The sequence below is a fragment of the Erythrolamprus reginae genome, chromosome 8 (genome assembly GCF_031021105.1).
Source record: "Erythrolamprus reginae isolate rEryReg1 chromosome 8, rEryReg1.hap1, whole genome shotgun sequence".
NCBI lineage: Eukaryota > Metazoa > Chordata > Lepidosauria > Squamata > Dipsadidae > Erythrolamprus > Erythrolamprus reginae.
Genome location: NC_091957.1, coordinates 58,742,916 through 58,860,379, shown reverse-complemented (window position 1 = coordinate 58,860,379; position 117,464 = coordinate 58,742,916). Strand labels below are relative to the sequence as shown.

General features: G+C 63.3%; 9 protein-coding genes and 1 non-coding gene across 20 annotated transcripts; 5 read left to right on the top strand and 5 right to left on the bottom strand.

Annotated features, from left to right (window-relative positions):
- The first annotated feature begins 997 nt into the window (after positions 1-997).
- On the top strand, positions 998-17,652 carry SHROOM4 (shroom family member 4). 3 transcript variants are annotated; one of them, XM_070760093.1, is made up of 10 exons: positions 998-1,310; positions 7,088-7,239; positions 9,153-9,284; positions 9,514-11,593; positions 11,728-11,789; positions 12,140-12,775; positions 13,124-13,567; positions 13,918-14,089; positions 14,355-14,627; positions 15,100-17,652. In XM_070760093.1, the coding sequence occupies exons 1-10, from the start codon at positions 1,140-1,142 to the stop codon at positions 15,367-15,369; spliced, it is 4,392 nt and encodes a 1,463-aa protein (XP_070616194.1). In that variant the 5' UTR covers positions 998-1,139; the 3' UTR covers positions 15,370-17,652. The 3 variants fall into 3 exon arrangements, with proteins under 3 accessions (XP_070616194.1, XP_070616195.1, XP_070616196.1); XM_070760094.1 differs by lacking the exon at positions 998-1,310 and adding an exon at positions 1,809-3,164; XM_070760095.1 differs by lacking the exons at positions 998-1,310; positions 7,088-7,239 and adding an exon at positions 8,307-8,530.
- A 2,791-nt stretch (positions 17,653-20,443) lies between these two features.
- DGKK (diacylglycerol kinase kappa) lies at positions 20,444-45,098 on the top strand. The gene is given in 33 exon segments (XM_070760089.1): positions 20,444-20,497; positions 20,838-21,038; positions 31,044-31,154; positions 31,480-31,560; positions 32,152-32,256; positions 32,417-32,549; positions 32,710-32,816; positions 32,914-33,039; positions 33,423-33,525; positions 34,650-34,812; positions 34,994-35,102; positions 35,503-35,642; positions 35,809-35,890; positions 35,996-36,087; positions 36,509-36,608; positions 36,852-37,080; positions 37,414-37,515; positions 37,693-37,795; positions 38,918-39,025; positions 39,767-39,863; positions 40,546-40,653; positions 40,842-40,955; positions 41,044-41,079; positions 41,081-41,179; positions 41,586-41,752; positions 42,010-42,094; positions 42,096-42,131; positions 42,236-42,322; positions 42,402-42,521; positions 42,730-42,847; positions 43,117-43,127; positions 43,129-43,248; positions 43,589-45,098. Coding segments are annotated over 32 exon segments (3,450 nt in total). The 5' UTR covers positions 20,444-20,497; positions 20,838-20,855; the 3' UTR covers positions 43,664-45,098.
- A 190-nt stretch (positions 45,099-45,288) lies between these two features.
- CCNB3 (cyclin B3) lies at positions 45,289-49,595 on the bottom strand. Of its 2 annotated transcripts, none has more exons than XM_070760090.1 (13): positions 49,579-49,595; positions 48,887-48,956; positions 48,688-48,806; positions 48,432-48,515; positions 48,209-48,327; positions 47,802-47,910; positions 47,433-47,531; positions 47,222-47,314; positions 46,918-47,055; positions 46,398-46,553; positions 46,111-46,260; positions 45,741-45,871; positions 45,289-45,581 (listed from the first exon to the last, which is right to left on the bottom strand). In XM_070760090.1, the coding sequence occupies exons 3-13, from the start codon at positions 48,775-48,777 to the stop codon at positions 45,509-45,511; spliced, it is 1,242 nt and encodes a 413-aa protein (XP_070616191.1). In that variant the 5' UTR covers positions 48,778-48,806; positions 48,887-48,956; positions 49,579-49,595; the 3' UTR covers positions 45,289-45,508. The 2 variants fall into 2 exon arrangements, with proteins under 2 accessions (XP_070616191.1, XP_070616193.1); XM_070760092.1 differs by lacking the exon at positions 49,579-49,595 and adding an exon at positions 49,186-49,202.
- A 3,643-nt stretch (positions 49,596-53,238) lies between these two features.
- Positions 53,239-59,977, top strand: LOC139171665 (tumor necrosis factor ligand superfamily member 10-like). The gene is made up of 5 exons (XM_070760088.1): positions 53,239-53,579; positions 56,472-56,618; positions 56,818-56,854; positions 56,986-57,081; positions 57,392-59,977. Exons 1-5 carry the CDS (start codon positions 53,322-53,324, stop codon positions 57,835-57,837), a joined length of 984 nt encoding a protein of 327 aa, XP_070616189.1. The 5' UTR covers positions 53,239-53,321; the 3' UTR covers positions 57,838-59,977.
- CLCN5 (chloride voltage-gated channel 5) lies at positions 59,327-68,934 on the bottom strand. Of its 2 annotated transcripts, XM_070760086.1 has the most exons (13): positions 68,854-68,934; positions 65,337-65,493; positions 64,138-64,289; positions 63,737-63,836; positions 63,467-63,657; positions 63,250-63,372; positions 62,882-63,088; positions 62,636-62,716; positions 62,004-62,546; positions 61,485-61,671; positions 60,563-60,961; positions 60,255-60,471; positions 59,327-59,584 (listed from the first exon to the last, which is right to left on the bottom strand). In XM_070760086.1, exons 2-13 carry the CDS (start codon positions 65,473-65,475, stop codon positions 59,494-59,496), a joined length of 2,430 nt encoding a protein of 809 aa, XP_070616187.1. In that variant the 5' UTR covers positions 65,476-65,493; positions 68,854-68,934; the 3' UTR covers positions 59,327-59,493. The 2 variants fall into 2 exon arrangements, with proteins under 2 accessions (XP_070616187.1, XP_070616188.1); XM_070760087.1 differs by lacking the exon at positions 68,854-68,934 and having other exon boundaries at positions 65,337-65,914.
- A 5,629-nt stretch (positions 68,935-74,563) lies between these two features.
- Positions 74,564-74,635, bottom strand: TRNAE-UUC (transfer RNA glutamic acid (anticodon UUC)). The gene has a single exon. It is a non-coding gene; the product is annotated as a tRNA-Glu (tRNA).
- Positions 74,636-74,851: 216 nt separating this feature from the next.
- Positions 74,852-78,753, top strand: LOC139171657 (ras-related GTP-binding protein A). The gene is made up of 10 exons (XM_070760078.1): positions 74,852-75,224; positions 75,380-75,419; positions 75,514-75,613; positions 75,706-75,772; positions 76,006-76,228; positions 76,553-76,648; positions 77,086-77,208; positions 77,644-77,735; positions 78,105-78,220; positions 78,341-78,753. The coding sequence occupies exons 2-10, from the start codon at positions 75,390-75,392 to the stop codon at positions 78,436-78,438; spliced, it is 945 nt and encodes a 314-aa protein (XP_070616179.1). The 5' UTR covers positions 74,852-75,224; positions 75,380-75,389; the 3' UTR covers positions 78,439-78,753.
- Positions 78,754-83,762: 5,009 nt separating this feature from the next.
- Positions 83,763-93,691, bottom strand: LOC139171718 (collagen alpha-1(I) chain-like). The gene is made up of 5 exons (XM_070760157.1): positions 93,539-93,691; positions 91,079-91,306; positions 90,200-90,567; positions 86,719-87,102; positions 83,763-85,557 (listed from the first exon to the last, which is right to left on the bottom strand). The coding sequence occupies exons 1-5, from the start codon at positions 93,689-93,691 to the stop codon at positions 83,763-83,765; spliced, it is 2,928 nt and encodes a 975-aa protein (XP_070616258.1).
- Positions 84,743-103,649, top strand: KLF8 (KLF transcription factor 8). Of its 7 annotated transcripts, none has more exons than XM_070760073.1 (5): positions 84,743-84,911; positions 99,522-100,032; positions 100,541-100,643; positions 100,778-100,914; positions 102,479-103,649. In XM_070760073.1, exons 2-5 carry the CDS (start codon positions 99,534-99,536, stop codon positions 102,658-102,660), a joined length of 921 nt encoding a protein of 306 aa, XP_070616174.1. In that variant the 5' UTR covers positions 84,743-84,911; positions 99,522-99,533; the 3' UTR covers positions 102,661-103,649. The 7 variants fall into 7 exon arrangements, with proteins under 7 accessions (XP_070616174.1, XP_070616172.1, XP_070616178.1 ...); XM_070760071.1 differs by having other exon boundaries at positions 84,789-84,911; positions 100,493-100,643; XM_070760077.1 differs by lacking the exon at positions 84,743-84,911 and adding an exon at positions 97,100-97,378 and having other exon boundaries at positions 100,493-100,643.
- Positions 103,650-105,734: 2,085 nt separating this feature from the next.
- Positions 105,735-117,263, bottom strand: LOC139171654 (Krueppel-like factor 5). The gene is made up of 4 exons (XM_070760069.1): positions 116,934-117,263; positions 109,744-110,626; positions 109,265-109,324; positions 105,735-107,929 (listed from the first exon to the last, which is right to left on the bottom strand). Exons 1-4 carry the CDS (start codon positions 117,099-117,101, stop codon positions 107,751-107,753), a joined length of 1,290 nt encoding a protein of 429 aa, XP_070616170.1. The 5' UTR covers positions 117,102-117,263; the 3' UTR covers positions 105,735-107,750.
- Positions 117,264-117,464: the final 201 nt, after the last annotated feature.

Below are 117,464 nucleotides of genomic sequence, written 5' to 3'. Positions count from 1 at the left end.
ATCAAGATCAGGTTCGCCCCATTCTTGGGGGGGGGGGGGGCTGGGAGAAGCGCTGTGGGTCTAATAGGCAAGAGGAGAACTAACTCCTCCCCATTCAGGCTTCAGGACACCAGGAATTCTTCACTTAGTGGGGGCTATTCTGGGCCTCACTCCTTCATCCAGGAACGTGATATAATACCTCTTGTGGCAGGGAGTTCCACGTGACGCCTGCCACCCTTGAAGGCTCCTGAAAAGCACAGCTTCCCCCCTTTCCCACTCATTCTGGGCAGCCCCACAAGCATGCATGGGGGGGGGGGGTTTGCACACAACGGGCGCCTGGTGCTTGTCGGGAGTCACTCCAGGGTGGAGGGAGGGAGGCCTCACAGAGCTGCCCGGCATTCTGCCCGCCCACCCCACCCCCGCAGCCCCAGGCCCTCTGGCACTGGAGGGGAGGGGAGGTTTTGGAAGTGGCAGTGAGTTTCCTGCTCCTCCCTCCCCCTCCGCACAGATCCTGGCCCAGGCCCAGGGCGGTGGCACCCACTCTGGAGCAGTTGGGGAGCAAAGGAGCATTCTGGGGGGGGGGGGCAGTGGGACTCAAAGACAGTTGGCAGCTGAGGGCAGCCTGGGTGGCAGAACCAGTTTTTAGCCCTCAGCACCGGCCCAGGAAGCTCCGCCGCTACTGGGCCGCAGGAGGTGGGGGTGCGCGGCGCTTCCCAGCCTGGATCCGGAGGGCCACCTCCCTCCCTCGGCCTCGAGGCGCCTGCAAAAGCCCCACCGGCCCAGGACGGGGCGGGGGGGGAGCGCGGCGGGCACGGCTCCTCGTCTCCCGCCCCAAGGCCTCCCTGCCCCGTGTCTTCGGCGTGCCGGGAGGCGAGGATGGGCCGGCGCCGTGCTCATTTAACCCGGCCCGGGATTCCGCGCGCCCAGGCAGCCCAGCCGAAGAGGCGGAGCGGCTCCGCTGCTGGGGGCGCGCCTCGGGCGGGGCGTTGCAGGATCCGGGCCAAGCCGGGCCGGCCCGGCCGGGAGCCTCCACTCGCCTACGACACGCCCACCGGGGGCGCCTGCCGGTCCGCCCTCCAGCAGGCAGGGCTGAGCGTCGCGCCGCGTCCCGTCGATGCCGAGCCCCGCGGCGGGTCAGGCCCGGGCCGGGGAAGGGTGGGATGGAGAGGCCTGCGGGACAACTCCGGCCCGACCCGGCCCCGCAGGCCAAGCTGGCCGCCCGCCTGCTGGTCTCCTTCCAGTACCTGCACGTGCAGCTGGCTGGTGGGGCGCCCTGGGGCTTCACCCTGCGCGGCGGCTTGGAGCACGGCGAGCCGCTCATCGTCTCCAAGGTGAGTCTGCGCCGCTGCCGCGCTGGGGTGTCCGCGGGAGCCGTGGCTCTTTGTCTGCCTGCCTGGCGTCCGCCTTCCCGCCCAGCCGCCCGCCCCCCCCGCGCTGCCTGGGCGTTGCTCCCCCCGCCGGCCCGCCTCGTTCTTCCCGCCCCCTCCGGCGGGCCTGGAGCGAACCGCGGTGTGTGTGTGGAGGGCGGCTGGGCTGGGCCAGAACTTTACGGCACTCCGAGGAGACCCCCCTCCCCTCCCCCCCGCGAGCAGCCCGCCGACTCCCTCCCCCGCAGTTCCCAAGTTGCAGAGGAGGGGCCGCTGGGGACGAAGTGGCCGCTTCCCCCTCGGGACGGCGGTGGGCGGAGCGGGAGGCGGCGGTGGCTCGAGGGGAGGGATGCCCGGGCCGCCTCCAGGAAGCCGGTCCGTCCCAAACCCGGCGACGGGCGGCGGGTCCCCCAGGCGGGGCAAAGCAGCGCTGCGGGAGGGCCGGACAAGGTGCTCGTGGCCATTACCATCGGGGGGAGGGGTCAACACCGCCTCCCAGCGGGAATTCCCCCGGGAGTCTGGGGGGGGGACGTGTTTCCCCAAGCAAAGCGGGCTGAGCTGCTCCGGTTGTCGGCCGCGTGCCAGGCTTTCCCCGGAGGGCGCCCCAAAGTCCGGTGCTGAGCGGTAACGGCCCCGAGGCAGCGGATGGATGATTAACTGCCCTTGTGTGCCGGCAAGGCAGGAGCTCCTGGAGGGCAGCTGAGTGGCTCCCCTGGGCCGGGACGTTCCGGGGGAGAACCGGGTCAGCTTGGGTGGGGGAGGGCAGGGGGCTGGGCCAGGGTCCCTTTCCCCACCGCCCAAAATGGCCTCCCCCGAGCCCCCAGCTTCCCCCAACCCTGCTGGGAGGGGCTCCATCCTTGCAGGGGGGATCCTGCTGGGGCCTTCCGCATTGGGGGCAGGCCAAGAATCTTTCTGCCCAGGGAGTCCATGAAGGCTGCTTCCTCCCCACACCCTCTTTCCCTCCCTGGCTCTGCACTGGCATGTTTACTTACGGTCACTCCCCTGCAAGGCCTGGGCCCCAATGCAGCCCTCGTGTTCCAGCGTGGGGATCTTTGCCTTCCCTCTGGTCAAGTGGTTTGGCCCCAGTCCCCAGCGGGCTGACCAGTCTGGAATGTGGGCCTCTGGGAAAGCCAGGAGTCCCTTGCTGCCCCACCCTCCTGAGCCAAGAACCCCAGACCAGGGAATAGTGACCCTTTCTTCTGTCGGGCAAAATCGTGAGCAGGAACAAGGATGGCTTTGTGCAGCCGGCTGGTGTGGACTGAAGGCCGCCTCTCTCTCTCCCCTTCCTTCCGGAGAGCTGGCTTGCTACTGCTTCCCCCTCCAAGCCTCCAAGCTCCGTGGGGCCTGTCCCACATGGCTCCCTGCAGGAGGGCCCTGCCTTCTCTCCTTGGCCTGGAGCCCCTAGGTGGCCAGGAGCACAGGAGGGACCCCCCCCACCCCACTCGCCTGGTCTTTGGGCACTAGAAGCTGGGCTGTGTTCCTCCGCAGAAGAAGGAGCACCAGAGGGAGGGGACATGGCCAATGTCACAGTGCTACGGGTACCTCCTGCACTCTGTGGGAAACCCCGAATCCCAGCTGTTTGGAGACGTGGAACTGGATTGAAGAAGAGAGGCAGCAGTAGGTGGTCGGGGGGGGGGGGCTTGAAAACCCCTCAGGGAGTTGGCACCAGCGTCTCGGCCAGCAGCTGTGGAGGACAAATCTGCCACCATTAGCTGGGACGGCCATGACGGAAGGATTGAAATGGAGAGGTTGTGGATTGCCTGGATGATACGATCTAAGCTTTTGTGCTGGAGAGAGGTGAAGAAGTGCTGAAGCTGGGTGAGTGTTTGACCAATTTAATGACAAAAGAAGAAATTTAAAATTCCAAAAGAGACACTGAAATGGAGCAAGGGGCTATCTAGCAATTGGAAATACCACAGAGAGAATTAAAGAAACAAGTTTTAAAGCCCAAATTTGACTTTGTGGAAGTTAAAGAGATCAAAAAAGAATAAAGAATTTGAAGAAAATATCCTAAAAGTGCCAGAGGACTTAAAGTATTTTGGAGACTTTTGTAAAAGAGCTGTTTTGTTATACAGTGTTCCCTCGCTTTTTGCGGGGGATGCGTTCCGAGACCGCCCGCGAAAATTGAATTTCCGCAAAGTAGAGATGCGGAAGTAAATACACTATTTTTGGCTATGAACAGTGTCACAAGCCTTCCCTTAACACTTTAAACCCCTAAATTACAATTTCCCATTCCCTTAGCAACCATTTAGATTATTACTCTCCATGTTTATTTATTAACATTTATTTTAAAAAATATTTATTAAAGGCGGACGAAAGTTTGGCGATGACATATGACGTCATCGGGCAAGAAAAACCATGGTATAGGGGGAAAAACCGCAAATTATTTTTTAATTAATATTTTTGAAAAACCGTGGTATAGCCGTTTCGCGAAGTTTGAACCCGCGAAAATCGAGGGAACACTGTATTGGGAACATAATGCCATCTGCTGATTAAAAGAAAACATTGCAACAGAATGTGGAAAGCTCAAATTAGCTGACAGCTGGAGAATGATCTTGCCCATAAGAAGATAACTAGGAGCTTGAAAGGGCTTGAAAGCAGTGTGTGTTGTGCAAGTGTGTTTGATGGTGCAGTGTTTTGGTGATAGAAGATAAAAGGATATTGAACTGGATTGGATTGAAATACAAAGAGATTATAGGGACTTAAGTTGCAAATTAAAAAATCTAGGAACTTTGTGAATTGTGACCTGGACAAGATGGAGGCGTCCATCTATGAAGAATTGAAGGGATATTAAAATACATCTATAGAGACATAAAAACCTTTTGGAAATCAGAAGTGAAAATAGAAATGAAATGAGATCATAAAGAATACTTAGAATTTACAATGGTGGAAAGGAAAATGAAAAAAATGAAGAACAAGGAGATTACACAGATGAATAGGGGACTGAAAACAAAAAAACCCAGATTAATGATCACACTGGGATTTACAGTGATAAGAAAAGAGTAAGGGGGAGCATTGGTATCAGAAGAAACCATTAAAAAATAAGGGGCATAATAGGGAGAAGAGACTAGGAGGAATTGGGAGCAGACTTACACAAAAAATATACTTAAAAGGAAGAAAAGGAATTGGGGGGGGGGGTTATTGCCATAAAAATAAAGAAGTTAAGAGAAGGGATTGAAAGGGGAAAAGCTACAAGAAGTGGAATTTTTGTGAGACCCAAAAGAGAATCGATGAAAAGGGGAAGATTAATAGAAGGGGGGGAAGGGAATTGACTTATTATTTTACATGTAATCGTTTAAACGCTGCTAGTTGTGCACAAATGTGTATAATTAATCCGCATAATTACCTTGTTAAAAGGTTTTTTTATAAGTTAATAATTCTATATTAGATTGGTACATGATGGTTTGATTAAATTTTGATGATGAAAGGGAAAAAGGAAGGAATAGAAGGGATATAAATTAGACTAGTAGGTCAATTGTTGCAAGGTTGTAAAATTTGAATAATCACTTCTTCATAAGATTTGTTTTTTATAAAAGATTTGTATAGGTTATAAAATTGATTTAATGTTGAAAAGGATTTAGATAATTACTGAAATTGTTGGAATGTTATAAGAGCTGTATAGTTATAATTTTAAAGGCCATTATATAAGATTATATACTTTATAAATTGGATTTTTTTGTTGTTGTCGAGATTTTAGATAATTAGTTCTTTTTTCCTTTATTATTGTATGTTTCAAAATTGGTAATGTTATTAATCAACAGATGGAAGTGTAGTGATGAGATTGCAATTTGTTTGAATATGGAGAATGAGTTACAATAAAAAATTGAGTAACAAAATTGAAAGGGAAATATGACATGGAAAGAGAGGTCAGAATTTTAGGGCATTTAAAAATGACAGATGCTGAGTAAAGATATAAATTGAGGTAAGGGAGGAGAACGGCCTAAAAGTAAGAGCTACAAGAGATCCTGAGAATCTCGGGGAGATAAGCGACTGATTGGGAAGAAAGTTGAAAATTAAACCTGGTAACAAAAACCGGAGGTGAGGAGGCAGTAGTAGGATAGGGCTGGACATTACCTAGTGGAATATAAATAAATACATATATAAATATAAGGGAAGAGATAAAAAGTTTAAGACCAGCACTGATATTGACATGAAGTTGGGGTTTTGCATGACTGATCTGTCATCTATAAAATGGATGAGTGGTACGGAGGGAAGGACCCGAGAGAGGAAGAGGAAGGCAGGGGAGAGAGGGGGAGGGAGGAAGAAGGTGGAAGGAAGAGAGGAAGGGAGAGAGGGAAGGAGTAAGAAATACAGAAGGAAAACAGACGGGAGATAAAAGTACAAGAGCTGCAAATTTAGGATATTTGTTTATGGCATTTTGGACAGGAATGTATCATTATGTTTTGATATTATGGTATAGGTATGAATGTTTGTGTAAAGATGGTAGAAAAAGTTTTAAAAAATCTTTTTTTAAAAAAAAGAGCCCCAGGGCTTCGTTGACGGCACCACTTGTGGGAAAAGCCCAGCTAGGCCGAAGGGCAGGTGGGGAGACACGGTCCAAGGCCTGGGGGTCCAAAGCAGCATTTCCTGCTCCCTCCGGGGAGCCCCCTCCCTGCACTGTGGCCAGAGGCTGCACCCTCTTGAGTGGGAAGCCCATGGGAAAGCTGGGCACAGGCCGCCATGCCCTCCAGGCCCGGAGCGTCGGCAGCAGGGAGGCCTCTGCAGCTGAGCCCCCCCCCCCCCCGTCGGCTGGCCTTTGAGGTGAGGGACGCCGGCCACAGGGGAGCGAGAGAGGAAGGGGGCAGTGCCGAGGGTGGGATTCCAGTCGCCTCCCTTGCTGTGCGGAGGGCAAGCAAGCTTGTCTCTGTTTGTGCAGAGAAGCCAAAAGTTATTCTGCACGCCTGGAGAACCAAAGCTGCATCAGGCCAGCGCTCCCTGCTGGAATTGCAACCGGGTGGAAAATAAAAGCTCCCAGCAGGGAGAGAGAGGCGCCCCGCCCCCCGGGGACCCTCACCAGCCCAGCCCTCCAGATCTCCACGCGTGGGTTGTGGGCGGAGGAAGCCAGCCTCCTTCCTGGGATTCCGGGGTCTCCAGTCCGTCGGAGGGAGGGAGGGCGACCGGGCTCCCTTGAAACCAGGGCCTTCCCCTGCGCCTGGGCCCCTCCCGCCCTCCCTGGCAGCTTCCGCACTCCCTGTACGTCTAAGCAGGCCGGGGTGGGGGCGCTTGAGAGGCTGCCGCGTGGAACCTGCCCGTGGCCCATCCCTGAGACTGGCCAGCCACGCTGCCCTTCGCTGGCACAAGGTCTCTGAGAGGAGCTGGACTGGGCCTCCTCGCTGGTGCTTGGTGCGGCTCTTCCCCAGCCATGTGCCCAGCCGCGTGGGCTCTCCATGAGCACAACTGGCTCTTGTTCAGCCAGACCACGGGGATCCCCCACTCTCTGCGTGTGGACCATGTGACCAGCAGGGAAGGGCTGCCCATCCCTCAGCCCTGCTTTGGTCTCGGGCCCTGGCGGGTGCCTGCAGCATCAGCCCCAACCCTCATGCCGCTCTGTGCAGGGGGCTGATCCTGCAGGAGCCCTTGGGGGGGATCTCCCGGCTGCTCTCCTGCAGCCCCCCCCTCTACTGGAGGGCGAAAGCCCATTCAAACCATGTGTTGTTTCTGGTGTGTTTTTGCGGTGAACCCGGCCCAGGCCCTGCAGTGGCTGGCAGGCGACCCTTCCCGCCTTGTCTCTGCCCCTCCAGGTGGAGGATGGGGGGAAGGCCGCCCTCTCCCAGAAGATGCGCTCTGGCGATGAACTGGTGAACATCAACGGCACCCCTCTCTACGGCTCTCGGCAGGAAGCACTCATCCTGATCAAGGGCTCCTACCGCACACTCAAAATGATCCTCCGGAGGTGAGAAGACGCACTCTCTCTCTCTCTCTCTCTCTCTCTCACACACACACACACACACGTGCCGCATGGCTTTCCTGCAAAAGGGGCCGGTGGGCTGCAGTCCAGTCTGCAGATTTCCAGCTGGGGGAGGGGGGCTGGACGTGTGCCTGGGGCTTCTTGAGGTGGGCACATCCAGCTGCCATCCTGTGGCAGGAATTGGGTGAAAGGCTGCAAACAAGCGAGGGGCCAGCAGGGTAACAACGGGCAGAGGCCGAAGGGAGTGAGGGTCGGAGAGCGGGGGGGGGGGGGTGTCTTGCAGCAGGAAGAGCTAAGGTGACCTCCTGGGGTTTCTGGGCGTCCTGACCAGACGCCCTTTGGGCCACCCCAGGCAGAGGGGCTGATGGCAGCCCCCTTGTTTGTGAGAGTGGGGCTGGCGGGGGATGTGGGCCCGAGGGGGGGAGCAGTGGGGGGTCAGGGGGACGCTGCAGTCCTTCGGGCAAAGCTCTCGGCTTCTCCAGTTGATCCGCACCATCTCTCCGGTGGATCCGAATCGGTTTGGGATTCTGGAACCAGGAAGGTTGAAGGGCTTTTATTCGCTTTCTCTGGGAGGGGGGGGCAGAAAGCCTGATGGTTCTGGGCTGGGCATCCTGAGGGGTGGGGGGTGCACCAGAATACCTGTCCTGTCCTGGGGTGGAGCATGGGTGGGGGACTCTTTGGGCAGCTGCCCTCCAGAAAGAGCCCTTTGCAGTGGGGCGGGGGCCATGCCGAGGGCCCCACAGCGTCTCTGCTCCACCTCGGCTCCTGCTTCTTCCTTGCCCCCAAACTGAGCTGGCAGTGACCTCATCCTTCCTGTTCTTTGTCCCAGACACTTCCTGTGGGAGGGGGGGCAGTCCTGGTGCTCAGTTGGTGCACTCTGGAATTTCCCCTCCCCCCCCCGCCAGGCCCGCCCTCCCTGGAGACCCTCCTTGCCCACCCACGGCTCTCCTCGTAGGCAGGTGGCCCAGGGGAAGATCCTCCCCCCCGCTCCAAGAGGCAGGAAGCCCCTTCCCTGGGGTCTCAGCTTCTGAGGCCGCCTTGCGCTGCCAGCAGAATTATCTGCTTGGACATCACTTCCTGACCGCTTCCTGGCTGGGAGGAGATGAGGATGAGGACGGGCTCCAGGAGCCTGGAGGAGGCAGGAAACCCTCCCTGCTGGGCCGGCCACTTCCAGTCCCCCTCGGCTGCCTGCAGGGGCTGGTTGGGCCAGCAGGGCTGGGCTGGACCCTGGGCACAGCTGCCTTGCCAGGCCTCACGAAGGGTGGCCCCGAAACAGGTGTGTACTGAGATTGCAGGGGGCGGGGAGGGGGCTCTCCTTTCCAAGTCTGGTTGTGTATGGCTTTGGGGGGGGGAGAGCTAACCTGGCTGGAGCAGGGGCAGTGAGAAGCAGGGTGGACAGGCGGTGCACAGGGCTCCTCTGTGGGTTCTGGTCCGACAGCTGCTGGGTCCGTGGCTCGGTTGGTGTGAGGCCGGGCTGTGGCTGCAGGGCCCCCTTCCCCTGCCCTGCTTGGGGGCTCTTCGGAGTGGCTCGGCCTCACTGAGGAGCCCCCACGGGGCGGCCATTTCCAGCCAGAGGAGCCCCCAAGCGGCTTTCGTTCATGGCCTTTGGCTGAAGTGGGACAGAGGCCGCACGGACGGCTGCGAGGCCCCTTGGCCCCGGGGGATGCCTTGGGGAGCGGTCTCCGGCTTGCCTCTCCCGGTGCCCCCCACTCCAGAGCGCGTCTCTCAGGCAGGGGGCAGCCATCCAGCGGGGTGGGGCTGGGAAGGAAACGGCTCGGACCAGCCTGGGCCAAAGAGAGGCTTGGGCGGTGGGGGAGGGCGCGCCTGGTCCCAGGGCAGAGGGGCAGCTCTCCCGCTTCCTGCCCCCCACCTCACTTTCCTTTCCTTCTGCCCGCAAGGAGGAGCGTGCCGGTCATCAGGCCCCACTCATGGCACCTGGCCAAGCTCTCCGAAGTCCGGACTGAGGGCACCGCCATGACCTTGCCTGCTGACCCCCTGAGTCTCTCCTGGCACTTGGGCTGCGAGACGGGGTGAGCAGCCGAGGGGGAGAGGAGAGGGGGTGGCCTGAGCCCAGGGCGGGGGGACGCTCCCTTCCTGATTCCGAACTGGGGACCCTGAGAGGGCGGGCAGAGGGTCGAGGGAGGTGGCAGAGCCGTGGGAAGAGCTACCAGCGCTATTGCCTGAGGGCGTTGGGGAGGTGGGCGGGGCTACCTTGCCCCCATGATGTGGGGCCTCCCCTTTCTTTCTTCCCATCCCCAGTAACCTGCCTCTGCCCTGGAGCCCCCTCTCTCCCCACTGCGCCCCAGAGAAGAGCAGCTCCCTCGGGAGCATGGACAGCCTGGAGCCGGCCGGCCAGACCTACTATGAGGGCAGCCTTTCCCCCGTTGACCAGGCCATGTACCACAGCAAGAGGGACTCCGCCTACAGCTCCTTCTCGGCCAGCTCCAGCACCTCCGACTCTGCGCTGCGGCCTGAGGAGGCCGGCTCCGTGGAGGGCGCCCTGCCCAGCCAGCGTCCGGAGCCTCACTATCTGCAGACGGGAGGGGAGCCTGCAGGCTCTGGCGTCCACTTGCCCTCCGGCGTCCAATCGGGCTCTCTTCCCAGCCCTGCCAAGGCGGCTGCCGCCCCTCCCCAGCCCCCCCTGAGACAAGACAGTCTGTGTGCATGTAACTCCCCACTGGAAGACCCGAGACCCTCCATCCAGGCAGGGGGTCTGTGTCCAGAAAATCGGTGGTGCTCAGAGGTCTCCCTCTGCGCCCCCGGTCAAGATCCCCACAGGCCTGGGGGACAGTTGCCCACCACAGGCCCCCCGAAGGACTCCCCATTCACCGACCAGTATTACCTGCTGAGCTCTCACGCAGAGCCTCCCCCCGGGATGAAGGAGAGCCCACAAAGCCCCCCGTCACCGCCTTTGGCTGAGAGCCCCAGAGACGCCCCCAGAGAGAAGGGGCTCGAGATGGAGCCGAACAACTGTGCAGAGCCCCCTCCTTCCTGGGAGCCTGGCTGGGCTGGGCCCTTCGGCCATCGCCACAGCGTCCCAGAACAGGTGCTGGTGGCCCAGCTGCAGGCCTTGGAGGCCTCCCGTGGCCAGGAGGGTCCTCGCTGGACGGTGTCTCCTCTGCACAAGGAGAAGGAGGGGGACCTGCAGGCTCCAGAGCCACGGCTGAACCTGGACCTCGGCAGCCAGGAGCCCTGTGAGCCGGCAGAAGAGCTGCACGGCCCCCCGACTGCAAGAGAGGGGGCCTCTTCCCCATGGGGCACCTGCATGGCCCCGGGGAGGCCCCAGAGCCCCCACCGGCCCCTGACGGGTTCCCCGCCACTGCCAGCGTTTGGTGATGCTAGCGCCCCCCGGCCAGGCTTCCAGGCAGCCCCCTGTGTAGATCGTTCGCCAGAGGCCGAAAGTAGCTGCCCCGCCACCCAGAAGGGCCAACATCGCTCTGCACAGACCCGCCGGCGCAGTGACCGCTTCGCCACCAACCTGCGGAATGAGATCCAGTGGCGGAAAGCCCAGCTGCAGAAGGCCAAAGGTCCCGTGGGGCTGGTGTGCGGAGAGGAGCCCGCCCCACAAGCAGAGGACTCCCCCGCCCACACTGGGGCTCCCTTGGGGGAGGGCAGACCCCTGGGCTCTCCTGCGCTGCTGGCGGGGGCCCCCAGGCGGTGGGGCTCTGAGCTGAGCGTCTTCAGGGAGGAGGGAGCCCCTGGCAGCCCCCAGAGGACGCCCCGGGACAGGCCTCTGCCACCGGCCCGCGTTGGAGGATGGGGAGGCAGCCGCTGGCACTGGTCCCCGGAGCACAAGCTCCAGCCTCAGGAGTCCGAGCCAGCGCCGCCCTCGCAGCCGCCTTTGGAAGAACCTGTCCTTTTGCCTTTTGCCGACCGGCGGAGGTTCTTTGAGGAGACGAGCCGCCCGCCACCCCCCAGGCCCTCCAGCTCCCTTCAGGGCGGGCTGGACGGTACACGGAGCCCCGAGGCAGAGAAGCCGGGAAGCGCCGAGCACGGGGACTTCCGGCGTCATTCCCTTGAGCAGTCCTACCGGTGCCCACCTTCACCACCCGTCTACCAGGACTTCACGCCAGAGATGCTGAGGTGGTGTAAGTCCCTGCCTCGGCCCGGAGGGGACGCCGAGCACTGGTGGGCTCTTCCTTGCCCATGCGCCATCCGCGAGGCCTGCAGCTACAGCTTTCAGGAAGAGTGTGCAATGCGGCACCCCCGGAGCAGCCACCACGCCCACCGCTGCCGCCACCCGTGTTCCTGGAGCTGCCGCCATGAGTGCTGCTGCCCTGGTCAGCAGAAGCTCCCAGAAGAGGGGGTGCCGTGGCCAAACCGGAGGCCTTTTCAGGCGGTAAGTCAGCTGTGGGAGAGGGCAGGGGGAGCTCAGCTGCCGGGATCGGCCTTCGCTGGCTGCCCAGGTAGGAGGTGCAGGGACTCCGTGGCCCCTTCCGTCCCCTCCCTTCACCCTCCCTTCCTGCCTCCCAGGAATTGCCCCTGGAGGAATGGCAGCCGCCAGCTGGGAACAGAGCCAGCAGCCACACCGCGAGGTAAGCGTTTGCCAGGCAGAACAGAAACCGCCCCGGGGGGGGGGGGCTTCTGGGCTGCCTGCTCTTTGCTAACCTGTCGGGGGTTCTGATGGCAGTACAGGCCTGCTTGGGGAGGGAAGGGGGCCAACTGGTCACTCATCTTTGAGGAGCAGCTGTCAGGGGGGGGCACTTGCGGTTGGCACTGAGGCAGCCCCCCAGCTTGGCTGCCCAAATGAATTGGGTGTCCTTGGCCAGAATTAGTGGCCCCAACAGCCAAGAGGCCCCCATCCCCTCCTCACAGCAAGGTGGCCTCGATGAACAGCCCCCACCCACGCTTGTGTCTGCAAACTCCCCCCCCCTTTTTCTTCCAGCCAGTTCCTGCAGCACCAGGTGTCCTTCACCAGGCCCGGCCCCTTCTGCACCTGCTGTGAGCGCTCCACACCGGCTGGGCCTCCTTTCGGTCGGGCCCCCTCCATGCAGACCCTCCCCTGGGACTGCGAGCAGCCAGCGTGGGTAACGGAGAAGGCAGGACCGGAGAGGGGACGCAGCGAGCACCACGGGGCCCCCTTGCATGGAAGGGCCTATTCGGAGAGCCGTCTTTTCACCGAACCAGCTGGGGTCTCTCCAAGAGAGCAGCAAGGAGCCCAGCCGGCACAGGCACAGATCGCGGCCCCAAAGTCACCACCGTGCCAACCCAGGAGAAGGGGCCCTCCACCTCCACGGCCTCCCCCACCCAACTGGGAGAAATACCACCCAGCCCAGGGGTCACCCCAACCACCGCTCCCTGCCCCGGGCCAGCCGGTCTTCGAAGCGGCCCGGCAGCGTTCCCAGAGCCTCCCTGCAGAGCAGCCGTGGCACGACGGGGCAGAGGGGCAGAGACCGCGGCTCCCTGGCGCAGCACCGGATGGCGCCCCTCCCCTCCCAGAGCGAGATAACCCCCACCACTCCTGTCGCAGGACCTGGGAGTGGCTGGTGGCTGCGGCGAGCGACCGGAGTGCCCCATCCAGGCAAGTGGCCTTCGGTGCCAGAAGGGTGGAGGGTTGGGAAGGGCTTCCCGTGTAGCTGAGCCTTTCCTGCACAGGCCCCACTTGAGGCAAGAAAGGGGGGAGCAAGAAAGGGGGGCTGTGGGAGCCATGCCAATGAGAAGACGCCCCCTGCCTCTCCTCTTCTTCCTCCTTTGCAAGAAGGGCGGCATACAAATCTAATCATAATAATAACAATAATAACAACAACAACAATAATAATAATAATAATATAATAATGCCCCCCACCCCCCCGAAGAAATCAGCCGCTCTCCAGCTCGGCCAAGGAACAGCCCGGCCTTCACATTGGATGGGTGGGTTCTGTGCCCGCAGGACAGCCAGTTCCGAGGAGGGGGCAGCTGCCGAGGAGCCTCCCCCTGTCAAGGAGCAGGAGACGTCCACGGGCAGCCCCTCAGAGCAGCCCCTGACCTGGCGTGAGTCTCTTCCCTTTGGGGCATGGCCGAGGGTCCCTTTGGAGGGCGGCACTGCCGGCCTGCCCATTCTGTGCCCACCAGATGCCACGCAGGGCGTGCCCGTGTCCCAGGAGGCTGCGGGAGAGAGTCACAAATCAGGGCCGCCTCCCTCACGCCTGAATTCGGAGGAACTGATGAGAGACGTGGCGGGCAAGGACCGCTCCCTGGCTGGAGTGCTGAGCTCTGGTTTTGGACTCCGGTCAGCAGCCGAGGTGATGGGCGACCTCTTTGCTGGAAGCAGCTGCCCCCTCTGGCCAAGGCAGGACTGGTCACTGCTGGGGAGGGGACCCAGCTGCCCAGAAAGGTAGGCACCCTCGGGCTTTGCAGAGTCCCATGCCAGCCAGAAAGGTCCCACAAGAGCCCTGGCTGCAGCCCTTGACCGGCCGTGGGGAGAGCTGAGCCCGGAGCCTGGTTCTTCCACCAAGGCCCCAGGATCAGCCTCCTCCCCGGTGGCTGGGATTAGAAAATGGGGGCGGGTGGGGGGAGGACGGGGCTGCTGTGCCCTGAGTCCACGCGAGGTGTGTTACGGGACAAGGCGAGAGGGCTGCCGGAGCCTTTGTTTCCTTACAGGGATGCTGCGCCCCCCCCCAACAACAATGTAAGACCAGCCTCTTGCCCCCCAACCTCTATCCCCCCATGCGTTTATTTGTGTAGGCAGCAGAAGTCTCCTCAGCCCAGCCCTGGCGGGGAAGCCCCCCCCTCCTGCCTGACTTACCTCAACCTGTCGGGGGGCAAAGCTGAGCTGCTGAACCCAATGGAGGACCCCTCTGCGCTGGCTGCAGCCTCTTCAGAAGAGGAGCCGGACCCTGACCTGGCTCAGAAGAAGGTGAGCCGCCTCCGTCCAGCCCAGCCGCTTGCTGCCCCCTGCAGACTGCTGAGCATGAGAGGCTCAAGGCTCCTGCTGCCCCGCCACCCCCGTTGCAGGGCATTGCTGTGGGGGTCACAGGGGACCATCTGCAAACTCCCAGCTGGGCCCACAGCCAGGCAGCCTTTCATTGGGACCGAACCTCCCTGGAAAACACCCCACCTTGCAGCCCTGACTCCCCCCGACTCCTGCCTCCCCAGGCAGCCACTGACCCCCCTCTCCGCAGGTCCAGCTGATCGAGAGCATTGGGCGGAAGCTGGGGGTGCTGCGGGAGGCCCAGCAGAGCCTGCAGGACGACCTGAGTGCGAACGCGGCCCTTGGCAGAGAGGTGGAGAATTACATCGAGGGGGCCTGCAAGCCCCACGAACTGGAGAAGTTCCGCCTCGTCATAGGCGACCTGGACAAGGTGGTCAGCCTGCTGCTCTCGCTGTCCGGGCGGCTGGCCCGAGTGGAGAACGCCCTCAGTGGCCTGAGTGCGGAGGAGGAGGAGGAGGAAAAGGTGGGCGCTCAAGGGGGCGGGGGGCAGGCTACTGGGCAGGATGCTCATGGGAGAGCAGAGGCTCCATGGCTCCTTGTTGCGACTCCGACTCTGTGTCTGCTGGGACACCCCCAGGCCCGAACAATGGCAGGGGCCCAAGGTGGTGGCTCCTCCCCGGGAGGCTTTGGCCCTCTTGCTTTAGATGGAGGCAGTCTGGCCTTTCCACGGTGCTGGCCTTCCTGTTCATCCAGGGGTGCCCAGCCCATGGCTGACCATTCCGGGCCGCACAGCACGGATTCCCTGGGGCCTTAAGGCAGGTCCAGTCTGGCAGCCATGGGGCCGGGAGTTTGCAGTGCAGCCGGTTTGCCCCCCGTTATTTCCTGGGCTGCTGCTTCTTGGATCCGGCTCTGCGGCCAGCGGGGGCTCCTCTCCCGAACAGGCCCCGGGCGTGGCCAGCACTGACCGGGTGTCCCTCCTCTGCCCCCGCCCACAGGTGGCCCTCCTGGAGAAGAAGCGGCAGCTGACCACGCAGCTGCAGGACGCCAAGGAGCTGCAGGAGCACGTGGCCCGGCGGGAGCAGCTGGTCTTTGCCAACGTCTCACGCTGTGTCTCCCCCGAGCAACTGCAGGACTACCAGCACTTTGTGCGCATGAAGTCCACCCTGGCCATCCAGCAGCGGCAGCTGGACGACAAGATCAAGCTGGGTGAGGAGCAGCTGCGTTGCCTCTGGGAGAGCCTGCCACAGAGGCCCAGGAAGCCCTAGCGGGAGCCCACTACCTTCACGGGGGGGCCGCAACTGCCCCTCCGGCCTCTTCTGGGAACCAGCGAGGGGGCCACCTGCTCTGCCCCCCCCCGGCCCAGGGCCTCCCACCCGCCTTCCGCCACGAAGGAGTGCCCGCCTGCAGCTAGTCCCTGGGATGAGCGGGCAGGGAGGGCCCTCGCGGCCCCTCCACAAACTTCCCGGCTGGCCAGATGAGGTGACCCTGGGCCTCCCGTGGACAACGTCCCCCTCCCACAATACTTTCTGAGACTCCACTGTGGGGACCCGCTGCTCAGCTTAAGTGCCTGCAATCCTCAGATGCGCCTTTCCTGCCGGCCCCGTTGTTATTTATTGTCCGCAGTTGCCGTGTTAGAGTTTGTTTCCAAGTGAGATCCGAACCTGGGGCAGGTGAGGGCGGGGGGCCAGGGGCATCGTCGGCTGTTTTGGAACCCGTGTCCAGCCCTGGCTTCCCCTGAGAGCCCTGCCAGGGGCATCGCGTCTTTGCTGCGTCCAGCCTGTGTCCCCCGCTGAGCCCGGGGGCTGCTGCTTCTGTCTTCCTGTGGGTGTGGGGGGGGCATGGAGCTGAGAGCAGCAGCCACCAATTTCACGGGTCTCCCCCTGCCCTTCTCCTGCGGCCAGGCCTGGGTGGGCTACGATGGCAGCTGCCCCTCAGCCAAACTGTGCCAGGGAGACGCCCCTGAAGCACCAGGGCCCCCGGGGAGGGTTCGGCCTGGGAACCTGGCTTTGCAGGGGTGGGGGGGCAGACCCCTAAGTCAGCGATGGTGGAGGGACTGCAGGCATACAACACCCAAGGCAGCTGCCTTCCTCACGAGCTGCGAGCTGGCAGCCTAAATGTTTCCCCCAGTGGGGTCAGTGGGCAGTCCGGCCCCTGGCGCCAGCTCCCCCCCCCCAGTCTCCCTTCCATCTTCCTGGCATTCCCTGGCAAGATCACGAAGGGGGGGAGCTGGGGGAGGGAGAACTGGGACTGCACAACAAGGGCTCCTCTCTCTACCTCTCCTGTATCCGAGGCAGAGGAATGTCTTGGGCTCCGGCCACGGCTATTGTGACCCCCACATCCGCTTCCTCCCCATTGTCCTTGGCCCAGTGCAGGAAGCAAGGTCTGCTTGGCTTAACCTCTTCAGTGCTGGGCTGCCTGGAACTCGCTTCAAGGACGGGGAATAAGCCCCGGGGAGCGTGTGTGTGTGTGGGGGGGGACGACTCAGGCTGCCTTGGCGTTCTGGGCCTCGAGGGGGGTGGAAATCCCCCTGGGCTCCCGAGAAGCTGGGAAGGAGGGCGGCTTCTCCCTCTTCAACCCTCCAAGGACCCAGGTTCTCAGCCTGCTGCCCTCTAGGGCTGGGCCGGGCAGTCCCGGATGATCCAGGGGGTCACAAGGGGGCCCAGCCCATGTGGGGCCTTTGACTGCTTCCCGCCTTGGGCCCCCTTGGAGGGACAGACTCGCCATCCTCCCTCGGATTATTCTTTGGGGAAATCTGGGCTTTGAGGGACTTGCCTGCCCTTTGGCCCCCTCTGGAAAATCACCAAGGAGCCCTTTGGAAGTGGCCCGATTTCTGCTGTGGCCCTGGGAGTGGGTGCGAGTCTACCGTTTTGGAAGCTGGACCCGGGAGGCAGCGGCCAAAGCCACAGGTCAGCCTTTCCCTGGGAATTTGCCCCGGCATCTCCCCCCTGAACGCCTGCTGCTGCTCCCCCCAAGTGTTGCTGGCTCGCTGGAGACCGAAGCCTTTTGTGGGGGGCTGGCTGTGAAAGCCTGGGGAGAGGCCGGGCTGCCCAGTGGCTCTCCCGGCCCAACATGGGGCTCCGCATTGAGTGGGGAGGAGCTCTGTGCAACCCCTTGGGCCCCGTCCGCTTCCCCTTCCCCTTCCTCCTCTCCCACGCCTCCCCCCTGCAGCTCCCGGGACTTATGGGTAGGACCCGGGTGGCGTTTCCCTGCCCACCTCTGCCCCCCTCCCTCCCTGCCTGGCTGCCCCTGAGCAGCTGCTCTGCCCAAGCAGCCTCTTCTGCGCAGGGGGAACCCAAGTGCCAACTCTGGAGGCAGGTTGGTTGCTATGTGATTAAATGCTTGAGTTGCCGGCTGTAATTTTGTGCTTCCTACACACCAAAGAATCTGTGGTTCCTGTCCAACATTTCCACAGCAAGATCTCTTCAGTTGTGTTTCCAAAGGTGTTTCGACACCACCTCCTCCAGCCGCTGGTGCCTTGGCTGCGGGGGCAACTTTGGGAGTGGGGGAAGGGCAGAATCACCTGCTGCATTAAATTGGTGCTAACTGGGTCCCTGGCTCTGTGTGGCTTCTGTTTGTGGGGGGCGGGGGGGGGTATCAGAAGCAGCAACCTGCTCTGAAAGGGGGAAGGTTTTTTTTATTTGTATACCAGCTGATTACTTGGCCTTACCCGGGTATTTATTTATTTATCCCGATCTTGTACTAGATAGGAAAAGGAATTGCATTCAAATTATTTTATTTACAGGCTTTTAAAACCATAAGCACCGTTTTCAAATCCCAGCAACGGAACCTGTGGACACCTGGGAGACTTAGAAGCATCTCTCCCGCCCCCCCCCCCCCCCGTTTCACCATTTCCTCAAACTGGGCCTGGGACAGAAATCCTTGCGCCTCCTCCTCCTCCCCCCCTGCTGAAATAGGCTGGGCCTCCACACCTGTTTTGCCTGGGTTGGGTGGTCCCGTCCTTCGGGTGATGAATCCGGGCACACGGGCCGAAGCTGTGAGGAGGGGGCAGGCGATCTACTTAGGCCAGGCCAGGCCCAATCAGAGGCCCCTCCCTGTACTGGCCTAATCGGGCTCCCTTCGCCCTGAAAGGCCACCCGCAGGGCTGCTAGGGGGGTTCGTGCCACGGTAGTTTTAGCTAGATAGTAAGTCATACATGCACCAAGTTTGGCTGAAATTGCTCAAGGCCTTCCAGAGTTATGCTGGGACATACACACACACACACACACACACACACACACACACACACAGAGCGATCTTTCTATACAAAGAAGAGGAAAAGAAAAGGCAGGCAGGTAGACGGGGCAGGTGAGATGGGGGAGGGGGCTTTGCAGCTGGCAGCATTCGCTGGCTCTGAGCCGAGGCAGAAGGGTCACCAGGCAGATCCTGGCCACAACCGGGGCTCGGTTTCCAGGGCCCTCTGCGTGATGGCCTCTTCTCTCGAGGCTGCAGGTGACCCGGGGGGGGGGGGAGGCAACGGCCTTGGAAATGGGGGCAGCCGTCCGTGTGTGGGACCGAGAGGGAGGCCAGAGGGGCGAAGAATGCCTTGCAGCCCCCTGGCAGAAAAGAGCCAGATGCTGGCGTTTCATCGCAGCACTTCCGAGGCTGGAGGGCGGAAGCTGCAGACTTCAAGGTTTTGGACGCTCGGCCCTTGGTGAATCTGGCACGCTTGCCCTTTGGAGACCAGCCAACACCAGCTGCCCTCCCGCCCAGCACCCAGCACAGCCCCCCCAGAGCTGCCTCGCTACTCGCCACAGCAAGATGTTTGATTGGGGGGGGGGGGAAGCCAGGCTTTAAAGACTGAATGATGACCACCAAGCCAGGGGGCAGCTGAGGGGCAGCCAGGACAGGTGGGCTGCTGCCTGAAGCTGGAGCAGATGCCCCCACCCCACCCCCGACGCTGCTCACTCAAGTCCACAAGTCTTAAAAGTTGCCCCGTTTTAGGCTGCCCGACCTGCATGTCCACACGCTGAGCTTCTGCTTGGGGGGGGGCATAATGAGAATGCAGACCAAGGGCTGAGTTGAGTGAAGCGGGTTTGCTAAACCCAAAGGCAACAACAGGCACTGGGGCCTCCCCCCCCCCCCCCCGCACAGTGCTGGTCTCCGGACAAGGGCTCGGCTGGAGGCCCAGGCCCTTTCTGCTGGAGTGCCCCCCCCCTCAGGTCCCCCTCCTCTCCCGGCCCCTCCCTCTTCCTTGGTTCAGCTCTTAGCTGCCCTCCCCGCTTCTCCCTTGCAGAACAGAGAGGCGCCTGGAGGGGCCCCTTTCCCACAAGGGCCCCAGCCCCAATCACTGGCCTGCGGGAGGAAACACATGTTTCCCCCTTGGCTGGAGATTCTGGGGGGCGCGGGCCCATCCAACTGAGGCCACTCAGCGCCTGACTGCCGAGATGAGGAAAAGGAGGTAGAACCCGGGCGCCTGGCGGGGGGCAACTCTCTGCGTGCCCAGGAGGTCCGGAGGCGGCCTGCCTCTTCCTGGTCTGGGGCGCTTTGCCATCAACCGGCCGAGCACGATGCAGCGGAGCAGCCTTGAGGGCCCAAGGACCATTGGGGGGTGCTGCCTGCTGCCCCCTCGGGATCCAGGGCTCTTTGTGGGCGAGGCAGAGGTCTTGGGAAAGGTTGCAGCCAGGGGCAGGTGGGCTCCTCCTCCTGGGGGGGAGGGGCGAGAGTTTCCCAGCCCCAGCAGGAGACCCGAGTTCAGACGTCTTCAAACTTGGCAACTTTGGGCTTTGGGGACCCCTGCCTCAGTTCCGACCTACCGCGTCATCACGCGGGTTATTGCCTGCCGATTTAGCAAACCAGCTTCACCTAACTAAGCCCCTTGCCCGGATTCTCATTATGCCCCCCCCCCAGCAGAAGCTCAGCGCGTAGACAGGCAGGTCGAGCGGCCTAAAAGGTGCGCGGCTCTTCATCGCGCAACCCAAACTCGCCTCCTGGTTTTCTTGCTTGGCCGAAGGGGGCAGGGGCGCGTCCTCGGGCCTTTCGGTATGGAGGAAACGAGGGTGTCGTCCCCCCCCCCCCGCGATGCTGCTGCTGAGTCTCAGGGCCCGAAGTCGCGGACTCAGTCCTCCGGAGCAAGAGGCGCTTGACCGCTTCGGATGGGAGCGGGGCGGGGAAAGGGCGGGCTTTTTCGGCGGCGGGCGGGCCCAGGCAGCACTGCAGCGGCGGCGGCGGCGGCGGGCGGGCTGGAGGAAGGCAGCGCTCGCGGCCGCCGCCGAGCCCCGAGGAAGCAACACGTGCCGCCGCGGCGGTGGCTGATCACTCGGCTCGGAGGCTCCCGGGAGCGGAGGCTGGTGACGAGGGCGAAAGGCGGGCGCGCTCCCGGCGCCGCCGCCGAGACGCAGAAGAGGACGCCTCCTCGCCTCGGGCCAACCGGGGTTCTCCCGCCGTTGCTACGCGGTAGGTCGCCCGCTACGAAGTCGGGGCTGCCAGAGCTAAGCGGGGCCTGGCGGCGGCGCCCACACACACCTCGCAGGGGCCACGGCCACCCCCGCCCCGCCAACCACCTGTTCGCGGGAGCCCTCGCGCTCTCTCCCGGGAAAAGCGGCGGCGGCTTACTGGCCCCGCAGACCTCCAGCGGCCCCTCCCGGGAGGCGACTGGAAACGGGGCACCGGGAAGGGCGCTCGGGAGGCGGGGGGCCCGGGTGGCTCTCCCTGTTGACGGGCGGCGGATGTAAAAGAGGAAGCGGTTCCGGAGGGCCCTGAGGCTCACGGCCGCCCCCGCCCGCCCCTCCTTCAGAGCCCGGCCGAGCGGCGGATGGCCGAGAAACTGGCCCCCCCGGGAGAGCTCTTCCCGCGCAAGGACCGCGAGTCGGTGGTCTCGCTGGAGATGGACCGGCTGACCCCGGGCGAGGAGTCCACGGACAGCGACGGCGAGCAGGAGGGCGGCTCCCACCGGCTCATCCGCAAAGTCTCCACCTCGGGACAGATGAGGGCCAAGGTAAGGACGGTGCCCGGACACCCGCCCCCCGCCGCCCCCGCTTGGCCCTTCCGAGGGAGCCTCGCCGTCCCATGGCCTCTGCAGCTAGGCAAGACGGGGCGGGCTTTTCCGCGGGAGGGGCGAGGAAAGCAGCCAGAAAGACCGGTGTGGCCACCCGGCGGCTGCCTGGTGGGGTCCTGTCACTGAGGCGACCTGCTTCGCTGGGCCCAGTCCCGCTAGTGGCCCGGCCTTGACTCCTGTCCTGGTAGCCGCAGGTTTGTGGAAAGCTCCAGGGGCTACTTTGCTCTCTGTTGGTCTGGGCTTTGGGCCTAGAGGCGGCGGGAGGGCAGCCTCAGGTGGTTGAGTGTCTGAACTCGGCTCTGTGGTTTGCACATCTGGTCCTGTGGCTGCACCTGTTCTGTGAAACCCACCAGTCGTGGCTTATTTGTTAAACCATAGTTAATCTAGGGATTCATCTCCCCTCACCCTCCAGGTCTTCTTTCAGCCAAAAGGAGAAACCCCCCCAAAACCCCCTCCTTTACCCCAAAGGCCGATCCCGCAGAGGGGTTGTCGCAGAGGGGGCAAGGCTGCACGGATTACAGGGAGCCCCCCCCCATTTCGTTTTTATAGCTTGCAAAAGGCAAAAGTTTCTCCTGGGTTTTTGGCTCTCTGGAATAGTCCAAGCTCATTGCGCAATAACTTCTTTCCTCTCTGGAGGATTCTGTAAAATTCACAAGAGAGAATTTTTTGCAGGAAGTTTGGGTGCCTGGCTTCCACCCCCAGGGCCCTTTCTCTCGTGCACAGGGCCCAGACCCCCCCCCCAGACCCCTCTCCCCCACTTGTGTTCCACAGCAGAGGGGAGGGATCGGCAGATCTTCCAGGGGCTTAAAGGCCACGAGGGTCCTGGCGGGAAGCATTGGAAGCCAGAGATCGGGCAGCCGGTGGGGGAGGAAGGTGATGCTTTGTTGTTTCTTGGAGACAATTGGGGGGGGGGCAATCAGTTACGAGCCATTACAGAAATTAGCTGATGCATATTCGCTGAAATCCCCCCAGCTGATGACTTGTACAACCTTGAGAGGCTGGGACGATTGACAGCCGAGTTAATAATGTGATGCTTCCCAGAACTGTCTGCTCTTTGCAGGATGGGCTGGACGCGTGGTGAAGGGGAGGGGCTTCATCTTGAGGCCATGACCTTCCCTGGGGGACCCCCCAAGTAACAGGTGCAGCTGCTGAGGCCCGGAAGGGGGGCTTTTCTCACGAGGAAGGCCGCCTGGTGAGAGGCGATGCAGGGCCTTTGGGCCATCGAGGACCCCCTGAGAACTCCTGGCAGGCGGATGTTGGTGTGCTGGGTGTAGAGGGTGCCAGGCCCCCCAGAGGGGCTCAGAGGGCAAGGCTGCCCTTTCTGCGGCCCCCAGCTGAGAAAGCTTCCCGCTCTCCTTGGGTTGCCTTGGCTCAGAGTTCTCTGGCTCTTAGGAGTTCAGGGCTCCCCCAGGGAGACACCCACTGCTTATTCCGCACCCCTCCTCAGCTAGTCATGGGGAGGGGGGGCAAAGGGTCAGCTCCTTGGAACCGTTGCTTGGCACCCCCAACCTGAGGAAGGCCGAAGGGCCATCTGTGCCTGGGAGAGGCGGAGCAGAGAGGGAGCGGCTGCTGAGAGAGACCGGCCTGCGACAAGGGCTGGTTGGTGGCTGGCATTGCGCTTAAGCGAGCGCCCCAAACCATGAGCACTTTCGGGGTCAGCAAAGGAGTGAATGGTCAGGGCTGCCTGGCTGCTTCCACAGTGGCCGGCCGTAGCCCCGTGAAGGAGCGCTGGCCTTGGTCCTCTAGCACTGCCTTCCCTTGTCCACCACACGGGCCGTCTGTCGGCCTCTGTCCAGGGCATGCCCATCTCCCGTCTCCCTGGCCGGAGAGTGGCCACTGGGGAAGCCGCTCTGAGGGCAGCTGAAGGTGCAGCCTAAGGCTCCTCCCAACAAATCTGTGTGTGTGTGTGTGTGTTTCCCAGCCTTTTAGCAATAAGAGAAAAATACAGGCATGGCCACAACTGAGCCCAGTGTTTCTGTTGCCAAGGCCAGATGGTTGTTAAGTGTTTCTGGCCACAGTTGTTAGGCGAACCATTCAGTCAGTAGCAGGTTGTTAAGCAGACCTGGCTTCTCCATTGACTTAACTTGTCAAGGGGTCTCAAAGGGGGAACTGAGGACCCTGGAAGGAGCAGCCCTCCTATTGATAGGCCAGGAGCCAAGCGGCTGGATTTGGATCAAGAGGCCAGAGGGAGACGGCAGCGGTCACTGAGTGTGGGAAGCGGCCCTGAGCCACTTTTCCCAGGGCAATTGTAACTTTGGATGGTCACTAAACGAAGGGTTCTCCCTGGAGGCTTAGGTCATGTTAGACCGGACCCTCTCTTCAGCCCGAAGGATCTTTTGGGAGGGGGAGCAAGGACTCGTGGCTGGGCGGAGGCAGCTGGTTGGCTGGGACAGGAGGTGGGGGTGCCTGTCCCCCCAGCGTTGGCTTCTCCTAGTCCCCGGCCCCCGGGCGAAGCTGCCCTGTGGGGGCCCTCGCTTCACGGGAATGACAAGGGGGGGCCCAGAGGCAGCAGCGGGGGGGCAGGCTGTTTGGGAGACCAGTGGAGCCGCATTAGCCCCACCGGCATTACTGCTTAGCTCCCACAATGCTTCAATTAATTAATTAATGTGGAGTTGGCCCCTTAATTATATGGCTCCCCTCCAAAATGCCTTTGAAAGTAAGATTGCCCTGGCTGCCGTCCAGTTCTTGGCCATGGACGCTGACTCCACGCTTCCATTCCTTTGAGGGTTTGGGGGGAAGGGGCCTGGCTGGAGCCCCTTTTCCTTTCCTCTGGCTAAAAAGACAGATTGGAATATTCCGAGGGCAGCTGCCTCGTCCCCCTCCCCCCCACATGCAACCTGTTAGCCGTGTGAACCTGGCTTGCACCAGCACCCAACACTTGTGCCACCATGTGTCCTGGAAAGGGGAGGGGGCTCTGCCTGGGGAGTGGCTCTCCTGCGCCAGGACCCCAGCAGTTGCACTCAGCGTCCATGATCCAGCCCCAAGCAGGTCTCTCCTGGGCTCCAGCTCGGTCCGTCCTTCGTGGCTCTCGTCATATAGAGCGGCTCCCTTCCATCCTGGGGACCTTCTGGGAGAGGTGTCTCCCCCACCCCCACCGGGGCTGAGCAGGCGAAGGCTGGTGCGCATCCGCCCCCTGCCCCCCAGGGCCCGAGTGCCCCAGATTCCAGGGGAAAGGTCTCTCCAGGCGCTGCCTTCAGCAGGCAAAGGGCACTCGGGGAAACATAGAAGGTTGGGGGCAGAAGAAGACCTCCTGGTCCACCTCGCCTGCCCATCTACGCCTTCCTCTCCCATTTTCTCCTTGATGGTCAGTATCAAGAGTTAGCTTGCACGCAAGAGTCTCTTCCCAGCATCAGTGTTAAGATACTGGCCTTCTGAGCTGAGGCCACGGATAGAAAAACGTGGGCTCCCTTCCCAGCTGGTGTTTTCTCTTCCCCCCCCTGCCCCCCCTCTCGCTTCTGCAGCCCAGGGATGTGCGAGCCCTCTGCCTTCTCCTCCTCCTCAAGGCAGCGCGCACCATTGGCCGGAGCGATTGTAAGAGAAAGACGCTTTCCGGCTGACCAGAAGGGAGCCTGGAGGGTTCCTCTCCCCCCCCCCCAGGCCCCTTTCTCACGTTTTCCTTTTCGGAGGGGGGGCAGATCACTCTTGGAGGAGGAGGAGGCTCGCTGGGGGGGCGGGGGCTGCGAAGGTGGTGGTGGTGGCAGCATGTTCTTTTGTGAGTCTTGCTTGTGATGAGTCACCACTGCAGACGCTGAAGCGGGGGGGGGGGCTACCGGCCTGGGGCGGCCATCTGCCTGGCTCGGGGCAAACGGAGCAGGGCTGGGCTGCCCCCCCCCCCCATGTGAGAAGAATCCTGGGGACGGAGGCTGAGCAGGAGCCCGGGGGGGGAGGGATGGAGGCAGAGCGGAGGCCCCTGCAGGTGTAGATCCAAGCCAAGGGAGCCGGCTCGGGAATGCCGGGCTCCGGCTCTTCCCAGCACCCTGGAGAGCGCTCCGGTGGCCGGGCTGAGGCGGCTCCTGGTCCTCTTTGCCTGCAGCTGCTCGGGGGGGGGGCAGAGAGTGAGCAGTTCTCCTGGGGCACTCCTGGGCCCCCTCGCTCTCCTGCCTCTTCAGTCTTTCGGACCCCTGGGCCCCCTCCCCCTCCCGTCTTTCGGATGCTGCTGCCCCAAAGCGGGAAGGGGTGTAAAGCGAGTCCCTGGCCAGGGTGGGGCAGGATTTGCATCCAGGGCATCATCTCTCCTTGACGGGGGAGCAGATGGTCCCCTGACAAAGGCCCAAAGGGGGCGGGAGGGGCCTCTCTCCCCACAGAGATGCCCCCAAGGGATGGTGGGGGCTGCCCCTAGCAAGACCCCATCTGCCCTTCTCCTCGGGGCCCTGCCGGCTGCGTGCCTCCCTCGGAGGGGTGAAGGAAAACAGGGGCCCAGCAGAAGGGCCCTTGTGGGGAGCTGAAGGGTACAGCGGGGGGGGCATTGGTCCTCGCCAGGGGAGGGGCTGCTTTGGGGGCGGCAGCCTCAGGGCTTCGAGGGGGAGGGGGCTCGTGCCAGGCAGGGAGCAGAGCGGGGATTGGCTGGCCCAGGCCGGGTCCATGTGGGGGGCGTTTGCCCTGCTGCCTCCCCCACTGCAGCTCCTGGGAGAAGGAAACTGGGGGCCATTCCTCCCCCCCAAAAGGAGGGCTTTGCTTTTGGGCTGCTTGCTGACCAGGAGGGCCAAGTCGTGGGGGAAGAGAGTCCCTTACAGCCTTGCTTTGCCCCCCCCCCGTGGAAGCACCCCAATTCAAATTGGAACAGCCCCTCCCTGGGATACGTTCATCAGGGATCCCCCAACATCCTCAGCAGCTCCCCCACGTCCCCTTGGAGGAGGCCCTGAAGAGGCCCAGGCTCCCTTTCCCCAGGGCTTCCGGGGTGGGGGGGCTTCCAGCTGCCCCCCCTGGTCCCCCACGCCCCCTCAGGCTCTGACCAGGCAGCCCAGCAGAGGCCCTTCCGGAGGCTGGCCAGAAGGGCCGTTTCCAGCTGTTCCTGCCCGGGAGTCACACCGGCCCCTCCAGCCACTCTGGGGCCTTAGGAGTGACTCTGTTTGGGGGGCTGCCGCCGGGGGGGGGGGGCTCGCTCAGATGGTGCAAGGAGCCCATTTCTGTCCAGCTCTTCTCCCTGCCTGAGCCTGCCTTCCGTGTGCTGCTCTGACCAGGAGGGGAGGGTCTAATGTTCCCTTCATCAGGACAGCCTCCCCCACCCCTGTAGTCTCCCTTCTCCCCTTCTGGATGTTGAGGCCGCCTTCTTGGCTGAGAATCCACGAGAGAGAGAGGGGGGGAGAGAGGGGGGCCTCTCGCCTCCCTCAATGTGCTGCAGGCCCTGGGGACCCCCTCCCTCCCGTGGGCTCCGGGCTGCTGCAGGAGGTGAGGCCGCAGGGCCTCTAGGCCACAGGACCCCCCTGGTGCCACTGCGTTCCGTGGGCTTCCCTCCTCCAGCCGCTGGGCTGCCTAGCTGCAGCCGCCACTTCCCCTGGCAAGTCCTGGCTTGAGCCCTCCGACATGACCAGCACCAGCAGCACCAGCACCAGCACCAGCCGCCTCGCTCTCCTCCCGTCTGGGTGAATTTTGCAATGCCCAACTGTGGGGGAGGGAGAAGCGAAGCGTGTGCGAGAAAGACAGGAAGGAGGAGCAGCAACCGTCCATCAGGAGGGGGAATTGCAGCTGCGTTTCCTGAGTCACAGGGAAGACAAACCACGGCCCTTTTCAGTAGAGGGTCCTGGCCCTGCTGCCCCTGAGCCTGGCCTGGCCGTTACCTGGACCGTCGCCCCCATCAGAAACAGCCCCGGCCGGAGAAAATCAAGGCATGAAATGGCCAGAGCCCTTTCCCATCCCCCCATCCCCCTTCTTTCTTTAATTGGCAGACCGCTCTGATTGACGAGCCCTTCTGCTCCACCCCCGGCTCTAGCTCAGTCACTCATTTCCTTCCTTTCCTTCTTTCCTTCCTTCCTTCCTTTCCTTCCTTCCTTCCTTCCTTTCCTTTCCTTCTTTCCTTCCTTCCTTCCTTCCTTTCCTTTCTTCCTTCCTTCCTTTCCTTTCTTCCTACACTTCCTTCCTTCCTTTCCCTTCCTTCCTTCCTTTCCTTCCTTCCTTCCTTCCTATCCTTCCTTCCTTCCTTCCTTCCTTTCTTTCCTTCCTTCCTTTCCTTCCTTCCTTCCTTTCCTTCCTTCCTACCCTTCCTTCCTTCCTTTCCTTTCTTTTCCTTCCTTCTTCCTTTCCTTCCTTCCTTCCTTCCTTCCTTTCCTTCCTTCCTTTCCTTCCTTCCTTCCTTTCCTTCCTTCCTTCCTTTCCTTCCTTCCTTCCTTCCTTTCCTTTCTTCCTTCCTTCCTTTCCTTTCCTTTCTTCCTACCCTTCCTTCCTTCCTTCCTTTCCTTTCCTTCTTTCCTTCCTTCCTTCCTTTCCTTTCTTCCTTCCTTCCTTTCCTTTCTTCCTACCCTTCTTCCTTCCTTTCCCTTCCTTCCTTCCTTCCCTTCCTTCCTTCCTTCCTATCCTTCCTTCCTTCCTTTCTTTCCTTCCTTCCTTTCCTTCCTTCCTTCCTTCCTTTCCTTCCTTCCTACCCTTCCTTCCTTCCTTTCCTTTCTTTTCCTTCCTTTCTTCCCTTCCTTCCTTCCTTTCCTTTCCTTCCTTCCTTCCTTTCCTTCCTTCCTTTCCTTTCCTTCCTTCCTTCCTTTCCTTTCTTCCTTCCTTCCTACCCTTCCTTCCTTCCTTCCTCCCTTCCTTTCCTTTCCTTCTTTCCTTCCTTTCCTTCCTTCCTTCCTTTCCTTCCTTCCTTCCATTCCTTCCTTCCCTTTCCTTCCTTTCTTCCTTCCTTCCTTCCCTTCCTTCCTACACTTCCTTCCTTTCTTTTCCTTCCTTCCTTCCTTTCCTTCCTTCCTTTCCTTCCTTCCTACACTTCCTTCCTTTCCTTTCCTTCCTTCCTTCCTTCCTTTCCTTTCTTCCTTCCTTCCTACCCTTCCTTCCTTCCTTTCCTTTCTTTTCCTTCCTTCCTTTCCTTTCCTTCCTTCCTTCCTTTCCTTCCTTCCTTCCTACCCTTCCTTCCTTCCTTCCTTCCTTTCCTTTCCTTACTTCCTTCCTTCCTACCCTTCCTTCCTTTCTTTTCTTCCTTCCTTCCTTCCATTCCTTTCCTTCCTTTCCTTCCTTCCTTTCCTTCCTTCCTTCCCTCCTTTCCTTTCTTCCTTCCTACCCTCCCTTCCTTCCTTCCTTCCTTTCCTTCCTTCCTTTCCTTCCTTCCTTCCTTCGTTCCTTCCTTTCCTTCCTTCCTTTCCTTCCTTCGTTCCTTTCCTTCCTTCCTTCCTTCCTACCCTTCCTTCCTTTCCTTCCTTCCTTCCTTTCCTTTCTTCCTTCCTACCCTTCCTCCCTCCCTTCCTTCCTTTCCTTCCTTCTTTCCTTTCCTTCCTTCCTTCCTTCCTTCCTTCCTTCCTTCCCTTTCTTCCTTCCTTCCTACCCTTCCTTCCTTCCTTTCCTTTCCTTCCTTCCTTCCTTCCTTCGTTTCCTTCCTTCGTTCCTTCCTTTCCTTTCCTTCCTTCCTTTCCTTCCTTCCTTCCTTCCTACCCTTCCTTCCTTTCCTTTCTTACTTCCTTCCTTCCTTTCCTTCCTTCCTTTCCTTCCTTCCTTCCTTCCTACCCTTCCTTCCTTTCCTTCCTTCCTTCCTTTCCTTTCTTCCTTCCTACCCTTCCTCCCTCCCTCCCTTCCTTCCTTCCTTTCCTTTCCTTCCTTCCTTTCCTTCCTTCCTCCCTTCCTCCCTCCCTTCCTTCCTTCCTTCCTTCCTTTCCTTCCTTCCTTTCCTTCCTTTCTTCCTTCCTACCCTTCCTTCCTTTCCTTCTTCCTTTCCTTCCTTCCTCCCTCCCTCCCTCCCTTTCCTTCCTTCCTTTCCTTCCTCCCTTCCTTCCTTCCTTCCTTCCTTCCTCCCTTCCTTCCTTTCCTTCCTTCCTTCCTTTCCTTCCTTTCTTCCTTCGTACCCTTCCTTCCTTTCCTTCCTTCCTTCCTTCCTTTCCTTTCTTTCTTCCTTCCTTCCTTCCTTCTTTCCTTCCTTCCCTTCCTTCCTTCCTACCCTTCCTTCCTTCCTTTCCTTCCTTCCTTTCTTCCTTCCTACCCTTCCTTCCTTCCTTCCTACCCTTCCTCCCTCCCTCCCTCCCTTCCAGACATGTATACCGCTGCCCAGCTCCGTTGTGGGTGAGGCTGGTGCCCCTTCCGTGCAGAAAGAAAGGCCCTGCCCTGTCTGTTTGCTCCCCTCAGTCAGGCTCCGTGGTGTGAGATGGCTGAGCACGGCACGTGGCGTTCAGGCATGTCACGTTTTGAAAGGCGGCGTACGGCTGTTTCCAGAAGGCCCCTGCAAGCGCTCCCCACGGGCCTGGAGTAACGTTTCTGCCTCGGTCGACAAAGCGGAAGCTTCCTTAGAGGAGAAGCTTCCGGAACAAAGCAAAAGAGCCAAGAAAAAGCCCACAGCCACCAGTTCTGCTGCTGCATTCATTTGGCTTCCATTTTGCCAGCCGTACGCGTGGCTGCCAGGCCAAGGTCCCTGGCTAGGAGTTGGCACAGGCGCCCACAGCCTCCTCACGCAGCCACCGTCCGCTTGCTGGCGGCAGACAGGCACCCTCGGGGCTGACACCCGTCAACAGGGGGCGCTGTGGGCTCCTGGGCCTGGTCAGCCTCCCCCGGGGGGGGGTCCTTGGAGGGCACCAGCTCCGGTGGGTGCGTGAAGGGGGGGCCCTCTCCCCAGGTTGAAGGCGGGGGCCCCCACGGGGGGACGGGGGTGCTGGGCAATCCTTGCCACTCCAGGGGGCTTCCTGGCCCTCTCGCTTGCGTTGCTGTGGCAGGATGGCACCCGCTGGCTTCAGCTCCAATGCACCGCAAAGTCACCTCCCCGGGAAGGCTGAGCACCCGGCAGGGCCTGGAGGGGGGTCAGCTTCTGTACAGCAGCCGCCCCTAGTAGCCTCCTCCTCCCCCCATAGAGAGCCCATGCTTCTGCGTTTCTGGTCTTCTGGTCCCCCCAACGAGTGGGGCTGCCATGGAAAGGGCCGGTTCCTGGGCTCTTGAAAGAGGCCGTGGGATGCGGGCAGAGGGCCCTGCTCTCCTGGGAACCCCCGGGCGGGACGGGGGGGCAGGAGAGGAGCCCACTGGGGGCGGGGAACCCTTTCCTGTAGGAGGGGAAGGGATTCCCTGAGGGGCCCACCGGGGGTGCTGAGGCCATTTGGGGTCGGAGCAGAAGGGGGGGTCTCGGCATTCTCCAGCCTCTCAGCCACCCCTCCCCCAGACAGACAGGTGGCTGGGCCCCTTCTTGCCACAACGAGAAGGACAGAGGGAGGCCCCGCCCCCTCACAGGGGAGGCCTCTGCGTCAGAGGTCAGGAGTGCCGTGGGGCCGGCCTGGGTTCTCCCCGGGCAGAGGGTGCACCGACCGCTTCCTTCCCCAAGGGAGGATCAGGTTTTTCCGGTTCCTGCGGTGGAGCCTTTGATCCCTCGGCACGGAGCTCTCCGATAAAAATGCACCTTTGTCCCCCTTGCCCAGGAGCGGCTGATCCCGCTGCAGCCCTGCGGTGGCCCCAGGCGCCCTGCCCTGCTCAGCCGTGGTGGCAGGAGAGACGCGGGGAGGAGCCCTGCCGGGGGGGGGCAGGGGGACAGCCGCTCTGGGGCCAGAGAGGCCCAGCCTTCCTCCCGGGGCTACATGGGTGGGACCTCTCAGCTTCCGCCCGGCCCGTGTGGACATTGCAAAGGCAGTGGGTGATGGAGGGGGGTGGGGGTGGGGGGCTGCTCCTAAGACGCCCGGGGGCTGAGGGTGCCATTGGGGGAAGCCGTGGGGACCCAGGACGGGGCCCCCTTCCTCCCAGAGACCGCTGTGACCCTGGCAGCTGTCTCTGAGTCTCCCCAACTGGAGGCCCCCCCGCGAAGGAGCCACACTGCCCCTCTCTTTGCCCCTCTCTTTGCAGAAGAGCGTGAAGGAGGGGCTCCTGCTGAAGCAGACCAGCTCTTTCCAGCGGTGGAAGAGAAGGTTCTTCAAGCTGCGTGGCCGGACCCTCTACTACGCCAAAGATTCCAAGGTACGGAAGGGCTGCCCGGGAACCCTAGAGAGCCCACGGTTTGGCCTCCCCCCGCCCAAAACGCTTGCCCCCTCCCAGCCTTGCCCTGTGCAGGGAAGGGGGCATCAAAGGGCCCATGTGCAGCCCCAGGACCCTCCTGGAAAGCCTGCAGAGAGCAAAGGGGTCCGCGGGGGCTCTGCCCATTTTCTGGATCGGATTCCGGGCCGAGCGGCTCCTTGTCGAGTGAAAGGGAAGCTTCCTGAGCAGAGTGAGGGCATTGTCCAAACTTTGAACTCCAACCTTCTGGGGTTCAGGCTGCGTCCGCCTTCCCTCCCTGCTCTCTCAGTCCCTGATCTTTGACGAAGTGGACCTGTCAGATGCCAGCGTGGCAGAAACCAGCACCAAGAACATCAACAACAGCTTCGCGGTAAGTCTCCCTCGCCAGCTGGCAGCCTTCCCAGTAGACAAGATGGGTCAGCAGCCGGACACTGGAGTCCGACCCGGAGGTCTCCTCTCCCTCCTTCCCCAATCCGTCACCCTCCGACTCGGCTGGGATCCCTAGATCACGTCCCCTGTCTGGGGCCCAGCAGATCCCAGGAGTTCCCTTTGCCCTGGACTTTTGCACCCGCCGTCTGGACAAAGGCTGCTGGAAAGAGCTGGGCTGCAGCCCGTGTTGGAAGCCCCACCAGGCCTCCTCCGTGTCGTAAAGGATGCGGAAACGGGCAGGGAGGAACCGCGAGAGCTGAAAGGGCTGGAGGGCTGGAGGCAAAGTAGGGGGCAAAGCTTTCACCTAACGTGAGCCACGGGGGGGGGGAGGCATAACCCCCACAGCGTCTGAGGAAATGGAGCCCCACACGTTGGGGGGAGGGACCAGACGAAGGACTCACTGAGCGCTCAGGAGCTGATGGCCGCAGCTTCAGGGGCAGCCCTCGCGGGGGGGGGGGGGCTGGGGGGGCTCCCAATGGCTGAGTCGGGGGCTGCCTCTGCAGGGCTCCTCTGCCTCCCTCCCTTCCCCCAGGTGATCACCCCGTTCCGAAAACTCATCCTGTGTGCGGAGAACCGGAAGGAGATGGAGGACTGGATCGGGGCCCTGAAGTCTGTCCAGAAGTGGGAACTGAACGAGGTGGCCCTGCCGGGGGTCCCTGCTGGGAGGGGAGGGCCGGGTGGGGTGCCTGGGGCAGGTCAGGGTCCCGGAAGCAGCAGCCCCCCCCCCAGGCTGAGGGAGGGGGTGGCGGATGGGGCTCTCCGTGGCTGCAGGCCCCAATGGCTGTGCTCCGCTCCAGGCCTCCCAGTTCAACATGGAGCACTTCTCCGGCATGCACAACTGGTACGCCTGCTCCCACGCGCGTCCCACGTTCTGCAACGTCTGCCGAGAGGCCCTGCCCGGCGTCACCTCCCACGGCCTCTCCTGCGAAGGTAGGCCAGCCCTTCCCCCGCCCCACCCCTTGCCCGGGCATTTGGTTTATTTGTCTGGTGGTACACAAAGATGTAATATTTGCATCCATGCATTACGTTCATATAATGTTCTATATAATGTTTATATACAGTCCCTGCTCTTCTCTCCCCTCCCTCGCAGTGTGCAAGTTCAAGGCCCACAAACGCTGTGCGGTGAGAGCCACCAACAGCTGCAAGTGGACCACGCTGGCCTCCATCGGAAGCGACATCCTGGAGGACGAGGACGGGGTGAGTCTGGGGCTCCCTCGGGCAGCACAGCAGCGGGCCGGCCCCTGCCCCCCACAAAGGAGAGGGCTGGACGCAGGGCTGCCCCTTCTCGTTGCAGGTGGCCATGCCCCACCAGTGGCTGGAGGGGAACCTTCCGGTAGGTGCCCGCTGTGCTGTGTGTGACAAGACGTCTGGCAGTGTCCGGAGGCTGCAGGACTGGCGCTGCCTCTGGTGCAAAACAGTTGTAAGCACCCCCCACTCCCCACCCTCCCCAAACACCTGCTGGCCTTTCTCTGGCCACGTCTCGGCCTCCCAAGAGAGGCAGGCAGCAGAGCTGGACCCCCCTCAAATAAGAGTGGGGCTCCCCTTGCATGGAGGGTTTGGCGGGTGGAAAGACGCCAGGCTCTTTGCTGAGGGGAGAAAGAGATGGGGGTGGCCTGGCCTTCCGGAGGGGTCAGTGGGCCTGGCAGGTGAGAGGGAGGGCAGCTGTCGCAGGGTCGCCCCGATGCCTTCGCTCCACTGACGGGGAAGCAGCCTTGCCTGCCTGCCTGGGTCCCTGGGAGGGGCTGGCAGGGGTCCTTGGGCTCTTTGGCTGGGCCCTTGAAGGCCCCCTCTGCCCCCCTCCAGGTTCACAGCACCTGCCGGGAGCAGCTGGGCAAGAAGTGCCCCCTAGGCCAGTACAAGGTCTCCATCATCCCCCCCACGGCCCTCAACAGTATTGACTCCGACGGTAAGAGGGGCAGGTGGGAGCGGCCTGGGGTTCCCGCCAGTCACCATCTGGGCCCCCTCAGCTGGGAACCGGGACCCAGAGAGCCACCGGAGGCCCAGCCACCCTTGGGTCTGGAGGGGGCCCCGCTGAAGGGCTGCGACACTTCCCTGGCCACCGAGGGTTCAGAGGAAAGTCTCCCATTCAGCTACAGAGCGCCCTACAGCGCCCCCTGCTGGAAGTGCCTTCCCTCCCCGGGGCCAGCAGCCCTCCTTCTTGGGGCCGATTGTTGATTGCCCCCTTCAGTACAGTTTCTCCAATTGGAAAAGATGGTTGTTGCTTTCTGGCTTCTCAGATGTCTTCCTTTCTTCCTTTCTTCCTTCCTTCCTTCCTTCCTTCTTCCCTTCCTTCCTTCCTTCCTCCCTCCCTTCCTCCCTCTCTCCCTCCCTCTCTCCCTCCCTCCCTTTCTCCCTCTCTCCCTCCCCCCCTTCCTTCCATCCTCCCTCCTTCCTTCCTCCCTCCCTCCCTCCCTCCCTTTCTCCCTCCCTCCTTCCTTCCTTCCATCCTTCCTCCCTCCCTCTCTCCCTCCCCCCTTCCTTCCATCCTCCCTCCTTCCTCCCTCTCTCCCTCCCTCCCTTCCATCCTCCCTCCTCCCTCCCTTCCTTCCTTCCTCCCTCCCTCTCTCCATCCCCCCTTCCTTCCATCCTCCCTCCTTCCTCCCTCTCTCCCTCCCTCCCTTCCATCCTCCCTCCTCCCTCCCTCCCTTCCTTCCTTCCTCCCTCCCTCTCTCCATCCCCCCTTCCTTCCATCCTCCCTCCTTCCTCCCTCTCTCCCTCCCTCCCTTCCATCCTCCCTCCTTCCTCCCTCTCTCCCTCCCTCCCTTCCTTCCTTCCTTCCTTCCTTCTTCTTCCAGTGCTCTTGTCTTCCACTAAAGCAGAGGCGGCCTTTGTTACTCAGAAGAGCAGCCCAGCTATTGGGGGGGTTTCCCTTTTGGGGCCCTCCTCAGCCTCAGCCAGTGCTCTCACGCCCCCCCCTCCAATCTGGGCGAGCCACCCTCACGCCTGTCCCATCTGGCTAGGACACCCGGCAGTGCCAGGGGAGGGGGCCTCGGGGGCACAAGCGCAGCCTCTTCTTGCCTTTTCTGCCAGGGTTCTGGAAGGCCACCTGCCCGTCCAGCTGCTCCAGCCCCCTCCTGGCCTTCGTCAACTCCAAGAGTGGGGACAACCAAGGGGTGAAGTTTCTGCGCAAGTTCAAGCAGTTCCTCAACCCGGCCCAAGTCTTTGACCTCATGAATGGTGGGCCACACCTTGGGTGAGGGTCTCGCTCCATCGGAGCCCCCCACCCCCGTCCTGCCTCGGGAGGCTCCCCACCCAGGGTCCGGGCCATTTTGACTGGGGGGGGCAGAGTGACCCCCCCCTTTCCATGCTGGAAGAGCAGTGGGTGCTTCCCTGCCCCCTGCCAACGCCTCCCCCCCCCCCGTTCCTCCGGCCAGGCTGCGGCTCTTCCACAAGTTCTCCACCTTCCGGATCTTGGTGTGTGGTGGAGACGGCAGCGTCGGCTGGGTCCTCTCGGAAATTGACTCTCTGGGACTGCACAAGCAGGTGAAGGCTGCCCCCCTCCCTCCCCCCCCCAAAGGCCCAGGCGGGTCAAGAGTTGGGCAGCACCCTCGGTTTCTCTGTATATAGAGTGCCTGCCTACACATACACACACACACACAAAGGGAGAGAGAGAGAGAGAGATCTTCTTTCCTTAATTCAAATCAGGAGAACAGTGACACCCCCTCCCCCCCCCCGCCAGCGTTCCTTTTTGGCGCCCATAAAGTGCGCGATGCAGAAGGCGGGAGGGCTGTGAGCCCCCCCGACCCCTTGTGGGGGGCCCGGCCTGGAGGCTTGGGGAGAGCAGGGACCGCCCTGGGGCAAGTGGGGGTGCCCTGTCCGCCCAAGGCCAGGGGTGAAGCTGCACGGCCACCCCACTCACAGCCCCTCCCCCGTGTCCCTGCAGTGCCAGCTGGGTGTCCTGCCGCTGGGCACCGGGAACGACCTGGCGCGAGTGCTGGGCTGGGGCAGCCTCTGCGACGACGACACGCAGCTGCTGCAGGTCCTGGAGAAGTTGGAGCGGGCCACATCAAAAATGTTGGACCGGTAAGGAGGGGCTCCCCCACGACCCCCCCCCCAGGAAGGAGGGCCCCGGGCTGGACGGGAGGGCCATGCAGGGGGCGCAGGCCCTGCCCCTTTGGCCCTGAGGACCCTCACGTGCCCACGTCCCCTGGGTGGTAAGCACTGCAGGCCCCCTTCCCTTCCGCTGTAGGTGGAGCGTCCTGACCTACGAGGCCCCCAAGCCGTCCCCTCCCACCCTCGAGGAAGACGAGGGCGAGAGTCCCACCATACAGGTTGGTGGGGGGGGCTGTTTTAAAGGGGGGTGCTGGGTCCTGCCTGGCCTTGGGAGGGACTGGCCCAAGGGACGCTGGCGTGGGCTCTCTCCCCCCCTCCCCCAGGCGCAGATCTCCCACTACGCGGACTCAGTGGCCCTCCACCTGGCCAAGATCCTGGAGTCCGACAAACACTCAGTGGTCATCTCCTCAGCAAAGTAAGGCCCACGCTCGTCCGCTTGGGGTGGGGCCGAAGGAAGCCACAAGGACCCCCACCCTCACTTGCAAGCCGTAACCACCTTTGCACAATTCCAGCTGCCCCCTCCTCCCAGACCCCATTGCAGATTTGGCCCTTGGGAATTTTCCTCCCCAGGGAGAATTGCGGAATGGAACCGTTTACCTTTCCCCCCCCCCTTCAAACAGGAGTCTGCTCTCCCCCCCCCCAGCTGCACGTAGATTCCGTCTCCCTGCCCCCAGCAGCTCTTATCAGTTTAACCTCAAAGTGTCCGTCTTCTGGGGGGGCCCTGAGTTTCCCCTCCTGCCCCCCTCCCCCCCACCTGCTTGTGGGCTTTGCTCCTTCCAAGGGCCGGACCGGCCGCCTTGCGTGGGATTCGCACCCTCCTCTTCTCTTTCTCCTAGGTTCCTCTGCGGGACAGTGAATGACTTTGTGGCCGACGTGGGAAAAGCTTACGGACAGGCGGCCGACAACAAGCAGGAGGCGGCCATCATGGCTGGAAAGGCAGGTGGACGCCCAGAGTGCCCAGGGCAGTGTTGCAGGCGTGGGGGCCGGATTTCAAGGGCGCGGATGGGAAAACGCCGGGAAGAGAGCCGGGGCTCTGCCGGGCATCCCTTCTTGTGTGTGTGTGTGTGTGTGTGTCCCTACCGTCCCCACTTGGGCCAGAGAAACGGTGTGTGTGTGAGTGTGTGTTGAAGCTGTAGGCGTAGACGGCACCGCTGACCGCCCCCCCCCGCCTGCTTCCAGTGTGCCACTCTGAGTGAGAAGCTGGACTCCCTGGTCCGCGAGCTGAGTGAGGAGTCTCAGGCCATCGTGGTCCTGGAAGGCCGCTCGGCCGCCCCGGAGGTCAAGGAGCAGAGCGCCGCCCAGCCCGGCCCCCAGCCTCCGCGCATCTTCAAGTCCAAAGAGCAGCTCATGCTGAGAGCCAACAGCCTCAAGAAGGCCCTGCGCCAGATCATCGACCAGGCAGAGAAGGGTGGGGTGCAGCCCTGCCTCCGTGGCCAGCAGGGGGAGGCGCAGGGCTGGACTGGCACAGTGGTGGGCCAATAGCCTGGGGGGGGGGCAGGCAGGACGTCAGGAATGGCGTCGTCCCCAAGAGAACCTTGCTGGAGATTGTCTGCTGGGCGCTGAGGGGCGGAGGGGCCGCTGCTTCCGGGGCCAGCTGGTGAAGGTGCTGCTGCTTGTCCCCTGGTCTGAGTAGGAGGAGGAGGAGGGGGGGGCCATCGGCAGAGCAGTCCCAGGGCAGTTCGGGGTCTGCAGGTTCCTCTTTGGACTCGACTGGATGTGAGCGTGTCTTTCCTCCCGCCAGCGGTGGATGAGCAGAACAAGCAGACGCAGGCCTACCGGAGCCTCTCGGTGGCCAGCAAGAAGGACCGCGCTGAGGACATCAACAAGGAGACGGAAGCCCAGAGTAAGCCTCGGGGAGGGCCGACTGGGGCTGCCAGGGGAGGAGTGCAGGGCCAGGCCCCGCAGGGAGGGAGGGGGGGGGTCCCTTGCCCCCGAGAGGTTTCCCACCACTCAGAGGCTCCGCCCCAAGTGGCAGAGGGCCCAAGTTGAGGCTCCGGCTCTCCAGCTGTGTCTCTTCCAGAGTCCCGCCGTGATACGGTCGTCTCCACCACCTCCTCCATCTTCCTGGATCAGCCGGAGCACTTCAGCCCCGCCCCTTTCTCCGAGGACCCCGAGGATGCCGTGTGAGTCCCCTCTGGGGGAGGGCAGGGGGGCCTGCATTCCAGAGCGCTCCAGCCTCCACCCCATCGTGGGCAGAGCGGTGCCACGTTGCGGGAGAAAAGGCGGCTCTGCTCCTCCATCCATGTGGCCCTTCTGAAGGACAAATGGGCCTGGCAAAGAGTCAGTCCAGCCAGCACACTTTACCTCGAGGTCCCCTGTCCGCCTTGAAGCACTCTAGGCCAGCGGTCTTCAAACCTGGCAACCTTAAGACTTGTGGACTTCAACTCCCAGAACCCTCCAGCCGGTCTCAAAGTTGCCAAGTCTGGGCCCCCCTGCTCTGAAGGGCCCCCTGGGCCTGCCTGGGCTCTGGCAGAGGAGAGCGGCGCAGCCGGGAGGTGCTGGCTTGGTCACGTGCTTCAGGCACCCCGGGGGTGTCCAGTTATGCACCCGGAAAGGAGACGGAATCCCCCAAAGCTCAGATCAGCCCCAACAAGGCAACACCAGAGTGGCGTTTGCATTTGTCACATAGTCGGCCTGTCCCCTTTTGCCCCGGGCTAGGGACCGGGTGAAATCCAGCAGGTTCTGACAGGTTCTGGAGAACCAGTCCTGGAAATTCGGAGTAGTTCAGAGAACCGGCAAATACCTCCTGTGGCTGGCCTGCCACGCCCACCAAACCAGGCCCACAGAACCAGTAGTAAAAAAAATTGGTTCCCAGCACTGCTGGGGATACTTGCATGGGAAACTGAGGCAGAAGGACCCCAAGGAGAAGGCTGTCCATCTCCTTGCTGGCCAAAGAAAGATTTGGACAGTCTCCACCGCTTCAAAGTGACCTTGAAAAGCTTGCCCACCTCAGTCCATTAACCTCCTCCAAGGAGATGGAGAAACAGCTCTCTGGACGTTAGCCAGGGCTTCATTTCATTCTGGCCTCTTGGGAGACCCCAAGAAGGCACAGGTGCATCCGTCAGGGGGCTGATCTTATCTTCCTGCTCCCCCCTCCCCAAAGGCTCCCACCCGCTTCCCTGCATGGCTCGGAAACTGAGAAAACAGCCCCCCCCCCCATTTTGCATTCCGGTGCTGCCTGGCTGGCTCTGCTTCGCTGCTTGTGGCTGAACGGTTCCTTTCCCTCCTCCGTCTGCTGCTTACAGACAATTCTCCGAACGGTGCGTCATGAACAACTACTTTGGCATCGGCCTGGATGCGAAGATCTCCCTGGAATTCAACAACAAAAGGGACGAGCACCCCAAGAAGTGCAGGTAGGCCGGAGGGCTGCCAAGGGGGGTTTCCGATGGAGCGTCCCGCGTCCAGCTCTTCCTCCCGGACGGTGGCGGTGGGATTTGGCAGAGGGGAATCCTTTTGTCCCAGGGGCCGGAGAGCATCTGGCCCACGGCTGCAGCCCACTTCCACCAGTGGAGGGGAGGCCGCCGTGGTCCCTCCAGGACACGCCGGACTTCGGGCTTCAGGGGCTTCGCTTCTTGGGGGCCCTGTCAGTCTTTGGAGAGATCCACGGCAATTGTGCTCTGGCCCCTGAACCAGCGGTGGGCTGCTCCCAGTTCGGCCCAGTTCTGCAAATGGTTAGCGGCTGTGGGAGGCTCCGCCCACACGACTGGGACGCAGAAGCGTCATGCGTGAACCGGAAGTAAGGGGTTTTAGAACCCACCGCTGCCCTGAGTCTCCACCAGGAATCGGAGGTCTGGGAAGGAGCCATTACTTATCTCCTGCCCCAAGGTTCTGCAGAGCTCCTGGACGCTGGAGGGAAGACCCACTTCCTTGTCTGGCTAGGGGGAGGGAGGGTGTGCGAGTAGGGCTGGAGTTGGGGGAGGAAGAGGACCTGGAGCAGGTGAATAAATCCAGCAGGTGGGAGGAAAGGCAAGCAGGGGACAGCGGTCTCCTGGGCAGGGGGCTTCGGGGGGGCCTGGTGGGCGGTGGGCAGCCGCTACCGCCCTCTCCTGCTGTAAGGACACTGGAAGACGCTCCCTGTCTGGTTGCCGTTGCAGCAGCCGCACCAAAAACATGATGTGGTACGGGGTGCTGGGGACGAAGGAGCTGCTGCAGCGCACCTACAAGAACCTGGAGCAGCGGGTCCAACTTGAGGTACTGCAAAGGTGGCCGCCTTTCCCGCCCGAAGGAGGTCCAAGGCCCCAGGGGCCACACCTGCTGATGGGCGCCTCCTCGTGCCAAGAGAAAGGGGGCTGGAGCTCAATCCAGGCACTCCGACCCCTTCAGGCCTCCAGAAAAGGACCTCAAAATGGAGAGGGGAGTGGGGAAGGAGGGGAGAGGGGAGGAGAGGGAGGAGAGAGGGGAGGGGGAAGGAGAGGAGAAGGGGAAAGAGGAGAGAGAAAGAGGAGAGGGGTTGTTGTGAAATAAGGAGAGCATATGGAATGGTAAAAGAGCAACGCTGATCATACATTTTAATTTCAGGAAACATAAGGTAAATGACCATTCATGGTTAAGAGGTTGTATCTTTGTGTATGTATGAGAAATAAAATTTTAAAAAATTCAAAAAAGGAAAGAGAGAGGAAGGAAGGAAGGAAAAAAGGAAGGAAGGAAGGAAAGAGAGGAAGGAAGGAAGGAAGGAAGGAAGGAAGGAAAAAAGGAAGGAAGGAAGGAAAGAGAGGAAGGAAAGAGAGGAAGGAAGGAAGGAAGGAAGGAAGGAAGGAAAAAAGGAAGGAAAAAAGGAAGGAAGGAAGGAAGGAAGGAAGGAAGGAAGGAAGGAAGGAAGGAAGGAGAGAGGGGATGGACGGGACCTCCAGTGCCTCTCTGCCCTCTCTTCCAGTGTGACGGGGTCGCCATTTCCTTGCCCAGCCTGCAGGGCATCGCCGTGCTGAACATCCCCAGCTACGCAGGTGGAATCAACTTCTGGGGAGGCACCAAGGAGGACAGTGTGAGTCTCTGGCACTGAGCCCCTGCCCGCCAGTCCCAGGAAGGGCTACTTGGGGCTCCTACCGGGGAGGGTGGCTTCACGGCCAAGAGGGCAAAGAGGCTGCTCTGCCCTGTCCTGGGGCCAAAGTGCCCTGCGGGGGGCCGGCCAGGGTTGGGCTCACTCAGGCTCCGCCTTCTTCTCCCTGCCAGAATTTCGGGGCTCCCTCCTTTGACGACAAGAAGCTGGAGGTCGTGGCGGTTTTCGGGAGCATCCAGATGGCGGTCTCTCGGGTCATCAACCTGCAGCACCACCGCATCGCCCAGGTGAGGGGGGCCCTGTGCTGGGCCGGAGCCCCCTGGGGCTCTTCCGCAAAGCGGTCCAGAGCTTCCCACGGACCCTTCTCCTCCCCAGTGCCGGATGGTGAAGATCACGATTCGGGGAGATGAGGGGGGTCCCGGTGCAGGTGGACGGAGAGGCCTGGATACAGCCCCCAGGCATGATCAAGATCCAGCACAAGAACCGGGCCCAGATGCTGACCAGGGACAGGGTGAGCGACCCTTGGCAGACTGGGGGGGGGGTCCTGCTGCTCAATTGCTGGGCTGCCAGGTAGGAGCAGGGCCCCCCAGACTTGGCTGTGCTGGCTGGGGCATTCTGGGAGTTGAAGTCCACAAGTCTCAAAGTTGCCGGGTGTGGAGCCCTCTGTGTGGCTGGTTGGAGCAGCAGAAGCCTTCGAGAAGCAAGCATGCAACTCTTGACTGCTCCGACCCCTTTGGGGACCAGGTTTTCTCGCCAGCTAAACAGATTCGGTCAAGGCTGCCTGGCAGACGCCACTCTGGCTAAGAGGGGGAGCCAAGTCTAGAGCCACCAGCATCCTGGCCAGTGTGGGAGGGGTTTGTGTGCTGAAGACCCCAGCGCGGGCCCTTGCCAGCCGTGGCCCCCTCGTGTCCCCGCAGGCCTTTGAGAGCACCCTGAAGTCGTGGGAAGACAAGCAAAAGGGGGAGGCCTACCGAGCCCCCTCCCGGCTGCGGCTCAGCTCCCAGCAGTCCATGGAATACCTGACGGAGGAGGAGGCCGCGCAGATGCAGCAGCTGGTCCGAGCCACGGAGACCCTCATCAGCAGGTGCCAGCCACGGAAGGCCCCGGGAGCCGCTCCCACTGGGGGTTGGTGCCCGTGGGAGACGCCTTCCACCCCAGGGGGCCCATGGGGGGGAGGAGAAGGAGCAGGGGGGCCCTGCACAGCCCCTGGCCGAGGGACGTTCCCCACAAGCTGCTCCACACCCATGTTTGCATTCCTGGCAGATGTGCAACGTGTGGTTTTCCGTGTGTGTGTGTGCCATGGGCTGTGGCTGAGAGGCCCTTTCCCTCTCCTGCTTTCAGAATCCGGGAGGCCGCCGAGTCCCGCAAAGCCATGGAGCAGGAGTTGGCACACGCCGTGAACAGCAGCTCCGTGGCCCTGAGCGAAGTCCCTGGCCTGCAAGAGCAACTCTGGGGCCCTGGAGGTAGGGGGGCTTGCGGGCTGGGGACCCTCCCCCCTGGGCACTCCTGCCTTTCCTTGCCGGCCCCTGCTGACCCCTTTCTTTCCTCCCGGGGTGGGGGGGCGCAGCTGATTAGCCGCAGTGTGGCGGTGGAGGTGTCGGTCAGTGTGAAGGCTCTGTGCACTGAGACGCAGGCTTTTCTGGACGGGAAGCAGGTGAGTGCGGGACGGGCGCCCCCCCATCCCCACCCCCCGGCCTTCTCTGGGCAGCCCTCCTCAACAGCCTCTTTCGCAGCAGCTGGATTCCCCCCAGCAAGAGGAGGCCCTCCACCAGGCCCTGGGTGCCGCCGGACAGGAGTTGCAGAGGTTCTCTGAGGTCCACTGGATGGCCCCCGTCTCCAGCTCAGCCGAGGAGGTGGGCAGGAACCGAGGCAGGCTGCCTTGGGAGGGCCGGCCCTTGGAGGCTCCAGGGTGGGAGGGCTGGGCGGCAGAGGTGCGCCACGTCTCTGCCGTTGCCCCCCTTCTGTTGGCTGCCGTGCCTGGCCAAGCCCTGGGGAGTGGGGCAGAGGACGGGGAGGGGGTGTCTCCGGTTCCGCTAGCAGAGCCCCCTCCTCCTCCCTCAGGTGATGGGCCTGGAGCTTCCGGGGGGCAGCAACAAGGGGAGCCTGAAGCTGCGGATTAACCTTGCAAAGCCCAAGAAGGAGAAGGTCCAGAAGCAGAGGTCTGGCAGGGTCACCCCAGGTAAGTGGGGGGGGACCTCCCAGGAGGGCGAGGGGGGCCCTCTCAGCATCTGGACAGAGGGGCACCCGGGAGGGGCCGGCCAGCCCACCCAAGGGTGCAATTTCCCCAGGGCGAGGCCCATCCAGCCCCTCCCACCCAGAGCCTCAAGGGAGTTGGGCTGGAGGGGGTGAGCAGGCTGGGCAAACAGAGCCCCCACCTGGCTGTCCTGTCCTCACACCCCTCCCTGCCCCCTCTGACCCCCCTCCTCTCCTTATTTCCCTCTCGGCCAGTGGACACTTGGGGGCCCCGAGGAGGTGGCTGCCTGGCTGGAGGCGCTGGACTTGGCCGAGTACAAGGAGCTCTTTAGGCGCCACGACATCCAGGGGTCGGAGCTGCTGCTGCTGGAGAGGAGGGACCTGAAGGTGCCACGCCTGGTCCTGCCGACAGCGGGGGGGGGGAGCAACAGGGGGGGCACTGCTCCTGCTTGCCCTGCGCATGGCCAGGCTGACCCCCCCAAAGACACAAAGAGGTGGTGGGAGAAGAGGCAGGCTTCTTACGCCCCGTTCCTTTAATGGGAGGGGGATTTTTCCGGGGGGGAGGGGCTGGCTGCAGACCACACCGGGTGGAGCTCTGTGGTGCAAACGGCCCCCCCGGCCTTGCATAGAGCACCCAACGGTGCAAAGGGCAAGCTGAGGGGCTGGGAGTGGGGCAGTGGGCAGCCCCCCCCCCCTGAGTGGCCCTCTCCTCTCCCGCCCCCTGCAGGAACTGGGCATCTCCAAAGTGGGCCACGTGAAGAGGATCCTGCAGGGAATTAAGGAGCCTGCGGGGCAGCAGTAGCTGAGGCGGCTCACCGGCCTTCACTCTCCTGGCCACTCCAGCCCAGGTCTCCACGTGTCCACATGTGCCAAAGACGGTGGCTGTGCTCGCCCTGCCCAGCCCCTCCGTGTGGCACCCGCTCTGGCGGCCTCCTGTGCTTCGGTTGCGCTTCTTTCCACGCATGCCGTTGTTCCTGGGCACTGTGTGTGTGTGTGTGTGTGTCTGCAGTGGTTCTCTTTCATCCCGTCACACCTGTGGAGGTGCCACACTCGGTTCTCTCAGGGCTGCCTCTGACCGCCTCACCTGAAGCCCCCGGTCACTGGCAGAAGCGGTGTCCCCATTGGCCTACGGGGAGCCCACGGTGTCTCTGAGCAGGCCTTTGCTGCTGACCCCCCCCTGCCCAACCGGCCCTCCCCCCACACCTCTGGCCACTACCCTCCTTTTCCGGGGGGGGGGGGCAGAGCCTTTGGCCGTTCTTTGGAATGAGGCTTCCTCCCACCGGCCCCTGAAGCTCCCTGGTGGGCTCACCAGACTGGCGGTTCCAGGCTGTTTCCTTTCGCCATCGGGAGTCTCAACTTTCAGGCCCACCTGTGTTGCCTCCCCTGCCCTCCTGGGAGGCCAGCCCCCCCACCCCCCACCCCTCTGCATCTTTGTCCCACTGAGCCGGTCTGTGGGGAAAGGTGGGTAAACGTGTACATGCCTTGGAAAGGAGATGCTTATTTAAAGAGTAATATATACCTTAATTTATTTCTCACCTGTATTGCGCAAATGCACTTTGGAATCTGGGTACATAGAGCCCCTCAGCCACTGAGGGCCACCCTGGTGTGCCAGCTGACTACCCGGGGGGGGCAGAGACAACCCCCCCACCCGCGTTTGGTCAGCTCCTTTGTCAGGGCTGCTGGAGAGGCTGCCTTGTCCCCACTGAAGGCCCCCCCTGTTTTCCCAGCCCCTGCTGGCCTTGGAGGGCAGGTCTTCCCCCGTGTTGGGTCTGTTTGCACAGCTGGGGGGGAGGGGGCTCTGCTCTCCGTGGGCAACAGGGATTTTGAAGCAAGGGGGCCGAGAGCTAGGCGCTGGCCTCTCCCTTCCTGCTGCAAACGAACCAACCAGCTGGGTGCTCGGTGCTCGGAGGGAGGGCCCAGCAAAGCAGCGGAAAGAGAGAAGTTGGCGGCAGCAGAAACCCTCCAGTCCCCACCCGCTGGGGTCTCTGCCCCCCCTCTGCCCCCCTGCAGCCGAGCAAAAGGGGGAGGGGCGTATTTCAGACACCCACTCCTTCCCCCCTGCACTTCCACTGCTCTTCCCTACGGCCTAATGGGGGGGTGGGGGGAGAGGCAGGGGTCACTTGGAGAGCACTGGGTGGAAGTGGGGAGAACTAAGGGGGGGGGGACCCCAGACTGTGGTTCTGAATTTCACACATCACGGTTGCAAAATAAATTTCAACACGGATTTGATCCTGGAATAATGTTCTGTCTTCCTTTCCACCTTCTGTGTGTGTGTGTGTGTTTGCACACCCCACCCGCCTCCCCTTTCCCCCCAGGCGAGACCTTCCAGCTGAGCCAGGCCAGTGACCTGCAGGCCTTGCCCCACTGAGGGGGGGGGAGAAGTGGGGGCCTCTGGAGGTGCCCATTGAAGGCAGACAGGGGGACGGCTGCGCTCACATTCTTTTATTGAAAGCTTGTTATTTTGCCCACCCAATTCCCTCCCCCTCCTCCCCCCCTCCTCCCCCCTCACAAAAACAGGCTTCATTTTTTCCCCCCCTTTGTCATTAAAAAACTATTTACAGGCTTCACAGGCGGAACTTCTATTTACAGGGTGCGGGGGCTCCAAGGTCCGGCCAGGAGAGAGACGCCCTGACCTGCAGCACCGGGGCTAGCTCTGCTGCAGGGCCTCCTCCAGCGCCCGCATGCTCACCAGCTCCATCTGGGCCACCTCGAAGAAGACCCTGCAAGCCAAGGCCAGATGGGGGGCATCAGGCAAGGGCGGGAGGGAAAGAGGCCCCAACCTCCAGGGTACAAAGGCAGCTCCCCCTGCAGGTGCTCCCACTCCCCCGAAATCCCCCCACCCCACCCCACTCCTGGAAGAGAGGGGTCCAAGCACTCACCGGTGGGAGTATTTGTTGCGCACGGCCTTCAGCCGGTCATCCTGGCCACAGACCAGCAGGAAGTTGAGCCTCCGGACCAGAGGGAGAAGGTCGGGCACCCGGTAGCCGCTGTAGTGCTGCAGTGTTGGGTTCTGCCAAAGCAGGAGGGGGTGGGTGGGCGGGCGGGCATGGCAGGCCCAGGTGTGGCCGCTTCAGGCACGCCCAGGTGTGGCCCTGACAGGTGACCCTGGCAAGAAGCAGGAGGGACCCCTGCCCTGGATGCTGGCCCCCTTTCCCGCCTGCCTTCCTCCCTGTTCCCTCAGCCCAGGAGCCCCCTGCCCGTCTCGGCCAACCCCTCCCCCCATGGGAGCTGTGGGCAGGGGGTCCTCACCCATCCGCCGAGGTTCTTCATGACAAGGGCCAGCAGGAGGCAGCTGGCAGCCAGGCGGGAAGCCCCCTCCTGCACAAAGGCATAGTCCTGCAGGGTCAGCTCGCAGATGAAGCGGGCCAGGGTCAGCGTCTCCATGGTGGCCCGGGCACACTGGGAGGAAGAGCCGCCTGTGAGTGGCACGGACCCCCCTCCCCACAAAGCCCCCCCCCATCTGCCTCTCTGGCCAGCAGGGATGGGGCAGCTCTGTCCTCCGCTCCTGGCCCATCGTCCCCCATCCCCCCGCTGACCTTGGCAAAGCGCCGGAGGAAGCGGTAGGCGATGGGGATGTTGATGTCGAAGTGGAGGGTCTGCAGGATACCCCTCTCCATGTCCAGCAGCTCCTCCCGCTGGTAGGCATCATCGCAGATGTACAGGAAGTCATCCAAGCAGGGGGGGCAGCGCTCCTGCCGAGAGGGAGCTTGAGCAGAAGGCCGGGGGCTGCCCTGGAGGGTTTGGCCCCCTTCCCCAGGTGGACAGGGCTCTGAGCCAGGGTCCCCAAGCTGGGCAGTTTTAAGACTCGAGGACTTCCAGAATTCTCCAGCCAGGACAGCCTGGGGCGCCCTCTCCTGCGTGGGGCTTCCACATCCCCCTGAAGGGGCAGAAAACGAGGGACCCCATTCAACAGGACCCCTCGCCACCCTACGAGGCCCTGAAGAGGACCCCTTGCAGGAAACACCCGGAGGAAATCGCCAGGCACACGGACTGGAGCTCCCTTGCAAAGGTCCCCAGGGCCTCTCCTGACCCACAGCTGGGGGGAGGGGGGCTCACCTCAAACTTGGAGGCAATGAGGATGGTGGTGGAGCCGATCAGCTGCAACTTGTCCCTCATGGCCTCCACCTGGACCAGGTAGTGGTCCATCAGTTTGACCGCCAGGTAGAGGGTCTCGTGGGTGAGCTCAAAGTTCTCCTGTGGGTGCAAAGTGGGGCTGACGGAGGGCAACGTCTCCTCCCTCCCAGGACCCCCTCCCAGGGCACCGCGGGGGACCCCCGATCTCCAGGCAGGCAGGGCTGCAAGGGAGGGGGCAGCACCCTCGGCACCCCACCCCCCAGCCTTGCCCCCCAGCCGCTCCCACCTGCACCTCCACCATCCAGTCCACCAGGATGGCCCGCATATCCGTGGTGATGTCCGGCTGGCTCTTCATGTAGTCCTGGAGCAGGAAGCTCTTCTGGAAAAGGACGGGGGAGCTGAGGGAGGGAAGCCCCCAGGAAGCCCCTCTGCCCCAGCGGGCTCAGAGGGAAAGCGCCCGCTGCCCCGGCCAGGCCCAGTGGGAGGGGACGCGGCACCTCTCGCTCCTGCATGTACTCAAAGATGTCCTTGGCGTACTCGGCACTGGCATAGGGGTCGTCCAGCTGCCCCTTGTCCACGTCCTCTGCTGGAGCCACCTGGACAAGAGAGGCTTCTTTCAACGGTGCCCCGGCTGGGGTGGGGAATGGGGGGCAGCCCCTGGCATGCGGCCCCCGGCCCTCCACAAGCGCCCACTCCCTCCCCGTGTGCCAGGCCAGCCCCTAGGCAGGGAGCGAGTCTCGGCCTGCTACCGTTACTCGGGGGGGGGGGGGCAGCCTGAGCCCGGTGCCATAGGTGCCAGGACTGCGCTGTGGCCCAGAGACCGTGCCCCCCCCCCCGAGGGACCCACGAACGCACAGCTTCCCTACCAGTTCTGCTGCTGCTACCACCTCCACCACCACCGGTGGGTCGACCTTCTCCTTGACCACATGGCTCAGCTTAGCCGGACTGTCCTGGGAGGGTGCTTTGTCCAGGGACCTGGAAGAGGCAGCTGGGGTTAGAAATCGGGGGGGGGGGGGGGCGCTGGAGGCGAGGAATTGGGAGAATCCCTGGCCTTCCCACTCTGGGACCTGGCTGGCCTGGCCGATGGAGCTCTGCCAAAGTTCAAGGTGAGGATGGAGTGGCAGCCGTGCCAGCGTGGCTTTTGCTGGGAGAGGCCACCGAAGTTGCCACCCTTGCGCAAAGGCACATGGACGCCCCCAGAGACCGAAGGGGCCACAGGGACAGTGCCCCCCCCCCCGGAAAGTCACGTGGGCAGCGGCGGCACAGCCCTCACTTCCTCAGGTAGCTGTGGTTGTGCTTGGCCACACTGGGCGCAGTGGATCCCTTGGAGGCCTTCTTGGCAATCGCCCTCTCCGGCTCCTTCTTGCCCCCACAGCCCGGGGCCTGGTGAGCCTGTCAGGGGAGACCCAGAAGAAGCGCTCAGCGCCCCCCCCCCCCGACCCTGCGCGGCACCTCCCAGAACGGCTGGGCGACCCCTCCCCTTCCCGGCTCCTTACGTTGGTGAGGTCGCCAAAGGCCGATCGCTTCCTGGGCGCCCCCTGGGGCGAAGTGGGGGACCGCTTGGCCTGAGAGATCTCCTCCTGGAAGCGAAGGGGGCCCGGAGGCCGCTCAGCGCCCGCCCTGGCTCTGCGCTGACCCCCCCCCCCCCTCTACCGCCCCCCCCCCCGTTCCGCCTCTGCCGGGAGAGAGGCCGCGGGCGCCTTCCCTGGACGGGGCGGCCCGGGTCCATGCGGCAGGGGCGGCGAGGCTCACCTTGTCCGACGGCGCCTTTTCCAGCGCGGCCCCTCGGCCGGATCGGGCCTGTCTGCCTGCCGAGGCCTTGGAGCTGCGCGCGGGGGGCATCGTGCCTGGCGGGGGCTCCGGTCGCGGGGCTGCGGGAGGGGCGGGAGAGCGGCTGGGACCGGGGGGCGCGATCCGGGGCCCCCTTCCAGCCCCCTCGGCCGAGCCTCACCTGGAGCCGAAGCCGCTGCCGAGACCCGCCGCCTCCTTCCGCTTCGCCCGCTTCGCCTTCGCCTCCTTCGCTGCACAAAATGCGGATTTGAAAATTGCTACATTTGTAAAGAGCGGACGTCATTGGCCCGCGGCAGCCAATCCCGGACCCGGAGAGAATGCAGTTGCTAGGGGCGGGGCCTAAGGATTTTTTAAAACCGGAGCCCGGCAGCCAATGGAGAAGGGGGCGTGGCTGGGCCGAGAGGGGGCGGAGTGACCTGGCCTTAAAGGGCCGGCAGCCCTGGGAGGCGCCGCACCGACCTCGGGGGGTCTCGGGGGGTCTCCCGGCCCGGCTGCGTGGGGGCGGGGAGGTTGTGGCCGCCGCGTCGCCCAACAGCGGCTCTCTTCCGGCCAGGGCAGAGCGGAGGCCGTTGGAGCCGCGAGCGCCCCGGGAAAGCTGCCGACGCCCCGCGACCCCCGCCGGAGCCGCCCGGGAAGGGGGGAGGGGGAGGAGGGGAGGGGGCGCGCGGTGCCAGGCGAGGGATTCTGCAAGGGCGGCGCCCGCCAAGCACAACAATGCGGCTGCTGGTTTGGGCCTTTTGCTGATTCGGATGCAAAAATTCTCGGAACGGGTTCAAGCCCCGCTGCCCGCCAGCCCAGCAGGGCAGCAACGGTGCGCCCCCCCCCCCTGGGGTCCTCCTGCCGGCTACAGACCACTGCGGTGACCTCCTCCTGCGCAGCCCCGGCGCCTCTTCCCCGGGCGGCCGGTGATAAGACGTCCCGGGCCAGGTCAGGGTGACCCTTGCTGGGGCTCTCCCGCAAAAGTCAAGGCCTGTGGGTCAAAGCGCACGTGGGAGGGAGGGAGGGAGGGAGGGAGGGAAAGCTTCACCCACCTTCCCATCACCAGCCTCCCCCACAAAACCCCGAAGGGCTCAGAGCGGCTTGCAAAATGATAATACAAGTACAAAAGGTACCAAGCGGTGAGAGAAGTGGAACAGAATGTCTGAAACTGACCCCATGATAAAACCCAGTTATTATAAAAATTCATAATCCTACACCATTCATAACCCCCCAGGCCTGCGGGCAGAGCCAGGTCTTCGTGGCCCCAGAGAAGGGGTGGGAGCAGTACGGATGTTGGGGGGAGAGGGGAGTTGGTTCCATAGAGCAGGGGGGCAGCCACAGAGAAGGCCCTCCCCCACGGTCCCACCAACCTGCTGCCAATTTGTGACCTGGCAGCCTGGGTCAATGGAAGCGGCTGTGGCCCAGGCTTGCCATGCCCCCCCCCCCCAGGCCGGTTCCCTCGGTGGTTTTTGCTTTTTGCAGCCTGAGTGAACTGGCAGTAAAAGAGCCCGGAACCCACTTGCCCCCACAGGAAGGCCGGGGTGATGGGCAGGATCTCTCTGGGGCTCCGTGTCCTTTTCCCAGTCCAGGTGAGGATCAGCCTCCCCAGGTGAGGCTCCTCTTGAAAGCCTGTGTGCTGGGCCTCCACCCTAAAAAAGACATTTTCTGATTGGCTGCCAGGCCCCACCCCCTTCAGGGACCCTCTTGTGGGCCTTGAGAATCAGCCGGATTGGTGAGATTGGGCAGACTGGAAAATGAAGAAGCAAAGGAGGGAGCCCTGGGGACTCGCCCCCCCTGCCCCCCCTGCCCCCCCTCGAAACCTCCAGGAGGTCTTTCACTGCCACCTTCCTTGGACGACAAGGTCGCCTGCCTGCCCAGAACAGCTGCCACTCTGCCACTCAGCTGCCATGGACGTGACTTTGAATGTGAGCCCCAGTGCGTGTGCGTGCGTGTGTGTATGTGTGTGTGTGTATACCCACTCGTGTGTGCCAGACTCAACTGCCCCCCCCCCATGAAGTGCTTAGGAAGCTCGCCCAAGTATTGCTGAGCTCACCATTGAGGGGCTCTGGCGGAAGAGGGCAGCTGGCCGAGTCCTGCCCGGTGGTCTTCGGAGCAGACCTGAGCAGGGGGGTGGGGAGGGGGAGCCGCTCTGAGGATCAAACGGGGTGGGGGCCAAACAGATTTCTGGCCTAGGCTTCCAAATCAGTAGGGAGGGGGCGGGAAGGCCAACTGGAGCAAAGGGCCCAGGGCAGTGGCCACTTGCATGTTGCAACAAGGAACAGCTGGAAACATTGGTGTATGCAGAGCAGGAGGAAGAGGAAGACCAAGCAGTGGAGAGACCCTCCAGGAGTCCCCTTCTTCCCATGGCCACCCCTGCAGCCCCACGTGGCCCCCAAGGCAGCTGCCTGGGCCCGCTTTGCCTCCGCATCAAGGGGCGCCTTTCGAACCGGGGGAGGGGCGATGGGCCAGCCCTCCTGGAAAGGTCCCCATCTCTGGGCCGGAATGGCTTCCCACAGAAGCTGCCTACCTCCTTCCTCCTCTGCAGAGCCACCCACCTGGATCCAGACATGGGAGGGGGAGGCTTCCATGGGCTGGCCTCGGAGCCTGCCCCCCCTTCTGCTGCATGAGCTGGGCTGGAGGAGGGTCTCCTCCTGCAGGTCTCCCAGGCAACCAGGGAGGGCTCCCCTCTCTTTTTTCCTGGGCTGGACTTGGCTCTGGTGAGCGGGAGCAAAGTGGCCAAACATCTGGATGGAATAATGGCCGTCTTGCATTCCAGACCGCCTTGCGCAAGCCTTTCCTGGTGGGTGGAGAGATGGCCAGGCCTCCCGGGGGCCTCTCTTCCTCCCCAGCTCCCAGCCAGGGAGCCCCTCGCTGGGGTCCGGCTCTCTCTCACCGAGGCCTCCCGGAGCGCATGGGGAGAAGCGGCTTTTCTCCTCCTGGTGGGGGGGAAGGGGGCCTGAGAGGGCAGCCCTCTTGCCCCTGTGGGGTGCTGGAGCCAGGGTGGTGGGGCTGCTCTGCCGTGCCTCCTGCCTCAGCCTGCACACTTCACCTTGATGGGCCAAGACCCAAAGGTCCCCCGGACCCTCCACTGCCTCCCCTCGGCTGCTGCGTGTGCACAGACCTGGCAAGGAAGCCCTGGGGGGGGGGGGTTCTTGGTGCTTTGAGACCCCCAGGGACACCAGAGAACCCGTGTCCAGGCGGGGTGGAAGCCAAGGGCCTGGTGTGGATCTGCCTGGGCAGGTGGAAGGCTACTGGCAGGACTGACGGGCCGGTCACCCAGGAGAGCCCTGCGGTTCTGTTCACATTGCCCAGCAGCCTTGCTGCAACTCATGCTGGCTACTTCACAGCGACCCCCCCCCCCCACAACACACACACACACTCACTGCACTTCAGGATGACAATGGAATGACGGTGGTTTTGTGGTTTTTTCCCCCATATGAAAATATTTATTGAAAACTTTGGGACTGGGACAGTTTCGCTTCCTGAGATTCGGCTCTTCTTCCCAGAAACGGGCAGACTTCCTGGCAGTGGGGGGAGCTGCCCCCCCCCCGCCTGGCTGGAAAAGCCGGCTGTCTTCTGCCCCTCGGCCCCAGAGCAGAATCATCCCAGGAGGACCTGCAAGTCCAGGCAGGTGGAGCAGAAAACCCCAGCCGCCGCCCCCCCCAGGGCAAAAGGGAGGCATGGGGGGGGAGTCTTACCCACACACCACCATTAGAGGGCTGTTGTTTTTTCAGACGAGGACTTTGACCGGGCACTGCTGGTATGTTTGGGTCGGTTCTACCCACCTGACAGGGAATTATATTTTTGCAATCCCCCCCCTCCAAAAGTGTTCTGTGCCAACTGCAGACGTTCTACTGGGAAGGAGTATATGCCCACTCCAGATGTTGGGCTTTCAGCTGGGCCATCCTGCAAGTCAGACTTCGTCAGGCTCAGCAGAATTGCTGCGGTTTCACTGCGTAGCCCGAAGGGGGGCGGGGCAGGAACCCATGGAGAAAACATCCTTTGTCCTTGTCAGTGGCTCTCTCGTGGCTTGATTGTTGGTGTCCACCGGTTGTAACTATTGGAAGACAGAAACATACTTGTAAATAGCTATTTGTGAGCCGCCCCGGTCTCCGGAGAGGGGCAGGATACAAGTCTAATTAATAAATAATAAGAATAATAACTATTGTAAAAGATTGTAAAATTAATTCCAGAACAAAAGGGAGGAAACGTCTCTTATGAAAGGAAGAGAGGACGGGGGGCGGGGGGCAAACTGAGAATAACAATGTAGAAATGTGGTAAAGAGAGAAATGAGTCCAAGGGAGGGGGGCGCGCAGTGGCCCTCGCGGTGGGGGGGGGGGGGGGTGCCGGGGCGCCAAGGCGGCTCTGAGCGCATCCGCGGGGCAGCGACCGTCGAGGGGCGGCGGGGCGAGAGGTGGGGGGCCGCTGCCGAGGCTCCCCCTTTGTTTACCGCCGGCCCGCCCCGCGCACGCTGCCAAGGAGGCGGGTCCGCCCGGCCGCTCACAAGCGCTGCCCGCGCCCTGCGGAGGGAGCCGCCGACAGCGCAGACGCCCCTGGGCCGCCGAGCGAGCGAGCGAGCGAGCGAGCCACCGCCTCCGCGGCCGCCCGTTCCCCGCATGGCTCCGTGGCGCGGCGCCGAGGCGGCTCCAGCGGCGGCCCAGCAGTACTTCCGCTCGGACAGCAGCGATTCGGCCGCCTACATGCTGGGCAGCCCGAGCGGCTCCGAGGCCGAAGCGCCCGGCCGCCTGGAGAAGCGCCGCCGCCGCAAGCGCTGCAGGCCGGTCTGGCTGGCCGTGGCCGCCATGGGCATCGTGGCGCTGCAGATCGCCTCGGCCACCGGCCTCTTCGTCTATTTCACCATGGCCATCGCCAAGGTAGGCCGAGGGCCCGCGGCGGCACAAAGGAGCACGGGCCCCACGGCGGCGGTTGGCCGACGGGCTCTGGGCGGAAGGGCCGCGCGGGCGGGAAGCGAGCCCCAAAGAGGCGCTGGGCGGCTGCGGGGCCGGAGGGGGCGCGGCAGCAGGAGGCTCCCAATTTCGTCCCGAGAGTTGCCGGCGCCTTTCGAGCAGGAGGGGGCCTTCAACCGTGGCCGCTTCAAGCCCTGTGGACTTCCCCTCCCTGAATTCTCCACCCAGCCAGTCTGGGAGCTGCGGCACAAGTCTTAAAGTGGCCACGGTTGGAGATCTCTGATTTAGAGTTACGACCAACAAGTCGCTATATGGGAGGGTGCGGACACCAGCCCGGAGCCACTTTGGGGCGTTTGATGGCTCGGTGCTGTAAGGCTCCCTGGAAAGGGGCTCCCCTCTCCGAAGGGCAGCTGGGTGGCATGAGGGCGAAGGGGGGGGTCCCCCTCCCAGGGATAATTGTTCCAATCCTGCTGATCACATCCGGAGCTCCAGGGAGCTACTGAGCAGGCCAGAAACGACCCTGAGAGCTTAGCAAGGCACGAGTGTGGAAGGCAACACAGAGAGGATCCAGTCTGTTTGTTCAGGAAATAAAAGTAATAATGCAACACGTATGTGTGGGCTTGGAAGGAAGATCTTGACCCAAGGGCAGGTTGCCAGCTGAAGGTGAGAAGGGAAGAAAAACAAGGCAAAGGTTTAACAGAGAGCCGGGTCTCCAATGCCGTCCAAGCAGCTGCTTCAGGTCTTCTGCCTTGTGGGAGCCCCCTCCCTAGGCCTGCAGGGGGGGCACTGGCAGAGGGGCCTGCTGGGGAGAGAAACCGGGCCTGGGGGCTTCAGAGAGGTCACAGGGGGGAGGAGGGGAGCTACCGAATTTATACAAAAGCAGATTTCAAGTGATATTGGGGAGGGGATTTCCTAATGGTGTCACTGCCATCTGACCGGAATAGGGAGCTGAAGGGAATTCCCTTTGTGGGATCTGCTCAGGATGCTCACTATGGAAACACCCCCCCCCCCCACCCTGAGTAGGGCTCCCGCTGCCTGGCTGACCCCACCCCCACCTGAGCTCATCCGAGGGCGGGGGGTGGCTGTGGCCAGGCGCCTGAGTCCCCCAAGGGCAAAGATAAGGCACAGAGGAGGCTGTGCACCATGACCCCTTCCACGTCCTCCCTCCGTGGCTGCTGGAAGGGGAGGGGGAGGGGGCTTCCAGGGCAAGAGGGGCAGGGCCTAGTTCTGTAGCCCCACAGGCACCCCCCCCCCCCACGCTGGCTGGAAAAGGAGCGAGGGAGGGGCAGGAGGGGGATGCTCCTCCAGCTCTGCCAAGAGGGGGGGGGTCTACGCTCTTTCTGCTCACTCTAATGCTGGGGGGGGGGGGTTCTGCTACTTGGAGGAGCAGACCAGTCCTGGTTCTCCAGTGCCTGGAGGAGGGGGGAGCATTAGCCTTAGGGGCAGCGATGGCCTTCCCTGTAGCCTCCTTGCGGGGGATTGAGAGCCCCACTCAGGGCCTCCCGTCAGTCAGATGCTCGGAAGACTTGAATGGGGGTCCGTGGTTTTCAGAGGGGCAAGCGGAGGGCCAGAAGCCAGCCTTCCTCTTGAGCCAAGGGGTCAGCAGATGGCCGCTGTGCCTGACTTGGAGGTAAACTTTCGGGATAATAATTAACCTTCCTGAGCAGGACATTCCCTTGTCACTTCTTGGAATCTGCCCTTCAAACTTTGATAGACCTTCCAAAATAGAAAGTTACCCAGGGTGGGGGCGGGAGGGGGAATGTCCGTCAATGTTCACCCCTTTCCCTTTGGTAGTTGGGGGCTGCACCGCCCCCTGCCTGGACCCCAACCGGAAGGACCCTGCAAGGAGAAGCAGCTCCCAGAGCTCTTGTGCCGTGTGACTGTTTGCTCACAATGCTCACAACGTCCTTGCAGGCCTCAACGTCCGGCTCCCCCTTGGGAGAAAGGGCTGCTGGCCGGGGCCTGGCCTGCCTCTGCTCACTTTGTGATGAGGGAGGGGAGGATGGGTGCGGCCAGAGTTTCCTGAATTAAGCAACTTGCAGGCTTTGTTTGGCTTTCGTTTTCTCTCAATTGCTGGGACAAATCTTTTGAGGTTGCAAAAGTCACCCAGGGAGCCTGTGGTGCCAGGAAACCCCCCAGATGCCCCCCCTTTGCCTCTGGCTCTTGAGCACCCCTAGCTGTGCTGGTCAGCTAAGCCAATGCTGCAGATTATGGGGGGGGGGCTTCCCCCAGGCAGAAGCAGGAGCAGCATGGGTGGGGCTGGGGCGCTTCGGGACCCTCGGGGGTTAAATGTGGGGCCCTCGTCTGCAAAAGGACCAGGAGCCCCCTGCAATAACAAAAGGGGGCATTTCTCTGTGCCCCCCAACGCCTGCGGATGCTCCTTGCCTTTCTTTGAGTGAACTCTTTGGAGGGGGGGATCCTGCTGGAGCTCTGGCCCAGGACGTGGCCAGCCTGGCATAGCCGGAGCCCAGGACCCATGGCCGGCCCACTCCCACCTGTGTTTACAGCTGATTTCGCAACGCCTGCCCCTGTTCCTGGTCTCAGGCTGGGTGCCCGGTGTGTGAGCTAGAGTGGGTCATCCTGGGGCTTCGGGGCCTGGCTTGCCCCCCCCCCCCCCGCTGAATGAAACAGCCTCTTCCATCTGCTGGGGGCTGGGGGGGAATCCACGGCAAGGGAGGGCCCCCCCAGGCCCCCTGAACCCTTTGCCATTTCCAGGGCCAGAGCCTCACACAAGCCTTGGGAGCAAAGGTCTCTGTCCTGCCTGGACCTCCACATAGCGGTCGTGGCAGGGGGGCCGCCTGCCTGAGTGGACAGAGCCACCCGGGACCCCCGCCTGACCCCCCTGCCTTTCCTCCCCAGCTGAAGGCCCAGACGCAGGGCTCCTCGGAGGAGCTGAGGTGCCTCCAGCTGCTCAACCGGATGCAGGAACTCTCGGAGCTGCCCGAGCTGATGAGTAGCCAGCCGTGCTTCAAGCTGGCCCTCGGCATCCAGGACTACGTTGCCACGGTGAGAGGAGGGGTTCCGGAGCACACAATCCTGAGCCCACTCGAGGAGTGCAGGCCATTGAGGGGGGGAACAGGCCAGTCCTCTCCAAGATGGGCCCAAGCAGCCTGTCTGCCTCTGTCCTGTCCACTGGATGACCCCCAGGGTGGGGGGAGGGGAGGGGGCCTGGCCTGAAAGGTCTCCTCACTTCCCTCCCTGCCAGATTACTGAAGACGTTGTCCGAAGGAGCGCCCCAGGGGGTGAGTGAGCCCGGCGTGGGGGGGAAGGGGAGCCAGTTGGGAAGCAGGTGAAGGGGCAGGGGGTTGGCAGAGCCCCCCCCCAGTTGAGCAAGCAGCTCCCCTCCCTCTCTCACTCCTTCCTTCCTCCCCAGTCAGGGCCTCTCAGAAGCAGGGGGACGCCAGTTGGCAGTTGGGCAGCCGGCCCCTGGCACACCTCACCCTCAGGCGGCCAAGCTCCTCCCGGCCAGGTGAGTCCGCAGGCATCTGTCCCTTTCCTGGCCTGGGGGGTCCCGGTCGCTCAGCGAATGCCATCGGTTCTGGCCAGCTGTGCTGCGCCATCCAAGGCTGCTTCTCCACAGCTGGGCCATAGGCGAGGTGGGGGTTTCCTTTAATGCCTGGGGGGGGCGCAGGGCCTGGCTCATCTCAAGGAGGAAGGAAGGAGGGTGGGCAGGCTTCCTGGGGGCTCTTGGGCCCCTCCCTCACTCCCTTGAGTGCTGTGGGTGCAAATCCCCCACCGCCTGGGGTGACTTTTGGGGTCTCTTCCTCCCCCCCCCCCAGGAGGCCTGGGATCGGAGTTCCGGGACCTGCAGCAGTCCTGCCAGCACCCCATCCGCCACTGGGCCAGCAGGACCATGCACGCCCACCTCCAGAACCTCACCTACCAGGACGGGCAGCTGCAGGTGAGCCAGGCGGGCAAGTACTACGTCTATGCCCAGATCTACTTCCGCTACCCGACCGAGGGGGCCGACGCCCGCTTCCTGGGCCACCAGCTGGTGCAGTGCCTCAACCTCCAGAGCGTCCGCGGGCAGACCATGCTGCTGCTTAAAGGCGTGGGCACCAAGTGCTGGCAGCAGGACGCGGCCTACGGGCTCCACGCCCTCTACCAGGGCGGCCTCTTCGACCTCAAGGCCGGCGACAAGCTCTTTGTCTCCGTCTCCTCGCTGGACGTCAACTACGACGATGAGGCGGGCAGCTACTTTGGAGCCTTTCGCCTTGACGTGTGATACTGGGAGGGGGGGTGCCCGAGGGAGCCTCAATGTCCCCCCCCATGTGAAACCGCTGGGGGACGCCTGTGCCCCACTCCCGGCTTCTCCCATTAGTGGTGGTCGTGGCCAACCTCCCCTGGTGGCAAAGGCAGGACGGGGGAGGGGGTCTCTGCAGGGAGCCCCCCATTATAACCACGTCTCTGAAGCAGCCAGGAAGGGTGGACGCCGAGCCGGACCAGGCTCTGCCCAAGCAGCCTGGCTGGCAACTTCCCTCCCCACCACCTGCCCCCTTCCGGTCATCCCAGCAGAGAAATGTGGATCTCCCTCCTGCCCACACGCCCCGGTGCCTCAAGGGAGCCCAGCCGCTTGCACCCCAAGCGCCACTTGCCACGTCTGACTGCCCGGACAGGAGTGTAGGTCAGTGGGTCACCTGAGCAAGCCCCACCAGGGCTGCCCTCCACCCGCCCCAGCAGCCCAACCCTCTCCCAGGCCCTTCCGGGGGGGGGGGGTGTCGGTGGGTCCCGGCTGGTTTCTTCCAAGGACCCCCAGGCCAGGTTGTGGCAGGAGGGGCTGCACCCACCACAGGGCCAGGCGTACATCCGGCTTGTGCTTATTTCTGCCTTGGCATTTTGCATGCGCCCCCCCCCCACCTCCACCCCCACTCTGGACAGAGCACGGCTGATTGTGCCACACGCCCCTTGGCTTAACTCAATGGCCAGACTCTGTGGCTGGAGGCAAAGCAACAGGCGGCCATGAGGAGGGGTGGAGGGGCGGGGGAGGATGAGCCCCCCATCTTGACTTGACACCCTCGGCCTCTTCTGACACCCTAGGGGGCCCCGGGGGGGACAAGGAGGGCTCTTCTGTGGCTCGTGGACTTCACCTCCCAGAATTCCTGAGTCAATCATGCTAAGCCAGGAATTCTGGGAGTTGAAGTCCACATGTCACCGAAGAGCCCGCTTGGCCTCCCCGGGGGCCCTTGGCTTTTGGCCACCACTCCTGGCAATGTGGGGCGTAAACCCAGAAACCAGCCCCACCTGACGGTCTCGATCCCGGCCCCGACTCTTGTTCCACTTCGGCCTGGAACCCCACTCGGCCAGGCCCAGCCCCTTGCCCGCCTTGCCTGGGTGCGCAGAGGGCAGGAGAGGCAGCATCAGGAGGGGGCCTGGGGGGCTCAGCTGGCTGGCTTGGGGTTATCTGGGAAGAAGCAGGAAAAGGAGCCAGCACAGGTGAGGCTCTGCTGGCCACCCTCGAGGGCCGGAAGGGCGGCTGAAGCCAAACTGACCCCCTGCCCATCCCCCCCCCCCCGCCAATTCAGGCAGGTTCCTCCCCCCCCTCCCCCGGGCCCCCTTTTGGGCAAGGCAAGAAGCAGCCGCTGCAGAGGACTCTGTTCTGCCATCCCTTTTTCTCTGGCGTGCAAGCTCCTTCCCGGCGCAGCCCCCAACAAGGCCACGCCCCCCCCCCGGCTTCCCTCCTCCAGAGCAGACAGACGACTCCCCACAGATTGTTCTATAGTGCAATCAGTTATCTTGTAGAAAAAAATAAAACATGATTATCGCTTGCTCCGCCCGGAGAAGCCGAGGACGGCTCTGGGCCCTCCGTCGAGGGGGGCCAGTCTCAAGTCCCTCCGGCCAAGGTCCGTGGGGCAGAGAAAAACCTCGGCCCCTGCCGGTGGCTTCAGTTGAAGAGGATGGAGTCCGGGTCCTGGTTGGCCATCTGGGCTATGTGCTTCAGGACGTCCTTTTTGGTAATGACCCCCAGCAGCTTCCTGCCCGAGAGAGAGAGAGAGAGGCGGCTCAGGGGAGGGGGAGAGCTGGGACCCCCTTCGGCCCCCTTGAACCCCCAGCACAGGGGGAGGCCAAGCGGGCTCTTCTGCGACACCTGGACTCCAACTCCCACGATTGACTCAGGAATTCTGGGAGTTGAAGTCCACGGGTCACAGAAGAGCCCCCTTTGCCTGCCCCGGGACCCCCTAGGGTGTCAGAAGAGGCAGACGGAGGGAACGGCGGCAGGCCTGGCCCAGCAGCTTCCAACGGGGCCTTTCCAAGAGCGGCTCCTCTGGGCGCCCCTGAATTCCTCGCCAGCCTTTCCAGTAGCGGAGAATCTTGCTATATCAGCCATGTAGAATTTGTATACACAATATATTTTTTCATTACTGCTAGTGAATTGTCCTGTCTTTCATTCCGAAAGGGAACGCCAGGGGCCTCCCACAGCCAGGAGCCTATTCCCCCCCCCACCGCCCCCCCATTCCGCCCCACTGGGGAGAGCCTCGGGACGGGGGCCTTTCCCTGCTGCGGGTCGCATGCCAGCCCTATTTCTTGCCCCTCTGGCCTCCGTCACTCGCAGGCAGGACTTGCGCTGCTATGGGCGCTCCAGGGATGGACGAATGGATGGACGGCCTTCCCGTCCCTGAGCAGGCCCCTCCTCCCCCTCCTCACCCGTTGTGGGTGACCAGGCACTGGCGCAGCCCCAGTTTTCGGAAAATGTCCACCACGATCTCCATGGGGGTTTGGTCTGTCACAGTGAAGGGGCTGAGGTCGAGAAGGCTCCGCAGCTTCAGCATGGAGGGCGAGCAGGGCGGGAGTGGCGGGCAGTGGTCCGTGAAATAAATAACTGAGCTGCTCACAATCCCTTCCTGATTCTTCCTGGCACTTTCTGGGGGGGTGGGGAGGAAGAGAGAGTGAGAACCGGGGTGGGGGGGGGAGCCCACACCCAGCCCCCCTCCCTCGGGAGATGGACTGCTGACCGATGGAAATGACCAGGTCTCTCCTGAGGACGAAGCCCACCAGGCGCCGAGACTCCCTGGACATGACCACCGGGTAGCCGCTGTAGGTGGTCTGGCTGACCAGGGCCTCCACCTCCTCCACAGTCAGGCTGTCCTGCGTCAGCACCGCCAGGGGGGGGTCGCCGCGCCGGGGCCGCATGACGTCCATGGCCAGGGTCTTGTGGGTGAACTCCTCCTTGGCCTCCAGGAAGGGGTAGCCGTTCAGGCGGATGTGGGCGTCGTAGATGCCCTCCCGGCCGATGGCATCCGCCACCCACTTGCTGGTCATGGCCGCGGCCATCAGGGGCACGATGTACTCCAGCCCCCCCGTCAGCTCAAACATGATGACCACCAGCGAGACGGTCATGCGGGTCACTCCACCTGCGAGGGCCAGAGGGCCGCGGGTGAGAGTGGGGCAGCTGCCCGTCCCCAGCACCACCCCGGATGTCTCCCGTGGCAGCCCCTGAGCTGCACGGGGGGCTCTCCTCAGCCCAACCCCCCCCCCCCCCAAAAAAAAATTATTAATCCAGGTAAGACAAAAAGAGCAGAAAGCCCCGAGGCAGACCACCGGGGGGCCGAAGCCGCGAGGAGACAGAAACGTGGCACCAAAGCTCCGGCCAAAGGAGCCACTGCCGTGTCCTTGGCACCACGTCTGAGGCCTTGCGTCGCCTCCCCCGAAAGAGCCCCTTCCATCCACATGGAATCGCGGCACCTGCTGGGCTGGAGCTCAGTGGCCCACAATCACCATCCTGTCTGGGGGAGTTTGCGGGGTGGGGTGGGGGAGAGCTGCCCTGTCCCACCCCACCCCCATTTCCCTCCATCTAAAGGGAACCAACCACTGGCTGCCCTTTCGGCCACACGGAGAGGCCCAGATGCCCAACCCATGGGGGGGGCTGCTACTCACCCAGGCAGGCAGCAGCCCCCACCATGGCGTAGAGGCCGGGCGTGATGCAGTGGGCACCAGGGCTGCACCAGCCCTTGAAGATCAGCCAGTCGCGGTGGTGGTAGGCCAGCTGCTCCATACCTACGCCCAGCAGCCGGCCGACAATGGCCCCCACTGCCATGCTGGGGATGAAGAGGCCCGAAGGCACCTGCGGGAGGAGCGGGCATCAAAGGGCGGTCAGAGCCTCTCTGGCCCACTGCAGCCCCGGGTCAGCCTTTGTGGCCCCAAGCCGAGCCAGACCCCACGTGGTGGCTAGATTGACAGGGGTCAGCCTTTAAGGGACCTTTAAGGGGATCCAGCTCAGAAATCAGCGGAATGTGCTACTAATTGCCCCCCCCCAGGCAGTCATAACTTTGTCATTCAAGGGTCCCAAGTGGAGGACCGCCTGCCCGTCAGCCTCTTCCCACTCCTGCAGGACCAGAGGGTTGTCCCCCCACCCGGACTGCCACCTGCCTTCCTGCCCCCCCCCCTACTGCCCACCTTTATGCCGAAGGTGAAGATGGTGATGAAGAGCTTGAGCAGGAGGGCCAGGGCCAGCTGCCAGGAGGCCATGCGGAGGCCCGGCCCAGCCGCCCGGTCGGGCAGGTCCTCCACCCGGGTGCTGTTGGGGGGGCTGAGGTAGTCGCAGAGTGCGGTGGAGTCCAGGACGCCGCAGTCGTTGAAGAGCTCCGAGATGAGCTCGCTGGTGCTCATGCGCGTGTACTCGTTGGGGAAGGCCAGCAGCGCCGTCAGCGCCGTCACCACCAGCACCTCCAGCACCGGGTAGCGGCCCAGCCGGGTGGTCTTGCGCCGCCGGCACCAGGCGATGTTGCTGCGGATGAAGAAGGCCCCCCAGAGGCCCCCGAAGATGCCCAGCAGCACGAAGGGCCCCAGCTCCAGCAGGTGCCAGGGGAGGTTGAACTCCACGTAGAAGAGCACCAGGCGGCTGTTGCCGAAGGGGTTGATGGAGCGCAGCGTGAAGGCCGCCACCAGCGCGGCAAAGAAGGAGCGCCAGAGGGTCTTCAGCGGGAAGTAGTAGCTCACCTGCAGCAGGGAAGCGGGAAGGGGCCACTCAGCACAGGGAGGGGGGCATCCCTCGGAGCAAGCCCTGGGGGGAGGAGGGGGCTTCTCACCTCTTCCAGACTGAACAGGACCCCTCCGATGGGAGCGCCAAAGGCCACCGATACGCCCGCAGCTGCAGCAGCCGACAGCACCTGCAAGGAGAGTGGCCCTCACCGTCAGCGCCCTGAGGCCAAAGGGGCCCGTGGACAGCAGCAGCCCCCAATCCTCCTCCTGCTCCGCTGCTGCCCAGCGCATGAGGCGGGCAGCCCGTGTCCGTGCCACGTCTAGGCCGGAGGGCAGCCACCCCCAGAGCTGACCTCCCGGCGCTTGGCTTCATTCTTCCGGTACTTGGTGAAAAGGTGGCAGAGGATGTTGCCACAGCAGCAGGCGACGTGAACCAGGGGGCCCTCCTTGCCCAGGCTCAGGCCTGAGGAGACGGCCAGCACCAGGGTGACCGTCTTGATGAGCAGCGTCCACTTGCCCAGGTAGCCCCGGATGATGAATCCGCTGAGGATGGTCTTGATCTGCAGGGCAGCCAGGAAGGCCCAGAGGGAGGCAGCCGTTGGCCCACCACCTCCCTTGGCCGACCCCTGCCGGCCCCCCTGGGCAGAGCAACCCAGCCCCGGGGGGCAGGGAGGGAGGGAGGGGTCCCGGAATCCCCAGGGTCGGTTGTGTGCGGACTCACCTCTGGGATCCCCGAGCCACAGGCGTAGGGCGCAAAGCCCCGGACGAGCGAGACGGCCAGGAAGGAGAAGAGCAGAGCCCACAGGACGTAGAGGGCGTAGTTCAGGGCGTAGCCCAGCGCGCCCTGCCAGGAGGAGAAGCGGGAGGGTCCCTGGAGGGCCTTGCGCGACTGGCCCGCTACTGTGGGAAACGGGTGCCTCCCCCCCTCTGATACGCACCCCCTCCTCCCTGCCGGTCAGCAGCTGTGCCCAGGTCCTCCACTCGGGGCACTTGTCCCGGTCCTGGAATGTGGTGTGCGGAGACTTCCAGCAGCAGTGCTCGTGGTTGTACCAGAAGCCGCTCAGGCAGACGCCCTCCTTCAGGTCTGTCATCCAGTGGGCGGTGATGTCAATCAGCCCTGCCAGCGCCCCTGTGGGCAGAGGAGATGGCCATAGACGGGGAGGGGCTGGCCGGGGCCCCCGCTCTGCCCAGCCACTCCGGCCCCTCACCTGCCCACAAGCCGATGAGCAGCATCAGCAGCCATCCCGAGAAGGCGTCACTGACGCGGTGCACCAGGGCCCAGGCGGACTCCCGGCTTTTGCTGGCGATCTGAGGAGGGGGAGGCGTTTAGAGGCAGGCTCCCTCACCCACCCCCCACGCAGGGCCTCTGTCCAGGGCGGAGGGGGGGAGGCGCGTTTCCCCCAGGCACAATGCAGAGCAGCCCCCGCCTCCCCCCTCCCTCCCTGCCCAGCACCGCACTTATTTATTTATTCTGTTCCACGGCGGCTGCGGGGGGGGGGGGGCCCTAGGCGCTCGGGACCAGCAGAGCCAGGCAGAGATCAGCCTTCGCCCTGGGACAAAGCCTCGGCCCAACGCCCCTCTGCCGGCCACCCTCCCCAGCCAGACTGACCTGGCGGTGCCTGTCGCGGTCCCGAGACTTCTCCCGCACCCAGTCGATGGTGTTGAAATCCTCGTAGGTCCCCATGCCCGGCAGTGGCTCCTGCAGGAAGTCCATCACCGGCCGAGGCCTGTCCACCCCCACTCCATTGTACGAGGAGAAACCTGCGCAGGAGTCAGGAGAGTCCATCTCGCTGGCCACAGGACGGAGGGCAGAGTCCCGGGGGGAACAAAGGTGTCTCCGAGGGGCCGAGTTAATCTTTAAGCAGCTTCACGGGAGAGGGCTGGACAATTCTGCATTCTGGCCCTGGACGGCCCCCTATTCCCCTGCATCCCCAAGCCAGCGGTGAAATCGGCTTCCCTTCCCTTCCAGTCCACACGTGCCGTCCCTGGGTCTGATTTCTGACCAGCTGCCCATGCGCAGAGGGTTAAGAACCAGGGAGGGATGACGTCGGGGGTGGGGGCAGAGCCCACCGCTACCCACTTGCCCGACCCAGCTCAAAACAGGAGCATTTGCCCAGGCCCCAGAGGTGGCAGGACACCCGGCCCGGGTCAGTGCAGGCGTTTCCATCCGCCCTGTTCTTGGCCAAACCTCGGTGCCCCCTCAAGGTGACTGGGGGCTCCCGGGTACAGAAAGCCCCTTCCTCTCTTGGGGGGTGGGGTGAGGGCCTCGTCAGCTTAGCTCTGCTTGCGTGGGTTCCGACACGGGGCCAGAGCCAAACTCGGCCTCCAGGTTTCTGCCCCCAGGTGAGCCTTCACTGTCCGGCAGAAAACCTCCTACGGCTTGTTCATCAAACCGAGGGAGTTCCCAATCGGGATCAGCCGTGGAGGAAAGCCGAGGGGCTGGCGTGGCCTCCTGCGGGACTCCGGGGGGCTTTGGGGAAGCTGGGAGCCCAGACGAGGACGACGCTGTCACGGCCCGAGAGGAGCAACGCGGTCAGCAGCCCTGGTGCCGGTCAGGCTGTGCAATGTGGGGAGATGCGCTAGAAGCCACGAGGCCACAAACATCGCCAAAAGGCCCCAGCACAGACGCCCGTTTGGTGACCTCCCGAGGGACTCCCTGCTCCGTGGGCAGACACCCCCCCCCCCGCCCCCCAAACAGCCCCGAATCTTTCCTGCTTGGGCCGGAGGCTGGGGCTGGACTCAATGGGTGTGGAGCCCAAAGGCCAGCCACTTCCCTCTGCCACTCAGCCCAGGCCGAGCTCAGGTTACCTTCCGCCATCTCTCTGTCCAGCGGAGGGACGTCATCCACCATGGAGAAATCCAGCACCCCTCCGGCCACCTCCACCAGGTCTTCATCGCTGCTGCTGCCGCCCTGGAAACTCCCATTGCGGAAACGCCTATGATTCATGGCCAGGGGGCACCACACCTGCAACCAGAAGGGGGGGTCACTTCTGCTGGGGAGCCCTGCCCGCCCCGAGCCTCCCTCGCCCAGCGGCCAGGCCTCTGTCCCACTGCCCCAGGAAGACCCCCCCTTGGGTGCCCCAGTCACCAGCCCTCGAGCGGTCATCCTGCCAGCAGGCCCAGGCCTCCTCTTCACGGTCCCAGCCCTCCCTGAAAGTCAGCCCAGACTGCGCCTCTTATTTGGGGGATGGGGAAATAGCCCCTGGGTGCTGGACACCATCCCCTCCCCTCTCCCTGGCCGCCTTTCTAGACTCCCCACCGAAAGGGGAGACTTCTAGGACACAACGCCTGAGAAACCTCGCCCCCCTTCGTGGCCCACCAGGGAAGGAGAGAGGGTCAAGGGCCGAGGGGGGAAGGGGGCTCCATGTTTGGGGGGTGTTCAAATGCTGTCTCTGGAGGTCCCAGAAGCCTCTTCAGCAGGGCCTCCAAACTCAGCCCCTTTAAGACTTATGGACTTCAACTGCCTCCATTCTTGAGTCTGGAGACCCTCACCTTGTGGGACACTGCTCGGAGGACACAGAGAGGGAGGGGGGCGATGGGACACCTGAAAACCATGAAGGAGGCGGCGTACTCACTCACCAGCCCCATTGCCCAGCCCTAGACACTCCCCCACCAAAGTCTAAGCAAGGCTGCCCCCATGTGGAGGGCCAGGGAGGGAACAGGAAGCGGCAGGGGAGGGCTCCCTGTAGCGCCCACAAGTGCAGGGGAGGGCACCCAACCCTCTCAAAACAGCCCCAAACCTTTGGCTTCACAAGCTTAGAAGGACCGCAGCCTTGGCCAAAGCTCACCACGCAGGGCCTGGCTCTAGCAAGCACGGAGCGGGCCAGAGGGAGCAGCAAGGCCGGCCGGACATTAGGCCAAGAACCCAGCTGTGGCTCTGCTTGCCGGCGGAGGGTTTGGGGCACCAGTGGAGGGGGCAACCGTACTCTGGCTACTTAGAGAGGCCGCCCATAATGGGGGCAGCCCTGGGGTCCTCGGTGTTCTTGGAGGGGGTCCAAACTAGGACCGAAGAGCCCACCCTTCCCCAGGGAAGCACCCCTTGCCCTCTCGGCCCCCTGGGGCTCCGGGCTCCCCCTCCCAATCGCTTCAAGGGCTGGCCCCCGCAGTTGCCTGGATCAGCAGTCGCCTGGGAGCCGAACACGCCAACCTTTGCACCCCGGAGCAATTTCGCAACAGAGGCGTCCCTCCACCAGGAGCCCTTGCCCAGAAGCGGCTCAGCCAGAGACCCCCCCATCCCTCTCCCCCCAAACAGCTGCAGGGCTCCTGGACCTCTGGCGCAAGCAGACTTTGAAACACAGGGCAATTATTCACAGCCACTTTGAGAAGGCAGTAAAAGCCACACAAAGCGGCATACAAGTCTACATGCTGTGATGCTGGTGCTGTATCCCTACCTACCGTGTTTTGGGGAATAGAAGACGCACCTTTTCTCCCCCTAAATGAGGCTGAAAATTTGGGTGCGCTGACCACACTAAGGACACTAGCCGCAGGAATACCAGTAGATTCCCCCCACACACCTTATTTTCCTTTCCCCAAACTAAGGTGCATCTCATGCTCTGAAAAATACGGTACTTATAACTAGGGAGGCCGAGCCTGAAAACCAGAATTTGGGCTGAGAGCCCTTTTCAAGGTCTGGACTCCCTGAGCTTAAGAAGGGCATGGGGGGGGGGGGGGCTCTAGGAGAAGCTGGATGAAGGCTATCAGAGGCCCCCGAAGTCCGAAGTGGCCGAGGCGAGCAAGGGCGGAGGAGGAGAAGCCCTCTGCTTTGGGGTGGGTGAGCCCCCTGCCAACTGGGCAGAACCAGCCGGGGTGGTGGGAGAAGAAGAGGCTTTGGGGCAGTTGGGGAGCAAAGTCTCCTGCTCCGTCTACCAACCCAGAGTGGCAAAAGTCGCAGGGGCCGGTCAGGACTTGCGGGGCCCAGGCCACCTCCAGTGCTTGCTGGGAGTTTTGGATGCTGGGGCGGCCTGGGCCTGTGGCAGAAGGCGCTGCCCATGAGCCTAGGGAAGGTACGCAGCTTTGCCACCAGCTCTTTGGGGACGGGGCACGCAAGACGCCTTTCCAAGGCAGGCTGCCCCACCCGGAGGGCAGGCTGGGCTTTCTCCCCTCAGAGCTTCCGGGCCCCTCTAGCCCACAACTTGCCTCCACCCCCTCCCGGTCCACGTACGGCCCCTGCTGGGCTCATTCCGTCCAGAGGAAAACGGCAGGTGAGCGGAAGACCCCACAGGTGGGGAGACCCGGTGATCCCCCTGGGGGCTGAGCCCACCAACTCCCCAAGGGCAGAGACGGCCAGGGGCAGGAGGGACGGTTGCTGTGGCTGGGAGAGAGCAGCCGGGCCCTTCGCACCCAGGACTCGCATCGAAAGAACTGCCGGCCCGGAAGGTTCCCACCCAAAGGAGCAGCTGGGCTTCCAGACAAAGCGGAACAGGAAGTGCGCCTCCCTTCTGGGTCCCCTTCCAAGAACCAGGGGGACCAGCCCTTCCTCCCTGCCCCCCAGCTGCTGAGCAAAGCCAAATCGGCCCCTTTGAGTCCACAGGGATCCGTCCAGGCCTTGCTTCCCTGGCCCAAACACCCCCAAGCGGGACCCATGAGCTGCCCCCTCTGCCCAGAGGTCGCTCTCTCCCCTGGCCTGGCGGAAGGGCCCTGCGGACAAGCTGAGAGCAGCTGGAGGGAGGGAGGGAGAAGCGCCCGGTCCAAGCCCCCCCCCCTCTGTCAACAGTGGCCGAGGGAGCTGGCAGTCAGGGCCACCTCCTGCCCCCCCCCCCCCCCCCCGGAAGCCTTCGGTTTTCTGACCACCAACCCAGCCCCGCTTGGCCACCTGAGCTGGAAACGCCTGGATCTCAAAAGCACCCGGCATGGGGGGGGGGCGCACTCCAGCCGGCCTTCCAGGTGGACGCCAGGGATCGCCCCCCCCCCCCGCGGCCCTGACCCCTCCCTCCAACCCTCCCTGGAGCCAAGTGCCCGGGAACCCCGGAGGGACAAGCCAGACGGGCATCTTGCCCGGCCCCTCCCGTGGACTGAAGCCCCCCCCCACTCCTCCCCCTCCCCTGGGAAGCGTCCCGGAATCCCCAGGCCCCCCACATGGGCACACAGATCCTGGGGAGAGCGGGGCCCCTCCCGGGACGGACCCCCACCCGGCCCCCGGGCCTTCCCTCTGCGCGGCCCCCGCCTCCCGTCCTCGGGGCTCCGAGACCCGCCACCCTCCGGCCCCCAGGCCGTCCCCGGGCCGGACAGCGCCAGACCCCCCCCCCGACCCCTCCCGCCCGCCCCGGGCTCCGCGGGGAGAGGCGGCCGCAGTGGCGGGGCCCCCGGAGCCCTGCGCGGCCCTCACCTGCGCGGCGCCGGCGGGGCTCCTCCTCCCCCTCCCCCCCGCCCCTCCCCCTCTCGGGGGCCGGGCGGGGGCGGCGCCGCTGGGACGCGCGGGGAGGGGCAGGTCACGTGGCGGTGCCCGGAACGGCCCACTGACGGGCGGCCGCGAAGCCACCATCTTTGTCTCGGGCGCTGTCTCGGGCGCGTGCTGGCGGCCCCTGGCGGCCGCTCTCGGGGCTGCTTCCGGGAGGGGCAGAGCGGCGGGACGGATCGGGGGCCGAGCGGGGGCTCCTCCGCGGGGAGCAGGCCGGGAACTGCAGGGCGCTCCGGGCTCCCCGGGAAACGAGGCTCTCGGGGTGCTGCGCCTCGCCTGCTCCCCGCCCGCTGCCGCAGGGGCCTCCGCAGGGCAGACCCGGACCCGCCGCCTGCGGGGGGGGAGAAGAAACCGCCGCCCGCGAGAGGCACCTTCGCCCAGAAAGCGTCGAGCCCCCCGCTCTGCCCCGGCGTCTCCCGCGCAGAACTCCCGGGGCTTGGCCACACGCAGGCTGGGGGGCTTCGTCTTAAAGTGGCCCCGTTGTAAGACCCCCGGTGCGCCCCCCCCCCGCGTCTGGGCCCTGGGAAGAGGGAGGCGAGGGGCTCGGAGTCACGGAGGGCGGCCGGGTCGCCGACTTCCACTTTCCCCGCCCCCGAAGCTGCTTCCCGGACGAGGCGGGAACTTCGTCGCCCTGAAACTCTGCAAGGGGACCCCGGGCTCCCCTCCCCCCTCAAGAGCCGCGCCGGGCAAGTCAGCCGGTGGGGGGGGGGGGAGTCAGCCTGAGTGCTGCTGACAGGGCTTCCGGGCCGTGGTGTGTCATCGGTTCTCTTTCAAGACCGGAGACCCCAATGACCTCCGGGCAGCCCTGTTCCCAACCCCCCCCCCCTCGTGCAACTTCCTGGCTCCTTTCTTACTCATGGGAGCTGAGGTCACCGCTGCGGTCTGGCCACAACCTCGGGAAGGAGCCCCAGAGAGTCCAAATATGGGCTGGGGGGGGGTCAGGAGGTCTGCTGCTCAGGCTGGGACAGGGGAACCCAAAGAGAGAAGGTCCCACGTCTTTTTCTCGCCCTGTGTATGTGTCGCTTGTGACTTTCTCAGGCTTCCAAGTTTCCCAAATAGGGTTGGAGAGAAGGTGGAACTGTTAACTATTCACTGGAACGGCCTTAGTAACCGAGTAAGTGCACCAGCCGCCTTCTGTCCCCTGTCCTAAAGTTTCTTTTTTACTAGTATCATGTATATAAATATGATTATACCTTTGTATATCACCAATACTACTTGTCAAAACAAACAAAATAAATATTTCATCCACCACCAATTCCTCCTCCAACAGAACTTAACCTGCAGTAGAAGAAGCTCTTCTTGACTTACCTAACGTGAATGAAGCGTCATATATTGATGTTTCTCTGAGTTTCTATTAAACCCTTATTTTAATGTTTAGCAGAGCCAGTTTGCTCTTGTGCTTGAGGCTGCGAGTTCACGTCCTGCTGACCCAGTCACTGTCTCTCGGCCTAACCCAGGGGTCGGCAACCTTAAACACTCAAAGAGCCTTTTGGACACCGGGAGTCACAAAACCCTTTTGACATCTAAAATGAAGACAACACTCACTGCATATATCGTTTTTTACCTTTGTGCTATGTATAAAAAAACCTATAGTGTGTTGCATTATGTAATCAATAAACTGCTATAGAGGAAACAAATTTTTATTTCTGCATATTGAACTCTGGAAAAGAAAGATGGGTTGAAAAGCTTAATAAATTGTGTGCCCGCAGGTATCACACATTGGCGGCTGTGATGCATGTTTTGAGTGACAGCCATAGCAGAGGGATGAAAGAGCCGCCTGCAGCTCCAGAGCCACTGGCTGCAGACCCCTGGCCTGACCCACCTGCCAGGCTTCTTGTGGAGGAAAGAGAATGGGGAAGGGGTGGGGGATCTGTTCACTACAAAAGCTAAAAGGTGGGGTGCAAATGGATGGATGGATGGACATAGACAAGTGGTTCTATTAAAAGCCCAGCTGCCAGCTGAAAAGAGGCAGCAGCAAGGGGGTCAGCCCTTCCGCAGCCTGGGAGTGACCCAACCAAAGTGGTTGCCTTGGGGAAGGGAGATGTGGACAGAGAGGAGCCCCCAGACCTTCCCAGGATCAGGATCAGCTGACCCCTCACAGGGGAGGGACCTTCCCAGCCTGGCCTGCTAAGACAAGACAGCTTCTCTAGAAACGGACGGCCAGGGGCAGCTAAGCCTTTCCTGGGTTCCCCAGTGAGCCCCAAGGCTGCCTTAGGAGAGGGGCCTGGCTCCGGCTGCAGCCTCCCTCCTCCCCTCCACACCCTCCTTCAGAAAGGAAAATGCCACAGAGAAAGGAACTGAAAGGGCCCCTTCAGCCGAGGGGGAGGAGGGGGGTTTCCAGAGGTTCTTTTTCTCTTTTTCCCTTAAAAACAACAACTTTGTATATGTGAAAGGATTAGACGGTAACATCATAAATCCATGAAGGTTAAAATTGACTATATATAACCTATACACAAAAATATGAGGGGAAATGCAAATTATATAATTTTATATTTACATATATTTATACGTATATTGACTACACAGTGATAAGCCATCACAGACAAACTCGATATTGTAAAATAATCTCATATAGTCGCATTACTATTTCTTTCTTTTATGATGTGTAGCAAGTACAATTACATTATGGAAACTGTTTCTTCTTTCCCTTTTTCTTTGTTATACAGTATATGTTTTGTTTGTCTTCTTTAATGTAAGTAACCAATAAAGACTATTTTTCAAAAAGAAGTCACTTTTATTGAATTTTTTCACCCCAAATACAAAACATAATTTCACTAACACTGCTTGTCGCTATCGGAAGTATCTTCTTCCTTCTACGTTTTCCATATCTAAGGCTATTATTCTTAACATACATTCTTTTCTATTTACAATTTTATAATTGTTGTATATTACTTTTCATCTATTTACATTTTGCATTTACGTTTATTTTGATACATCATTTTATATTACTTTACACATTAGTCTTACTTTCCCTTTCAAGCCAATCATACCATTCATTCCATATTTTATAACACCTGGTCCCCCCCCTCTCAATTCCATTGTGTTGGGGGGGGGAGTACAGTATTTTTTCTTTCTTCCACTATTGGGCAAATATGATTCTCACTGCGGTAATTATATGTTGAAGAATATAGTCAATTTCTTTTCTTATGTTTTCTTTTATTATTCCTAGAAGAAATAGTTCTGGTCTCATCTCAATTTTCTGTTCACTATCTCCTTTATCCATTTTTTAAATTTTTAATATTTCTTTGCACTGGGACGTGTCTACCACTTATAGTAGAATGCTCCTTGTGTGTGATTACATTTCCAACAATTAGGTGATAAGGATGGATACATTTTGGCCAATCTCGCTAATGGTAGATGCGATCTATAAGATGTTTTATATGTGGTTTCTTTAAATGCGGCCAGCATTGTCAATGTGTCCCAGGAGGCGGACCAGGGACTTCCTGAGCCCAGCAGGAAGGGATTGGGGGCCGCTCCCTCGACCCTCTCGGTTCCCAGCAGGCGAGCTCGGCGGTGGAGGCTTCGGAGAGGAGGGCCGGCCGGGGGCTTCCCCCTTGGGCAGGGGCTCCTGACAGCCAGTCCCGGGAGCCCCCCCCCCCCGCCCGCACCCCGGCAGCTTGCAAGCGCCCTCCTCTCCTCGCCACGAGCACGAGAGCGACTGCCGGGCGCCGTCGTGGGCCGAGGAAGTGGCTGGGCGCAAGGAGAGGCGCTCCGATCCGCGCGGCTCCCGCCCCGGTCCGTCTGCGCGCGGCCGCGGCATCTCGACGGGCTCCCTCGCGCTCTGCCGGTTGAACGAGCTCTCCCTCCCTCGGTGGCAAGCGCGGCTTCGGAGAGCCTGGCCGGGCTCGGCCATCAGCGCGGAAGGCCGCCAGCCTTGAGCTTCTTCCGTTGCCTGCGGAGGTCAGCTATGAACTCTCCTCCAGCAGAAACCACAACGCCCGCAGCGTTTCCTGCACCTTTATTTAAAACACAGCCCCCATCTTCAAATCCTGGGGGGCTGACAGCCACAGAAGGCATCACCCAACGAATAAAACCCTCACTTGGCACAACTCCTCCAATGAAACTCCTAACTCCCCCCCCACCTCCCCCCATCCCAGGGAACCCAGCTGCGACCCCTTCCCTGCAGAGAAGCCACTTGCGAAGTAGGCTGGCTTGGAGGGGGGGCAGTCATAGCTGATGCTAGTCAGGAACTTTGGGGGGGGGGGCTTCCTCCAGACAAAACAAGGCTGGGTCCCTTCAGCCAGACTTCAGCAGGCAGGGATTCCTCTCCAGGAGGCCAACCGGTCACATTTCTACAAGGAAGGAACAAGCAGGCTCAAACGCAGCCCCCCCCAGCCCCTCCCTGGGCCCTTCCCGGCCTCGGCTGCCTCCCCCAGAGGCCCCAGACACACATCCCCTCCCAACCTCAGCGGGAACCGACCCAAGTGTCAGCACCTCCCTGAAAGCCCAGAGATGCAACCAACCCCCTTCAGCAGCGCAGGGGCCTCCACCCCGGGCAACCGTAAGCCCGGAGCCAAGCTGGCTGGGGGACTCTGGGAGCTGTAGTCCGGCAGGCTCAGAGGGGCCAAGCTTGGAGACCCCCCCAGGTCTCCCACCTACCCTTCAGGATCTGGTCGAGGTCTGCAATGAAGGCTTCCAGTTCGCAGGTGTCTCCCAGCTTAGCTACAAGACAAGACAGGTCCACCTGTCAGCCTAACAGATGTTGACTGAACCAAAGAACAGTAATTGATTGGACCTCAGCAATACCCGAATAAAAGGAGAAGAGGAGCCCAATGAAAGGGCCACTCGTGGGGGGGGGGGGTCATGAGGGTCCAGCCAGGATGATGGAAGTGAAGAGTCAGAAAAGGGAGGGAAGCTGCCCAAGGAGACAAATGGGTCGGGGGGGGTGTCTGTTTGGACTCCATTCGGGGGACTCGCCCTCCTCCCCCCAAGGCCAGTGAGAGCCCCAGGCTGTTGTCTCCGGGCCACAAACAGAGACACGGGCTCACTTGGTGGCCCCAAGGCAGCTGCCCCCCAAGCCCTACCGGTGGAGCCACCCGAAGTCTGGGAAGAGGCCCCGCCGGGCCGAAGATCCTCGTGGCTGCTGTGCAGGCTGCTGCTCCAAGAGGCGCCTGGGGCTGCAAGGGAGAGAAACGCTCGCTCAGCTGCGGGGGCCTCGCTCCCCCTCCAGCCCCCCAAGGCCCCCCGGGAGGGAGGGAGGGAGGCAGAAGCGCCGCTCACCCCGCGACTCCTGGGCGCCGCTCTCCTCCAGCCCCGTCCGCCCCGTCTCGTGCCCAGGGGGCCCCCGCCGCTCCAGGCCCCGCACCGCCCGCTCGAAGTCCCGCAGGGAGCCCGCCAGCCCCGCCGGGAAGAGCCGCTCAGCGCCCCCTCGCCCGCCTCCTCCTCCCGCCGCCTCCATCGCCCCGTCGGGCAGGGCGCCGCCGCAGGTGCCTTTTCTGCCCCAGGCCCCGCCCAGCGGAACCGGGCCGCCCAATCGCTGAAAGGGGGCGGGGCATCCGCCCACCCGACCCCCCAGGGCTGCCCCGGGGCCGAGGCGCTGGAGCCCGGAGGGGAGGGGGCGGCGGCGCTGGGACGGTTCTCGGGGTCGGATCTCCGTTCGAAGCGCAGGCGGGAAAAAGAAGGGAGAAAAAATTCAGCTTTCCCATACCGGGAGTCGAACCCGGGCCGCCTGGGTGAAAACCAGGAATCCTAACCGCTAGACCATATGGGAAGCGGTAAGGGCAGGCGGACCAGGTCGCCCCATCTGTTGATGACAGGGGAATTCCGCCCTTACTGAAGCCTCTCTCGGCAGGGACGGACGATCTTGAGCGCCCCCTACAGGGCGCATGGACAGGACACCGATCCGGACTCCCACCACACGGGCCTCTCCCCAAGTGCCCGCGGCGCCCTAGCGGCAAGGCCGGCTTTGCTGGGGGGGGGGGGGGGGGGGGGGGGGAGGGGGCGGGGGACCGCCGCTCCCATCGCGAACACCCGCCTTTCCCTCACAGGGCGCCGGAGAGTGCGGCACCCTCAGAAAACATGGCTCCCGCTACTTCGCAGAGACGGTCGCTCTAGGCGCTGCTGCCTCGCTGATCGTCGCGTCGTGTCACCTGACCAAAGGAGGGCGGAGTCTTCGGCGCGGCGGCGGCTCACGTGACTGTCCCGAGGTGCCGTGGTGGGTTGGGTTGTCCGGAGCCGGGCGAGGCCGGGCGAGCCACCTACGCGAGGCAGGGGCTGTGAGGCCTACGAGGAGCAGGACGACGACGCGGAGCGGCTACTGCCCCCGCGCCCCTCGGCCGCAGGGCTAGTCCGGAGCACAGGTGGGGCCCCCCGAAGAACGCCCGCCCGCCCGCCGCACCTGCCCGCGGAAGAGGCCGCCCAGCCCGGGGAGGGAGAGGGGAGGGAAGGAGGGGGGAGGGGGGGCTGCTGCCCGGGCCCCGTTGCCCACTGACCCCCCCGCGCCGTCTCTTGTCAGGCCTCCTGGGATGCCGAACGCAGCGGCCATGAAGAAGAAGGTAGGCAAGGGGCGGAGGGCGGCTGGGGGGCAGCGGGGGCGGTGGTCTCCGCTGCGGCAACGCCGGCTCTTCCTCCCCCCCCCCCCCCGCTCAGGTGCTGCTGATGGGCAAGAGCGGCTCGGGCAAGACCAGCATGCGCTCCATCATCTTCGCCAACTACATCGCTCGGGACACGCGGCGCCTGGGAGCCACAAGTAAGGGCGGGGGGCGGCGGGGGGGCGCCTTTCTGGCCTCCCCCGGGGGCTCCTCCTGCTGCCGGTCTCATTTCTCCCCTGCTTCCTTCCAGTTGACGTGGAGCATTCGCACGTTCGGTTTCTGGGCAACCTGGTGCTAAACCTGTGGGACTGCGGCGGGTAATGGTTTCCTCTGCCCCTTGGCGGTTTCCAGGGGGAGGAGGGGGGGCGAGGGACTCAGGTGGGTGAGTGGGTGGGGGTCAGCAGGGGTCTCCCCGGGACCCTGGGCTGGTGGGTCAGAGCAGAAGCCGCCCTCTTGTTGTCTGCAAATGGCTCCGGGGAAGGTGGGCCCAGCCGAGCGCTCCCCCCCTCCCTGCCTGACCCTCCGTGGTGGGGGGCTCTTCTCCGGGCAGCCAGGACACCTTCATGGAGAACTACTTCACCAGCCAGCGCGACAACATCTTCCGCAACGTGGAGGTCCTCATCTACGTCTTTGACGTGGAGAGCCGAGAGCTGGAGAAGGACATGCACTACTACCAGTCCTGCCTGGAGGCCATTCTGCAGAACTCGCCCGATGCCAAGATCTTCTGCCTGGTCCACAAAATGGACCTGGTGCAGGAGGACCAGCGCGACCTGGTGAGGGCCGGCCTGCAGATCAAGCGGCCTGCACCGCTGGGGGCGGTGGGGCTCCAGCCGCTAAAGCCCCCACGCTTCCCTCTTTCAGAAACGGCGGCTTTTCCGTCCCCCTTGTCCTGCAGGCTCTGCCGAAATGTCCCCCAACCCCCAGCCGGGCTCTGCAAGCAACACAACCGCCTGAGCTGGGCGGGACTCCAGTTTTGGCCAGCTCTGGGGATTTCCCCCCTTTTCCCTTGTGGCCCCCTGTTCCTCGCAGGGCCGGCCTTGCGGATATGACCCCGGCTCGCACTGATTAGGGCATCTGGCCTTCTTTCCCTTCGCTAGATCTTCAAGGAACGGGAAGAGGACTTGAAGCGTCTGTCCCGCCCGCTGGAGTGCTCTTGCTTCCGGACGTCCATCTGGGATGAGACTCTCTACAAGGTGTGTGCTTTGGGGGGCCCAGGGCGGCCGGCCGGGACCGGGTTCTAGGCTGGAGGAAGCCCTGGGTTCGTGCCCTATAGACCAGTGGCCTCCAAACGTGGCAACTGTAAAAGACTGGTGGACTTCAACCCTCTGCTGACTGGAGGGTCCTGGGAGTTGAACGGCACAAGTCTTTTTAAGTTGCCACGTGTGGGGGGGGGGGGGCTGCAATAGAGTGTGAGAGTTTGTGAGCAGAAGGTGAAGGTTGTGCAGCCGCTGCCCCTGCTGCCCCGTCCGTAGCGTCTCAGACCCCTCTGGGCTGTGGGGGCTGGTTTGGAGACGAGCCCCTCCCTCTGAAGGGTGCTTTCCTCCCCTCCGCTGGCCGCCAAGGGGAGGGTGTCACCTTGGGCTGAGATGGGCCAGGGGTTCAGCTGCCTCTTGTGCTTCCTCGTTGGCAGGCCTGGTCCAGCATAGTCTACCAGCTTATTCCCAATGTCCAGCAACTGGAAACGAACCTCAGGAATTTCGCTCAGATCATTGAAGCCGATGAAGTTCTTCTGTTCGAAAGAGCCACCTTTCTAGTGAGCAGGAGGCCGGTCCAGTCCCCGGGGATGGAGCCCGGCTTGGGCACAGGCAGGGGAGGGGGTTCCCAGGCCCCCCAGGGGCCTCGCTCTAGTTTCTGAAATGGGAAGTCTGGACGTTCCCTTGCGAGAGTGGGCCGCCTCCGCCCATCCTGTGTGTCCCACCCGCTGGTGGTCTTGTGGCGGGCAAAGCGTGAGCCCTGGTCCCCTGCGGCCACTTGGAGGACCATGGGGCCCAGCTCTACTGGGTGGCAGAGTTCTCCCAAGGGGGGGCTTTCGTGGGAAACCCACCCACCCACCCCTCCCTTCCCTGTGGCTCTGCCGTGTCGGTGGCTGCGTGTGGGGCCCACCGTGCTTCGGTGGCTGAGAGTTCGGCCCGAGTCTGGCTGGAGCCTGGCTGGGCTCAAAGCCGGCCTGACCCCCCTCCTCTTGCAGGTCATTTCCCACTACCAGTGCAAAGAGCAGCGGGACATTCACCGGTTTGAGAAGATCAGCAACATCATCAAGCAGTTCAAGCTGAGCTGCAGGTGGGGGCAGAGGGATTGTGGCCGCTTCCTCTGGGTCGGCCAGTGGCACCTGGGGGCCGAGGGGGGCAGAGGGGGGACCCCCAGCAGACGGCCGGCCAGCCCGCATTCGCACGTTCACCCCCGCTGTCGGTTGCCATTCTCATTGCCCCCCAGGGGAGGGTCCCGGAGCCCACCCCGGCCATTTCATCTCTGCTGCCCTTGACTGACAGGAGGAGGAGGAGGAGGCCTTCCACTGGAGTGGGGCTGCCTTCCCCTGGCGTCCATGGGGCAGCAGAGGCCTGTGGGTCATCGGAGCCACGTGGGGGGGAAGGAGCCTGTTCAGCATGAAACAATTAACATCCCCCCCTCATTTCTCTCCCCCCCCCCCAGTAAGTTGGCTGCGTCTTTCCAGAGCATGGAAGTGAGGAACTCCAACTTTGCTGATTTCATTGACATCTTCACATCAAACACCTACGTGATGGTTGTCATGTCAGACCCTTCCATCCGTAAGTGGGGGAGTGGGGTTTGGGGTTTGGGGGGGGGGTGGCCCCGGGGGAGGCCTTCCTGCCCCCGCCCGGCCGGTCTCGCAAGTGCCACCATCTCCTCCGTCCTCCCCCCTCTCACAGCTTCTGCAGCGACGCTGATCAACATCCGAAACGCCCGGAAACACTTTGAGAAGCTGGAGAGGGTGGACGGGCCGAAGCACAGCCTGTTGGTGCGCTGAGCCCGAGGTCGGAGGCGTTTTGTGGGCTCTGGGACGCGGGCGCTGCTCCCCTCCTCCCCCTCCTCCTCCTGCTTCTCCTTTCGTCTCGGATGCTGGTCTCCCCGGTGGTGTTGGGCCCAGGGTGGACCTTGCGGGCCTGCTGCTGCTGCTGTGGCGCGGTCGGTCCAAACGTCACGGACCTCACCCCCCTCCCCTGGTCTCCCCTCCTGTTCCAAATGAGAATAAACTACAAAGTTGGGATACTGGCTATTTTATCAACCAGTTGCTAGAGTTCGTTTATACATCTTCAATCATGACAATAAATTTTGTTACCAAGGAGGTCTAGGTGGTCTTTCTCCCCCCCCCACCTCACCCCCAGCCGTTGTGTCCTGCAGAGTGTGAACCTGCGGCCCCTTCCTGGCTCTGGGGCGTCTCCAAGGGCCACTGTGGGCCCTTCCCACGAGCGCTCCAGGCCAGACCCACAAGACCAGGGGGGTGGGGGTTTCTGGAGACCCTTCCCCGCACCTCCCTGGCTTCCAGGCTGCCTCGGTTGGGAGACAAACTGGAGGAGGTTCTGCAGAGGACCCAGCGTGGGGCTCATCTGGTCACCATTTCCTTCTCCCTCACCTGAGGGGGCTCTGGTAGGAAAGGGGGGCACCGGGATGGGCGTTTGCCGGGAACCTTCCGCAGAGCTGAAGAAGCCACAATCGGCAAACCCATTTCAACCGCTTCCTTCTCCCGGCAGCCCTGGCGGCCATTCCAGGCTGAGCAGGTGGTTGTGGTCAAACAGCACTAGGGCAGGATTAGGAGCCACAACCACTGTGGCCCTGTTGGGGAACCTCTGGCACATGCCATCGCCAGCTGCTCTTCGGGTTTCTGGCACATCTGTCGTCCTTGGAACCCAAACCCAAAGAGCGCCCGATCTGCATGTGTGGCTGCTGGCGCTCCAGCATGCCAGCTTCGGTATTTGGTGCTTGTAAAAGTTCACCATCCCTGACCGGGGAGGGCAATTCCCCTCTTCTGCCACAGGTGGCGCTCTACTTGCTGCTCCTACTGCACTGGGCTGGTGGGCTCGACTCCCTGGAATGGGATCTTCTGTGCAGGAGGGAAGGGGGGTGTCCCCCCCGTCAGCTGATGCAAGAGCCCCAGCGCGGATCCTTTGCAGACAAAGCTCAGCCCCCCCCCCCCGCTCTCTGCTGCCCAACACCCAGAAACTCGCCATCTGCAAAGGGATTGCTGGGGGGAGTGCACGTCCAATCCGTGGGGCTTCCCAGCCCCCCATCCTAAGACCTGGACCAGGCCGCTCCTGACCACCAACCTTCCACTGGGATTTAGCTGAGCCTCTAATCCAAAGATCCCCAAAGGTGGCAACTTTAAGACTTACAGACTTCAACTCCCAGAATTCTCCAGCCAGCTATACCCTAAGCCAAGGGTAGGCAAAGCTGGCTCTTCTATGACTTGTGGACTTCAACTCCCAGAATTCCTGAGCCAATCATGCTAGCTGAGGAATTCTGGGAGTTGAAGTCCACATGTCATAGAAGAGCCAATTTTGCCTACCCAGCCCTAACCCTATGCTAGGCTGGCTGGAGAATTCTGGGAATTGAAGTCCACAAGTCTTAAAGCTGCCACGTTTGGAGACCTCTGGGAGTCCAAAGCAGCAGCAGAGGGATGAGGGAGGACAAGCCAGGGAGGGGCCTTTGTGACTGAGCCCGGCTCCAGGCAGGGGAAGAGAGAGTTTGGGCAGGTCCCCCGCCCTCCCCCGCTTTCCAGATTTCCAGAACAGAGACTCTTGCGGCAAAGCTTTGGCCTCGGCTCTGGACCGGTGGGCAAAGGTCAGGAATTTCCCCCCAAGGTTGGCTGGTTTCTCGGGCTGAGTTGCACTTCCTCCCCAGGGGGAAAGACGACACACACACACACACACGCACTGGGCAGGGGAAGGTCCCCAAATCTGGCTGTGTCATCAAGACGGGAGAGTCCCTGGGCTGGAAGGAGGGTCTGGGAGAGAGGCCACCCCAAGCCCCTCCCGGCCCTCCTCCTGGGCTGCCTCCAGGCGGGGGTCCCGTCACCCTCTCCCACCCCCACGGGAGGCGGCCTGCCGGGCCCTCCCACCTCTGTGGAGCAAACGAAGTGAGAGCGAAGGAGGAGGTGTTGCAACGCCCGGTTGGCCTAATTCCCTCTGGAAAGAGGAAGTCCGACTCATCCCGGAGGCACCTGCCGAGTCCAGCAGTCCACGCAGGGGGGCGGCATACGAGTCCAATCAATAAAAGGAATAAATAAAGTTTAATCCGAAAAGCTCACGGCCCTCTGGCCCAAACTCGCCCTCTTCTGTCCCTCACAGCACACGCCCCAGGCGGGCCGGGTGTGTGAGTGTGCGTGTGACGTCACCAGGTGGGCATGTTCGTTTTGCCCTCTGCGGACGCTCAGTTCCTGGGAAGCCTCTCACTGTGGCCCTTGGGGGGGGGCTGCGGGGAGCCTTCAGAAGGGCAACTCGGGCTCTGGAGCTGCCTGGCAGCCTGCAGTGCCACCCTGTGGCCTGGCCACCTTCGAGGCTCCTTCCGAGCGGGTCTCTGCAGGAGCCCCCGGGGGCTCTTGGGCCAGCAGGGAGGGCGGAAAAAGGCCCCTGGGCAGAAACTGAGCCCCTCCGGCTGCCAACATGACCTCCGTCACTGGGTTGGCAGAAGGTGCTTTATAGCTTCCCGGCAGCCCAGTTTTCTGGTGGAACGTGGGGCAAACCCCGGAGCCTCGGGGTCTCCAGGATTCAAGCCCAAAAACGGGGACTTGGGGACTAACGTGGCTCTGGGATCCGTTCTACTCACCACCACTTTCCATCTGTTGTAGCTGCAGTAACTACAACATGTATAGGTCTGAGCCAACTACCAGGTCGATGGGCTGTCAGAAGTGCACTGAGAGCTCACCTCCACCGTGGAGCATCTCTACCACACACACACACACACACAACAGGAGGATGCCCCAGAAAGCAGCAGGGCCCACAGCTGCCAGGGGGAAGTTCACATCAACTGGCTGACCAAGGGGAGTGTGTCCCACTGGACTCTGGGGAGGGGGGAGCGAAGCCCTCTGACGTGGTGAGTGTGCAGAGGGGACCGAGACTCGCTGCCCTTCTCGGTGAGAACAATGGCCGGCCGGGGGCAAAAGCTGCTGTCCCTGGTTCTTTGCGGCCATGGCAGGGAGGGGAGGCTCCCTGTGGCTGCCTCCCGGGGTCTGGCTGCCCCTTGCCTGCACGGCCTGCGCCCTTCTGTGCTTCCTGACCCATCGCCAGTTTGCACAAGAGAGGAACCAGCAGAACAGAACTTGGATGGGCACATCTGTTGCTATGGCAACCCTGGATAGACTTCCAGGCATAGGATTGGCTGCCGCTGATGTCACCCCTTGGTCCTGCTGGACCACCAGAGCTAAAGGGAGCTTCTGTTGGCATCTCTCTGTCCCCACAAATGTCCAACTGGCCCATACTGGTTGCAGCTACACTTTGAGTTGCTGGTCTCCGATTCAGAGATTTTGCTTCATTATGAAAAGCATCGGGGGGGGGGGTGCTTCCCCACAGAAGCTGTCGGCATCGCTTGGCTCTTTGGCACAACGCCTGGCTTGGCTGCCCCAGGTGGGGCGGCCCCAGGAAGCCCCCTCAGCTCTTGGGTGCAGCTGCTCCTCCTCCTGCTCTGGGTGCCGGGCAGGTCATGCTGGGGCTTGAGATGGAACCAGACAGAGCGCCAAGCATTGGTTGGGCTGGATGACCTCTTAGTTCTCGTCATGTGGTTATCAGAAGAGTCCAGTCGCTGAAATCTGGAGCCTCTTTGGGGATCTACTTGATAGTCCCCTAAATAAAGAGAAGCCCACCAGCAGCGAGCCCCCCCGCCCCCCAGGAGCACGAAAAGGCCGCCTCCCTTGGCCTGTTCCAGGACTCCTCACTGGGCCCCAGAAAGGCCCCGCTGCCTGTGACACATTAATCCAGGAGCCTGTAGGCTCTGCGCATTGTTCTCCCACACCGATGCCCCCTCGCCTGCCTCTTGGCCAAGGGTTCTGTGGGGGGTTTCCTGGCTGTAATAAGGGAACTTACAGGGCACAGGGAAATAAACAGGCAACATCTCGTAGGTAGGCAACTAGGTGAGGAAATGGGGGGGGCGTGGGGGGGGTGACAGCTGCAATCTCTCCCTCCAGTTCTCCAGGGGAAGGGGCCAAGGTCAACCCCCCAAGGCTGAGATCAAGCTGCCTGTTCAGGCCCTGCCCCACCTTTGCTCGGCTGAGACCAGAGCCTCCCCCGAGGAGGCCCTGCCAGTGAGGGGGGGCGGGGCCAGCTCTGCATTGCCAATGGTGAGGTTTGGGACTGACCTCCAACGGTCGACCGGAGTGGCCATCCTGCTTCTCCAGCAAAAGAATGGCTGCCAATCAATAAGAGTTCAGGGCAACCCCCCCTCCCTTCAACAGCTGCACAAGCAGGAAGTGAGGCCTGGAAGCCCTTTGGCCCAGCAGGTGACCTGCTCCACAGGGGGACCTCCGTTCCAGGCAGCCGCTGTCCTTCGGAGGGAGACTGGCCCCTGCAGAAGCCCTCCAGGCACAAAGCAGGGGAGGGTGGGAGCAAAGGGAACCTGGCTCCTCTGAGGGCAGTGCCCCATGGGTCCCACGCTCCCGTCTGGCCTTGCGAATGGCTGAGTGGAGGTCAATGCAAGGGAGCATCGGTGCATGGTGCGCATACCCTGCCAGCCATTTCCCAGCTGGGGCACCAGAGCTGCAAAGACCGGACGAGGGGAAGGGGAGGCTGCTCCTTAAGACTCACATGGGGCCCGATTCTGCCTTTGAGGGCGGACTCTCGTCTCGGCCTTCCCGATCGGGCCCTTCTGGGAAGATGGAAGGCCCAGGGCAGCGTCCCCCTGCTCCCGCCATCCTCGCCTCCCTCTCTCCCCCAGGTCCATCCTGTCCTGTCCAGGAGTTGAGGTCCACAAGCCTTAAGCCTTTGGGTGAGGGATGACCGGAGGCCAAGCCTTGTGGCTGAGCCGGGCTCCCTCTTTGCCCCCTCTTGGGAGGCCTGGCTCCAGGGCTGTGGGTGGTTCCCCCCACGGTAAGATCCGGGCTGGGCAGGGGGGGGGGGGCTGGTTTCCATGGGGAGGGCTCATGGAAACGGCGGCCTCCGGTGTAACTTGCTGGGGTTGCCATGGAGAAGCTGGCAGGACTGGAGAGGACCCTGGAGTAGCAGGTGTTCCCAATCCACACCGAAGGGGCCGGGACCAGCGTGCGGGGGATGGGGGGCCAGTCCTTCCATGCCGTGATGTTTCTTGCAGCCCCTGCTGCCCCCAGGCAGCCCCCCAGGACCTCTGAGGAAGCTGCTGAAGGGCCCCTCAGCCCCCAGTGGGATCCCTCAGCGGGAGGGGCTGGGGAGGGCTCCTTGGCAGGGGCTCTGGCCCCAGGCCACTCAGCCGGAGGGCAGCCTTCACACGGCCAGCCCCCCAGCCAATGGTTCCCCAGCAGAGCTGCCCTCTTCCACCCAGGCGGCTGATGAGGCCGGAGGTTTTGCCTGGGACCTTTGGAGCAAAGTCCATCTGGCCGACAACCAGCTGCCCCTCCTTCCCCTTCGGTGGCTCTGGACAGGGCTCTGGACGCTCTCTTGCTGGGGGCCTGAAAATGCAGGATGTTGATCGGCCACCTGCCTTTAGAGCTCTGGGGAGCAGCCCCCCCATAAGCAAGGCTCCTGTCTCCCCACCGGTCAGGGGCTTCTTGTAGGCACGACCACGGGGGGAGCTTTGTGCTGGGGGGGGGGCAGGGGCTGTATGCCTCGGAAGGGAACTCCCACCAGCTCCTCGGCCTGAGTGGCAGCAGATGGAGGCAGCGTCCGCCGAGGGGGGGGGCAAAGTGCCAAAGCCGCCCCAGCCCGGGCGCCCCTCCTTCCTTGGCCTCCAGGGCCCCCCGGCCCACGGACTCTCCCTGCCGGAGAGGTTCTGCCAAGGCAAAATCTCCGGACTGCGCTTCCACAAGCCGCGTCGCTTTTGTTCGGCGAGGGTGGGCGGGTGGCTCTGTCCGGCCGCCCCCTCCCCGCGCTCACCTGGCCGCCCGCCCGCCCGCCCTTTCCCCGCCTGGCCCCGGGAGGCGGAGGTGGAGGCGGAGGCAGGCAGGGCGGAGCGGGCGGCCCCTCCCAGCGACGGCGGCCGGTGCTCCGGATGGAGGAGGCGGCGGCCGTCCCGCCCGGCCGGCTCTGCGGAGACGGCGGGGCGTGGCTGCCCCCACCCGCGCGCCAAGCCTCCTCCGGAGCCGCCGGGAGCAAGTTGGCCGCGGCGCCCGGCAGGGGCCGGTGATTGACAGCGCGTGCGGCGCGGCTGGGTGGAGCCCTGGGTGGGGTCAGGGCTGGCGGCGGGGTGGGAGCCGAGCGCGCCGGGCGGAGAGAGCCGAGAGCGGAGCCGACGGAGCCCCAGCCGCTCAGCAGCCCGCCCGCCCGTCCGTTCCCCGCGCTCTCCGGGCCTCGAGCGGCGGCCGCGCGGAAGGAGCCACGCAAAGTAAGTGGGCGCGGGCCGGAGAGGCGGGCCGGGCGGCGGCGGGAGGAAGAGGAAGCGGCGCCACCCCAGGAAGCGGCGGCGGCGGCGGCGGTGGAGGAGGCAGAGCGCGCCTGGCACCGGCGGCCGGAGGAGGAGGTGGCGGCGGCAGCTCCGGCGAGAGCCTCCGCCCCGAGCGGCCCTTTTCCGGCCGGCGCTGCCCTCGGCCACCCCTTCCAGCCGGGCGAAGGGGCGGGCGCTGCCGCTGCGGGCTGTCCCGGCCGGAGGAGCCTCCTCGGACCGCCGCCGCACTCGCGCTCCTCCCGGGCCGCCGCGGGCTGACAGCTGGCGAGGCCGGCGCGCCCCCTCCGGCCCTGGGCGTCGCGGGCGTCGGGTCCCCGAAGGCAGGAGCTGGCTGGCCCGAGGGGGCGGGGGCGGGAGGCAGGTGGGCGGGGCCGGGAGGGCGTGTCCTCGCCTCCTGTCCCTCCCCTCCTTGGCCCTGCTGGCTGGGCGGGGCGCTCTCGGCTCCCCTGTGGGGAGGGAGCGGCGGTGGGATGAGGCCGGCTGGGTTCCTCTCGCCCCGCCGGGCCTTCTGCACTCGCCCAGGAGCGCCCTTGTGCGGCCCGGGGGAGCGAGCGGGAGCAGCTGGGGAGGCCTCTCGGCGCCGGCCCTTCACACCCACACCCCCCGGGAGAGAGCGCGGAAGGACTGCGCACACGTTCCGTAGGAGAAAGTTGGCCGGGGAGGATCCGTGCCGGCTACCCCGCCTCCTTGCCCCCCCCCCGCCTTTTTGAATTGGCGGGGGGGGCGGGAGGCCTTGGACTCTGGAGGCCCTTTGCGTTTGGTGGCCTCAACCCGTGCCAAGGGGGGGGCTCCATCTGCTCCCTTTCCTGGGATCTGTGTCCAGGGTCCTCCCCCCCCCCTGAGTCCCGCAGTGCTGTTTCTCTGTGTCGGGAGGGGGGCTTGGGGCCCTTCTGGCTTTGCGGGTCCCCTGACCCTCTGTGTCCAGGGAGCCTTGTGGCTTTGGGGGGATCCCCCCAGGCAGCGAGGTGGGTAGGAAGCCAGCCGGATCCCTGGATCTGGACTGCCCAGTGCAGGGAGGGCTTCGGCTGGGCAGCTTCCTGGAGGGGCAGAGCAGCTCGTTGGAGGACTGGAGGCTTCGTTTTGGCAGTGGGGCAGTTGATGGACTTCCCAGGGTCAGGCATCTTTTGGGCCAAGTGTGTGGGGAGGCTGCTCCTTCCATTCTCCCCACAAGGACTCCTCCTCTGTGAGGTTGGCGGGTGGGCTGAGGGGGGAGAGCAGCCCGGATTATCTCGGGGGGGGGGGCACTGTAACTGCTGTACTGCACTGCCGGCCTTGGTTCTGCCTTTCTCCGCCCGAGGTCCTCCAGGCTGGCTTTGGTCTAGGAAGGGCTGGGCCTTCTCCAGGTTGGCACTTTGAGGTGGCCATGAGTTCCAGAGTCCTTTGCTACCGATAAGGGTTCTTCTCCCTTTGCACGGGCAAAAGTCCACAGACCCCAACAGAGGAAGCCTGACCTCGCCCACTTTCCAATTCATGGCCTCTGCACAGTCTTTCTCTGATGCTCGTGACCCTTCGCCATGGACGAGCCCCTCCCTCTCTCCCTCCCTCCCGCCCATCCTCCGGCCCTGCCCTGCTTCCTTGTCCTTGGCCAAATGTCAGCCATCTAAAAAAAGGTGGGTATTGCACCTTTACCTTAAAATAAGGGATGGGGTGTTGCGAGACGCTCCTTTGGGGGCTACAGCTGTGGTTCTTTGGCTGGAGAGCAGCTGAGGTGAGCCCCTTCCCCCCCATTGCCCCCCATTATCTGTACCTCCCCTTCCCTGCCTCCCCTTGCCCCCCTCCATCGGTTTTGAGCAGGGTGGCATCTCTGGCCCTGGGGATGCGCCCTGGTGGGCTCGGGCAGTGCAGGAGTGCGGAGGAGGAGGCCAACTCGAGCGCCATCCCGAAAGGTTCCGCTTTGGGGGAAGAGTCAGGAAGCCCGTGGACGTGGCTCCTGCTGTGCCACGGAGGCAGTTCCGCCTGGACAGCAGAAAATCTGCCCTGCCCCTCCCCCAGCTGCTCTGAGCCATCTCCTCTGGCCCTTTCGGCCGCCCACCGGCTGGAGAAGCTGACCTCCCTCCTGGCAGCCTGTCCAGATATGAGACCCAGGTGGAAAGAGGCCTTGCCTTGCAGCTGAGCCTGCGGGGCCGTTTGGCTTGGAGGGGGAGCAAAGGACCAGCCCGGTCACCCTCACAGGGGGGGGGCTTCCAACTCCCAGGGGTCTCAGCACTGGTAGCGGTTGTGCTGGCTGGGGAGTTCTGGGAATTGAAGATTCAGAGAAACGGGGGGTCTGGATGTCTGGAAGTTGCAATGGTGGGAGGCACCGTGCTAGGCGGCTTGGTTGCCTCTGGCCCATCCCCGCTGTGCCGCTGGAGCAGCCTTTGGAAGAGCCCGGCCCCGAGGGTCACTCTGCCTTCTGCCCGCTTGCCTGGCAAAGCCCCAGGAAGTTTCCAGTGGACTAATCTCAGCTGAATTCTTGTGCGTGGCCTAAAATTGCAGGAGAGATTTAAAAATGCTCGGCCCCCTTTTTGTTCTGTAGCCCCGTGGTGGCCGAGCTGCGTCACGTGGGCCACAGGTGACACGCGGAGCTGTAGCTACCGGCACATGAGCTGTCTCCTAGCCCAGCTCCAGGGCAGGTGTGCAGGCCGGCCAGCTGACTTTGGCCTTGCGCCGACCCTCTGGGACCCTCTGTGCCTGGAGAGGGCAAAAAATGGGCCTGCGGGGCCACTGTCAGTCAGGAAACGGGGCACCGAGGGAGGGGGCTGTGTGTGTGCATGTGGGGGGGCGTGGCAGCATGGAGGGGGGGGTCATGCGTGCATGCTCAGGGAGGGGGAGCGTGTGGGGCACTTTCAATTACGGGCGTGGGCACGCTTTTGGCACCCGAGGGGGAAAAGGTTCACCATCCCTGCCGCAGCCTGTTCCTTCTCCCTGGGGGTCCCTCTGAGTCAAAAGAAAGGGTCAAGGCCCCCTGGCTGTAACTTTTTAAAAAACCTTTGGGAATGTTCAAAAAGAAAGGCCTGTTAGCTTTCTGGCACAAAGGGATCGGGAGGGAATACCTGTTCTAAGACCCTCACCTGTGTGTGTGTTTGTTTGTTTCCTGGGGAGGTTTATGTGGCCCCCACCCACTCAGAAGAACTCTGGGCACTTTTCAAGCCGTGAAGCCCCAGGATCAGAAAAGGAGCCACCCCCCAGCCCCAACTGCCAGTCAGAGGGGCCACTTCAGGGTCTCCACCCCCACCTTACCTCCACGGGGGGGGGCGTGTTCCACATGGAGGGAGGCCTCACTTCTGGATCCTGCTAAGGACCCCCCCCTTCCTCTCTGCTATGGCGGGCCAGGAAAGGAGAGTCCCTCCGATCAGTGGCCCCAAGCCGTGCCAGGCTCTGTGGGTCGGCCCTGCAGGGGTGGCGCTCCTGCGTTGAAGCCGCCCACTTGTCCTCCATTGAGCTCCACCCGTTGCTTCACCATCGGAAGAGGTGGAAGAGGGCGGAAGAGGGTGGTGGAGGGGGGGCCTCAAGGCAGATGGGGGGGCGTCTTCTGGCGCTTTGCACCCACGTCTGGTGGGGGCAGCCGGCCCTCCCCACTTGCCCCAGGCCCACCAGGGGGCTTTGCGAGGGGCATTTTCTCTCTCCGCCATGGTGGCTTGTGTGTGTGTGTGTGTGTGTGGTGTTGCTTTTAAATAGCAACACAGCACCCACCCACAGCCAGAGGTGAAGCCGCTCTGGGCCTTGCCGGAGGGTTTCCGCCTGGGTCCTTTTCCCAATGCAAGAAGCCAATACGGTTGACGGGTTTTTCAACGGATCGGATGTTGTGTTGAGTTTCCTACCTGTGCTGTGCTGGGCTGGGTTTGCTTTCATCTTGTAAGTGGCCTGAGTCCAGAGCCTGGAAGTCCAGGTGAAATAGGTCCCAGGTCCTCCCAGCTGCTGCCTGGCTTGTGTTGGGTCTTGGGGGGGGGCTTTATTCTAACAGGAGGCAGCAGAGCATCGACCTCCCTTTTCTGCCCCCACAGGGACTGCCTGTGGTGGCTCCTTTCAAAGCCGGGAGGGGGTGCCTGGAGGGTGGGTGGGGGGAGGGGAGGACCGCCCGTGCCTCTGCCTGACCCTGCAGCCTCTGTGGCCCCTTCCTGGTTCTTCCTCCTGTGATTGGGAGATGCCCCCCCCACATACTATGCATGGGGGGGGGACACCTTCGGCTGAACACTGCCTGACAGTGGAGGCCTTTGCAGGGGAGGCCCCCGGGCCTTTCATCCTTCTCTGTCTTCCACCGCCATGGAGGAGAACAGAAGGAGGGGCTCCCCTAGCTGTGGGGCTCTAGGCTGCCTGGACCTTCCCACCTGCCCAGAGCCCCCTCCCCACCCAGAGCCCCTGGCCACAGCACCCCTGGAGAAGGTGACCTCTAGGTGCCCCGAAGGGGGCCGGAGAGAGGCCGAGTGACAGGCGGGGGTCTGCCCTGGAACATTTGGACCAGGACCTGGGATCTCTCCGGGCTCCAAGCCAATGGTCCCTCAGCTGGGCCAGCTCACTTCTCGGGCTGGACTGCCTCCTCGGGAACGCCTGGGCCCGGAGCCTCTTTGTCTTGGGGGGGGGGGGTCTGGCAGGTCCTGTCCGAGCACCCACCCGACCACGGCTGTTTACTGTGGGGAGAAAGCGGCATGCTCGGCCTTGCCTGGGGAGGCTGGACCAGGGGGGTTCCGGGTCTGATCCGGGAGGCCTGGATCTATGCAGAGGTCTCTGCTGCTTTTGGGGTCACTGGGCTGCTCCCCCACAACAGGCTCCCCTTGTCCCGTTTGGTGGCCCCAGGAAGCCGTGTGCCAGCACCAGCAGCTCCTTTGCCAGGGGGGGAGGGGGGCGTGCCAGCTGTGCCTCTTCCCAGAGGCCTCTGGGGGGAAATTGTGGAGGCCCTCTGATGCCAGGGGGTGTGGCCCTGCCGGTGGACTCCGCCCACTTGCCTTTTGCTGAAGAGGAAGTGGGGGGCACTCATGCTGCCTGGGGGATTTCAGGGAAGAAGATGGTTTGGGGGTGGGGTCCCATTGGACGCTGCCTGGAAGCAGCCCCCCTTGGAGGCCCCCAGCCTGGTCTCCTTGCGGGGCTTCTGGGGGGGCCCTCTTTGGAGCCATTTCCCCCCTTTCAGGGGCCCCTCTCGCCCCTCCCCCGCCCACCAGGCCTCTTGTTTCCTGCCATCCGGGAGAAAGGAAGTGAGGCCTCCGCCTTTTGAACGGGGGGGGGGGTGTTGGGGGGCCTCCCAGCCTGGCCACCTGTGGTGGGGGCGGTCAGTCTGGCAGAGGCTCAGCAGCAGCTCTGGGTTGCCGGGAGCCTCGGGGCCACCCAGGAGGAATCTGCCCGGGGGAGGGACCTTCCCTCTTGGCACCAGGAGGAGCCCAGCCGTGCCAACGATGCCCTCTGGACGGGCCTGGACGGCCACCCCAGCTCTGCCAGCCGAGGCATTTTCCCAGGGACCCCCCTCCCCTCCTTCCCTGCTCAGTGCAGCTGCCCAGCCCTCTTCCGCCCTGGCTGCAGCCCCAGTGTGGGAGGAAGCAGGCTGGGCGAGGGTGGGCGCTGCCAGGGGGGGCACCTGCTGGGGGCACCAAGGGGGGGCATCATCCTCGGAAGGTGCTGCCGGCAGCTAAGCAAAGGGGCCTCGGGCAGAGTGGGCCCTGCTGAGGGGGGGGGCAGAAGGTCTGCGGCAGTGCCCTTCCCTCCCCCCTCCCTCCCTTGCAGAGGGCACTGCCCCTTGTTCTCCCCCCCTGCCCCCTGGCAGCCCTGGGCAGAAGAGCCTGCCGCTGGGCGGAGGGAGGCTGGCAAGGCCGGGAAGAGCCTTAGGGGGGGCAGCCACCCTCCAAGACGGGCATGGGCTCCCCACTGCTGCCCCGGAGCAGAGCAGGAAGGGCCTGGGTGGCTGCTGGGGGGGGGCCTCCTCCGGGGCCACACCTGCCGCCTTTGGGGCCGTCCGCTTTCTCTCTTCCCCACAGAATTTCAGGGCCGGTTTCTGGGTTTCTAGCGCAGCCCTCGGCAGCGCCCGGTGCGTGAGAACCACAACTGCAGCCCTGAAGACAAAAGCTGCTCTGTGTGGGTCGCTTGCAGCCCCTTCGCTGCTGGAGGTGGGGGGGGAGGCTGGCAGAGGCCCCCCCACACACACAGGCAGCCGCAAAGGCAGCCACGCTCAGCCACGGGTTGAGGGCCTTTTGTGGGGCTGCCGTGGTCCGGGAGACCGTTGGCTGGAGGCTGCTGCTAGAGGCCGGCCGGCATCCATTGGGGGGCTGCAGGGCTGGGCTGGCACTCCCGCTCCCCCCTGCCCACGCTGCCAGTCCCACATTTCCAGAGGTGGGCTGTGCCTCCCCTCCCCCCTGGCCACTGACAGATGCCTTGAAGGAGGGGGGGGCTTCTGGATGGGAATGAGCCCCCCCTCGCAGGAGTTAGGAAAGGGGGACATTTTCCAGCTGGCCACTCTGGATTTTGCAGTGGGGCTTGGGTGGGTGTTGCAGCTGAGGGGAGGTGGTCTTGTCTCTCCCCCCACAGCAGCCCCCCTGTCTGTCCCCTTTTATCCCCCCCCCCCGTGCAGCAGAGATCTTCCTGGGCCCAGGGGGGGATGGGGCCTGCCTCCTCCTCCTCCTCCCCTGCCCCCCCCCCGTGCATTTTGGGCCACCACCCTGCAGGCTTTGGAATGTGGCTGGGAGGGGTTGCCTGGCAACTTCCAGAATGTGCCCCCCCTCCCGCTGCCATATGTGCCTTGGCCTTGGGAGCTGGAGGGGCAGGTGGGAGGGCTGGGCAGGTGGACGTGGGGAGAGGAAGGGGGCGGGGACTGGCATGGGCTCCCCCTCCACCGCAGCCCATGTAGCCTTCTTTTCTTGCCCCCCCCCCATCCCTGGAGGTGTCCTGTGGTTGCGTAGCAACGGCTCCTTCACACACCTTCCCCACAAAGCCCAGGAAACTGTGCCTGGCCAGGCAGGAGGGGGTCAGGGGGGCTTCTCCAGCAGGTCAAGACAAGCCCCCTCAATGCATTCGTGAGGGGGGGGGACTTCCAGCTAGTGTCCCCTTAGAACACCCCCACCCGCCCCCGTGGGCCTTCTGCCCCTTGCTCACACTTCTGAACATGGCTGGCAGGATGGGGGGGGGGCTCATCAGTGGGCAGAAAAGAGGCGGAGTTCCGGTGGGAGGAGCTTTGGCCCTGGGTGCAAGAGTCTCCTGGCCCACCTGCCTTGCCCGGAGCAGCTCCCTCCCGAGGGCTCTGCAGGGTTTTCCCTGGGCTTCCTCCCTTGGGGCTGGAGGGAGGGGAAGAGAGGGGAGGGGGCCGGGCCCAGCTAGCCACCTTCTTCCTCGCTCTCCCTGGAGCCCTGCTTCTCTCTCTCTCTCGCTCTCTCTCTCTCTCTCACACACACACACACACACACATAGGGCAGCAGCCCCCCCCCCCCCGAACTCGACAACTGTCAAGACTTGTGGCTTTGAAGCCCAGGAGACTGACCGTGGCCCGTGTGAAGGCCTCTGCCGCAAGGGGTCTCCTTCCCATCCTGAGGATTGCAGACCCTCCCCCTCCAGCCTCTCCTAGAGATGGGGGGAGGCAAGGCTTTTGCCAGCGTTTTCTCCCCCCTCCCCCTCCCCGGGCCCCTCCCCGTCTCTTTCTCCAGCTGCTCTGAAGGGAACCAGAGCAGCCCAGCAGGGGAGGCAGGAGGGGAGAGGGGGTGGCACCTTCCTCTGCCCCCCTCCTCTGCCAGGTGGCCCCCTTTCTCGCCAGGTGTCGCTGGGCCCAGAGGTTCCCCACCAGGTGCCCATCGGGTCCAGCCAGGGACTCTGGCGGCCCCACATGGGGGGGGGATGCCGAGCAGGTCCCGGCCCCACTGGGTGTGTGAGTCCTCTGGGCAACTGTGCCGACAGGCTTGGCCACCTGCCCCCTCCCTCCCTCTCTCCCTCTCAGCGCCATCTGCCTCTGCCTGCCTGCCAGTGTCTCCTCTGGTGGGGGGGGGGAGGCAAGGCCGGGCTGGAGGAAATTCCTGGCGGGGGTGCGGACAGCAGAGCGGCTGGGTGTGTCCCTCGCAGCGCAGCGGTATCGTGGGCTCCGCCTTGCCTGGCTCAGGATGGCGGGTGACGCCCTCCTCCCGTCGGCTATGAGCCTGGCTGGCGTGCCCCCTCCCTCCCTCCCCCTCCCTCCGCGCTGGGAGGGGCAGGGCGTCGCCAGGCGGTTCCTGTTGCCTTCATCCCGGCCCTGCTCAGGCGGTTGCCCAGGGCGGCTCCCTCCCTTGCCGGGTGGGACTGCAGTGCAGGAGACGCCCTCTGCCCCCCTCAGCTGCAGAAACACCCCCACCCCAGCTTTTCAGGAGCCGCCCTCGTGCAGGGCCTCCGCCGAGCCTGCCTTTGTGCAAGGACCCTGGGTTGGGCCAGGAGATGGGCAGTGGGAGCAGCCCGTTGGGGGGGGGGGGTCCGCTTGGCGCTCTGGCAGTCTAGGGAGCAGAAGGGAAGGACTTGGGCTCCTTCCCAAAAGCCAAAGGGGGCCATGGGGTGGGGGCTGCCTCCTCTGCTCAAAGACTTGGTCAAGAGTCGGGGGGGGGTCCTGGGAGCGCTTCTCCGACGAAGAGGGTTGGAGGCCAGCCTGCCTTCACCCTGCAGCCGGCCAGGGACTCTGATGGGCACCCGAGAGTCCCTTTCTCCCCTGGGGGCTCTCCCAGCAATCGGCCTCCCCATCCCTCCTGGGGGCCCTGCTTTGGCCCCGGGCCCTTTGCCCTTTGCCCTGTGCTGCAGGGGAGAGCGGCCATCCTCGCCAGGCCTGGGCAGAGATGGGTGTCAGCCATGGAATTGGTTCCACCCCAGCAGGGGAAGTTCTGGTGGGAGCGCCTGAGGTTGGGGGCTTTGATCTCCACACTCGGCTTGACCCCTTCTGGACCCCGTCTTGGCCCTGAAGCCAGTGGAGCACCGAGGCCTCCCAATAGGAAGGAAGGAAGGAAGGAAGGAAGGAAGGAAGGAAGGAAGGAAGGAAGGAAGGAAGGAAGGAAGGAAGGAAGGAAGGGGGGGTGAATGGGTAACTGGTCTGGGGCATCTCTGCGGGGAGGGCCGTGGGATTGGGGTCTTCCACTGGTGCCTCTGCAAGCCCCCTGGAGCTGATCTCCAGCCAGACACCTGCTCCCCCCCCCAGCAGGAAAGCCTGGGCTGCTTTCTCTGCTGAGACCCCTGGGGTAGCCTTGGGACCCCACCAGCACCGCTTGTCCAGCGCCCACAGCCAGGGTCCTGCCCTGCAGTGGCTCCTCCTGTGAGTGGCTCCCTTAAGGCTGCGCCCTCCCCTTTAAGGCTTCCTGGGATGGAGCCAGGGGTCCCGGCTACTGCTTGCAAGGTAGCCTGGGGAGGCACCAGAGGGAGGGTCCTTCATGGGGGTCACCCCCCTCCATTTCCAGGGCAGCCCCTGAAGGAGGCCAGGCGGTTCTCGCAGGGAGGGTGGGAGGGAGGGAGGGAGCTCTCAGACCTGGAAGTGCAGCATGGGTCTCCTGCTTATATGGGGAAAGGGGAAGCTGGAGGTGTCTGGGCGATGGGGGGGGGGAGACCTTTGCAAGCAAGAACTGAAACTTGGTGTTGCAAAACCTGCCCCCCCCCACTTCAGTGGCTCTAAAAGAACGGGGTGGGTGGGGGTGGGGGTCTTTTAGGATTGCACAAGAGCAGGAATGCTTGGGATTGGACGTGGAACCTCCATGGCAGGAAGCAGTCTACCACCAGCCTCGGGCAGGAAGAGAGAAGGGGGGGATGGGTGCAGATGTCTTTCTCCAGGCTTTGGTGGGAAGAGCGTCGGCCTGGCCTGCCCTGAAAGCCCCCTCAGCTCCCTTTGTTTGAATCCGGGGGGGGGGGACGGGGGCCTCCAGGGCAAAGGTTGAGTCTCCAGAAGCCTCTCGGCCGGAAGGCTTGGTGTCCCGGCAGTTCAGCCATTTTGGTTCCTGGCATCTCGGCTTCGCGAGAGTGGCTTCTTGTGCTGGAGGGGGGGCTTGTGGTTTGCTGGTGGCTCTGGGCCCTCCGCAGCACGGTCCCCGCTCTGGAAGGGGGGCTGGCTTGTGGGGGCGGCCCCTCTTTCCCAGTCCCCCCCCACCTGAGACTCCCTGGGGGGCCCGCCTGAGCATCCCCCCCCCTGCCTGCCTGGAAGTGGCGTTGGTGGCGCCTGCAAGGGTCCCTCACTTTGATTCCCGGTGGCTGCAGCATGAAGGGGCTTCTGGCCTTTCATCTGGCTGATTCCCTTGTCCAGCAGGTGGAGGAAGGGCATCAGTGGGGACAGGAGGGGAGGGGGTGCAGACCCCCTTCATGGACCCCCCAGGAATGGGGCCACATCCGGACTGTTCTGCTGCTCTGTGTTCCTTTTGCACAGGTAACCAGACAGTTGCTTTGGCCTGGCTCAAAAAAAGGGGGGGGGGCTTGAGCACCCCACCCCCCAAGCCCCATCCGCGCAGAAGCCCTGACTTCAGCCAGAGAAGCGGCTGTTCCCCAGGAGTTGAGTGGGGGAGGAGCGAGTTGCCCCCCTTTCTTCCAGCAGGGGGGCGCTTCGGCAGAGGGGGGGCGCCCCTGGAATCCTGGTCCTTTCGAAGGGGGCCAAGAGTGCTGGGGGTCGGGGTCACTCTTTTCACGCAGGGCTAAACTTGGACATTGTTCTCTCCCCCTAAGTGGTGGGGAGCCTCCCAGCTGAGTTCTGAGGGGTCGAGGGGGGGCAGCTGCAGGGGGAACTCCTGCCCTTTTCTGATTGGGGGGGTCAGAGTGGGAGGCTGGGGGTCCTCTTGGCACAGGAAGGTGGGACTCCTGCCCAGAGCCCCTCCCTCCAAGAAAAGAGGAGAGCCCCCACCCCCCCAACCCCCCTTCAGGACAGGAAGAATGTGCTCCAGCCCTTCAGCTGCCTCCCTGCCCCCCCCTCCCCCCACGCCCTCTGCTCCCTCTCTCTCTGGGGAGGAGGCTGCCGGCTGGGAGGGAGGGGTGGGGCTGCTCCTCCCGTGATTGGCCTCGGGCAGGGCGGGGGCCGGCCGTGCAGCTTCTCCCAAGCGGGCAGGAATTGCCTGTCCAGCCTGGGCGGAGGCGAGCCTGGGGGGGAGGGGAGCCTGGCAGGGCTTTTGCCCGGCTGCCAGCTGGCCTCCCCCCCTCCGCCTGCCCTCCTGTCCCCTCAGCGTTGGCTGTCCTTGGGAGGGAGGCCCCGCCTGCAGAGGGAGGCCCCGCTGGCCTGGCAGTTGCAGCCCCCCCCCCCCCCCGCAGGGCTTTTGCAGAGGGCCAGGGCAGGCAGGCTGAGGGGGGCAGGCTTCCCCACCTGGCACTACCTGATCAGGGCTTGGGGGCAGGTTGAACTGGCACAACCCATTCCAGGTGGGAGGAAGGCCCTGGATTCCTGGACAGAGGCTGCATGGCGGGGGAGGGGGAGACCTCAGCTGGGGAGGGGGTACAATAGTCCCAGAGCCCCCACCCCCCCATGGGCACGAGTGGGGCGGAAGGCTCCTCCTCTGGGGCCTCAGGGCTTTCTGGCTGGAGAAGGGAGACCCGGTCCCATTCACCCACCGCCCGCCCCACTTGCCATAGGTAGAAAGGGGGGGAGGATTATTATTTATTTATTTATTTATTATTTAGATTTGTATGCCGCCCCTCTCCGAGGATCCTGCCAAGGACCCTCTGGAGCCACAGCTTCCCTGGGGGGCCCTTAAGAGATCCTCTCTGGCCCCACAGGAGCAACGGGGGAGGGGCTGCAGGGGGGGTTGGGGGCTGGTTTTACCTGGAGAATAAGAGCTGGACCAGCTGCTTGTGGGGACATTGAAGGCCATTCAATCAGTTCCATCCCCCAAACGCTGCAAACTGGGCCCCATGCCCCCCCTCCAGGGTTTCTTCGCTGAGGTCAAAGCAGAGGCTCCTTCCACCACCTGCCCCACCCGAAGGCCCAGCGGGAGGGCTGGGGGCCCTGCTCTTGTGCCAGGGGTCGCTTGGTGGAGGGGGGGCGAGGAAGGGCCAAAGCTTTCCCGGGAGAAAAAACGGTGGGGGGGCGCAATGAAGGAAAAGTGGGGCAGGAAGGGGACGGGCGTCTTCCCGGGGCTGCTGAGCCAAGGGCCGCGCGGGCTCGGCTGACGGTTCTCTCCACACCAGGTCCCGGCGGTGACCCACATCCGGGCGGTCCGGGGGGCGCCTGCCCTCCCCCGCCCGGGGCGGGACCGTCCACCTGCCGGCCTCGGCCCTCCTCCGCAGCCCCGGGCGGGCCCGCAGAGCCTCGGCAAAAGTCGCACTCCGGGCGGGGCTCGCCGCCGCCGCCTCTCCGGCCGGACCCTCCCCAGGGTGGGGCTGCCAAGAGGGCACACCCCCCTCCGCCTATCCGGCAGGCGCCGAGGACGGCCAGTGCAGCCGCTGCCCAGCGAGCAGGAGGGGGCCGCCGCTGCCGGACCCGCCGCCGCCGTCTCGGGATGATCGTGCCCGCGGAGAGATCGAGCGCCGCGCGGAGGGCCTGGCGGGTGAGCGCGTCCCGGCGGCAGGAAGCGGCGCGCTCGGAGCCCGGGGGTGGGGGAGCGCTTGGCCCACCTGGGCGGAGGGGGAAAGTCCAGCCGGGCAGGGCGGTCGGGCGCGAGGCGGGCTCCGGCCAGGGGTTTCTCCGGAGGCCAAGAAGGGCGGGGGGGGGGGGCGGAGGGGCTCGGCGGTCCTCCCCACCTCGAGGCCTCCGTTGGGTGGGCGGCCGGGCTGCCCCTCGGATCCAGGGACTCTTCCCCCCCCCCGTCTCTCCCCCCGGACTTCCCGAGAAGAGCCGGTGTGCTGACCGGGGGCCTCCGAGGCAGCTGGCGGGACCTCCGGGGCTGGCAGGGCGGCTGAGCGACGGACGGGCTTTTCCTCCAGGCAGCGGCCCCTTCGCTTGCGCTCCCCCCGGCCCGCCCCGGCCCCGAACCGATCCAGGTTCTCTCTGGGTTCAGCACCCCTCGGAGGGACGGGAGGCTCGTGGTCGATGCCGGTTCCAGCCTGGCCTTCTGGGCAGCTGGCCTTCTTCCGGTCTGCCCCCCTCCCAAGACAAAGCAGTAAAGGTCAGGGGCCACGGGGGAGGGGGTAGCGCTGCCGGCCCTTGTCAGGATCGGGGCAGAGAAGACCCCCGCTGCTTGGGGAGACGCAGCCCCTCCACCCCTCCCCTTTTGCTCCCAGGGCTGCCCTTGTGAGGGAGGGGCCAACGCCACCCATGCTGCCTCAGGAGCAGCAATGCCCCCCCCCCGAAGATGGCTTTCTACCTCCCCCACCCGCTGCTCCTCCAAAGGTCCTGCCAAGTGGTGGCTCCTCTCCCTCCCCCAGGCTGAGCGTGAAAGAGGCAGCTGGGGGCTACTTCGCCCACCCCCTTCCCGTGGTTTGTTCACTGACCCTTGGTGGCTGGTGGGGGCTTCGGCCAAGGTTTGCCTCCTTACCCAGAAGAGCCTGGACAACTGGCCAGAGGGGCAGCCTGGATCTTCTGGGACTTTGTGTGTGTGGGGGGGGCTGAGCTTTGCTTCCCCACACCTGCCCCCCCCAGTGCAAGGAAGAGTGCTCCCCTCCTCCTCCTGCCCCCCTCCCTGCAGCCCCTGTTTCCCTCCCCTGCATTGGGGGCAGGCAGCCTGGGGTTCAGACCAGCCCCGATGGAGAGTGGGGCTGCCTCCCCGGCCATCCAGACTGACTCCCCCAGAGAAGGGAGGGGTCTTCTGTGGGGGGGGCTGACTCAGGGAGCCCAACAGCCCTGGGGTCTCCTGTGTGAAGCTGCTGGGGGAGAACCAGGGGCCCTGCACTCCTGCAATCCCCCCCCCGTTGCCCAGGAGGAGCCCAATGGGGGGGGGGCTTCTGCCAGGGCCCCTTGAAAGCTCCTGCTGAGGTTCTGATTCTCTGCGAGAGATTCTGGGGGGGGGGGCTCATTCTCTTGGTGCTTCTGGGGCCAAAGGGGGGCCCAGAGCCCAGGCTCTGCAGGGGGGGCTGGCAACCGACTCCAGGCAGGGGGGTGGAGGAGGAGGGGACGGCCCAGGGGAGGGAGGGGCAGGGGGAGGGGCAGGCTGGGGATTAAATTGGGGGGGAGGCAAAGGTGGAGCAGCAGGTGCTGCTTGGGAGGAGTGCAGGAGGGAGGGTCTGGCAAGGAAGAAGCCCCCCCTGGAAAGATTCTGCACCCTGCAGACCTTCCTGCATTGAGCCGGGGGGGGGGGGGGCTTTTTTCGTTTTCTGGAGAGAAAATATCTGTGGATCGTTAGGTAAAAGGCTGAGTCCCCCCCCCCCCCCCCCACAAAGCCTTAAACTGCCAATGGAATCAGGCTGGGCGGCTCCTCTGCCAGAGGGCAGCTGTGGGGGGGAGCAGAAGGGGGGATCTCTGAGAGACCCTCATGGAGGATGCAGGGGCTCAGCTCTGGCAGGTGCAACCCCATGGCAGCCCCCCCCTTTGGGACTAAGGGAGGGACCAAAACTGGCATGCCCCCCCCCCGCCCACCCACAAACGGCTCAATCGCATCGTGGGTCTAGAGGCCCACTTGGGGCCCCAGCTGCCTCTGCCCCCAGGAGCTGTCCCTCCGGTGCCCTTCCGAGGAGGGGGCGCTTGCTGGGTCTCCTGAGCCTTTGCAGGGCCTCCCCAGGTTGGCTGAAGGGCCCCCTTTCCTCTCGTCTTTGCAGGCTGAAGCCAGGATGAGCTCCTCCTCGCTGCTGGGGGAGGGGGCCCTGGAGCCCCCGGTGCTGCTGAGCGACATCAAGACGGAGCCCCCCGAAGAGCTGCTGGCCACGGACTGCCACCAGCCCCAGGCGGAGCCTGTGGACCTCTCCCTGCACAAGCCCAAGGGCCCCATGCCGCCCCCTCCCCCCGTCCGCCCACCCCCTGTGCCCCCCGTGGTCTCCATGTCCCCCATGGGGCTGGGCCCCCCATCCTCCTCCTCCTCCTCGGCCATCCCGGCCGTCTTGTCCCCCGGCTCCATCCTGGCCTCCACACAGGGCAGCGGCGGGCAGCAGATCCTGCACGTCATCCACACCATCCCGTCGGTCAACCTGCCCAGCAAGATGGGCAACCTGCAGACCATCCCGGTGGTGGTCCAGTCCCTGCCTGTCGTCTACACCACCATGCCCAGCGACGGGGTCACAGCCGCCATCACAGTGCCCCTGATCGGAGGGGACGGCAAGAACGCCGGGATGGGTGAGTTCCGCCTGCCCTCTGCGCCCCCCCCCCCCACGAAGGGTTCTCCCCGTCCCAGGGCAGGCGGGGGGAAGGGGGCAGCAGCTGGGAGGCAGCAGGTCTCCTCTGGGCATTGAAGGCTGGGCAGCCCAGGACCGAGTGGCCTTTCCTGGGGGGGGGCAGCTGAGCAGAAGGGCAGTGCTGGGCTGGATGGCCCGGCCTTGCTCGGCCGTGGTGGGGAGAGAGACGTCTATGTCACAAGGGAGACCAACAGCACAGCCTCCCCCCCCCCAATGATGAACCTCCCAGCCCTAGACACGGAGTGCCCCCCCCCACACCAAGGGCAAGGTGGTCAAGCGGCCTCTCCCTGGCAGGCCTCTCCCAGGGGCGGGGGGAGGGGAGGGGGCTGTAACCGGAGCCCTTGTCCTGGCACCTGGGCCTGCTGCCCGCCTGACGGGCCGCTCTTGGGTTTCTTGAGCAGCTGCCCGCCTGGACTCTGACCGGGCCTCCTCCTCTGTCTCCCCGGCAGTGAAAGTTGACCCAGGCTCCCTGTGCCCCGTGGAGGTGCAGAGCGACAGCGAGGACAGTGCCCTGGAGTGCGGCCCGGCCCCCTTCCTCAACCCCCAGAAGGAGTGAGTCACGGCCACGGGTGGGGCGGGAGGGTCCTGCTGGGCATGCGGTTCCGGCAGGCGAGTCTGGGGGAAGGCGGTGCTGGTGGGGGCCCCTCTGAATGCCGGCTGCCCCCCTCCCCTGGCTGTCTTTGCAGGGCCTCGGCTGGCAGGCCCCCCCGGATGGAGTCGCCCGACCTGAAGAAGAGGCGGATCCACCAGTGCGACTTCGAGGGCTGCAACAAGGTGTATACCAAGAGCTCCCACCTGAAAGCCCACCGGAGGATACACACGGGTGGGTGCACGCCCACGGCAGCCATTGAGAGGCCTCCGGGTGCCCGAAGCACACGGCTCCTTTTGCCCCCCCACCCCTCCCGGGTCTCGAATGGCTGGCAGCGGTGGCCCCTCTGCTCAGAGTTCGGAGCCCTCCCCCTCCTTGCCTCCCCTCCCCCTGTGTCCTGGGATCTCCTGGATCTTGGCAGCCACTTGCCCCCCACCTGGCACTGCCCGTCTCCTCCGGCCGCTGCTCTCCGCCACCCTCAGGGACGCCCCCCCCCCCCGCATCCCAGAGAGGGGGAAGCACAGGGGGCGTTTGGAAAGGGGGCGAGGGCACCCACAGCCCAGAATCCCTTCCCCATTTTCCTCCCCTGGAGCCCAGGAGATTCTTGGTGCACCTGGCAGGCAGGTGCTCCCGTCACTAGGAGGGAGGGGGAAGAAGCAGGGGCCCCCAGCCACCTCTGGAAAGAGCAAGACAGATCCTGCGACCACTTCCTGGTGCCACACTGGCTTCCTTCCCCACGGAGCTTTTGAGGGCTATCTCAGGCACGCGGGTGGCTCTCGGTGCCCTGCGGCTCCAGGCTGGTGTGAGGGCCTTCCTCCCCTCCCTCCCTCCCCTCCCTCCCTCCTTCCTTCCTTCCCAGACGTGAGGGGCCTGGGCCTGGCAACAGGGGCTGCAGCGATTCCCTCTGGTTGCCCACCCGCCAACTCCCCCTCCCGCTGAGCCCGCAGGTGGCCCTTCTCCTTGTTGCTGTGCTCCTCCTGTGGGGCTGGCAGTACTGGTTCTTCCCCTGCCCACCAGGCCTCCTAGCAACGGATTTGGTCCCCGGATCCTCCCACATACGTTTCCTAGCAACCTGGAATCCTTCCGTCTCTTAGCAACCCCTCCCTGCACCATCCCACCTGCTCTCTCTGCCCAAGCACATCCATCCTTTGGCAACTCCAAGCTGCCTCCCTCTGTGCCCCCACCCCGAAGGCCAGGCTGGCTGGGCTGGCACAAAACCCCTTTCACTTCCCTCCCGTCCTTGGCCAGACCAGCTGCCCCACGCCTGACCTCAACCCCCTTGGCTGCCTTGGGCAGGGGGCATCTCCTGGGGGTGGGGGGTGGGCAGCAGCCCAGGGCAGGCAAACGTTTGTCCTTCACGCACGGCCTTTATCCTGAGGGTCCAGGAAGGGCAGCCTGCTCTCCCCCCCCCAATGGCCCTGGCTGCCAAGAGGGGAGGGGGAGTCACCTGGCCATCTGGCTGCTCCTTCCTTTACTTTTACCCCACCTTGATTTGCAAAGTGGCCAGACCTGGTCTTGGGCATTTCCAGCGTGGGGGGCTCGGTCCTTCTGCTGAGGGGAGGGAGGGGGCTGCCTGCCGAATCTGCGTGGGGGGTGCGATGGATGGTGACCTCCACTTTCTCCGATGTGAGAGGGAAGCCCAGTGAGCCGCTGGCTGCTGCTGGGGGTCCTGTGGGGGAGGGGAGGGGCCCGAGGAGCCTCCTGGGGGGCTGAGGCCCGTCTCTGTCCCAGGGCCCAAATGCGCCCAGTGCAACCTGAGGGAGCTGCCCCACGCCTCTCCTCCCCTTTCTCCCCACAGGAGAGAAGCCCTACCGATGCACCTGGGAGGGCTGCACCTGGAAGTTTGCCCGCTCGGACGAGCTGACCAGGCACTTCCGCAAGCACACGGGCATCAAGCCCTTCCGCTGCTCGGACTGTGACCGCAGCTTCTCCCGCTCCGACCACCTGGCCCTGCACCGCCGGAGGCACATCATGATGTGAGCAAGGCAGGGGGCCTGCAGCCCACCTCCCTCCGGCCCCCGAGGCGGCTGCCCTGGCTGGCCGGTCCCCGCGGGGCCTCAGCTGCTGCCGGGAAAGAGCCGCCGACCCAGCGATTTGCCCAGGAGGAGCCTGCGAGGAGCCGTCTCTGCGCTCCCCCCGCCCCCCCCCCTGAGATGGGTCTTCGCTCTCCGTGGCTGGGAAGCTTCCGGGAGAATCTGGAGCGAAGCAGGGGACGCAGACAGAGGCGGAGGGCCGTGCAGGGGGGCTTCTGCGGGGGGGCTTCTGTGGGGGGGGCTTCTGCGGGGGGCCCAGGCCAGGAGACTGCCAAGGGGGTGTGTGTGCTCTGCTCTGCTCCAGCACAGGGACCTGCCTTCCCCAGCCAGGTGTGTCCCCCCCCTTGCACTTCTGGCTCACAGCACAAGGACAGAAATCGCACCATGCCAGGAAGCGACGTGTGTGTGTGTGTGTGTGTGTGTGTGTGTGTGTGTGTGTGTTCCGGCTTGGGGCCTTTAACTCCCTTTTTATGAGCACGGAAACAAAGTCTGGGTCTGAATTCTGGCCTGGAATCTCCGCCTCCTCCCGGGCGGAACTGGTTTGCTCCCAGGCAGGTTGGGTGGGTTGCGCACAGCTGTTCCTCTGCATTGGCCCCCCCACCCCTCCCACTCAGGACTGCAGCTCCTCTCAAGAGACACTTTGAATCCAGAATCGACTTTTTATGAATTTTAAAACTTCGTTGCATTTGGGGGAAGAGGGAAGGGGGGGGTTGCTGCTCCTCCAATGAAAGTGAGGCAAAGCTGGGCCCCTCCTGCCCCCCCGGAGCCCCCCCGAAGAGCCCCTGGCTTGGTGGGGGAGGGGCAGAGGAAGAAGAAGTTGCGGAACACAGAACTGTGACACCCCATCAGGCGGGGGGGGGGGGGGCGGGAGGCTGGTTCCCGATTCTGCCTACCTACCAGGACAGGCAATACGGCAGATAAATTTTGAACCTGCAACTGGATGCATTTCTGTGTATAGTTCAGCAGGGGGCGCTGTGGGCTGGGCTGGAGTGGTCCCTCTGCTGAGATTTGGAGACCTGGCTTTCCTGTTTGGCCTTTTGGTCAGAGCTGCAGGTGGCCTTCCCAACTGGGGGGTGGGTGGGGGTGGGAGCTGTTATTTGCTGGCCTCCCCAGGTGTGAACTGAACTGGTGGGGAGGGGGGGAAGGGGAGCCTTCCCACCTGCTGGGGCCGACATTCACTTGGGGGGCAGGAGTGGGGGAGGGGCAGAAAGGCTCAGGCAGGGGGCGGAGCAAGGGGCAGAGGCCCCCCAGTGTTGCATTCCTGCACCTGTTGGCCTTTGGGGGGGGGGAGAGGCTTTGCCTGTGCCTGGCGTGGGGGAGGGGAGTGTCCCCTGCTGCTGGCACGTGAAATTGCAGCTGGGAAGGGAAACTGCCTTGAACTCGCCACTGGCCTCAAATGGGGCAGAATGTGGCTGTCCTGGGCCACCTGCCTCCTCCTCGTCCCCCTCATCCCCCTGACTGGCTGGGCTTTGCTCCTCTTGCTGTCCAAAGGATGAAGCCCCCCCTCCAGTTCCCTCGGGCACCTCAGAGCCCCCCAGGGCTGGGAATCTGGGGGGCCCTTCAGGGAAGGCTGCTGGTTTGCTTCCTTGGTGCAAAGGTGGTGCCCCTTTTCTGCCAGCAGAGGGCGATGTTGATTTGTTGGCTGAAGGTGCCCCCCCCCTTCCCGCAGGGGAGTCTCAACTCCCACCAGCCCACCTGAGTTTGCAAGAGAGCGCTTGCTGCTTTAACAAATGGCATATTCCCAGAAGTGGCTTTTGAGAGGACATTGGACCAGTTGTGGATTGGGGTGACAGGTCTCCTGGGGGGGGGGGGGGCGGAAAGCCTGCTTGATTTTTTAACCCAATATTGTGCCTGGTTTGCGCTGACGTTCCGTTTGACGGCAGGCAGACTTTAATGAAATGGCAAAGGAGCATTAGTGAGCTCAGGCTGACTGTGGCTCCAAGCTAGAGCCCCGTGGTTGGCACACAGGGCAGCCCTGCAAGGATGGCCAGGGGTCTTGGGGCGGGTGGAGGGGGGGACTTGGGGCCAGTTGCTGTCCCTTTGCACAGCGTTTTTGTGGTGGGAAAACAGGCTTTGAGCTGCACTAAGGGAGAAACGTCACAGCAAACGCACTGGTACCAGATACGCTTCAGCCAGCCCTCCATTGAGGGGGGGGCGTCCCTCCCTTGGCCGAAGGTGGAAGGCAGCCCAGCCCTGAATGCTGGCTCAGGGCCAAAGATGCCGGTCAGCAGGGCGACATTCTCTTTGGCCTTTGACCCGCCATCCATGTGCAACAGGCCGAGGCGCTGGGCACGACCAGAGGGTGGAACCTCCAGACAGCGGACTGATTCCAGCCCCCTCAGCAGCCTGACCCGAGGGGAGGCCCCAGGGACGGAAGCCAAGCGCTGGAGGAGTCTGTGCTGGGCAGGACGGTTGGGAGCAAAGACGCTGAAGGGCCCTGGGACACCCGGCCCTTCTGCAGGCCTGTGGAACTCATGCATTGAAGAGACTCGGGGAGACTCTGCCCTTTCCCCCTGACCTGCACAGGCAGAGCATCGGGCGTCCGGTGGCTGCCTCAATTACTGGACACCAAAGTCCGCTCTGGAGGGAGTCTGCCGTCCCTCGTGGCTGTGGAAGGCAGGTGAGGCACAGGTAATCCTGCCAGGAAAGGATTGCAAGGAGGGCAGAGGGGACGTTCAAAGGTGCTGAAAACTCCCCCCCCGTCTCTTCACGGAGCCCCCCCCACTGGGATTGATTTCCTGAAGTTAGGCGCACTGCTAAGGCACTCGAGCTCTGCACATCCGTCCCACAACCGTCTTACCTGCATGCGTTTGCCCAGAGTGCCTGACCACCCCACGCCCGGCTCGGCCTGACCCGCCATCTCTGGACTCCCTGCAGCTGATGGGGCCGAGGCCTCGGAGGATGACAAGCCACACTGGCCTGAGCCTAAGGTCACCTTCCCCCTCCCCCCAGAAGCCCCTGTGGTAAGGGGGGGTGGCCACCCTCCCCAACTTTGAAGGAAAGCCCGACACACGGAGGAGCCCAAGTCCCACGGATGCCACTGCCTGGTCTCCGTTTATTTATTCGTGAAACAAAAGAGGTGGCGGCGAGTCAGACTCCTCTGCCCGGGGGGGGGGGGGAGACATGGGAGAAGGAGCCCCCAGCGGGAAGAGGGGAACCTGGGCGCTGTTGCCCCATCGTCTGCAGAGGGTCTTTGGCAAAAGTGGGTCTCTGGGCCCCCAGCGCTCTTCCACCTGCCACTGTTCACATGCTCAAATTCAATTTACATACATAAAAAAAAACATCTTTTAAGGTTGTGTATACAAAAATATGTACAACTGTCTTTCCTATCTATACATAGAAGCCCCACCCCGGGGGGGGGGGAGAGGGGGGAGGGTTTAGCCAGCAAAGCCACAGGAGCCTTTTCAGCCGCTTCCCCTGGGGGCATCCCAACCCACTCCCTGCAGCCACTGACCCCCTCGTGGACGCGTGATCTGGGCAAGGAATTGGGAAGCGGTCAAGGCTGATCTGGGCTCTGCCTGGTCAGAGGAACAGCAGGCGAAGGGGGGGGGCTCTGAAGGCTGCCTGAAACCCCCTCCGTGCAGGAAGTGCCGTGACGAGGCCTCAAGCGGTGGTGGCCTCGGAGCAGCAGCCGGCCCAGCCCCTTGCTTCCCGGTGCCCCCCATGTTCCACCCACGGTGGCTGGTCCGTGTCCCTCAGCAAGGGTTGATCTGCGTTCGTCAAACTTTGGGGTGATTAAGGGAAAGGAAGTTAGGGTCAGCTGATCTTTGAGAGAAGGTGATGGAAAAAAGTGCTAAGAATTAAGGCAAATGTTTGTTTAAAAGTTGGGGAAAACCTAAGTCCATTTTGCAGGATGCCCACCCGTCCAGGAAGCCGCCACAGCTGTGATCCAAAACAAAGATCTTGAAATCCCCTTGAGTTGCACCTTGAGCCTGTGCTCGGCGCACTGAGACCCACAAACCGTTTAGGTAGAGAGGCAACACCCGGTCCAGTGAAGCACCGTGGAGGCAAAACTGCTCCATGGAAAGGAGGAGGACCCTTTCCCGACTTCCTGTAAACTCCGAGGGTCCCCAAGTAGAGTGTGGAGGCGGTTTGCGTGGGCAGGGGGGAGGGGGCCTGGATGCCCCCAGAGAAGCAGCCGTGCCCCTGGCGGGAGAGGGGAGGGGGGCCAGGGGTGAATCTGAGGAGGCCTCCCTGGGCTCTGACTCCAGGTACAGAGGGGCCCCACTGAGGGCTGCCCTGGGCCGGCGGTCTCTTGCAGAGGAAGGCTTGGCACCCAGCTCCCCCCTCCTGTGCCGGCTGCCCCACACGGCTGTAGGGGTGAGGTGGGGGCCGGGGAAAGCAGCTAGCCAGGGAAGGGTCCCCACTGCTGCCTGAGACGCCCAGGCTGTCCCTTGGGTGCAGCACGAGGGGAGACCGGGGGGGACGACGACGCCTGGTTCTTGCAGCTGCTCTCCTTCCCTGGGCATAAGGGGCAGGTGCTCAGGGCAGGTTGTCCGGCCGAGGGGGCCTTTCACATTCCACTCCAGGGCAGGACAGGAGGGTCTGGAGGGAGGCTGGAGAGGCTTTGGCCAAAGGACGAGCTTGGCTCCCAAGTCTTTCTGTCCATAAGGAGCTCTGGGTGCAAAATGTCAGTGTCCCCCCCCCCAATACACATGCGCACACACACGCACACGCAGCTGCAGAGCGGGCCATTTGGGCCAGGCTTTGGGTTGTGCTGCTTTGGCCCTTCCAGTGGACCGAGGCCAGGCCTCTTCCGTGGGACTTGCAAGAGCCGAGAGGTTTGCACAGGGGCCCAGCAACCATCGACCTCCGGCCCTTTTGCCCCCTCGCATGCCAGCAGCGGCTGTGGGTCAGGACTCCACACACTGGTTGAAGGGAGGCAGGTGACCCCCCTCCCCCATCGGTGGATGAGGCCGTTCCCTGTGTTCTTCCTGGGCATCGCCAGGCGTCCAAGGCGGAGGGGGCGCCCGGGGGCCTGGCCTCGCATCGCGATCCGTGTGGAGAGGGAGGGGGCCGGGGGCAGCTGTGCCAGGCCTAGTTCTGGTGCCTCTTCATGTGCAGAGCCAGGTGGTCCGAGCGGGAGAAGCAGCGGCCGCACGCCAGGCACTTGAAGGGCTTGGCCCCGGTGTGCTTGCGGTAGTGCCGGGTGAGCTCGTCCGAGCGGGCGAAGCGCCAGTCGCAGCCTTCCCAGGTACACCGGTAGGGCTTCTCACCTGCAGGGAGGGAGGGGAGGAAGCGGGGGCCCGTCAGGTGCCAAGAGAATCTGAGAGCTCCCCCCTCCCCACAGCTTTCCCTGCACGGCCTGGGCGGTGGCTGCCCCCCTCCCCATGGCCCTGGACGGCTTCCTGGGGAACAGTTGCAGGCAGGGAGGAAGGGGGGGCGGCAAGAGCCCGGAACTTGCTGGCAGGGGAGGGAGGGCCGGATCTCTCGCTGTCCCAACCCTGAAGATGCTGGCAAGGGGGACACTGGGGAGACGCTTCCAGGGAAGACAGGTGGACTGCAACTCCCAGCAATGGTGGCTGGAGGATTCTGGGAGTTGAAGTCCACCAGTCTTAAAGCTGCCCCGCCCCACTCTCAGCTCTGCCCAAAACGACGGGGCTGGAGGCCCCCACTGCACTGCGGGACAACCGGCCCCCTGCGTCTCCCGCGTGGCGCCTGCTTTGAAGGCTGCCCCCCTTCCCCCCCCGAACAGGCCCCAGGCAGGGGGCAGCCCAGGGGGAGCCAAGCGGGAGGCCTCCTCGTGGGGACTCCACAGGGCGGCTCCTTTCCAGGCTCCGTAAGTCGCAGGCATTGTCCCAGCAAGGTCACACGCGGCTTCAAACAATGCCCGGCGGGTGAGTTTCCGGGATCGAAACCAAGCGCTGGCCATTGTCCCCACGGCAGCCTGGCAGGGCAGCCAGAAATCATGGGCCCTGGAAGGTGGGTGGAGGGGGGAGGCAGAAAAGACCCCTGGGGGCTGAGAGAGGTGAGGGATTCCTTAACACCCCCCCCAAAGCCCCCCTGCCTGCCCTCCGGTCACCACCTCTCGGGGTGGGGCTCCAGCTGCCTCCTGTCAGAAGTGCAGGGTCTTTGGGGCTCTCCTGGGAGCTTCCGGGGGGGGTCATTTCTCTCCCGCCCCCTCCATGGCCGAGAGTGAGAGGCCAGCCCTTCTGAGAGTGGCTGAGGGCCTCCTCCAGAGCAGGGGAGGCTGAGGGGGGGCTTTGCCACCTGCCCCCAGGACGGGGCTCCCCGAACTTAGCAAGTTTAAGACTTGTGGACTTCAGTTTGTGGACTCAACTCCCCAAAAGCTCTGCTGGCTGGAGAATTCTGGGAGTTGAAGTCCACAAATTTGCCCAGTTTGAAGACCTCTGCCCCAGGCCCTCCTGCAGCCCCCCAGGCCCCGGAGCCCACCTGAGGCCCCCCCACCCTCCACACTGCCCTGTGTCTCGCTCTGTCCTTGGCCGCAGCTTCTGGCTGCCCCCAGAACAGCCGTGGCTCTGGGCAAACGGGGAGCCCAGCCACCCCATGACCCCCCCTTGAAAGACCCGCCTCTTGCCCTGTCCACCTACCGGTGTGAGTCCTCTGGTGAGCTTTCAGGTGGGAACTTTTGGTGTAAACCTTGGTGCAACCTGGAGGGGGAAAGAAACCAGGCGGAAGAATCAACCAATGGCTGAGCCCCGAGGGGTGGGGTGGGGCACAGGGCCAAGGTGGGAGGGGCGGATGGGGGGCTCATTGCTAAAAGTGTAATTAGGGGGCCGGCAGGAGGGGTTTCCCTCCTTTCCACGAAAGCCCCTCTTGCGGAGCCCAGTTCCCAGGATACTTGTGGCCTTCCAGGGGGAGGCCCTGCATTCCAAGATCATGCGGGGGGGGGGGCGCCCAGACCCCTAAAATCTCATCCCTACAGAAACTCTACTCCTGCTTAGGGGGCACCCCATTTATTGCCCTTGGCCCCCGGCAGCCAAAACACGGCCCCAACGTCTGCCAGGGGGGTGGGCCAGTTGTGCGCGTGTGTGCGCATGTGACCGGGGGGGGGCCATGAGTCCCCTACCGGCATAGTCGCAGTGGTGGATCCTCCTCTTCTCCAGCTCCGGGTTGTTCCTCCGGTTGAACTTGGGGGCCGGCAGGACCAGGGGCCCCTGGGGGAGGCCCTTGAGGACGCTGGGCCCGGGGGCCGCGTGTCCTGGGGGGGCCAGTTTCAGTCCGAAGGGGGCCTCGTAGGGGGGTGGGGGTGAGAGGGTGTGGAGGGGCTCAGGCTGGTTCTCGGGGCTGCCGGGCTGGGAGTTGGGGGGCGAAGGGGGCAGGCTGACTGCCGGGATCGGGTAGAACTCCTCTGGCAGACCGAAGCCACTGGGGAGGCCCTGGGGGGCCGCCGGGAAGGGCTTGGGGGGCCCCGCTGGCCGCAGGGGCCGGGCAAAGGCCCTCGAGTCCAGCACGGGGCCCCCGTGGATGCTGCCGGCAGCCGTGGCCCCGCAGGCCAAGGGGCCCATGGGGGCCGCCTCCCCCGAGAGCTGGTAGAGCAGGCCCAGCTGGGGGCCGGGGGCGTGGGGGCCTTCGGGGCAGGGCAGCTCCTGCTTGATGAAGAGGCTGCTGGCGGCCACCGACTGGGGCACGCTGAAGACGCTGGTGAAGTCCGGCAGGGTCTGGATGGGCCCGCTGCTGGCAGGGCAGGGCTGGGCGAAGCAGGGGCCGGGCTCCATCTTGACCTGGGGGAAGGGCCCCAGGGGCTTGGGCGGCCGGTAGAGGCCTGTGCGCAGGTGGGCGGTGTCCGGGAGGATCACGTTGATGTTGAGGCTGTAGGGGGCCGGCGGAGGCTTCTCCACGGAGAAATACTCGTCCACCATGGAGGCGCTTTCCCGGCGGTACTTCTTGTCCGTGGCCATCGGTGTGGGGGGCATCTGGCCGGAGAGGTACTTGTCCATCTCGGTCCGTGCCTGAGGGGAAGCCCAGAAGAGGAAGGAAGAGTGAGTCTGCCACCACTGGCATCCCCCACCCACCCAGGTTCAAGAGCCTCATGGCCGCCCCCCTGCTTGCTGCCCTTCCTGGGTCAATGGCTGCTGCCCCTGAGCTCCCCCCTGGCATGGAAATCCCCCTCCCCCACGGAGAAACCCGGCCATGAAGTCCCTACGGAGCAGCGTCCGAGGAAGGAGGCACCTCGGAGGCCCCCAAGGTGGCATCTCCCCACAGCTTGTGGCTGCCCCCCCTGCCCCCTTCCCTGCCTGCAAGGGAAGGCGGCTGTGTTGGGCAAATGGGAGGCAGATGTGTAGGTGCCACGGCTGCCCCAGTTGCCAGGGGGGGGACATTGGCTCTGGAGGAGGAGCTGAGGTCCTGGGAACAGCCTCTCCATGGCCGGCTCCCCTCCAGGTGCAAGAGCCCCCCTTCAGAGCAGAGCCCGAGGCCCAAGTGCCCAGCACATCTGGAGGGGGGCCTGGCTCACCTGCTCAGGGATGGCTGGGCCATGGGAGACCTCCGGAGCTGCTCAGCTGCTGCCACCCCCACATGCCCCAGGTACAGTGAGGGGAGCTGGGGGGGCAGCAAAGGGGGGAGGCTGCCCCCTCTGGCTCCGCCCTGCCTCCCGCCTTTCCCATCAGCCACACCCAGCCGTGGCCGGTCCACGGTCCACACCTTCTGCACAGCCCTTTCCCCTTGCTGCTGCTCGGCGGGAGGAGATGGGGCCTTTTTGCAGGAAAGGGCCCCCCAGGCAAGCAACCGACCGTTCCGGAGTGGATCTGGGACCCCCGAATCAGCCCCCTGCTTGCCTTGCGGGGGAGGGGGAGGTGGGCTCAGATTTGTGTTGAAACCTTCGACTTCCACCCACACGTTTTGCACTGACATCCCTTCGTCCAGCGGGGCAGCTGCTAAGTGGGCACCACCTGACCTTTCCTGCCCCCCCTTCACTTTGCTTGGGGGAGGCTTTCCAGGGGGGGCACAAATGGCCATCCGGGGACGGTGGCCGAGGGCCCAGATTCTTATCACACAACTGTGGAGGTCATAAATGGGAGGACCGGTCATAAGTCCATTATTTTTCAGTGCCGCTGCCACTTCAAACGGTTGGGCGTCACGGACGTCCCCTCGTCCTGCAAACGTTTTTGCCAGCCTCGCAGTTGGCCCTCCTCCTTTGGCCTGGGTCAACAGGCTTCATATCTGCTCCCCATTAACTTTCTTTTTTTTTAAAAGTTCAATTGTCCTACAAACTCCTTAAATAGCTGCCCAGGGCAACAATGGCCCTTGGAGGGAGAATGTCACCCTGGAACACAAAACCAAAACAAGGCTCACTAGAAACAAACAGGGAACTGACCAGCCTCTGACCCCCCAAAAGCAGAAAAACAATCCATTTCACAGGAACAAAGTTAACTTTCAAAAACCCATTGATAAAAACATCTCCCACAGAGCCCGACTTTACCCCTGGGCAAGGCCTCTGCTGGGGCAAGGCTGCTTCAGCCCCTGAGCCTGAACAGAAGGGCTGGGGGGGGCCCTGGGGGAGACTTCTGTGTCGTGTGTCTCCTTGGGAGGGGCTCCTTGGGGGGGGTCGCTGACCAAACATTCCTGGGGATTATCCCACAGAATAGGAGATCTCGGCCTTTGATCCCCTGATTGTGGCCGGGCAGATACTGATGGAGCAAGGTACAGCTCCCGGGAGGGGGGGGCAGGAGAGGGAGGGGAGATGCCCCCCCTGTCAAAAGCCGCCTTTCCAGCCTTTTGCACAGATTCGGAGGCGGAGAAGGAGCCCCTCCCTCCTTTTGTCTGCCTGCCTTCAGAAGAGGCAGGATTCGAACAGGGAGCCCTCCTGCTTCTCCTTGGCTCAGTGCCAGCCTTTATTGCTGCTCGAGTGAAAAATTGACCCGAGTCAATATTTGCTTCTCTGATCATTCAGTCTTGGTATTGACCTCAGAGGGAGGCCAGGAGGGGGAGGGGGCCAGGGCTGGACTCTTCCTCCTGGAGGGCCCCTGGCGGGGGGGCATGAGTGGGGCCTGTCCTGGCCCAGGGGCGGCAGCTGCCCCCCCCAAGACGGAGGGCCGCCCCCTTCCAGTTTCCGAGGCCGTTCGCTCTGTCCTTCCCCCTCCACGGAGAGTGGACAGCCCATCCCAGCCTCCCCAGTTGGATCCAGTCTGCCTGCGGAGGTCAGCAGGTGCCCGGGGGAAGTGTCACTCATTTGGGGCTGGCAGGGTCACTCCGGGCTGGGGCACAAACTGGCAGCTGGCCAGGAACCAGGCCCTGGATTTGGAGGGGGGGCGTTATGGATCAGGGACGGGTTCGAGTTGCATCAGACGTGTGTGTTTTACGTTGGGAAGTGACCCCCTGCGCAGAAGCCCTTGAGCGCACACAGAGCTGCCCACTCCCCAGGCGGAAGGTCCCGGAAACCACCCCTGCGCCCTGGCCTGCCCCAAAGGAGGAACGCCCACGTGGGATGGCCCAGGGCAGGACCCCCCCACCGCAAAGGGCCCAGGAGGGAGGGGGCAATGTGGGGCCAAGGGCTGGCTGGCACTTCCTGAGCCGCTTCATGCCAGGGAACCCAGTGGCCTCCTGGGGCTGCCTGGCAGAACGGCCCTGGGTTCATGGTTCTACTGGATCAGCTGGACCTCCCCCCCCAACCTTTGGCAATGGGGACTGTGAGCGCCTGCCCTCCTTTCTCTGGCTGCCCTTCCTCTTGTGATTGGGAAGGTGAGAAACCCCGCGTTCCTTTGGCCCCATGTCCACAGTCCGGACAGGTGGTTTCCGGGGGGGTGGTTCTGGTCCCCTCCACGGCCGGTCCACCCAGTCATGCGCTGTGCAGCTGAGGGCGGGCCTTGTGGGTGCGCTTCCCGCATGCGCAGTGCTAGAACAAAGCCTCTGTGTATATGCGCAGAAGCAAAAGGCAAGATGCCACCGCGTTTGGCACTGCCGAGAGAACCGACTCAGGGACATGGCCAGCCCGGATGCCGAGTCACTGCAGTTCTATGGAACCGGTCCAAACTGGGAAGGCCCCCCCCCCTGGTCTTTTCTGGTCAGAGAAATAAACGTTGCCCCCTGTGGAGAAGGTCAAGTAAGAGAGACCTCACAGCTACCTTTCCTTTGGAAGCTTGGGCAGGAAACTGAGAGTCTCTGACCAGACCCTTCTGGGGCCTCTGTCCACTCTCTGTGCCTGCTGGTCAGCCATGTGTCCACCTGGGCAACTCAGCTACGCATCAAACACACCGGACAGAACTCAAATCCCTGAAGACCTCCACAACCTTTGGGGGTGGCATCTGATGTGTAGCATGACAAGGACATGCAGCCTGTCAACCAGGCCTCAGTCAGAAAGTAGCCTCCTTTCGCCACCGGCCACTTTGGTTTAAAGATAATCGTTCTTCCAAGAAGCTGCTTCAATGGGCCAATGAGGGATGAGGAGGCCACTTTGGGACCAAATTAGGAAACCTTCTTTATTTAGACACAGAGATTGTTTTGAGAGATCTCCCGTCCTGCGGGGCCGTCCCCACTGACCACAAAGGCCCAGCCTGTGCTACTCCGTCCGGAGTGTAGCATGGGGTGGCTGGCGGGAGGAACAAACCAGGAGTTGAGAAAGACCCTCACAATCTCCTAGAGAAATTTGCCTTTGGTGGCGTCCATTCGTCCAGGCTCAGCTACTGACCGAGAGCAGATTCTGCAAAGAGGGTCTCCAGAATTTCCCCACACCTGGCACCTGGGAAGATGCACCAGGCATCTGAGGAGCAGCCTTTCCACCAGAGCCCCCTCCCCGGCAATCCCTGGGAAAAGGCTTCTCGGCAGGCCTGGATCGGGCCAAGAGTGGCGACTCCAGCTCGGTTTATTAGCCTTTGTCCCAATGGCCTGGCCTGGAGTGAGCAGGTTTCCTATGAAAAAAGTCTCTTTTAGGAAAGAGTCGGACGAAGGGGTCAAAGGGAGGGGAGGCCAGTGTTTGGGAGGGGGAGGAAAGGAGCGTTTCCCCTCCAAAAACAGGAACTGGAGCAGAGGCTGGAGATGGGCTGCTTGATGACCTTTGCCAGGGAAGATGCATCCGCCAACCTCACGGTCACCTTGTTTGGCAAGTGAAACAGAGTCTTTGGTTCACAGGTCAAAAGAATTGAGCCACCGCTCCACGCTGACCGATGCTCGGGAGATTCTGCATTCCAGGAAACCCCAGCGAGAAAGAGGCCCGAGGGCCCAGGGAAGAACCCAGGCCGCCCTTGTGCTGGTGGGGCATCCGAGGGGCTTGGGGTAGCCCTTCTACTGCCCACACCCCCATCTCCTCTTTCAGGAACAAAGAACGTGGGTCCAATCGGGCCCCACAAACGGACCTTGTGAAAGTGTCTCTCACATGGCGACTCGGGTCGGCCGCCTGGGAAAGTGCAGCACCGATCCGACAGACTCTGCACCGCCTGGTGTGTTGGGGAGGTCTCTCGCCTCCTCGTAGCTGCCTCCCCTCCGGATGCCAAGGGCCCCCCCTTTCTGCCGCGGCTCCCCCACATTCTCCCCCAAAGACCCACCGTCTCCTCTGCCAACAAGATGGCGCCAGGCAGCCTTGCACTTGAGGTTAATCATTACCGCGTCTGTTGGGCCGATTGAGGAAGAGAAAATGGAGGGGGGATCGGCAGGGGACGGGGACTTCGCTCGGGGTGGGGATTTCATACCCCTGAGACAGACCTTGGTCCCCAAAGGCCAAAGCGGGGGGCCAGTTCTCTGGAAGGCGACGTTATCGTCATGTAAACACAAGGGAGATTTCGATCTCCGTGGAGACATGGCCGTTTGTGTCCTTTTCTGGGGCCGTTTGTCCCGAGAGGGAGGCCAGGCGATTCTGCCTCCCAGTGGCCCCACAGAAGAGGTCCCCCCAGGGAGGCTGGCAGAAAAGCCCCCCCTCCAGGCCAACAATTGAGGATGAGCAGCGGAGAAGCTAAATCTGTTCCCTGGATCGTCACGAAATCCAGGCGAATAAGCCGAGGGGCCTGCCAGGGCGAGGGGCCCACGATACGGTTCCCCTTGGCATGGCCAGCTGACCGGTACGTGTGGCCAGAAGGCTCCTGCATGACGGAAGCGTGTCTCTGGGGCTGGGGAGATCTTCCCACCGTGGGGGTCACCTGCTGCAGGTCACCTGAGCCTTGAGCCCAGCCCCAGGAGCCCTTCCCGATTTCCCCTGGAGTTCCTGCCCCACCTGGCCCTCCATAATGGGAGGACGGCTGCTGAGCCTGCCTAGGCCAAGATGGGGCAGGGGGCCGGCCCTCCTGCCCTAGTGCGCAGAGCCCAGGGAGAGCCACCTCCCTCCCACCAGAAGCCCTGGCGCTGATCCGGGCTCCCCTTTCTTTCGGAGGGGGCTGGGGGGAGCCCCTTCCCCACCCCTCCACAAACACCAAGCCCCCAGTCCTGCTGTGGGGAGAGAGCCTTCCCCCACCGTGCATGGCAGCAGCCCCGCTCTCCCCCTGCCTTTGGCCTGGCCCCACGGACACACAGCCGCCCGGCGTCTTTCCTTCGCCCTTTGGCAGGACAGGTGAGCAGCATCTTCGGGCCAGGCGGGCTCTCTGTGGCCTCCCCCTCTGGATCCCGCCCCATCCCGTGGGGGGAGGGGAGGCAGGGGGCTCCCAGCCGGGGAATCTCGAGGAGGATTCCATTCCTCTGATTCCGGATGGCCCAGGCAGCGGGAAGGAGCAGCAGGCACGTAGGCAGGCGAGCGAGCGAGCGGGCGGCTCTTCCGTGGAGGCAACAACCGTTGTGTTTCAGAAACGCCCTGCAGGCACCAGGCCAGAGAGCCCGGCTCCCTCCCTCCCTCCCTCCCTCCAAGAGGGCCCCCCCTGCCCTTCCCACCAAGGAAAAGAGCCCAGAGGTCCTGGGGAGCCTCTGTCGCCTGGGAACCCTCCCACTGCAAAAGACAGCCCCCCCCCAGGAACTTCATCCCAGGCACAAGAAAACAAGGCCAAACTCAGGTGGCTCTTCCTCCAACGCTTTCGTTTTCTCTGCTGCTCGTTTCCACCCAAGTTGGTCTGTCGCCCATTTGTCCACAAAAACTGATTTACATTTCAGGCTGACTCCAAAGCATAGTATACGTTTGGTGACCCGCGGTCGTTTCCAGCAGCCTAAAACCTCCAGCCACTTCTCTGCCCTTTATAGTCACCCCAAATCCACAATTGGGGAGGGGGGGAGAGAGAATACAGCCCGTTTTGAAACTTTCCGATAAGTTCATCAACCTTTTGGCTTGAAGCAGCAACTTTTCAGAAGAATGTTTTTCTGGCCACGCAATGACCACAGAACCCACCTTCTGCCCACTCCTCCTCTTACCTCGGCCAAGTCCTGCTGATTCTCCAAGATCCTTGCGGGCGGTTTGATGTCTTCGAAGACGGCCATGTCGTCACTGCCCTCCCTGGCCATCGCCACGGGCTTCAAGGGCGTGAAGGCCACACTTTCCTCCGAGATCGGGGAGCTCACCACAAGCCCACCGCCACTCATCCTCTCGGCGGGCCCCTCTCCCACCTGGCCGAGTTGCGAAACCCCAAGCAGAGAGGAAAAACAAGTTTTTGGAGAGGCAGCAGGAGGCTGCGGATCTTGAGGAATCCAGGCGCTCTGTCGCCTTAAGAATCCCAATCTGCCTCAGAAAATCCTACCTGTCCCGCAGAGGAAGATCCTCCCACCTGGCAAGGCTGCGGCAGCCCCTCCCAGCCAATTGGGGAGGGAGCCAGCGCCAGCCCAGCCAATGGCAGAGCCAACGGCCTCTTCCTTCAGGCAACCCAAGACACAATGCCCAGTGCAGAGCCAGCCCGCAGGCCAGGCGGACAGACGGGCTTGTGGCCCTCAGCCACGGTGCCTGCAGGG

Bases quoted from the DNA above. Each gene is read 5' to 3' on its own strand.
- SHROOM4 (XM_070760093.1), top strand. From the start codon at position 1,140: ATGGAGAGGCCTGCGGGACAACTCCGGCCCGACCCGGCCCCGCAGGCC. The intron at 1,311-7,087 runs GTGAGTCTGCGC...CTGCCCCTCCAG, and splicing joins AGCCGCTCATCGTCTCCAAG to GTGGAGGATGGGGGGAAGGC. The intron at 7,240-9,152 runs GTGAGAAGACGC...TCTGCCCGCAAG, and splicing joins CTCAAAATGATCCTCCGGAG to GAGGAGCGTGCCGGTCATCA.
- CCNB3 (XM_070760090.1), bottom strand. From the start codon at position 48,777: ATGCCCCCCGCGCGCAGCTCCAAGGCCTCGGCAGGCAGACAGGCCCGA. The intron at 47,911-48,208 runs GTGAGGGCTGTG...TGCCTCTTCCAG, and splicing joins AACCACAGCTACCTGAGGAA to GTCCCTGGACAAAGCACCCT. The intron at 46,261-46,397 runs GTCAGCGGGGGG...TCTTCCTCCCAG, and splicing joins TCCTCCGGCGCTTTGCCAAG to TGTGCCCGGGCCACCATGGA.
- LOC139171665 (XM_070760088.1), top strand. From the start codon at position 53,322: ATGGCTCCGTGGCGCGGCGCCGAGGCGGCTCCAGCGGCGGCCCAGCAG. The intron at 53,580-56,471 runs GTAGGCCGAGGG...TTTCCTCCCCAG, and splicing joins TCACCATGGCCATCGCCAAG to CTGAAGGCCCAGACGCAGGG. The intron at 57,082-57,391 runs GTGAGTCCGCAG...CCCCCCCCCCAG, and splicing joins GCCAAGCTCCTCCCGGCCAG to GAGGCCTGGGATCGGAGTTC.
- CLCN5 (XM_070760087.1), bottom strand. From the start codon at position 65,634: ATGACCGCTCGAGGGCTGGTGACTGGGGCACCCAAGGGGGGGTCTTCC. The intron at 63,089-63,249 runs GTGAGTCCGCAC...GCTGCCCTGCAG, and splicing joins GTGGCTCGGGGATCCCAGAG to ATCAAGACCATCCTCAGCGG. The intron at 62,717-62,881 runs GTCAGCTCTGGG...CTCTCCTTGCAG, and splicing joins ATGAAGCCAAGCGCCGGGAG to GTGCTGTCGGCTGCTGCAGC.
- LOC139171657 (XM_070760078.1), top strand. From the start codon at position 75,390: ATGCCGAACGCAGCGGCCATGAAGAAGAAG. The intron at 77,736-78,104 runs GTGGGGGCAGAG...CCCCCCCCCCAG, and splicing joins CAGTTCAAGCTGAGCTGCAG to TAAGTTGGCTGCGTCTTTCC. The intron at 78,221-78,340 runs GTAAGTGGGGGA...CCCCTCTCACAG, and splicing joins CATGTCAGACCCTTCCATCC to CTTCTGCAGCGACGCTGATC.
- LOC139171718 (XM_070760157.1), bottom strand. From the start codon at position 93,691: ATGGCCGCTCTCCCCTGCAGCACAGGGCAAAGGGCAAAGGGCCCGGGG. The intron at 91,307-93,538 runs GTGAAGGCAGGC...CCCTCCTTCAAG, and splicing joins AGTCCCTGGCCGGCTGCAGG to GCATCTGTCAGTGGCCAGGG. The intron at 87,103-90,199 runs GTGGCCAGGCTG...TCCCCCTCCAAG, and splicing joins ACTGACCGCCCCCACCACAG to CCAAACGGCCCCGCAGGCTC.
- KLF8 (XM_070760077.1), top strand. From the start codon at position 97,331: ATGATCGTGCCCGCGGAGAGATCGAGCGCCGCGCGGAGGGCCTGGCGG. The intron at 97,379-99,521 runs GTGAGCGCGTCC...TCGTCTTTGCAG, and splicing joins CCGCGCGGAGGGCCTGGCGG to GCTGAAGCCAGGATGAGCTC. The intron at 100,915-102,478 runs GTGGGTGCACGC...TTCTCCCCACAG, and splicing joins CCACCGGAGGATACACACGG to GAGAGAAGCCCTACCGATGC.
- LOC139171654 (XM_070760069.1), bottom strand. From the start codon at position 117,101: ATGAGTGGCGGTGGGCTTGTGGTGAGCTCCCCGATCTCGGAGGAAAGT. The intron at 109,325-109,743 runs GTAGGGGACTCA...TTCCCCCTCCAG, and splicing joins CCACCACTGCGACTATGCCG to GTTGCACCAAGGTTTACACC. The intron at 107,930-109,264 runs GTAGGTGGACAG...CCCTCCCTGCAG, and splicing joins TCACCAGAGGACTCACACCG to GTGAGAAGCCCTACCGGTGT.